The sequence below is a fragment of the Schistocerca piceifrons genome, chromosome 4 (assembly GCF_021461385.2).
Source record: "Schistocerca piceifrons isolate TAMUIC-IGC-003096 chromosome 4, iqSchPice1.1, whole genome shotgun sequence".
NCBI classification, from domain to species: Eukaryota; Metazoa; Arthropoda; class Insecta; order Orthoptera; family Acrididae; genus Schistocerca; species Schistocerca piceifrons.
In genome coordinates, this window is record NC_060141.1 from 11,429,870 (window position 1) to 11,574,048 (window position 144,179).

The window sequence follows — 144,179 nt, forward strand, 5'->3', positions numbered from 1 at the left end:
AACGTGCAAGGGAAACATCATAAATCACTGTGGCTTCACGTAATTGTGTTCTTTGAATAAACGTGTCATTTCTGTTCGTCTTATTGGGTAACTGTTTCAGTTACCTTCTGTACTATATTATAGCACTTCTTTCTTTGTATGTGACTTGACAGTCACACATAATACCAAAGTTACTTTTGTCCTTGAGTTTAACATTGGACTCGCATTCGGGAGGACGACGGATCTATCCCGCGTCTGGCCATTCTGATTTAGATTTTCCATGATTTCCCTAAATCGCTCCAGGCAAATGCCGGGATGGTTCCTTTCAAAGGGCACGGCTGACTTCCTTCCTCGTCCTTCCCTAATCCGATTAGAGCGATGACCTCGCTGTCTGGTCTCCTTCCCCAAACAACCCAACCCAACCCCTTAAGTTTAGCGCAGTACAAAAGTTAAAAAAAGAGCTAGTATTACCCTTCCAAGTGTGAACAGAAGTGAAGTTACTGATAACAGTTTACAGCCCAGGGGACTGAGCACTCTCACGGAAGTGGGGCCGTGGTCTGCTGCTTGCTTTTCTTGGCTAGAGCTGGTCCCTGTCCTCACTGACAGCAGAGACCACAGTGCTGCCAACTGTTTTAGCTAGAGAACAATTGAGAGTGACGTCTATGCCTTTTCTGTACAGACATAAAATGATAGTACCAACGTGGAATAACCAACAGTAGAAGGCAGGTGGCAGCACTAGGACTGGGAGGTACACTACTTGATCAAAAGTATCCGGACACACCCAAAATCATACATTTTTCATATTACTTTTTTGTGCTACCACCTACTGCAGGTACTCCATATCAGCGACCTCAGTAGTCATTAGACTGCCAAAAGCAGTGCTCACGCCATGAGTGTGGTTTTCCAACCGCGGGATCGGCTCGAAATTTCGTACGTGAGTAAAAGAAAAAAAACTTAACCCATCGTTCAGTAATGAATCTGTTTACCAAACTCCAAGCAGTCTGGATTTGAAGAGGATATGCGTTGGAAAGAACCCTGGAAGATAGACTGTGGTCTCTGCTGTCAGTGAGGACAGGCACCAGCTTTAGCCAAGAAAAGCAAGCAGAGATAGAGGTACCACGAGAGGTAGGTACCAAGAGATACTTATATTGACTACCTGTGGAGCAAGAGCAGTGCTCACGCCATAATTGTAGTTTTCCAACTCTTTCAAGCTGTGGCATACATATTCCCTACTGCCCCTGCAAGATCACTCACACGAGAAAGAACAGTAGGGCGCAGAACACCTGCAACTTCTCGCAGCACACTACATAACTCTCCAGACAATCTACCATTCAAATTAACAGTCGGTATGAGTGTACACGAATGCGTTAAGGTACTGATATTAGCTGATCTTGATCTACTACAGCCAGAAATGCGACACTCGTTTTGCACCATCACGACGGTAGGATTCGTTCGTAGCCTATTCGAAGGAAACGTTCCACCGTTCACCACAAATGGCTGATGCAAACCACGGAACGGAATGACTAGCTAGGAATCGGCTTCCAGTACCAACATTATCGACACACCCGATCTCCACCTAAATCTACATCTATACGAACTATTAAATCTTTCCGTGCGAGCTCAGATTTCTCTTATTATATTATGATGAATTGATGATCATTTCTCCTCGTGTATGTGGGCGCCTACAAAATGCTTTCACACTCTGATGAGGAAGTTGGTGATTGAAATTTCATGAGAGGTCTTGCTGCAACGAATATCGCCTTTGCTTTAATGATGTTAACCCCAAATCTCCTACTTGGCTATAACACAAAATGAGCTGTCTTCCCCTGGACTTTCTCGATATCCTCCGTCAGTCCCCCCTGGTGCGGATCGCACGCTCCACAGCAATACTGCAGACGAGGGCGGACAATCGTAGTGTTAGCAGTCTCTTTAGTTGACACGTTGCATTCTGAGAATGTTCTGCCAACAAATCGCAGTATTTGGTTTGCTTTTCTCACAACATTTTCTATGTGATCGCACCAGTTTAAGCTATTTGTAGTCGTAGTCCCTAAGTATTTAGTTACACTCAGAGCCTTCAGATATGTGGGATTTATCGTGTAAGCGAAATTCCTTTTAGTACCCATGCGGCTGACTTCACAGTTTTCAGAAATTAGAAGGAAGGTCAGCGTTGGCCGTAATTTTCATGGTTCATTGACAGCAAAATCGATTTTAAATCACATAGTTATCATCTTCAGTGCTGTAGTGTACAAATTAAACTCAATGGCACTGGTGTCAAGTTATCATCAGTAACCAAAGCTATGTAACGATCACAATAACTCACAGTTTTCATTATTACCGCCTCTTACACTGTACAGATACCTTGTCTAAATCATTTCACAATTGGTTTTGATCGTCTGATGACTTCACACGTCGGTAAACGGCGGCATCGTCTGCCAACAATCTAAGAGAGCTGCACAAGTGTCTCCTAAATCGTTCACAGCAGGGGGTCTACAATATTTCCTGGGGGAACGCCAGGTATTGCTTCTGTTTTATTCGATTAGTTTCTGTCAATTACTACGACCTTTCTGACAGGTAATCCCGAATCCAGATGAGCTCCACAGGCTCGCAAATTGATTAGAAGTCACTTGTGAGGAACAGCTTCGAATGCCTTCTGGAAGTCTAAAACTATGGAATCAATTTGACTTCCCCTGACCATAGCACTCACTATTTCGTGAGAAATAAAGAGCTAGCTGTGTTTCACAAGAACTACATTTTCTTAATCCGTGTTGGCTATTTGTCAATAAATGGTTTCCTTCGAGGTAATTCATAACGCTCCAAAACAGTATATGTTCCAGACTCCTACTGTATATCGACCTTAGCGGTATAAGCCTGTAATTCAGCGTACTATTATTCCTATTTCCTTTATTGAGTACTGGTGTAACCTGATCCACTTTCCAGTCTTTAGATCTTTCGACAAGCTAGTTTTTATAAGTGACTGCTAACAAGGAGAACTCTTCATCGCACCCCCCTCAGATGTAGCGGTAATAGGGCCCAGTGGACAGAGCGTTAAAAACTGATGACAGATCAAGCATGGAAATGGGAAGAAGGTGTACTGAACTATGAATAAAAAGCGAAATATAAAACAGTGAACGGTCCAAACTCAACAAGTGCAAGATTGGGAGCAAGTGACAAGCGACGCTGCCGTGGGTGGGTTGTCAGGGTTTTTTGACCGCCAGGTAGGCGAGTCGTGTTCAAAGCTCCCTTGGGCTTCCTGTCTTTTTCTTATAATCTCCTCTCGCTCTCCGCTGTATTCAAATTTGTATCTGTGCCGTTGTGTAACGTCCATTTGCCACTGCGAAGTGTAAGGAAGGAACCTGTAATGATTGTCGATTCTGCACAACTACTCTATTAACAGCGGAAAGGAAGTGGGTTTCGAAAGGGAACCACAAACCTTTAATGACAAGGCGACCAGTCAACCGAATCCTCCACCGGAAAACAGGTCTGGTGTGGCATACACGGCGTTAGTGACAGTACGTGTGTCGTATGATAGGACATAATTTGTACGCATGGTGAGGGAGTGATACACTATGTGATCGAAAGTATCCGGACACCCCGAAAAACATACGTTTATCATATTAGGTCTACTGTGCTGCCTGCCAGGTACTCCATATCAGTGACCTCAGTAGTCATTAGACATCGTGAGAAAGCAGAATGGGGCATTCCGCGGAACACACGGACTTCGAACGTGGTCAGGCGATTGGGTGTCACTTGCCTCATACGTCATACATCCCTAGGGCCGTTGTTTCCGATGTGATAGTCAAGTGGAAACGTGAAGAGACACGTACAGCACAAAAGCGTGCAGGCCGACCTCGTCTGTTGACTGACAGAGAGGGCCGACCGTTAAAGAGGGTCGTAATGAATAATAAACAGACATCTATCCAGACCATCCCACAGGAATTCCAAATTGCATCAGGATCCACACCAAGTATTATGACAGTTAGGCGGGAGGTGCGAAAACTTGGATTTCATGGTCGATTGGCTGCTCATAAGTCACATATCACGCAGGTAAATGCCAAACGACGCCTCGCTCGGTGTGAGGAACGTAAACATTGGACGATTGAACAGTGGAAAAACGTTGTGTGGAGTGACGAATCACGGTATACAGTTTGGCAATCCGATGGCAGCTTGTCAGAATCGGGAATGTCCGGTGAACGTCGTCTGCCAGCGTGTGTAGTGCCAACAGTAAAATTCGGATGTGATGGTGTTATGGCGTGGTCGTATTTTTCATGGAGGGGGCTTGCACCCCTTGTTGTTTTGGGTGGCACTATCGCGGCACAGTCCTACATTGATGCTGTGTGCACCTTCTTGTTTCCCACTGTTGTAGAGCAATTCGGGGACGGCGACTGCATCTTTCAACACTATGGAGCGCCTCTTCATAACGCACGGCCTGTGGCGGAGTGGTTGCACGACAATTACATCCCTGTAACGGACTCACCTGCACAGAGTCCTGAATTGAATCCTACAGAACACCTTTGGGATGTTTCGGAAAGCCGATTTCGTGCCAGGCATCACCAGCCGTCATCGATACCTCTCCTGAGTGTAGCACTCTGTGAAGAATGGGCTTCCATTCCCCAAGAAAGCTTCCAGCACCTGACTGAACGCATGCCTGCGAGAATGGAAGCCGTCATCAAGGCTAAGGCTCAGCAAACACCACATTGAATTCCAGCATTACCGATGGGAGGCGCCACGAACGTGTAAGTCACTTCCAGCCACGTGTTCCGATACTTTTGATCACATAATGTCTATGCTTCTTTCCCCGATTTAGGTGTTCATGTGAATGTGATCACTCCCAAGGGAATGATGAGAACATAATAGTTTGTCACATAAGCTGCAACAATTGAACGAAACAGTTTCACAATCACGCAGTTTCTCTGTGGAAATTTAGAAATTTGTGGCAAGTAATATGGGACCAAACTACTCAGGTCATCGGTCTCTAAACTTATACACTACTTAATCCAACTTAAAGTAATTTACGCTAAGGACAATACACACACCCATGCTCGAGGGGCTGCGCTAACCGTGACAAGGAGCCATAGACCGCGCGGCCACCCTGCGTGGCGTTTCTCTGTGCTCTGTCAAAACAAATGGTTTTGAAGCTGTGTCCTCTTTTGCAAGTTTTGACTCTTGAATTCCTTTGTTGTAACGTAATTAACGTCTCTTTAGTTGTTGTTTTGATTTCTGTGAGACGTCTATGTAGTATCTCACCTGCTCTCATCATCAGATTTACTTACGACTTGCCACATGACTTATGATTCTATAACCAGTGTGTAGTGTGACAGCTGCCGAGACTACAGAAAGAGAACAAGCGTTCCAATGACCGGACGGACAGTTAGTAAAGTTGTGAAAAAATAAGTAAATAAATAAATGACACGAGGAGATGTAGAACCCGGCTCGGCCACTTCTCAGTGCAACATCGTGACCAGTTAACCACAATACCATGGCTATTACAGTCTATACAATGTTGAACTTGTTCAGTTTGGACCGTCCACTGGTCTATTTTGCTTTTTTTTTTCATAGTTCAGTACACGATCTTCCTCTTTTCATGTTCAGTTTTTCACGTGCTATCTGCTGGACCACCGTTACCACTAAATCTCAGGAGGTGCGATGGGATGGTTCCCTTGTAGGTACGGAGCTGTTGTATAAGCATACCCTGAAATGTATACAGTCTGTACCGTAGGCCTTGCCTTTAGTGAGTAATTTAAGCTGCTTCGCTACACCGTTCATCTCCACTTCTCAGTTCGCTGCCCCAACGGCACAGACGCGCGGGTCTTCGAGCATAGCGCCGGCCGCTACTGTCCCCGGGGCTTCCCCTAAGTCTGCGGACGGTGAGTACGCAGGGAGCCGCCAGACAGCGCCAGGCGCCGGCATCGTTGTGGTCGGGTGGGGGGGGGGGGGGGGAGTGGAGGCGAGGTAGCGCAGGGAGCGAGGGAGGCTGCGCCGCGCACTCCCGCCGGCCAGTACTCGCCGGGCGTCCACGCGGTGAGCACGTGTGCGTGCACGTGTCTGCTGCCCGAGTGTCGCGCTGTTGTCGAGTGGCTCCCGCGCGTCGCTACATGTGTGCTGCCCACGTGCCCGCGCCTCTACTGCAGCACCTCCGACAGTGTGACCCTGTGAGCGGTACGTGGTCTCCACCAGCCTTGGCGTTCTCCGCAGCCGATGTGTCTGGTTGAGAATTAAAAGTTGACTCACTTGTTCTGTGCCGCGCAGTCCAATAATTTAATAACTAACCTTCGAACGGTTGGTACCTGTACACTACGGTTTAATCTACCGTGACAACTAAAAACCTCCGGAACGTTGTCCGTAAGAACATTCACCGAAATCAGAAAGGAATGTATCAGAAGTTTTCAAACTTTAACCCCCTCAGAAATGCGTCTTTCGTAGCTTAACTAAGACCGACTTTCAAATCCAGTAACTGTGACCCGCGAAGTACTTTGCCTAATTTTTTTTGATTCGAGTTTGATACCTCGACGACACAGTGAACGAGCTCCTGTTAAATTAATCTTTGTTTACTATGGGAATCTATCCTCGGATTATCTGCAGGTATCAAAAAAATATTTAGGAGACGCTAGATGGAAACTTCTTTACTGTGACGCCATATAAAGTAAAAGCCACACTGCGTCACGACTTGTATTTTGTTTGATTCCACAGTAAAACCGTTGCCTTGTTCGCTGTTGAAACTAATATCATGATTCGTGGGTGATAAGAAGATGTAAACCAACAGGAAATAAAGAGTTAGCTCGACAGGAGCTCGCGGCTGTTTTGAAATATGGTTTCATTTCAAATATTTACGAGATGTTGGACAGGAAATGCCCAAAATGTGTGGGCATGGCGAGCCAAGGGGCATTTTATGAAGTAATACATTTAATACCACTGTAAGACTTAGAGTAGAACAAACTCTACAATTTACTGAAGCTTTAAATGAATGGTTTACTTATGTGGTCAAGAACTTGATGTGAAACGCTGGTAGAGTTACGTAACTTAGCAAAATGAAACTCCGTGAGGAAAATTAGGCAGCCCCTGATATCGAGGAGAATGGAGCCTGAACGGTTGCGTTCCTGTAAACGCAGTGATGCTCGAGCTAGTACGTCCGTGAAGCTGAAATCTTTTAGGTTGTTAGGCCGCGACAAGTGTCTCTCCATATTCCTCCACACGATCGACGTATCGACCCTTGTATTGGAATCTTCTTCATCACCTTCTGTGGTCACGGATAGCTCATATACCGTCGCCTGTGAGTTATCCTATTCAGAAACTTGTTGTGGGAACTCAATACAGCGTGATATCCAAGTAATTTATCCAAACGACGTATCACTGCTTCACATTTGATTACTATACGCGTTGTACAGAAATACATGAGGACGCCCTCTTACTGGAGTACTATACGACCACTGCTGAATTCCTATCATCTTGTCTGCTGTTAACGGGTTCATGCAATACGTGTGAATAGATAATGCATTTCAGGATATGCAATCGCAGTAAGTATGTTCCAGTTTGATTCGGGGATACAAATACGATTCCATCAACAGGAATATCAGAGTAAAGCAAGCAATTTAATTTTTTATGCGCCACATCTTCTGTTAGAAGGTAATCTGGATACGTGGAGCTCGAACTCTTATGTAACATCAGAACTCGGTGGGGAAAATTTATGTTGTGCAACAATGGTGCGATCTTAAAAGTGATTGCCGCTATTAAGAAAAGAATTCCTACACTCTTCAAATGAAATGACTGCAGATCAACAAGTACGCCTAAAACAGCCAAGAATGGCTATTTTGTCAGCAGTCGAGGTGACTGTAACGTATGTCAAAAATGTGTTCACGTAAACGCAATGCAAAATTGAAGCTATGGTAAAATACCTTGTACGTCACAGCACCCCATCAACCAGTTACCTTCGCTGCTGTCCACTGCCTGCTTACCGTTTCTTACGTCGTCTGGAACTAGATCAACAGACAGTAACTCCTCTGCTCTGTAGAGGTGATTTCAAAACTATTGAAAGAACTACAATTTCACTTGCAACAGTGTAGAGTTACTTAAGCACGCTGTTAACGACGAAACAGGTACGGAAAATAAGAAGGGAGTGATGATTCTTACGTAACCACCTTAGGCGAGGAACAACATGCCAGATTTCATTTCTTCGTAGGATAATTCATATCGTATCAGTATCATGTTAATTCTTTGTATAAGCTGTAAATTCAATATTCGTCGTTTTTCATTTGATATAGCAACGTCGTCATCGTTGGAGAGCTTATTTGCAACCCCCAGGAGCTGTGCAGCGACTGCATCAGCGTATTGAGTGTTCAGTTCTGCGATCTAGGTACTCGCTCTGGGCTACAAACCTCTACGGAACCTGCGAGTGTGGACGTGCGAGTTTGCTTGCGCGGGCCACGCAACAAGTGCGCGACAACGCCAACGCCTCGCGCGACCCCGACAGCCACAAGTCCGCCTCCTGGCAGAGTTCGTCCCGCCAGACGCCGCCGCGTGCGGACCTGTTGAGATCCGGAAAATTCAGCCGCAGGAATGATATCCGGTATGAACGATGCGACCCCTGCGGTGAAGCGCTCAACTTGGCTTAATACGACAAATCGTTGTTTTTTTTGCTTAGCGTACACGGTTGCCAATGTTGCGGACACTCCAGTTCCTAGAAATTTGTTATTTAGTCAACCTGAAACACAGCTTTTTGCCTCCTACACGTAAAATCTCCACGTGCATCTTATCGCTACCTGTTCTAACATATTCAGTCAATGGTTCGCATCTAGAAATATTGTCTGAGAACTGCCAGAATACAATTGAAGGTGAAAAGTATTGTTGGTATCTGTTTATTCGTTTGCAGATCTCGTGTCACTGCTGAATATCAATGTGAATACAAACTTCTGATTAGAATCAAATTTTGACACAGAGGAAGTTGTTTTGGATACTCTCAAAAATTTAATTTTTGTTGATGTTCCTTTTCACTTTCCTTCCTCTGATCCTTGTTAATTGAACTAAGTGCACGTTTACTTATTTCCGTAAGAAACCGGAGAAACAATGAAAACTAATACGTGCGGAAAGACGAACTTCAAATTTTGTTTCAAGTATTTTGCGTCAAGCTCTTTATCTAGAGAGTAAGAGGTGACTGGAAAACAATTTAAAAAACGTTATAAACTGAATAATGTACTCTGTGAATTGTATACTTACATCTACATCTACATAGATACTCCGCAAGTTAGAGTACGGCGCTTGGCGGAGGGTACCCTGTAACACTTTTTGTCATTTCCTTTGCCGGCCTCTGTAGCCGAACGGTTCCAGGCGCTTCAGCCTGGAACCGCGCGATCGCTACGGTCGCAGGTTCGAATCCTGCCTCCGGCATGGATGTGTGTGATGTGCTTAGGTTAGTTAGGTGAAAGTAGTTCTAAGTTCTGGGGGACTGATGACTTCAGATGTTGAGTCCCATAGTGCTCAGAGCCATGTGAACCATCATTTCCTTTCCTGTTCCACTCGCCAATAGAGCGAGGGAAAAACGCCTCCGTATGAGCCCTAATTTCTGCGCTCTTATATCCATGGAGCTTACTCGCAGTGTATGTTGGCAACAGTAGAGTCGTTCACCAGTCAGCTTCAAATGCCGGTTCTCTAAATCTTCTCAATATCGTTTCTCGTAAACTACTACATTTCTTAAAATAGTGTATGAAGTCAATTATGGATTATATCACTGGGAAACTGCCCATTGAAATTCGTCCGAGGTCTTCACATTCCCGTTAAAGGCAGAAGGATTCCTTAGTAATTGATTCCAGCTCTCAGAAAGTCCCTGACGGCGATAAGTCAACATCGATTTCGAACGATTGTCGATATGCCAAAAACATTAGCGACGTAAACCATCAAGACCATTGACCTATATCCAATTTTTTTTGTCATTAAAGTAATGTAAAGATATAGTAGTTTCTTCAAAATATCGGATCTATGTGGGTTTCGTTACAATAACATGTCTGAATCAGTAAGGGAAATGTTAGCCCTTTCCTAAACGTCTGATAAATACAAGTACACAGTAGTTTCTTCAATACATCGGATCTATGTGGGTTTCGTTACAATAACATGTCTGCATCAGTAAGGGAAATGTTAGCCCTTTCCTAAACGTCTGATAAATACAAGTATCAGCTCTTCACTGAATCTGACCACGTGTTAATACCCGACAACAGCTTCTCTCTCGACAGTGAACATGCCACTACAACAGCAAAAGTGAAATTAAGGAAACTAGCCAAGTGATCGGTTTTTAGACCACATTTTCCTTGTTAGCTATTTAGCTCTTTCATGTCAGTTACATAAATCTTAAAATTTTTTGTACCTGATGAACTTTAGGCTGATGATCCCCAACGAAAAGTGCGTATTTTTGTAACAGCACCAATTTCATCGTACTTTTCTTTGATAAAATTGTAAAAGCGCTTGGACTTTATAACGTATACTCGGCCAAACACGCCGCGCACGTGCCTCTGACCTTCCTACTGGAGGATCTCGCGTGGGGTCAGGATGCCGCCAGGTACCGCAGACGGGGACAAAAAGCCGGCCGGACAAGTTGTCCTGCGCAGGTCCACAGCCTGACGCACGTGGGCGACGAGCGAAAAACCAGCGCTAGCCGGCGGTCCGGAATGTTTCCGCATGGACTGAATATTTAAAGATTACTGCCTGTCGCCGCCGCCCTATGCTGAATGAGTTATTTGCAGATGACTGTCGTAACATTAGCCCTATCGATGTACACCTAGAATGTTTTGAACAAGAAGAGTTACCTGTGTTACTTGAAACACACAGCGAGAAGGAATCTTTTTTCATTTTCTTTTTGTTGGAAGAATTCCGAATATAGCAGTATTTTGGGATAATTTTAAATGGCACTACGGCTTTCGTTGCCTGTAGCCGCATCATCAGATGCATACAAACATTAAAACGTGGTAAACATCATGCCGAAGAATATCTAATTTCAAACCTCCTCAGTTAACACTTTTGTGTTAGCAGAAGAGCCAACACCGTGTTACGGGTGGAGGCCGAAATGCACGCGTTGTAGCTCACGCCGGCTGGCGTGAGGAGGGAAGAACTATACTGACGTGAGGCCTGGAACATGACAAGGAATGAGAATTCGGAAAGCGGACATAATTAGTTTGATACTTAACTTAAATACATTAATGATGAACGTCGCTCTTGACGGTACATGAGTCACAATATTATCTGTTCAGAATACATTCTTGAAGATAGTCATTATAGTAACTGAATATGGCGCTTTGCTAGGTCGTAGCAAATGACGTAACTGAAGGCTATGGTAAACTGTCGTCTCTGCAAATGAGAGCGTATATAGATAGTGGACCATCGCTAGCAAAGTCGGCTGTACAACTGGGGTGAGTGCTAGGGAGTCTCTCTAAACTAGACGTGCCGTGTGGCGGCGCTCGGTCTGCAATCACTGATAGTGGCGACACGCGGGTCCAACGTATACTGACGGACCGTGGCCGATTTAAAGGCTACCACCTAGCAAGTGTTGTTTCTGGCGGTAACACCACAAAAACCATAATGTGCCCAGGGCGAATAGTCAATGAATAAAAAGTTATTCTGTGACACTTCACGAAGAAAGATTCCAGATACATATACTCAGATCATAACTCTGCTCCACCACTATAGACGTACGTCACTTTATACGGGACATGGACTAGCTCAAAAATATCTGAGCAAAGCTCTTAAACCTTTTTCTTCGCAGGAACAGTCCGCAGCTCTAGGTCTAGAGGCTAGCGCTGCTGCCTCTGCGTCACGGGGTCCCAGGTTAGATTCCCGAATATATTGGGGTTTTCTCTACCCGGGGACTGGGTGTTTCTGTTGTCCTCATCACTTCATCACCATCACCATCATTCGTGGCAGTGGCTAGATTGGATTGTGTAAAAAATGGGACTTTGTACAGGCGCTGATGACCCCGCACCTGAGCGCCCCGGAAACCAAACATCATCATCTTCGTAGAAACATTTGCATTTCATGACACCTGCTCCCAGAATGAGATTTTCACTCTGCAGCGGAGTGTGCGCTGATATGAAACTTCCTGGCAGATTAAAACTGTGTGCCGGGCCGAGACTCGAACTCTGGACCTTTGCCTTTCGCGGGCAAGTGCTCTACCACTGAGCTACCCAAGCACGACTCACGCCCCGTCTTCACAGCAAAGGTCCCGAGTTCGAGTCTTGGTCCGGCACACAGTTTTAATCTACCAGGAAGTTTCATGACATCTGCTGGTAATTTCATCGACAAGCTTCCTCCATCCGTAGAGCTAAATGCATACCGTAAGGTAAATAAGATTTCCTAAAAATTTCGGTTACACGATAAATCAGTCACATAAATAATGTTGTGGGGAAAGCAAACCAAATACTACAATTTATCGACAGAACACATAGGAAATGCAACAGGTCTACTAAAGAGACAGCTTACACTGCGCTTGTCTGACCTCTTCTGGAGTATTGTTACGTGGTGTGGGATCCGCATCAGATAGGATAGACGGCGGACATCGAAAAAGTTCAAAGAAGGCAGCTCGATTTTTAAAATCGTGAAATTGAGGAGAGGGCGGTACGGATGTGAGACCCGAATTGAGGTGTCAGCCGTTAAAACAAATGCGTTTGGCGTTTCTTACTGCGGAAGGACCTCCTCATGAAGTTTCAGTCACGAGCTTCCTTCTCAGAGTGTGAAAATATTTTGTTGGCACCCACCTACACAGGGAGAAATGATCATCGTAAGAAAATAAGACAAACTAGAGCTCACACGGAAAGATTTAAGAGTTCGTTTTTCCCGCGCACTGTTCGAGAGTGGAATGGTAGACAAGCAGTTTGAAATTGGTTCGATGAACAATCTGCCAGTCACTTATTTGTGAATTGCAAAGTAACTATGTAGATGTAGATGTAGATGTTGAAGTCATGAACTGTTATGAATGCTATTAAGGGCGACTTGATTATTTATGCAGAAGCTATGCCTGCTAGTTTCACTTTATCATTTTTGTCACATTAAAACTTTTTTATGATATTCCATTCTATATATATATAAAACCGTTTCAAGTCATGAAATGGTGTGTAAAAGGTAAAAGTTGGTCGATACGATACGGTTGCTCCTAATATTCAGTGACACATTAAAATATTAAGTACTATAAGGTTGGAAATTAAGATTAACTCAAGACAGGAACGGAACGTATAGGCTGTGGGATTACAAAAGTATTTCTTCAACGGTTCTTTAAGTGAAATATTGTACGGTGCACAAATATATAAAGGATACTAGGAGATGTGTCATATTGTCACAAAGTCAGTGTTGCCTACGTTTTTTTTATGTTATCATGCACGTCAGAGTTAAGCGATTCAGCAAGACGCAGTCCGTAAATGTGGTTCTCAACACTCTCACTTTGCATCTATTTATTTAATTAAGCTGACCTGATTAGCGCCCAGAGGCAAGGCCTGTCTTTCGTCGGACCAGGGTTTCAGAGATATACCTTTTTTCCATCAGTGTTTTCTAATAATTAGCAATTTTAATATGACTAACAGCATTCAAATAATTTGAGTGTGTGAAGTGGTAATACGAGTCAGTAATACTGACTGTGAACTAATAAGGTTAAAACTGGAAGCACTTGTTCTACTCCATCTGTTGCCACTAATTGTGATAACAGTAATAGTAATAACAATAATAATAATAAGTATAATAACAACAGTATTAGAAATAGTAATAATAATGGCAAAAATAAAAACAAAAATAGTGGCAGATATTAAAAGAACTTGTAGGAGTACAACATAGTCGTTTTCTGATGTAGTGAGTTCTGGGGAAATGAAATTTAAGGAGACTGCCCTATCTAAGAATACTGGGGAAAGAGGAAGCTATAGTTGAAAAGAAAAATGTGCAGGGTAGCGAATGAGTTCGTGGACAGTGGTAATTTTCATTGTTGCTTTAGCAGATATGTCATTTACTGTTTTCCGCGGAAGGTTATTCGAGAGTCAGGTTCCTGCTACAGAGAGAGAGAGAGAGAGAGAGAGAGAGAGAAAGTGACTGAACGATGAATGCGACAGAAAGGATTTTTTTCTGTTTTCTGGATTTACATAAACCAGAAGTACCGCACTTTTGACGAAGTATTCTGACGTTTCAGATCTTATCTTTATTTGTGCTTTATATGCAGTGGAGAACAACAGAAAACGGTTTGCATCTGAAGCAACGTTCTGAGACACACTCTGCTGTAGTATACGATACATCAAGCCACATGTTAAAGCATAATAATTACCATCTGTTGTTGTTGGAGCTACAGCCCGTTTTTCATGAAAGCTATGTGGAGACACATTCATAATGCCATTCTCTTAACGCTTTTGTGTGTCACGGAAGGCAATGTTTTCGATGGTATTCTTCTTCTCCTTTACCCTTGCCTTCCTCTTAATTTCCCTTAACTTAATCTTCCAGTATTTTCTCTGTTTTACCAGTTATTTATGCGTGATATTGTTTTGGAGAACAAAGGTTATTTTCGTACTTATTTTCCACTCACCTGTGTTCCTTGTTTATTTGCAAATAAGTTTGAAGCCTTTAAAGTCACGTTTACCACACTACACGTTGCTTTTGAACAGCAACTGATTATACTTCCGGGTGTACACCATTTCAATAACTGTGCCCAATTACCTGACGATGAAGCCATAAATGGCTTCTAAATCGATTGAAAGTAGGCAACAGACACAGTTGAGTCAAAAATTTGCGCCAAAGAAGCCTTCGTGCTTTACAACAAAAATTAATTCACAGCTCAGTCTCCAGTATGCAGCATTATGGAAGCAACAAGATATTATACACCAGGACGAGGCCCATATATTTACTTCTACTTTCCTTCGAACCCCGAGTGATGCCTCTGGACACCGTTCTGTGACTCTTCCAGCCCACTTACAAAGTTTTTTTCCCTTTTTCTTCGCTATCAGAAGTTGACAATCTGTGATACATTTTGGCTGTCTAGGTTTTGACCGCCATACAGTAAAATTCTCCATGACTAATTCTAAAAAATTCGTTTCTTTTGGAAATCAATCGTGATTTAATTACTCGTGCTCTACAATCTAAGATAACATCGCAATGTTTCTTGAAAGACTGTGTCATAAACTAGGACTGTTTTGGACCATTCTTATTTTCACTCGCTGGCAACATCAGTATTCTGTTTCTGATACCAGTTTCAATGAAGGGCGCTACGAATGCGTTCACCGATTACATTATCTTTATGACACATTTATGTGCTAACTACATTTTTCTTCGTGAAACATTCAGGTACCTCTTTAGAAACAAATATTTGGCTCTTTCCAAAGGCCAGTGTTATTTTGCCGTGATTCCTAGAACATTCGTTTAAAAGATCGTCTTGCTGCTTCTTAAAATCGAATTCTTCTGTTGGTTTCTAACTACGTAGAACTTCGTTAGGTACAGTACCAGGAACGGTAACAGTCTCTATATAGCCAATTTTTTATTAGAGTCATGAAAAAATTACTATTTTATTCCATACAATTTTTCCTGTGATTGAGATCAGTTTTTGAATGGTTTTTCTCTTTATATTTTTCTCTCTGTCTAGAAAAGAAACCTACAACGAAGCCCATTGTATGGCTAGAGGCAATGATTTAGACAAGAGATCTAACTGCGGTACTGGAGCCAACAGTAGATCTAGAATGAAATCATGATACCAGTGCCAAACAATCTTACATTTGTTTTTCGTCTGTACCTATCACACACGAAATGTTTTCAGTTTATCACACTTCATAACACAAATAAGACTGGAAAGATGTGAAAAGATGCTCTTAAACATCTACAGTATATCACAATCAGGAGACCTACTTTCCAGACAATGAAGGTGTATTACTCTACACTTCTCAATCACAGTACTGAATAAGAAAATATTACTATGAAGCAAAATTTAAAATGTGAACTCTATTGTGAGAAGAGAACGATTGTTTGGCACTAACTATACCATTAAATCAGTTTGAACAAAGCATACTATATGTGTTATATAAAATTTGTGATTTCTTCAGCCGGCCAGAGTGGCCGAGCGGTTCTAGGTGCTACAGTCTCGGTCGCAGGTTCGAATCCTGCCTCGGGCATGGATGTGTGTGTTGTCCTTAGGTTAGTTAGGTTTAAGTAGTTCTAAGTTCTAGGGGACTGATGACCTCAGAAGTTAAGTCACATAGTGCTCAGAGCCATTTGAACCATTTTTTTTTTTTTTTTTTTTTTGACTTCTTCATATTGTGGTCTTTAATCCCAAGATTAGTTAGAGGCAACTTGCCGCTATAGTCTACTCTGTACAGGAGTCTTCTCTGCATAAGCACTGCAGCGTACATCCATATGAAACCGCTAACGGTAGCATAAGCCTCTTTCCTCCCTAAAGCACTAATGAGCCATTGCTAGAAGTGGTAAAGAAAATTAAGAAAGTTATGCCTCATTACAGTGACAATTTATTAAGAGAACATAGGTGAATGCCACGCTGTTCTTGCCAATGCAAACTGCAAGCTGTTATTAATTATTTACTTTATTATTTTTATCATCAATCTTCCGGTTGATTTTATGTGGTATAATTTATTAATGCAACATAATCTAATATCTGTCTTCCCCTACACATATTGCCATGCCTCATCTTACTTGAATTAAAGTTATTCCCTCTCGTCTCAATTGGTGGTCTACGATCGTATTTCTCCTTCTAGTTAGCGTTTCCATATATTTCTTCCCCCTCTGATTCTGCGGAGAATCAGATTTTTTTATATTATTAGCTAACTAAACTTTTAGCATTCTTCTGCAGCACCAACCCCTAAATGCTTCGAGTCTCTAACTCTCCTATTTTCTCCCAGTCGTTGACTCTTTCCCATTGAATGTTGTGCGCCTTAATTTTTTCTCAGTTTTTAGTTAAGTTTGTTTCTTATTTCATTTCTGATGCGCCTTAATCCTTAACATTCTTTTATTTCCTCCCACTCCGTATATTGTGCTTAATTTTTCGTTCTATTCAACAGGTCTTCTAAACTTTTGTCACTTTAATTGAGGACAACAGTGTCATCAGCGAATCTGATGAATTATATGAATTCACTGGGAATTTTAAACACGCTGTTGTTGCTTCCTTTTTTTTCATGATTCACTGGAGAGTAGAACTACATTCTGCCCTTATAGACCGCTTTAATTCGAGCGGAACTTCCTTCGTCTTCCATTTTTCTTGTTCCCTCTTGATTCCAGTACGCACAGAACAGTACTCTTCTTTTACTGCAATGTGTTCTGAGGGCTTCAAATAACTTTAATCTCTTTTCACTCTCGAATGCTTTTCCTATGTAGAAATTTCCTAAGCAAATGTCGAATTTTCTTAAATCTTTATACTTCTTGGCCGATGGAAGCTGTGTACCGGACGGACACTCGAACTCGGGACCTTTCCCTTTCGCTGGCAAGTGCTCCATCAACTGAGCTACCCAAGCACGACTCACTACCCGTCCTCACAGCTTTAATTCCGCAGTACCTAGTTCCTTAAGTCTTGTTTCCGCAACCTAACGTATTGTGCCTTTACATTTCATTTCTATTCAATTTTCCCTTTTTCTCTGTATAGTGCTCTTTGGCATTGTTTAAACCGGACGTGTGCTACCGATTCAGCTCAAGAATGATACGCATCTTCTGCAGAACAAAGACCATCTTCCCGAGAAAGATCGGATTATTGACTCCAGATAAATGCTAGACTCTAATTGGTTTCCTGGAACAGGGAATTATTTCGGAGCACAGTCCACATAGCGATAGCAACATTAGCAAATAATATTTCCTCTTTCATAAAATGATTTAGGCTAATGAACTGTATAATTGATAGTAAAGACCTATATATTGGCTAAAACTAAAAATAATGTTTTGATATTTGTTGACTTATTTTAACTTTCGCTTGTAATCCCAATCCCTTTTCGAAGCTACTAAGTTAATTCGCAGCTTTCGGAAAGCTTTCTTTATATTGATTCTCTTTCGTTGTCCAGTTCTTTCCGTGCTTTAACAATCTTGTTCACCAATCTCCTGCACATAAATTGCTCCGCAATATGAGCTAAATGTTATGTTTCTTCTTTCCAAAAGCAAAATATTCTTTCTCACAGGTCCTTCCGTCGACCAGTTATTGTTTCTCGACTGACAGCACACCTACCAACCAGTCCCTTCTTGAAGTAATGAATAAACTACTGATTCGTCACCAGATGTTTGGTTGCAGTGGTTGTGTGACTGGAATTCTCTTCGGAAGACGCGACTCTTGTAAACTTTCTGTGATTTCAGTAAACAGTTTAAGGCAAATGCATGCAGGATATTGAAATAGATTCGCTTGATTTCCGTTCCGTTTCCTTTTACGGAGTCGTGTTCTGCTTCTGCCTCTTTGTGGAACCCCCATGTTCTCACTTTTTACCCATTCTACCTTTATTGTACTTTGCAGGCTTCATTTGGAGCTTTGTCTATGTACTGATTAACATACGCAGGCCAACATTTACCATTTTAAGAGCATCTACCAAAGCAATTCCGTTTTCTTGTTCTCTTCTGACGATTCGACACCCTGTAGGGGGCCAGTGTGTAACGTGAGTTGATTTATTGTCGATGAAGTTCGCCTCTAGCGGTAAGGGTCACAGATGATTCAACATCTACATATGTATATATACATCCGTACTCCGAAAGCCACCTCACGATTTGAGTGGGGAGTGGCCGGCAGGACGTCAACAATCATATCACTACTTTCTTGTCCCATCAGCGAAGAACGATTGCCGTAAACCCACGTATGAACTCTGATTTTTCTGTCTATCCCGTCATCTCATTTCGCGAGATGATTGTGGTATAATGTAGTATGTTGGCTGACTGCTATTGGCAGGTACTCTCTCGGAATTTTTATAGTCAATCTGTGGGTGATGGGAAACGTTTCCCTCGTAATTTCTGGCAGTAGAGTTTCACGAGCAGTTGAGCGCCCTCACAATGCTATAGCGTTTACTAATTGAACCAGTAATTAAAGACGTCGCTCTTCCTTAGGTCTCCTGTATTTCTATCAATTTCACCTCTTAAGGGTCTCGTACCACGACCAGTACTCAAATATCGGTCCAAAGAGTGTCACGTAAACTATCTCTTTCATGGATGAATTCTCCAATGAATGTCAACACCCTTCAAGTGGGCATCCCATTTCATTTATTTGTACAGGGTGACACAGAATAAGGGGACTGTTTGAAATGATTAGTGACAGCCGTGGGCAGATGGTATCACTGCGGGTTCGTGACAGTCGGTGAGTAAACAGTCCGCCGTTTCAGTAATCATGGATCAGTGAAACGGGCAGCAGCGTGCGTTAGCCATAAAAATGTCTTATTGGTGGCGGCACAGAGGGAGTTTCGACGTTTTTATAATTTACGATATCATGATGCCAGTCCGTCGAAACACCCGTTAACATGTTGTATTAATAACTTTGAAGAAACTGGATCAGACCACAAGAAGGAACCAACAGGACGGCCAAGCAGTGTGCTTTCTCCAGCGAACATTGATGTTATGTGCGCGTCTGTCTTACGGATCCAACGGCGCTCAGTTCGTAAGCAAGCAGCAGTGGTTGGAATGTCCCGGGAGAGTGTTCACAGAATTCTTCACCTTGATTTAAAATTTCATCCGTACAAACTACAGAAGGTGCAACAATTGAGGGACAACGATTACCGGTTACGATTGGGATTCCGTCAACAAATGAAAACAAAAAAAAAACAATGACCATGAATTTCTAAACAAGATGTGCATGTCAGATGAGGTAAATTTTCATCTCACAGATGTGAATAAACAGAACTACCGTTACTGGGCAAACACTGATACTCATGACGTTCGTAAGCGGCCTTTACACGCTAGTAAAGTGACAGTATGGTGTGGTGTTACATCACATGGGATTATCGGGCCGTATTTTTTCGCAAATGAACAGGGAAAAACAATAACTGTCAATGTCGGTCGTCACGTGGAGATGTTACAAACTTCCGTCACTCCTGCACTGAACAACTTTCCAAACGTTCAAGAAACCTGGTTTCAACAGAATGGAGCGATATCACACATTGCACGGCAGCACAATTAGGCTACTTCACATTGAAATATAGGCAGAAATGATTATAAATAAACAGTAGTTGGTACATAATGGAAAGCAATGTTCGTTTGATATTAGCATACAACATAACTTTTTGTCTACATCAAAGCTTATAACAGTGAGATAAAATATGAAATCATTATGAAAATGTAGATAGGACTGAATGACAACCTGTAGAAAGCAATATTGACGTGAAATACAGCCCAGAAACATTTGATAATTAAAAAAACATAGGACTACGTTAGAAGGAAAAAAAAAACATTTCGGCAACTTGACAAGGAGACCAGAAGTCACATATCGAGTAACGGCTTTATACCGTTGAAAAAATTTTTGTTACGTAGCTGTAGCTGTTCGTTAAGGATGAGGCTACCCTTTCGAGCAAAATGCTTGAAAATCTCTAATTCTACAAGAATATGTAGTCTACGCCCTTTCTTTTCGGTGTGCAAAATGTTGCTATAACAGATGGCTTTAGGTGAATGACCTGTAATTAGAAGATGGTCGGCACAAGACGACTTTTGGGGGCTAGTGCCATTTTTTCTTAGCAAGTGTTCTTTATATCTGGTAGTGTAGGCACGTCCAGTTTGTCCTATATAGTAAGAGGAGCAAGTATCGCAGACCATTTTCTAAACACCAGAATTTTCTAAAGGGGAACGAATAGAATGTAAATTATGAATGATTTTTTTTTCCAAACTGTTATTAGTAGAAAAAGCAACGTTGCAATCGTATTTCTTTCGAAGAATGCGTTGGATTTGATAAGAGGTAGGCCCCACGAAAGGAATAGGGAAATATTTCTTTGAGTTAGACTCAATGACAGAAGGGCCTAGATTAGTAATTCTTTTGGCAGTTTTCTTTTTAAGGACGTCGTCTACTATGTTAGGTTTATACTCGTTGTTAAGTGCTTTTGTTTTAAGTAAATTGATTTCGTCGTTGATCTTTTCTTTAGAAAGTGGGATGGAAATGGCTCGGTGAATAGCAGAATGAAAGAAGGCTTTTTTATACGATTGTGGATGAGTAGAAGATGCAGGAACGATCTGGTCGGTATATGTTACTTTATTTTTCGTAAAGTAAAAAGGAACGAGAGAAGTAAAAATATATGAGCAACTCAATCAGAGATTGACCTAAGTTCTCATTTTAAGTCTCTCTCCATTAGTGTACGTTTGGTGAATGGTGATATGAAACCTTACAGCTAACTTTTCATAACTTTTCTTATGTCTTATATTAATCTTATATTAATCCTAAACGGCACAGAAATAACCTTTCTTCTTCTGCAAAGAGCTTGTGATTAATTCTGAACCATCATACAGACTAGTCTGAACACAAAGTTGCAGTTTGTAAGAAGGTGTCAAAGTTGCTTCACTCACTACAGAAATATAAAAAATTGTTGCGTTTAGAGCTTAAAAAGAAGAATTTAGAACCACATATCCTGCCTCTAGTCGACTATGGTGAAAATATTTTCCAAGGGCTTTCATGGGAAAGCTCATGCAGATTGGAACTGACGATGAATGCTTGTGCACAATACATTTATAGCATTCGCTATTCCTACCATATCACTCATGCATACGTGTCAATAAGTCTAGAGAGTATCATACCCTATGTCTGCTCTGTCGCCTTCCTAACCAATGAACTCCCTCTTATTTATTGTCAACTTTTACACTAATACCTGAACAGCACAGCAGAAACACCCGCCCTCAACAGAGTAAAATCCTCTGTGTACCAGTACATAACACTGCCATATTCTCTGAATCATTCTCCGAATCAGGAACCAGACGCTAGAACAATCTTCTACAAAATACCAGAGAAACCAAATCCTTTCCAAGCTTCAAAAGACAGCTGATGGCCCATCTGCTATGACAATAGCCATCTATGCCATACTCAGATCCGCAGCTTTGTCTCCAAATACCCTCTAAGCCACAACTTCCTCTACCCCCTCGCCCCCTTTTGTCAGCAGAGTTCTCTCTTTGTATTTTATTAGTTCCTATCTTCTACTGTAATTATCATTTAAGTCTTTTCGTTCATCTATATTCTTTTCACTCCTGATAACTCTAATCATAGATTCAAATGTATTACAATAATTTAAGTATTATGCCATTCATTATTATTATTATTATTATTGTCATTACTATTGTTATAATTATTATTAGTATCATCTGTTACTATTATTATTAGTAGCATTATTCCTCTTTCCTGTCTCAGAGGTTATGTCTGGCTAAAAATGGAAAGTGACGCGGACCTTGATCAAGCGTGACTTCCTTTTAACTGTACGGTATATGTTGCATTGCATTTAGGAACTTTCGGGTAATAGAACATGTATCAATAATTACAGATTTCTGTAGTTGTATATATACGTTGGATGTAGCTGTATTGCGTAGATGTACTGGTGGATATTGTGTGGTGTGACTCCTGTAGTTGATAGTATAGCTGGTATGATGTCAACTTTATCCTGATGCCACACGTCTTTGACTTCCTCAGCCAGTTGGATGTATTTCTCAATTTTTTCTCCTGTTTTCTTCTGTATATTTGTTGTCTTGGGTATGGATATTTCGATTAGTTGTGTTAATTTCTTCTTTTTATTGGTGAGTATGATGTCAGGTTTATTATGTGGTGTTGTTTTATCTGTTATAATGGTTCTGTTGCAGTATAATTTCTATTCATCATTCTCCAGTACATTTTGTGCTGCATACTTGTATGTGGGAACGTGTTGTTTTATTAGTTTATGTTGTATGGCAAGTTGTTGGTGTATTAATTTTGCTACATTGTCGTGTCTTCTGGGGTATTCTGTATTTGTTAGTATTTTACATCCGCTTGTGATGTGATCTACTGTTTCTATTTGTTGTTTGCAAAGACTGCATTTATCTGTTGTGGTACTGGGATCTTTAATAATATGCTTGCTGCAATATCTGGTGTTTATTGTTTGATCCTGTATTGCAATCATGAATCCTTCCGTCTCACTGTATATATTGCCTTTTGTTCGCCATGTGTTGGATGCGTCTTGATCGATGTGTGGCTTTGTTAGATGATACAGGTGCTTGCCATGTAGTGTTTTCTTTTTCCAATTTACTTTCTTCGTATCTGTTGATGTTATGTGATCTAAACGGTTGTAGAAGTGGTTATAAAATTGCAATGGTGTGGCCGATGTATTTATATGAGTGATTGCTTTGTGTATTTTGCTAATTTCTGCTCGTTCCACAAAGTATTATTATTATTATTATTATTATTATTATTAGTTTCATCCATTACTATTATCATTGTTAATATTATTATGACATTTAATACTGTGAACTTTTTTGTGAAATGTTAGGTATGTGTTGTTCCTCGTCAGCTGTAAAAGAGGGCCTTTAGGCCCTTATCTGATCAGGCTAAATAAATATATTTTCCCACTTTACCTGTTACACTGTCAGTCGGTAAACATTATTGACGGATTTCTCTGATTTTCTCGCTGCACTCATTTTGCGAGATATATGTGGGAGGAACTATTATGTCATCGACTCCTCCTAGAACGTACGCCATAAGAATTTCAATAGCAAACCTGTCTGTGGCGTCCAGTGGCCTTCCTGTATTGTCTACCGTTGGTGTTTGTTGAGTACAACCATAATGATCTTACGTCGACTAAACGATGACGTGACTAAACGCACCGCTCTTCGTTTGATCTTCTCTATCTTATCTATTAATCGAATATGGTAAGAACCCCATACTAATGAGCAGTACTTACGAAACAATCCCACAAGAGCATAGAAAGTAGCATTAAGTGGTATTTAAAATATGACAGCGTCAATTGGATAGTGTACCTTCGAAACAGCGGGCGGTTTGCCTGCTAAAACATCAGCTGTCTTCGACGATCACTTTTGGGCGCAATTCCGCATAAATTTTACAGACGAAATATCATTTTCAAAGTAACCAGTAACTGTGGGAGTGTTCTAGGTATGACGACAGCAACGAGGGCGAAAATGAGCCTCAGACCTGAGAACTGCCGGCAAAGCGGCGTTATTGAAATTACGACAGTCCCAGTATTACCCCAAAACGAGACTGTAAATCAATATCATACGTGTAATGTCATACAGGTACAGAGCATATGTCCACGGCAACTGGTGTTCGAATGAGATTTTCGATCTCTATGCCGTGTTACTTGAGAACTATAATGACGCATATATGTTCCTGATGGAAATGAATATCATGTACCATTTCACCAGGATGAAAATAACAGTTTCATTTTCCGAAAAAGACGTATTGGCTGGAGAGAGATAATAACTTACGCTTTACCTATTAGGATAAACGTTACATTAAATTGATAATACTCGAACAGCCGATAACTTACACTTTACCTATTAGGATAAACGTTACATTAAATTGATAATACTCGAACAGCCGTTTGCGCTGGAGAAGTAAAAATTACCATTTTCTCCCTTCGTTTCTCGTTGTATTCCAGTAAGCGTCTAAGGGGCTGTGCTTTCTTCGCATAGGACTGAATCAAAGAATTTTTGTTGTTTCACGAAGTGTACTGTATTTTGTTTCAGTACAGTAGTTCTTAGCCTTCGTTAATAGCACATTCAGCGCTAAGAGGAATTTTCCTGCAGGATGAAAGAAATGCACTTCGATTAAAATTCAGAAACATGAACAAATAATTTTTTTAAAGGAACTCTGCCATCACTATTACTTTGAGATTTATTAAATCATCAGAATCAGCCTGTTGATACCTGCTGCTGAATAATGGAATGCTCTCAAGTCACAAACGCACTACCACGTTTTCCTGTGCGCGCATCTACCTCGGTCCCGACTGTCATCCTCTGTCATCACCTGTCTTTCATTAGGTCATCGTCTCAGTCTTTCCCCATGTGTTGTAATCCGTCAAAGACCTTCGTTTGCTCATCTACCACCCATTTGGTAGGGCATTTGCCTCTGAGACATCCCTTTCATTTCCGTAGCAGGTCTAATTACGTCTTCCACTCCATTATGTAACCTGCTCCACCGGTTTGTCTTCCGTCTCCCTCCTCTCAATTTCTCGCCTGGTGACCCTCAGTTTTACAGTGGTTTCCGTATAAAAAATCATGTTTCTCTGACATGTCAAGGTTGGTTCAGATGGCTCTGAGCACTGTGGGGCTTAGCATCTGAGATCATCAGTCCCCTAGAACTTAGAACTACTTAAACCTAACTAACCTAAGGACATCACACACATCCATGCCCGAGGCATGATTCGAACCTGCGACCGTAGCAGTCGCGCAGTTCCGGAATGAAGTGCCTGGAACTGCTCGGACACCGCGGCCGGCCTCAAGGTTGGTAGCACGCACATCTTTCAAAGTATTCAGCTTCACAAAAATTCATAGGTCCGTTTGGAAACCTTGTTTACTTGATCGAAAGCGCTCCAGGCGATTTTTAGTGTTCTCTTTACTTCTTTTGCTGCCCATTCAGTCGTACCAGAATATACTGATTTGGAAATTCGAAAATTGCACTGCTAGCCGTGAAAACTGCAACATGGGAAGTATAGAAAACAACCAAATTTTACTCGTCGTCCGTCTATATTAGTGTGGGGCTCGTCCTGTCTCTGCGATGCTCTTTCCTTCCCGAAAGTATTCGGCAATGTGTGGCTTTTCATTTAGTATTCCAGTGTGGAAGTTTTCGGCCGCCACAAGTATTCTGCGATAGGCAGAATCGTCGTGTCATCGCTGTTTACACTTCACTATTGGTCCGAGGTGTGAAGGGTGCTAACAGGTCTATCCACTGTTGGCACAAAAACAGGCAGTTTAACCGTCTCTCGTCACGAGCTTTTGAAAATGAATGGGAATGACAGAATAGATGGATGAGAATTCTCAATCGATATTATACTGCCGCATAATCGATGGTAACTGCAAATTTTCTGTGAAACAATATTACAATACTGTGCAGAAACAATTTAAAGAATTAGTTGACAATGAAAGCGCAAAAAATTACGATCGACAGACGGCATTCATTGTTCTCTACATCAAGAAATTTGCATGCATGCAGCACGTGAAGAAATTGGTGCTATAAGTAGTGAAGTTCCTGAAGTAACTCGCATTATCCCACAGTCAGCTGGAACAGTATTAGGTGGAACTGAACGAAGCGTATGAATATTTCACATACGTATTACTGGAAAGTACGTATGCTAAGTCAGGGGTCATGCTTGGAACGATTTTTCCAATTAAAATTCGCTATTATGGATTTTATGGAGGAAAAAGGAGCGCCGGAACGAAAATTTAAACACCCGGAACGAATTTTAGATGTAGCGATTTATATGGACTAGACTGTACACTGTCCACAGAAAGACATTGCAAGGTGAGAAACAACGTCATTCTGTTTTGATAGTGATGCATTTAAAAAGAAAATCACTTCAGGGAAATGACACATTTTGACATTCACAGTCTAGTTCCCTTAGCTCATTGCCATTAATGAAACGCGAGGCTTGACGAAGTCACTGTGGCCTTGAAAGAATTACAAGGATAGATTTGTGAACGTTCTGAGGACACTGTTAAACGTACATTTGCTTTCGAGACCGTTTGCCGTTTCAGCTGGCAGCGTAACTGTCCTTGTGCAGATGTAACCGACTGACCTGAAAGGTACTTTCGTTTTAACGACAAATCCTTTGCGTTAAAAGTGTCCAGAATGTCTACATTGTCCTCCTCGGGTACAGTTTCCACGTCTCCATAATAAAATTATAAAAGTGCTATAATATTTCAATCGACATATTTGTGTCAAAGACATTTCTTTTTAGGATTGTGAAACTAAATAAATCACGATTATGTGGCAACTTGAGTGGCGAGATCGGTAAAATTGTCTGCATCTGTCCGTATGGCGACAGTATGTATCAGTCAAAAAGTATGTCTTCTGTGTGGCAAAAAAATTAAATAATTCTTAAAATTTGTTTCGTTTATGATTTATCTTGGTTGAGAAATGTGAAGTATAAAACCAAGTCGCATGCAGAGCGACTGCCCTGCTACTTAAATTCTGCACGTTTCACCCTCTTCCGCTCCTCGTTCTCAGACAGCGTGGCGTGGTGGTGGAGGAAGTGTGCAGCGTCTACGAGCGCTATGGTTATTGAGCCAAATTCGTTAGCTGCCAATTGAGGAGGGATAATAATTGATAATATTTCTCTATGATTTGGGGACATAAATGGTGTGCAATTTTGTACACAGTCCTGCCACATCTGGCAGCAGTACACCCTCTAATCTGGCAGCCCCTCGATTCTAACAGCGTGGATGATAGAAACAGGTATATTCCATATTGCTTCAACTCTTTACCAGAGTTAGTTAGTAATAGTCGGTCGCGAAGGTAGTTGTGCTATTATCTCAAAAACTGATGACAGGTTCCTCCAGAGGGTGAAACATCTGGAGAACAGCCGAACACCGTCTGATCGATGTAAGTCACAACATCGCGGCGAATATACTGTCTTGCGCTACCTTGTCGAAAGATAACGTTACTGAGATATCGAAGACAGAGCAAATTCACCGGTAATAACGTGTCACCAATGTTGTCTGAACTAAGCAACAATGTGCAACTGAAGTTATCTTATTGTGTAACCAATAGCGATAGCATGGTACTGAAGATTTCATCACAGTATCCGAAGGGCAGTTGTTTCGCTGCAAACAAGACCGCTTTACCACGTTTTTGTTTGGTCGCTTTCCTGTGTGGAGAGTGGCAGAGATATGGAATTACGTTTCCCAATATCGTTTCCTGATGAGCTACAGACTTGAAAGTTTCCACATAGCTCGGAACCAGATGACAAAGTGTTATTAATTCGGTTTGTTGTCTGGTTCGTCATGAAGGGTACTTTGTGTAGCAGTGATATTTCCACATTTTCGTTTTCCGGTTACGAATAGTTTGTGGGAAGAATGATTCGTGATAAGCCTCCACGCCAGCTCGAATCTCTCTAATTTTTACCTTCACTGTCTTTTCACGAGATATGTGTCAATAGGAAGTAATATATCGGTTATGTCATACATCGTGAAACTGAAATAAACCTAAAATTGACCGCATGTATCTGTTGTAATCTCATCAAAGTGTTTGACATCGACTGAAAACTTTTACGCTCACCAGTGTAAAAGCATTTAATATTTACTTAAATAAAATAGAATTTTTAATATTTCTCATTTTTGAATCTGACTGAAAAGCGTAAAAGATTTTCTCCTAGACGCATATAGATTCAAAACACCTGGAGTTTTGAAAATTTCTGTTTGAGAATTTTCAACAGTTATGGAAATGTATATGGGATTTAAAACGAAACACTGGCAATAGATAGTAGTAACGAGGTGTACCATTGTTGCAACAATAAACAAGTAGTAGAACGGCGAGGAGATGAACAATTCATGCATCATTTATGTACTGGATGCATCTGAGTTTTTATTTTCAAATCATTCCACTATTTTCATAGTCATTGAAATACACAGTTACTAATTTTCAGCATGATATGTATGGATTTAGTAATCTCTTAGGGGCTAAGAGATAATATTTAATACTTTTTAGTCCAATTAAAAAAAAAGGTACATCAAGAACTCGTTTTTGGTTAAATGACTAGCTGTTCCCTAGAGGCTGTGCCCATGTATGCATTTGATACATATATTGCACACACATTCTCCTCCCCCTTCTCTGTGTACACTTCACCATCTCTTCATCTCTCTGTCCACATCATGCTGCCACCTCTATCCATCTATCTCCTCCTCCCCATCTCTCTCTTCCTGATCTCCTCCTCTCCTGCGTCTTTGTCAATTTTATCCACGTCACCCTCAGACCACATCTTCCTCTCCTCTCCCTCTGTTCATATCATCCTGTCCCTCCCTTCGTCTAGTCCAGTCTCACCCTCTCTGTCGTTTACGTTCCCCCCTCTATGTACACCTCCTCCTCTTTCACACTGTTTCTGACCATCTCCTCCCCATCTCCCTATCCATCTTCTCCTCCTGCTCTCCTGCTCTCTCTGTTCCTCCTTCTTTCTATTGACTCTTTCTTTCTCTGTCCATCCCCTCCTACCCCATCCATCCCTATCCATCCCCTAGTACCCCTCTCTTTCTATCCATACCCTCCCCCTGTCCTTCTGTCTGTTGAGGCCCTCCTCTGTCGATCATATCCTTCCCCCACCCAAGCCCATCTGCAAAACAGGTCGATACAGCAGGCTGATTCCACTCCCAGGACAGCCTACATAAACACAGGGGCATAAATACCAACTTTAGGCTGTGGTGTATAGGATGTTCTAGAAAGCAGCATGATAAAGTAGGCCAATACTACTCCGATGCAACAAGACTGTCGAGCAGTGCTGCCTATATGTCAGGTGCTGGAAAACTGTTTCTTGCACTTGAAGTGTAGACTGCCCTGCAGAGCAGGGCAATAAGGCAGGCCAATAGGTTTGCTGCACAACACACCTGTTGTGTGGGGGAGCCTATATGGCAGGGGCTGGAAAAAGAACATGTTTGTTTTCTGTATCTGTGTTCCTTTTGAAGCTAGGAGATTATAAATGCTGAAGTACTGATACCTGTCAAGGTTGCTATTTGTGTGTCAAATTTTGGTGAAATTGATCCAGGGGCTTAGGAGGAGATCCTGGAGACAGAAACATGCATGCACACATACCGGTTTATATATACATAAACTAAACATTATCGCCCCTTTTAGTCTGGTGCATATGAAAGTGTTAATTAGGTTTGAAACATTTAATGAGGTTACAACAGAGGCATGTGGTAAAGTTGAGATTTCTTTCACTTTCTCTTCATCTGATTTGACCAATATATAATCATTCACTCTTTGCACAAAAGATTCATGATTGGAACAGAAAAAGGGGGAAATTTCAGTGGTACCCAAAGTACCCTTCGCCATGCAACAGACAAGAAAGCAAGTTGGTATTGCATAGCCATCCAGTTCTGAGACACTTTGAAACTTTCAAGTATCTGTCAAATCAGGACGTTAGTTCAAACACAGTTTCAAAACTTGTACTGACCAGATCGAGAAGAATGTGACCTAATAAACACAGCCGAGCGGGATTAGCCGAGCGGTCTCAGGGGCGGCAGTCATGGACTGTGAGGCTTGTCCTGGCGGACGTTCGAGTTTTCCCTCGGGCATGGTTGTGTGTTATGCCTCATGATAATTTAGGTTAAGTAGTGTGTAAGCTTAGGGACTGATGACCTTAGCAGTTAAGTCCCATAAGACCTCAAAAAAAATACAGTTTCTGCAGTCAGAAATCATACATATTGTATTCGAAAGATAACAGAAACTCGAATAAAATTAGGTCGACTATTGCAGGAAATGAGTGTCAGAAGTAATGTAAGGGTGTCTAGAGTTTAGGAGTACCACTGTTTTGACAGAACGGATGGCTCATAAGTCTTATTAACACTTATCTGCTTCCATTGCAGTGCACGACAGGTGAAGCAGTGGGTGTGTGTGTGGAGACGGCCCCGCCCCGCGACATGGCAGCCCGCCGCCGGCTCTGAGCAGGCAGGCAGGCATGAGCCGCAGGCGGCAGCCGGGAGTCCTGCTGCTGCTGACTGGCGCCGTGGCTGCGGCAGCCCTGCGTCACCAGGGTGAGTGGCTGGCTGCCTAGCCGGCAGGCGCGCGCCCGCTGTGCGTGAGACCGCTAGCGACACTGTGTGCTTGCAGGGCCGCCGGCCAGCTGCCACGTGGCGCTCGGGATGGAGGAGGGCCGCATCCCGGACTCCGCAGTGTCCGCCAGCTCCTCGTACGAGCCCAAGTCTGTGGGGCCGCAGAACGCCAGGTGAGTCGCAGGCACGGCTGCCAGGTGTCCTGCGTTAGCCAGACATGTCTCTCTTTTGGTGGTCGTGTCCAGCTCCCGTTAGCCGTTTTAGCCATGACGTGGAGAACGCAAAACCGAGACCACTTGCCGGCTAGTGGCATAAGCACAAGGAATATAAGAAGGAATAAGGAGGTATACCATAAGCATATAGAGGGAGTCTGGGGTATTAGTACAGCTATTGTGCTAAAAGTGCATTGGTTCCTTTATCTGATGTTTCCCCCAAGATCGTAACTGCGCCACTTAGTAGACTGTGCCTGTCAGTATAGATTACTGTTTTGCAGCCAAGTGTCCATACTCCAGTGCAACACGTGCTCTCTGTGGGAAAATAAACATTAATGGCTTGGTCGTGCGACGCATAACTGGAGGTTACTAGTCAACATAAATACATACTCCTCGTAATGACAATGACTATAAGTGTGAAAGTAAATACTGATGTAATGTTCCGTACAGTGACCTCAGTCGTCAATAGAAGTATCTGCACCTTTAGCCCTATCATTCTGCATATATTAACCAGCGCTGTTCTTATGTATGTGTTTGCCTCCGTAGGCCACACAATCTTACAACGCGCTGTCTGTCTGTCTGTCTTCACCGGGTGGCCGAAGCAAAGGGGAATGTGCTGATCAGCTGATGTCAGCATGCATGTCCAAAACAAATGTGAACTCAGCTGATGTCAACATGCATGTCCAAAACAAATGTGAACACTTTATTTAAAATCACAGAATTTTTAGATTCTAGGCCATTATGCCAAAGTGGAAAGGATGTTCCCTTTCATAAACGCCCAATGGAATTAGCAACGCAATAAATTATAAACCGAAACAATGACCAGCCCTGGATCTACGATATTTCCGAACCGGGGCAAAAACTTCATACTGACGACCCCTCCTCTACCCGCCAATCCCCCTCCTCTCCCGCCCCCTTCGAGTCTTGAGATTGAACGTCAAAAATTTTGAAAAACAGATTTTTCAAAACTATGTTCATTTTGCAGCGCACATATTTCTGACGAGCTTTATGTACAAAACATATATGTTCATGGAAACATAAAACATGTTATTTGGTCTTAAGTGTGCCAAAGTGAAGTGTATTTCGTTCTGTGGAATTCAAACCTATAATCAGCAGAGTGGAAACTGAAATGTCTAGTGGTGTCTCTCCTGCTTCCAGTCAGCCGGTCTGACATCCTAGCCCCTTAAAAAACTCACAACTTATACTTGGTGGGATTATATGTGACCGGGGAATGAGAACTCTTCAGAAAATTTGCACTCTCTATTGCCTGTTTGCTGGTAACTATCTTTTCTGTGTTACATAAAACTAAATAAAGGAAACATTAAACCAGTGAAGAAAACGACAAGCAAGACAGCACGATGCACATTTCTCTAATTCTTAGGTCCCAGCTTAGTTTTCTCTCTAATCTTGCTACAGCTTTACACGGCGTACTTTCGTTTCGCTAGAGAATCTATTACCTTATCAAAGTTTGTCAAACGTTATGCTGCATGGAAAATCAAAATGTCGTTTTCTAACACTAAAAAAGCTGTTAATAACATAGTACTCAAGACTTGTGTGGTTTCTCGATTTGGTTCGTCTATCTTGTGTCTGTCTGCTAGATAAAACTATACCTTTCTAATATCGTAGGAAAAGGGACACGCGCCAAATTAGTGAGACTGTTTTGGCACAAACGGTCATTCTTATCTACTTTGTTTACATAAATAGCACGACAGAATACAATTCACAAAGCACTAATATCAAATTCGTATTAGCCTACTACAGGCATAATGTTTTATGTTAGGAAATAATTTCACATTTCCTTCATATGCTGCAGTTTCTCAAGCATGAGATCGAAAAGTAGTTGTACGAAACTTTCATATAAATTTGGAATCGTCATTTCTTCCATATAATTTGCGAGATGTCCCCGTTTCTTGTCCTTGCTCGATCTAACATACAATATTGTCACCACTAATTCTGTACTATTCCTGCAACTCTCAAAACTTATTCTACAGTTCACTTCACTAACCCCGCCAGAATCACCGGTTCAGTTGTCGTGCAAATATTTTCCGGTTAGGCGGTATTATTGTAGGGAAGCAGCCTACTCACGCTGTTGTAAATTCACATCAGTTTCCATTGTGTGCCAGCCAGTCTGCTGTAACTAGCTCTGACGTCATAAATGTTGCACAATACCTTAAAAATCAAGCAAATGACCTAAAACTTTTCTAGCATGTCAGGAATTATACTAAATTAATGTGTGTTAAATATCAGTTCGATAACTTCAGCCATTTTCGAAATTTGGGCGTTTTTCTGGAGAAATCATTGGCGCAACAGAAAAGAGCTAGAGACTTCAAAATTTATATTTAGATTCATCTTTCATAATGATTTAATAAAAACAGTACTTTGTATTTCACAAATTAAGATTTTAGTGGAAATTCATGATTTTGTGGTTTTCGTCTCAAAACTGAAGGAAGCAAGATAGATTAAGTAGGCTAGTAAATAAGGCTAGGATGTTTAGATTTAAATAGGTTGGAGGTCCGCTATGACTATGAAGATGTGAAAAGTTTCTTTTGAATACCTATAAAATTATAGCGATAGCGGATCTCAAAAGGGACAGTTCAGAGCTCATCTGCTGCGTGCAGGGTAATTAGATTAATTCTCTCGCCCAAAGTATTTAACTTAGCCACGTCAAAATTTTATTATCAATACTTACCTGCGTGCTGAATGCACGTTTAAATTAAGAGCTTCTTCGGCCATCAGCCAAAGAAGCTATAAATTATTATGTATCTTGAAGTGGTGCGTTACTAGCCCAGCGGCTAGTCGAGAGAGCCGGAAAGATCAGGCGTTCCCTTCGCCGTCCGCACCGCGGCTTTATATATAAGAACACTGCGCGAGGAAGCAAGGCCCCAGTTCTCTCCAGACGCTGAATGACACGCCATCTGTGTCGGTAGTCGCGTCGCTTCAGTGTATCTGCTACAAACAGCCTCGGGTGCCGTATTAAGTTACTAGAGATACGCGGAACCATGAAAACATTTTATGTGAAGTGTTAATTTGGGAATGATTTTCATTATCTAGCTTCAGTTTGCGTATTGTCGTATTTTCACGTGCCGTCGCGGGACAGACATTCTACCAATTATTTAGCGTGGCGTTTGATGAAATACTCTCATCGAATTATGGCGAGCATTCTTTTAACATTTAATTCGGACATTTATAGTTGCATCAGCGCATTAGACTCTGAACTGCTCTGTTAGTTAGGTTGTAGGGATACTTGTGGTTTTTATCAGTGAATTTCAGAATATACTCAACTATTTTGGAAAACCGTTTTTGATTAGAAATCCCGGACAATCTCCTAATTCCTCAGAGCTATAAGCTGCAGCTATAAGAACATTCTCAGGTAAAGTGGGCACTAGGATATCTATTTACTGGCTCCAAGTTTTATTAAATCACTTTCTGGGGGTCACGGACTAAATAGAGAGCCAGTGTTGAGAACGGCAAAAGACAGCAATAACAACATTCTAAAAGCTAGAAACTGAAATGCAACACGCAAGCATATATCCAGCAATAGATTAATAATTATTTTTACAAACTTATGCATCCGCCGCCCCACATATGGTGCATCGGCCGGGAACTCAACTAAGTGAAAGTGATTTTTAACTTTTCGGATTCGCGAGTGAAATGCGACACGCAACTGAGTATAGAACAGTGAATGTGTTACGTGAGCATATGGACGACGCAATTGGATTAACAACGCATCTGGATTGACGGAGCTGGCACTGAGTCTAGCGGTGCTGCCGGCATCGCGAGAAGCAAGTCTCGCCGCACCGCAGTCGTCCCCTGGAGCAGCCGGCGCAGAGCCTGCTTTTGCGGGCCACGCACTCACACAACATCCGTCGGAGAGCTGTCTGCAGTTCAACGTGCCGCGTCGCATCAGGAATCCTGGTACGCCGCGCCGGCAACGCCATACGTCGTGCAGAAGGAACTAAGTTAAGTGAAAAGCTGTTAAAAATTTTACTAACCTGCACTAAAAGACTGTCGGCGATGGAACCGCCAAAAGAAACTGAGGTTAAACTTAAATCAGAACCTATGTCTGTTGAGGGAACTGTAAATCCAGACAACGGTTCGAGTGTAAATATGCATGAAAGCAGTAATGTTAAAGTGAAATATGAAGTATTGTCTCCTGACAGTAGTGTGCGAAGGGGCAATGATTCAATAATAGAGACCCCTGTAGTAAAGCGGAAAGTAGAAATGGTAAATTTATTGGATGACAGTTTCTCTGATGAATTAAAAATGAAACAGTCTTCAGAAATGGTAGAGTTTAAGAAGGAGAAGTTAGATATGACTAATCAATCAGAAGTTTCAGTTAGTTTTGATGATTCTGGTGTTGGAGCTAGTTTTTCGTCACCTGAGTGTGATAAAAAGCCAGCTAGTGAGCAACCCAAAGATGCTGGGGCTGTTGATCTAAATGTTATATTACAAGCAATGGCTGCCAGTAATGCACAAATGACAGCTGAATTAAAGTCTGAAATAAGTGAACAGGTCAAAAGCAGTAATGCTGGAATGTCAGCGAGTAATGCTAGAATGAATGCTGAATTAAAGTCTGAAATAAGTGAGGTCAAGAGCAGTAATGCTGAATTAAAGTATGAGATTATGGCCAGCCAAACTAATTTTAATAAACGATTGGAGGTAATGGACGATACCTTCAAGGCTGGTTGCAATAAGTTGAAAGAGGATCTAGACAGTTTGAATTGTAAAATTGATTACAATCATGAGGATATTAAGAAAAAGGTTGCTCAACAATTTTCTGAAATGTATAAGACAATAAAATCCGAAGTTGCTGAGGTTCGCAAAGACTTCCAAATGGAAGACGCGAAGCTGGAGCACAAGTTAACACAAAAGATCGAGGCGGAATCTGAACTGTGCTCAGATAGATTTAAAGATGTTAATATAAAAGTAAACATATGTCAAGCAGAAGTAGAAGCAATCAAAACTGACACTACTCATATTGTGCAAAGAGTAGATAATGTTGAAATGAAAGTAGAAAATATCAGTACTAACATTGCTAACATTGAGAGTAAAGTAGCTTCAGTAACTTCTGGTAATGGTAGTATGTAACAAGTTGTAGCTGCAAACGCCGCTTTTATCGGGTGTCGGCAGTTCTTGCGGTTCGATCCAGATAAAAATATCCACCCGCTAGATTTCTGGAACGATTTTGAAGATGTGATTCCACCAACTTGGTCTGAGCGAGAGAAAATCTCATTTATTAAAAGCCATTTAGCAGGTGACGCCATGCGTTGGTCAGCTGATGTTATGTTGAAGTGTAAAACATTAGCGGAATTTAAAACAGCTTTTATTAATGAATATTGGTCTAGCAATAAGCAAAATGAAGTGTTGAGAGAATTTTGGAGTGGAAAACGCTTCAATGCAGGCAAGGAATCTATTAAAGAGTTTGCTAGGTCATGGATTTCACGTTTGTCACATTTGGCGGAAAAGCTAAAACCAGAAATGATTATACTAGGTCTGGAAGCTAAACTGCCATGGTACTGGCAAACTAGAATTATATCAGCCCCTAGAGACAATCTGGATCGTTTCATTGAGTACTTGGAACGTGTAGAACGTGTTGCTGCCAATGAGGAGCAAGCACGTAATAATAGAAATGCTAATAATAATGGTAGTAATTTTAGGAACGATCAAAATGGCAATGTAAACATCAGAACAGTAGGTGTTCGCCATCCTAAGAGAGGTAGGAATTGGGGAAATAATTATCAGAACCAACAATGGCATCCAAGGGATAATAATTTTGTTCCAAACAGAAATATGCATGTAAACAACAGTACGGAAAGTAAGGCTATGCCAGCTAACTATAATGAAAATAAAGGAAACAGTAGTAGACCTAGGCAGGAAAACTAGTTCCCGTCTATGAGGACACTGGCGCTCACCAGGCGGTTACTTTTCCTAAGCCAGTAGTTAAGGGAATTGGTAAGACAGATCAGAATACTCAAACTGAACAGATGGATGAAATGTCGGTAGCACCTAAGGATACAACAGAAATATTAGATCACTCACAGTATTTGATAGATACCGTGTTAGAGACGCTTTCTAAGTGGGAAGAGAAAGAGAAGGCGCAGCAGTGTAACAGTAGGGATGAGCTACAAAATACTGAATTGTCAGGTGAAGAAGCAGAAGAAATTCATGCTTATATTTACGATGAGAATGATGTGCTCTTATCTAAAGTGCCTGTGCAGGAGGTTGATAATGTACTAATAGATTTAGGACAGGAGATAAGTGGGAATGTAGAGGGTAGGCTGTTTGGGGTCGATGAACCCAGTAGCTGTGACCAGTTGTCACTTGAGAAGGAAACCGACGATAATGGTAAAAGTTGTTTAGCTGTAACTAGTATTATGCCATGTCTGGAGGCGCAGAATCGCTCAGACTACAGTAATTTGGGTCATGTTCAGCAAACTAAATGTGATGAAGTCGTGCGGTGTTTCGATTTAAAATTAATAGACCGACTGGAAAAGGCAGCTGAAAATGTAATTCAGGAAACCCCTACACACTGTGACCTAAATGTAATGAAGACAGATGTCGATTACTTTAGTTGGAGACAAATCCAAAAGGAACTACTAGATGAATGTGAGGAACCACCTGTACAACCTAGAATAAGCCACCCTATAATAATAGTGAATATGTTGGGTATCAATGTACGTTGTCTCTTAGACAGTGGAAGTAAGGTGAGTGCAATATCTCAGTCCTTCTTTGATGCATTACCTGGTAAAGACAAGCTTACAGTAATGAGGGTATCAGGACTAAGAATAATTGGTGCTACTGGCAAGGTTTCAAAAACGATAAAGCAAGAAGCTTTACTACCCTTTAACATTAATGGTAATTTAATTGATCATCCATGTTTAATTGTAAACAATCTAAGTATTGAGGTTTTAATTGGCATAGATTTCTTGTCAAAATATCAGAGTGTTGTTGACTTTGAAAGAAGCCAGTTAAAAATGGTCTTGCCAATAACCGGAGTAATTATAGTACCTTTTAGTGATAAATATGTAGTAACTGATCATGAAACTTGGGAGCTGCCTATACGAGTTCTGAAAAACAGGAGGTATTGGGACGAGGATGTTAATCTTAATAACAATAAGTTGAACACAGAAGAAGAAGAAGAAGCAATTATTTTAGACAAGATAGAAACTAAATTGCAGGAAATCGATAGGATTTCAGCCAATCAAAAGGAAGAACTGAGACAGGTTCTAAAAAGGCATCACAAAGTATTTTCAGATCGATGTGGCAGATTCATAGGTAGCCACTGAATGCTCTAGGGAGGAGGTTGTTCTTTAACCTCTACACAGTGTGGCAGCTGTGCAGTCCCAGCTGTGTGAGATCTTCTTTCCCTTTCAGGTCTCACTCATTCTTCATCTTTCCTATCCTCAAAAATTTCGACATTTTCTTTCCAAATACTAAATTTTCCGGTATAATTATCAATACAGCATTAAGCTAATGAATGCTGTAGGGAGGAGGTTGTTCTTTAACCTCTACACAGTGTGGCAGCTGTGCAGTCTCAGCTGTGTGAGATCTTCTTTCCCATTTCAGGTCTCACTCACTCTTCATCTTTCCTATCTACAAAATTTCGACATCTTCTGTCCACCTAAAATTTCTAACTCTTCTTTACAGCATTAAGCTAATGAATGCTGTAGGGAGGAGGTTGATCTGTAACCTCTACACAGTGTGGCAGCTGTGCAGTCCCAGCTGTGTGAGATCTTCCTTCCCTTTCAGGTCTCACTCATTCTTCATCTTTCCTATCCCCAAAAATTTCGACCTCTACTTTCCAACACAAAATTTTCCGGTATAATTATCACGTCAATATTCAACCAATGAATGCTGTAGGGAGGAGGTTGTTCTGTAACCTCTACACAGTGTGGCAGCTGTGCAGTCCCAGCTGTGTGAGATCTTCTTTCCATTTCAGGTCTCACTCATTCTTCCTCTTTCCTATCCACAAAAATTTCGACCTCTTCTTTCCAGACATGAAAATTTTCTGACATGGCTATCAAGCCATGAGTTATATAACCATTCTATCTACCGATTAGTGAAAAAAAAATACCTAATGTGACAAACCTAATAGTGACAAACAATAGGGAAGTATGAAGTAATTAAGATACAAATGTATTTGAGTAACAATTACGTATAGTACCCTGGTAATATAGTAAGTACAAAGTGTTGTTTTATTGGAAATGGTCCACCAACAGTAATTTAAAAAGATATATGAATTCATGTACAAGCAGGATCTGAAGTGGTAGTGAAACCTAGTGTATGCATTAGAGCTAACTAATAAATAATAAAAGAGATTGCTTAGTGTTATGAAAAATATGCAGATAAGTTGTAAGGATAAACTCACCTGGTATAGCAAGGAAAGGCAGTGTAATGGAATTGAGCAGTGTTTGTGGTTGAGACGTGAAGGACACGTCCCTGAAGTATTTATAAGGTTGGAGCTGGCCATTATTTTAGTGTAGTGTGTGACAGGATACACCTACACGTATTGAGGTTATGAGTTGGAGGCGTGAATGCGACCATAGGTACCCTTATGTTAGATGAGACAGAATAGCTCATGGTGTCCTATAGGTTTAAGGAATTTAGCATTACGCTCGTCCATAATTACTTGATGCACTTTAGTGGTAGGTCCGAGAGAGACTACCTGAGGTTTCAGCGTCCGATTGAGTGGAAATGGATTGCCACGTGAGCAAACTGATCAGCTGCAATACACTAAAGATATGAAATAAATATGCTATCCTATGCTTTAAATATTAATAGAGTGAGTGTTAAATAAGTACATACACTAGCAAAATGAATAAATAACATACTGACAGGCGTGAAACATTATTTTAGCTCAGCATAAATACACTTCTAAGTAAGTAAGTACCTAATTGCAGATGTGGGACTGACAACAGCAGAGGACCAATAAGTGGATTTAGTAGTCAACTAAACGTAGTGTGTTTTGAACACTGACAACTGTACTATTACCAAAAGTTACTCACATGTACATGGAAGCTGAGAAAACAACCACTAATCATACTCATACTATCTCTAAGAATAAAGTAATCAAAGATGAGTCAGTTAAGTAAATAAGATGCAGATTTGTCAGGAATGTACCGAGCATTGGTTCAGTGTTCCGGCCCAGAAATAAGAAATTCAGATTAAATATGATTTATGATTGTATGCCTTAGGAGCATAAATTTTCTCCAGTACGTGACTAACGGCGTTTTGAGCCATTTGTTTACCGATTTTATGACAGTTAAGTAACCACGAGAGTAAAATTGGAGAAGTTTTGTTAACTTTGTTCCAGCAAAATATTGAAGGATAAAATGTATATATCCCTATTTCATTGTGACCCACCCATAGATATTAAGTGAACGGAGTCTGAGGCACTCTTTTTGTTTGTTCTACAGGACAAACCAGATAATGGCAGCCTGGTAGCTGCGTGAAAGCGTGGAGTGACTTGGACACAACTCACAGTGACCCCTCCCTTTCCCCCATGTAATTTAGAGAGCACGTGAAGGACGCACACCATAGCAACTTCCCCTCCTCTACCCTTGTGAATGGAAGTGTAGGACGCCAGCCAAAGCGGCTACAACCACGTGTGTAAAGATTACTTGTGAACTTTTCTTTCAGGTTTAGAAAAGACTGCTAAGAGATAATCATCTGTTTATGTATCATGTTATTTTCTTTGAATTTGTGTATGTAAAAATGTATTTAATGTATTTAATGGATCTAAGATTTTCATAATTTTTCAATTTGTATGTGTTTGTTTGTCTAAGGCAATATGTATGCCAAAATATTTCGTTGACTTTGCTTAAAATTTTGAGTAATGACATTGTTTGAAAGGCAGTGAACATGCCCACAATTGAAATAATTAATGTAGGTAATCAGTTTTCTTTAATGTTTCTACAGGTTTATATTTCAATTTTGATTTTTTTTATAGGGAGTTAAACTGTACTCTTGCTTCCCTTTTGTAATTAAATTTTTTTTTCATTCATTAACATTCATAAACAAAAAATTTAAGTAGAGGGTGATGTAGGGAAGCAGCCTACTCACGCTGTTGTAAATTCACATCAGTTTCCATTGTGTGCCAGCCAGTCTGCTGTAACTAGCTCTGACGTCATAAATGTTGCACAATACCTTAAAAATCAAGCAAATGACCTAAAACTTTTCTAGCATGTCAGGAATTATACTAAATTAATGTGTGTTAAATATCAGTTCGATAACTTCAGCCATTTTCGAAATTTGGGCGTTTTTCTGGAGAAATCATTGGCGCAACAGAAAAGAGCTAGAGACTTCAAAATTTATATTTAGATTCATCTTTCATAATGATTTAATAAAAACAGTACTTTGTATTTCACAAATTAAGATTTTAGTGGAAATTCATGATTTTGTGGTTTTCGTCTCAAAACTGAAGGAAGCAAGATAGATTAAGTAGGCTAGTAAATAAGGCTAGGATGTTTAGATTTAAATAGGTTGGAGGTCCGCTATGACTATGAAGATGTGAAAAGTTTCTTTTGAATACCTATAAAATTATAGCGATAGCGGATCTCAAAAGGGACAGTTCAGAGCTCATCTGCTGCGTGCAGGGTAATTAGATTAATTCTCTCGCCCAAAGTATTTAACTTAGCCACGTCAAAATTTTATTATCAATACTTACCTGCGTGCTGAATGCACGTTTAAATTAAGAGCTTCTTCGGCCATCAGCCAAAGAAGCTATAAATTATTATGTATCTTGAAGTGGTGCGTTACTAGCCCAGCGGCTAGTCGAGAGAGCCGGAAAGATCAGGCGTTCCCTTCGCCGTCCGCACCGCGGCTTTATATATAAGAACACTGCGCGAGGAAGCAAGGCCCCAGTTCTCTCCAGACGCTGAATGACACGCCATCTGTGTCGGTAGTCGCGTCGCTTCAGTGTATCTGCTACAAACAGCCTCGGGTGCCGTATTAAGTTACTAGAGATACGCGGAACCATGAAAACATTTTATGTGAAGTGTTAATTTGGGAATGATTTTCATTATCTAGCTTCAGTTTGCGTATTGTCGTATTTTCACGTGCCGTCGCGGGACAGACATTCTACCAATTATTTAGCGTGGCGTTTGATGAAATACTCTCATCGAATTATGGCGAGCATTCTTTTAACATTTAATTCGGACATTTATAGTTGCATCAGCGCATTAGACTCTGAACTGCTCTGTTAGTTAGGTTGTAGGGATACTTGTGGTTTTTATCAGTGAATTTCAGAATATACTCAACTATTTTGGAAAACCGTTTTTGATTAGAAATCCCGGACAATCTCCTAATTCCTCAGAGCTATAAGCTGCAGCTATAAGAACATTCTCAGGTAAAGTGGGCACTAGGATATCTATTTACTGGCTCCAAGTTTTATTAAATCACTTTCTGGGGGTCACGGACTAAATAGAGAGCCAGTGTTGAGAACGGCAAAAGACAGCAATAACAACATTCTAAAAGCTAGAAACTGAAATGCAACACGCAAGCATATATCCAGCAATAGATTAATAATTATTTTTACAAACTTATGCATCCGCCGCCCCACATTATGTGTTCGTACAACTCATTTTCTGCGCCACTCCGAGAACAGAACTGCTGCTAATGTGGGACAGTACCACTGGCTCTTAGTAGTGTAGCAATCTAGCAAAAATTTTCTCTCAAATTTTCATTTTCTTGGATACACAGAGAAGATAATATGTAATGTTTCTTACCTGTTATTCCCGTTAGTTGTTTATTTCCACTGTGGTAGCATGAATCTATGGATTTCGTTACTAATTATAACAACTCTTATCATTCGCACACCCAGTCAACCACATAGACAAACAGCGATTGGAATTCACTCTTTCGGGTTTATTCGGGTCAGCTCGTACAGCCACTTCTCCTTTTGTCTGCAGGAAAGTTTTTTATTTCTACATGTGGTGGGGATTCCCCTAGCAGAAACGTAGCGTACACTATGCACGCATTCAAAAACCAACTTGCGACTCGATCAAAAATCAAATTACAAAGGATTTAGAAATGTTCAAACCAACAGCGATGCGTTTCAAAACCATATCTTATGAATAATCGATATACCAACGTGCGCTACGCTCCCTGAAATAGCCGTCCGGGGCAGGTATCCCGATGCACCCCCCCCCCCCCCCCCGCCACACCACTCAGTTCCCAGTTCCGGGGCCTGACGATGACAAATGTGATGATGATGTTGTTGTTGAGTGATTTAAAACTGTCATTTCAAGAGTTGCACGGAATCATTTCCAAGAAAAATAACGTTCTTGATCAAGTGGGTTCATATGTGAAATGTTTATATTTGACCACAGATTGATGGTATTTCTTTCTACGTTTAGTGGAAATGACCAAAGTCATTCAATATTTTCTTTCTTTCCGTCCCAGAAGAATAGATATTTTCCTTAATGAAGATGTTTAAGTTTGTTTGTATTGTGACTAACTTAGAAAGACGATTGAGCATTTAAGGAGACTGAATGAGTTAGATGCTATCATAACAGCCTAATTAGTCTGTTTAGTCATTGTTTTCCGGTGTAAGCACGATTAAGGGCGATCTCGCAAAATACTGGCAGTAACTTTATTATTAATAAGTGATTGAAAATATCCATCTGAGTCCCTATTTTTATTTAAAATAGGTAGTCCGACATTTAGGACAAAATGCCCGGCTAAATATAACAGTAAGTCAGACTTTTCAGCTTTTCGGCTTGGCAATTCTCTCGTGGAATATTTTTGACTCTATCGACCCTACTGTAGAGTGTCTTTGCTTTGACTGACTTCCGTTTAGTATGCGAAGGGGCAGAAAGCTCCAGATATTGGAACACACAACCTTCCAGTGTCCAGTGGTGTGTCAACTATGTATGGGGGTAAGGAGCAGACAGTACATATCCCATGTACTCAGAGGGATTTTACCACTTATGTCAAGGGATGTCGTCGTAATTTGCTCTTTTTTTCTCACGTGTTTCATGCCGTAATGCCGCTATCACTCTTCACATTGCGATAAGTTTTCGTAGTTCATAGAGATACGTTAGTCTAAAGTTGTAACATGTAAATGAAATATCTTGTTGACCATGTACAGATGCTTAGCCTTCTTCCTGCCTGCCCACAAGTCACTTTAAAACTCGTTTGGCGCAGGATCCGTCAGGAGAAGAACGGCGGCGCGTGGTGCCCGAAGGCGCAGATCAGCAGCGAGGTGCAGGAGTTCCTCGAGGTGGACCTGGGCCGGCCGCACCTCATCACCGCCACCGAGACGCAGGGCCGCTTCGGCAACGGCCAGGGACAGGAGTACGCCGAGTCCTTCCACCTGCTCTACTGGAGGGACGCGCTGCAGCGCTGGGTCATCTACAGAGACTCCACTGGGCGCAAGGTACCGTCTGCAGCCTACTCGAAGCAGCCGCACTTTTATTGTCATTCCTCAAAACCTGCAAGCTTACGTCGTTGCATGCTGTAGTGGCACCACATCGCCTGGAGTGCCAAGTTATTGTGGAATTGACGTCTCGACGATGTAAGTTCTTCTAGTTGAGCTTGCGTGTGTTTGCAGCATCGACATCCGGGAGGTGAGAGGGGGCACTTCGTCCCCCAGGAATCTGGAATGCAGAAATTGTACTTATTACAGAATTCTCACACACTTCTAGAAGTGATTTCCCTTGACATCGCTGAATCTGTCGTTTAACCGATTCCAGCATTACGTGCGCAGTGAGACAGTACTGTGTCCTCCAGAAACTGACCAACTCCTTTGTATAAAAATGGCATCTATAGTGTCTTTCTCCGCCTCCGACTGCTCACTAGTCAAATTTCTGCTAGGGTCGATCACTGGAGTGTGGCACGATACGAAGTAATAAGAATATGAAGTGTACCGAATTATATTGAATATGGTGATTCGTAAGGTGATATAAGCGACGATTGAAAGTAAGTGAGGAACTTATTACTTGCTTTCAAAATAAATTAATTTCTGTTACAGTCACAACAGTTTCAGTTCAAGAGTTTCAATACTGTATTGAACTATATTACACAGTTTAGGGGACATTAATGTAATGAGAAGTTATGAACGAAACGCTTCGGAAATTTTGAGGAAAAGATGATCAACATTGAACAGCGCACGAATTATGAAAAATTGTACTTGCTCAGTACGATATTCGATTTAATTCACACCAAATTTCGTTGCAAGTATACGAGATTGACGTCAGCGCGAATTAAATTAATGGTTAAGACGATTACAAATTTGAGTACGAAATGAACTTTTTTTACATTAAAGTTGCTGTCTAATAAACAGTGATCTTAATTGCTCATACTTCTTCATAATCAACGAAGGTATCATGTTACGTATTAAATTTACTCGTAAACTTGCAGTCGGGCATATGAAAGGTCGAAAGATGGGCTTGTAACGCGCGCACGGTCGCAACACTTAACCATACATTGTTCACTTGTACACAGCTGCTTCAAGCCCAACTAAACACATTCGAAGTGTCTTTACTAAATTTGCCATCTCCAAAAGAACATTTTATATATATCGAGGAAAGGAGTATTTGGTATATCAGAAATCAATAACAGTTTAGCCTTAAATACACAGAAGCCGATTGTTCACGGAGGGAAGGAATTGTACTTTTAAAGGTATATCACCCAAAAATCATATTTCTTTTACGGATTATTTTTACGATCGCTTTGTGTGTGAGATGATATCCCAAACGAAGGCTTTAAAAGTGTGAAAACAATAGAACTTTGTCATGGTTTCATTTTACGTTTATTTTGACACCAGTCCTCCTCTTGTCATTGTTCTGTAGTTTTCCAATATTAAAAGAACACTAATTTTTGTGTGTGAAAATGCATGATTGGCATAATAATTATTTCTTTTCAGGCATCATGATTACACCCATAACCAGCTTAGGCCGTATTTTAAATACATTAACTACACTGCCAGAGAAAAAAATTAGTACCTGGGAAAACGACGTTGATTTTGATCAAATGGTGGCACGTGCCACATGGGGCATAGTACATGAACTGACAATGGATCCAAAGTCGTCAGCCAACAGGCAGCGAAGTTGCATAGCTAGCAAGGCGCCACGTGTGTCTTCCCTTCAATAAGGAATGTCTACAGCAAGAAAGTTCATTGTGGTGCAAGCGTGTGAAGTAACCCGGCAACCACTAAACGGAGAGGCACACATGCTTCCTACAGCCAACTGACGGATTTTCGATGGGACCACATCGTGACCTTCCGAGTGGGAGACAATCACCGCTCAAGTTAAACGTGTTGCATCAGTTCCGCAATGGTGCTGGTATCCGATAGGGTGAACATCCTCACTGCCGTTGACGAGGTTCTAGGAATCCACGCGCCACAGACGCCCGCCGAGATTGTCGTACTGTAAGGCGGCAGTGGCAGAGGTCTTTTGAGCCCAAACGTGTCAACTCGAACTAAATTGGTTCAGATGGCTCTGAGCACTATGGGACTTAACAGCTGTGGTCATCAGTGCCCTAGAACTTAGAACTACTAAAACCTAACTAACCTGAGGACAACACACACATCCATGCCCGAGGCAGGATTCGAACCTGCGACCATAGCGGTCGTGCGGTTCCAGCCTGAAGCACCTAGAACCGCTCGGCCACCCCGGCCGGCTCAATTCGAACTGTTGCGAACCGGTTACTAGCAGTGGGACTACGGGCACACACACCTCTAGCCCGTCTTTCACTCACGCCACAACATGGACGTGCACAGCTCTATCACTTGGAAGATGAGAGCAGATTCTGCCTGGACCCAAGTGTTGGCCATTTGCGCGTATACGTAGGCCTGATGAGCGCTATCTCGTAGAATACATTTGTCCAAGAGGTTCAGGCCTCACACAAGGCCTTATGGTTTGTGGAACTGACGCTAAACGGCGCTCAGTAGGTCCAGAATTTTGTTAGATCCGTTCTTTTGCCGCCCTTGCAACGGTAAGGTGATGTTTTGTTTCAACAGCATAATGCTCGTCCACACCCTTCCCTCAAACCTCAACGCGCTCTGCAAGACGTACAGCAACTTGTCTGGCCAGCACTATCTCCGGACTTGTCTCCAGTCGAACACGAGTTTCATGTGATGGGGCGAGAAGTGACTCGCAGGACTCGACAGCCAACAACTCCTATAGAAGTGCCTGAGCAGGTGGAGCAGGCGTGGCGTAATGTATCTGGCCGTCTGTGCGATTGACTGGATGCGAGAGTGCGTGCCTGCATTGCTTCACGTGGATGCCACATCACGTACTACTATGGGTGTTTCAGCTTGGTTCGATACCTGCTACTTGAGAACCGCTTGTGCTATTGCTCTTTGAATATAAACATTTCACGTACTTCCTATGCAATGTTGCAACGATAAATCTTAAAAATCTTAACCGAATAGGAAATTTCTAAAAGGGTGTACTAAATCTCTTCCCGGCAGCGTATATCGCAATTCCGCCTGTGGCATACAGATTTTGAAGCTATCTGTGTCCTGAGGAGACACAGCAATGGTTAGGTTGTACAGATAAACCAACGCAGGCAGCGGAATATTTCAGTATTACTTTAAAGTAAGAACATCAGTAGATGATGTCGTTTGAAGAGCATAAGTAGTACGGAACGAAATACGTGGCATGCAGAGAATATTCTGTGCATTAATGGTTATATTCGAATCCTATTATATATCATGTGTCCCTCTGAAAGTCAGATCTGGGAGCTGTAGAGATCTGGAGAGATTGAATATGAATCTCTGACCGTTCTTTCCACCTACCTGTCGTCTTCTAAAGTTGTGTCCCCAGCGCAGAAGACAGCTCGTAGGTCGTGGGATCTTCTTTCTGCGGAAGCTGCTACGCTGTCAGTTCGCAACTGTGGTTGTGCTTTTTGCGGGATGCCACTTGCCCAGGCTAGTCTCTGTGTCTACAGAGGGCAAGATCTGTAGCACTGGCAATGATGGTATGCGACGCTTCTCATTAATGTATCCTGTTTGGCTATTTTTAAAATATTCGCATATTTACACTGCCTTTTAAAACACTCGACATAGCTTTCTTAATTGTACGTATGGTAACTATCCCATCCAACTTCAGAAATATGATACACATGTCCGGCTCTCCATTACGCACTAGACAGAGTGAGTATTACATGTTCACAAATAAATTACGAACGATATGGAGTACAACATGTCCGGCTCTGAATGACACCCGAACCAGAGTGACTATTACATATTAACATGTAAGTAAAGTACTGACATACGTGTGCGATCCTCCAGAACGCCTGTTGGGTCCTCCAGAACGCCCGATCAGAGTGACTAGCAGAGCCGAAGTACCGCGTCTCCCAGGCGCGCCAAAGCGAACCGAAGGTGTCCGAAGAACTTCAGTGCCAATATCGTTAATCTTATATGTTCCTCAAACCTAGTGAAATTTAATAAACGATAATGATAGGCTCGTAGGGTAATCATGAGAGATTGTCATACTAGAAACTGGGTGAAATATAAATGGAAAGTATGCATATAATTAATAAGAGAAGTTAGGCGTTTTGGCGTCTAGTACCCGAACGTGCCGACCAATCAGAAGCAAGTTCAGTACAATGGGCGGATTCTCCCAAGGGACTGGTACGTACTGTACCATCTGCTGCTTCTACCTCACTCCACTTTTGTACCATATGTTGCTTCACGTGTATCAAGCAGCATGAAGGCGAGCTTCTAGCAAAATAATATACTGTCGACCACAGCCAGGAAAATCACGCTATTCTGTAATTGTTTCTAAACTAAAATGAATATTTATTATTTGTTAGATAGAAACTCGTGTCGAGTTATTTTTAAGACTACTAACTCAGTTACGAAGACATTACTTTCCATCGATACATTGACCCAGAAGAGTTGCCTAACATGTGTAATGCACAGCTCCATCAATAATTGCTGTAAGCAGTTGATCCTCTGTGAATAAGACGTAAAATACACACATCAAAAAAGTTTTGCATCACCCCCGTTCGCAGAACTCCTGAAGATAGACGTTGACTGTGGATATTGTATCACAGACACAGTCTTTTTGATTATTCAGAGATGACACTAAACCCGCCCAAAGATGTAAACAACGATGCATGAGCAGCGTCTATTACACGGAGGGGGTCTGAGAGCCGATCAGTTCCAGTCATTCCACCAGGAAGGACGTACACGGCAGGTGTTGTCTGTAGTTCAACCAAGCCTAGACGGCCAATACTGCCGTTCGATCGCGTCCGCATTTTTACTTTGTGCCAGGAAGGGCTCTCAACAAGGGAAGTGTCCGTCTAGGAGTGAAGCAAAGCGATGTTGTTCGGTCATGGGGGAGATACAGAGACACAGGAACTGTCGATGACATGCCTCGCTCAGGCCGCCCCTAAGGACTACTACTGCACTGGATGACCGCTACCTACGGATTATGGCTCGGAGGAACACTGACAGCAATGCCACCATGTTGAATAATGCTTTTCGTGCAGCCACAGGACGTCGTGTTACGACTCAAACTCTGTGCAATAGGCTGCATGATGTGCAACTTCACTTCCTACGTCCATGGCGAGGTCCATCTTTGCAAGCACGACACCATGCAGCGCGGTACAGATGCGTCCAACAACATGCCGAATGGACCGCTCAGGATTGGCATCACGTTCTCTTCACCGATGAGTGTCCCACATGCCTTCAACCAGACAATCGTCGGAGACGTGTTTGGAGGCAACCCATTCAGGCTGAACGCGTTAGACACACTGTCGAGCAAGTGCAGCAAGGTGGAGGCTCCCAGCTGATTTGGGTTGGCATTATGTGGGGCCTACGTACGCCGCTGGTGGTAAAGGAAGGCGCCGTAACGGCTGTACGATACGTGAATGCCATTCTCCGACCGATAGTGCAACAATATCGGCAGCATACTGTCGAGGCATGCTTCTTCATGGACGACAATTCGCACCCCCATCGTGCACATGTTGTGAACGACTTCCTTCAGGATAAGTACATCGCTCGACTAGAATGGCCAGCATGTTCTCCAGACTTCAGCCCTATCGAACATGCCTGGGATGGATTGAAAACGGACGACGTGACCAACTTACTACTCTTAGGGATGTACGCCGAATTTCCGTCGAGAAGTGGGACAATCTGGACCAGCAGTGCCAGTTATGGTTTGTATGCCACGACGAATACAGGCATGCATCAATGCAAGACGACATGCTACTGGGTATTATAGATCCTGGTGTCTACAGCAGTCTAGACGATCACTTCTGAAGGTCTCGCTGTATGGTGGTACAACATGCAATGCGTGATTTTCATGAGCAATAAAAAGGTCGGTAATGATGTTTATTTTAATCTCTATTACAATTTTGCTAAACAGGTTCCCGAACTCTCGGGACCGAGGTGATGCAAAACTTGTTTCGATGTGTGTGTATTGTCAGTCTTAGTTTTGGAAATAAAGAAAGTTTTATTTGTTGCTGCTGGTTCACATATAATCAGTTAGTCAGCAATTTGGATCTCGGTATTAGTCACAACAGGAGTGTGAGTAAAATGTAGCAAGTGTCCACTAAAGCTCACAGTTCTCACTATAGACGTAGCAACGCAAATACTGGATGGACAAAATATAAGTGGCGCGGAAAATACTTCGAACATAATTATGTAAGTGAGGTTGCCTATCTTAACATTCGTGAAGCATTTTCTGGGACAATCCTATTTTGCCCTTCTTTGCAAGACGGTAACATTTCTCCTCTTGATACATCCCCGTAAGGTATGAATTGTGGAGGATGGTTCAACATGTGCTGCGCACTAACCTTTCTGTCGAGTACAGTGGCGCCTGTTTCCCCGTTACAGCTGATGTCGGGCAACCGCAACACCTACCTGGCGGTGCGTCAGCAGCTGGAGCTGCCGTTCGTGGCGAGCCGCGTGCGCTTCATGCCCTACTCGCAGCACACCAGGACCGTCTGCATGCGGGTCGAGCTCTACGGCTGTCCCTGGACGCGTGAGTACACACCACTACTGTCTCTCTCTGCTGTTACGTCGATATTACTCTGAAAAGCAAACAGTAATTTCCCAAAGCTCAATATACTCGAGAAACGACTTTGTCTGTGAAAGTATAGATGGAAAGTAAGAATTGGATTAAAGGATTCTCAAGGATGACATTCCTCTTTGCATTACGAAAAGGTGAAGTCACAAATTTCCATTTTGGGAACTCAATCCGATCATCATACAGAGCTTCTTTCATTTTTCTGTTTGTTGTATGTATGGCTCTCAGTTCGCTTTCCTTGAAAAGGCTACACAACAAATATTTTCAGAAATGATTACATAACACTTACCTGTTGACAAGTACCTGTCTTTCAGAAATTCTATTCTTGATATAGCAGCATCTTACTCAGCTTGACAAAAAAAGTGAAGCACCCTTAATTTATCGTCAAATGTCAGGATAATTTTGTACACGCACGCACCTCTCTGTGAGAGACAGAATTGTCACAGAGTTCTTTTTCAGTATGAGATTTTCACTCTGCAGCGGAGTGTGTGCTGATATGAAACTTCCTGGCAGATTAAAACTGTGTGCCCGACCGAGACTCGAACTCGGTACCTTTGCCTTTCGCGGGCAAGTGCTCTACCAACTGAGCTACCGAAGCACGACTCACGCCCGGTACTCACAGCTTTACTTCTGCCAGTATCTCGTCTCCTACCTTCCAAATTTTACAGAAGCTCTCCTACGAACCTTGCAGAACTAGCACTCCTGAAAGAAAGGATATAGCGGAGACATGGCTTAGGCACAGCCTGGGGGATGTTTCCAGAATGAGATTTTCACTCTGCAGCGGAGTGTGCGCTGATATGAAACTTCCTGGCAGATTAAAACTGTGTGCCCGACCGAAACTCGAACTCGGGACCTTTGCCTGGTAGAGCACTTGCCCGCGAAAGGCAAAGGTCCCGAGTTCGAGTCTCGGTCGGGCACACAGTTTTAATCTGCCAGGAAGTTTCTTTTTCAGTGTTGTTACCAGGTCTGGTGGGGCATATAAGGGGCGTGAACAGAGTGAGATTTTGAGAGATGCCGCCTATAGTGTGAGACGAAGATACCGCGACAAGAGGGAGTTTGAAAGGGATCATTGTCGTCGCCAAGGTTCGCATTGTCGTCACCAAAGTTCCGGTCAGCCACGTCCTGCCAACGCAAGGGAAATCACTACATCATGCACGAAGGACATCAACACCCCTTCACATCGGCGCCAACCATCCGAAAGCAAGTAATGTACTCCCAGCAGCACTCTCTGTCATCCCGCACCATTAGTCGGAGATTAGTAGCAGCCGGACTAGAAAATTATCGTACCAGTCGTAGGTTGCCTTTAACACCACACCACGCCAGCTCCTTTGGGTGGTGGATCAAAGAGAAAGCACGGACTGCTGATGAATATCGCCGAATTGTTTTGTGTGATGAATTGCAGTTCTGGCCTACACTGGACTCTCATTGTCGGTGAGTATGTCGGGGACCTTGGGAGAGGTGCTTGCGTTACAATGTTCTGGACGGCAAAATGTTGTTATTTCTGCCGTCAGTGTTTGGGGAGCCATCGGGTTTGACTTCAGGACACAGGTGGTAGCAATTGAAAGAACTGTGACTGCACAACGGTACATCACGGACATCCGGCGCCTTCATGCATTATCTCTTCTGACAGTATCATCTTACTCTTATCAAAACACTATTCATTCCGTTCAGCTGCTGTTCCAAGTCTTTTGCCGCCTGTGAATTACAATGCCACTCGTAAACTTCAAAGTTTTTGTTTCTTCTCCCTGAACTTCAATTCCCTTTCCAAGTTTCTCCTTCGTTTCCTTCACTGCAACATCGATGCTAAGCTACAACTCTGTCTCAGTCCTTTCTCAACCACTGCTTTCCTTTCATATCGTCTAACTTTTACAGTTCTAAATGGGTTTGTACAAGTCGCAAATAATATTTCGCTCTGGGCATTGTATCGCCGCTACCTTCAAAATTTCGAAGAGTACATTCCAGACAAAAGTGTCAAAAGCTGCATCTAGCCCTACGAATGCTATAAACATAGAATTTTCTTTCTTTAATTTGTATTCTAAGATAAGTGGTAGGATTTATAGCTTCATACAATCTTCTGGTCAGTAGACCAGGAGCGAATTAGATTGAACTTAGTCACAATTACCTGCTCGTTCATTCTGCTGGTAGCGTTTTTTCGTTAACCTGACTTAGATTCTGCTACTGACATCCTATAATCTTAAACTAGTATGGTCTTTCAGATGCAAGTTTTACGTATAAGAAAGACCTAAAAAACCTCGATTGTTTTCTTCTTATGCCTAAACATATGGGGAAATGAATTCTAGTGTTAACAGTGATACAAATATGCAAATATTTTTCAGTGAAAATTCAGCAAGATTTTGGACCAAAGCCGGTAAAGTCCTGTACAATTTTCATCCAGATGCAGGGTGGCAGTTATTGAACTGTAGGGAATAAAATTGTCATAACTTCTGAACGGTTTGCGTTAGGACGTTCCAACTGCATGGTTGGCCGCGGTGCGTGGTGGAAATTAGTATGCGTAGTGTGGTTTGGTTTAGCGAGAGCGCCGACATTCATTTGGATGACAAATGTAACTCCATCCTATGTCCGCAGCTGTATATTTGGATGAGTTCGTCAATAACCAAAATTGGCATATTTGGGGGACTCGCAGTCTCTATTTCGCCATCGAGAAGTCTCTTCACCCTCAACGGGTGTGTGGTGTGCAATTTCCAGTCACACCTTCATGGCATGGTGACTACGGGAAGTGAAGACTCTGGAAGACGATTTCATCCCCATTACACAAGGTGACCCGGGTTTCGACAAGATGTTTTTCATACTGGACATAGCTGGACCCCATCGAAGAAGGGGAGTGTTTGATGTTTTGGAGAAACACTTAGGGGACCTCTTTCTGGCTCTGGGGTGCCCAGAGGCCACTGCCATGGGCCTCGATTGGTCGCCATATTCTGCGGATCTGAACAGATGCAACTTCTTTTTGTGGAGCAATATGAAAGACAGGGTGTACAGCATTAACCCCTAAATCACTGCTGAGCCGGAAACAGCTATTCATGAGGTCAACGACAGCATCTTCAGCGGGGCATGTAGAATTTTGCTATTCGCCTGCGCCACATCGTCGCCACTGATGACAGGCATACCGAACATGTCATAACCTAAATCCAGATACATGTAGTGACTTTTAAATTTGAATAAACTGTGTGCACTCCGTAGTTTGTAATTTACGCTTTTGTTTCGTGTAGTTCAATAATTGCCAGCCTGAACATCGCCAGCATGAGCCGCCTGTGATTTCGCAGAGGGCATCTTCAGCTACGTGACTCCGAAGGGCGACCGCTGGTCGGACGGGCAGCAGCTGGAGGACCTCAGCTACGACGGCGTCAGGGACGGCCGCTTCGTGGCCACCGGCCTGGGGCAGCTCGTCGACGGCCGCATCGCTCCCGCCAACCCCGAGGACGACGGCGCCGGCAGAGGCCTCGCCTGGAGGCCCGGTGAGTAAGCCCAGGGTGACTTACATATACTGTACTGTTGTAGCTGAGAATGTACGGTAGACAACTTTCAGACTCCACTAAACATGGGCTCTAAAATGCATTACTGGGTAGTTCTGAGGACTGTTCATCTTCGATACTGTGAATTACATGCCCTCTACTGACCAAGTGATCGTAGCCGTTAAGGTATGCATTTTAGAGCCCATGTTTACTGGGCACTTTTCTTGCCTTTTTCCATACTAACCTCTGAAAGTTGTCTACCCTACAATCTTAGCAACAAGAGTACCAGTACGTGTCTACCACTATCAGAGGTATCAGAACGGTATTCGTTTGTTACTTTCGACTCTTTCTTTTCCAGTAGAGGGACTCTCATCCGAAATTGGTGCCCTTATCCTTCTCCACCATCCTAGAAAGTTTGTTACATCATCGCGGAACCACCCCTTATATACATACATTCACAAGCGCCGGCACCAATAACTTAGTCGCACTGTAGGGTCGTTGAATGAAGTTTCTGGACATGGGTTCCTGTGTAAAACGTCGTCTACTGAGTCCCCTCTACGACGTCCAGAGGTGTGTAACATGGACTGTGAATCACTCTGTATGTCGCTGAGTGTACAACTCATGGTTCAGGAGATACAACGTCAGATAATGAGATGAGTGATAAACTGTCACATCATATATGACCTTTTAATTTATCTACATCTACATCTACATCTACATGATTACTCTGCAATTCATATTTAAGAGCTTGGCAGAGGGTTCGTCGAACCACAATCATACTATCTCTACCATTCCAATCACGAACAGCGCGCGGGAAAAACGAACACCTAAACCTTTCTCTTCGAGCTCTGATTTCTCTTATTTTATTTTGACGATCATTCCTACCTATGCAGGTTGGGCTCAACAAAATATTTTCGCATTCGGAAGAGAAAGTTGGCGACTGAAATTTCGTAAATAGATCTCGCCGCGACGAAAAAGTCTTTGCTTTAATCACTTCCATCCCAACTCGCGTATCATACCTGCCACACTCTCTCCCCTATTACGTGATAATACAAAACGAGCGGCCCTTTTTTGCACCCTTTCGATGTCCTCCGTCAATCCCACCTGGTAAGGATCCCACACCGCGCAGCAATATTCTAACAGAGGACGAACGAGTGTAGTGTAAGCTGTCTCTTTAGTGGACTCGTTGCATCTTCCAAGTGTCCTGCCAATGATACGCAACGTTTGGCTCGCCTTCCCCACAATATTGTCTATGTGGTCTTTCCAACTGGAGTTGTTCGTAATTTTAACACCTAGGTACTTAGTTGAATTGACAGCCTTCAGAATTGTGCTATTTGTCGAGTAATCGAATTCCAACGGATTTCTTTTGGAACTCATGTGGATCACCTCACACTTTTCGTTATTTAGCGTCAACTGCCACCTGCCACACCATACAGCAATCTTTTCTAAATCGCTTTGCAACTGATACCGGTCTTCGGATGACCTTGCTAGACGGTAAATTACAGCATCATCTGCGAACAACCTAAGAGAACTGCTCAGATTGTTACCCAGGTCATTTATATAGATCAGGAACAGCATAGGTCCCAGGACGCTTCCCTGGGAAACACCTTATATCACTTCAGTTTTACTCGATGATTTGCCGTCTATTACTACGAACTGCGACCTTCCTGACAGGAAATCACGAATCCAGTCGCACAACTGAGACGATACCCCGTAGGCCCGCAGCTTGATTAGAAGTCGCTTGTGAGGAACGGTGTCAAAAGCTTTCCGGAAATCTAGAAATACGGTATCAACTTGAGATCCCCTGTCGATAGCGGCCATTACTTTGTGCGAGTAAAGAGCTAGCTGCGTTGCACAAGAACGATGTTTTGTGAAACCATGCTGATTACGTATCAGTAGATGGTTCCCTTCGAGGTGATTCATAATGTTTGAATACAGTATATGCTCCAAAACCCTACTGCAAACCGACGTCAATGATATAGGTCTGTAGTTCGATGGATTACTCCTACTACCCTTCTTAAACACTGGTGCGACCTGCGCAATTGTCCAATCTGTAGGTACAGATCTATCGGTGAGCAAGTGGTTGTATATGATTGCTAAGTAGGGAGCTATTGTATCAGCGTAATCTGAAAGGAACCTAATCGGTATACAATCTGGACCTGAAGACTTCTTCATTAATAATAACTCTATAGACAACACATTTTGCAGACAGTAGCCACACTTACCACTACATCTACCTGCAATATTATATCATTGCCGACACACAGTTCAGGCGATACGTCGTCATTAACACTGAGCGGCGTTAAATGATATGGAGGGCGAAATTCGCTAGAGGTACAGGTGAAGTACCTACACAAGTACGTGTGAAAGCTGTTAAATGTACACCGATCAGGCACAATATTCTGACCGCCTACCTAACAGCCGGTATATCCACCCTCATCGCGGACAACAGCGGCGACACGTGTTGGCATGGAGGCGATGACGTCTCTGTAGGTCGCTGGAGGGACCCGCAAGTCACCTAATTGCGACGAATTCCGGAAAGGCGGCGATGAGAACTGACGCCACGGCCAGCCACATCCCGGGTGTGTTCGGTCGGGTTCAGATCTGGTGAGTTGGGGGCCACCACATCAATTCTAACTCACCACTGTGTTCCTCGAATCACTCCATCACACTCCTGGCCTTGTGACATGGCACATTGTCCTGATGAAAAATTCCACTGCCGTCGGGAAACATGATCGTCACGAAGCGGTGTACGTGGTCTGCAAACCAGTGTACGATATTCCTTGATCGTCACGAGCTCCCCTGGACCCGTGGGTGGCCACGTGAATGTTCCCCAGAGGGTAAAGCAGCCGCCGCCAGCTTGTCTCCGTGCCACAGAACAGATCTCCAGCAGCTCTTCCCCTGGAAGACGACGGATTCACGCCCTCCCATAGACGTGATGAAGAAGGTATCGGGAGTCATCAGGCCATGAAACTCTCCACCGCTGCGCCAATGTCCAGTGCCGATGGTCACTTGCCCATTTCAGTCGTAGTTCCTTATGTAGTGGTACTAACGTCAGTGTGCGATTTGTGCTTTTACCAGTGGGGGGGATGTCTTAGGGGGTTAGTATAATTACATGTGTTACTTGCTTGGACCATGGGGTTACCCATGGTTAAACAGTTATTTATGAATAGATGTTAATGCCGAAACTCACTATTCACGCGTATGCACTATCAGAAAAGCCATCCCTTGTTATATCATTAAAAGTACATTATAGGAAAAGCTTATTTACAAAATCATCTACATACAGCATACAGGTATACGAGAGAAATTCAAAAAGTAAAGGCACATCGGTGAAAAGTTGTACTTATTCTGATGATAGAAAACTGAAACATGAGTTATTTTTCTACGTAACCTCCCTGGACTTCAATGCAGTTTTCCCGACGTTTTACGAGTTTTTTTTTTTTTTATTTCAACAGAAAATACGTTTTTCAGTTGCATCTGTAACCAATTTTGCACCGTAGCAATGACGTCTTCATCACTTTCAAATCTTCTTCCCTGTAGTGCTTCCGTTAAGGGTCCAAACATGTGAAAATCGCTTGGAGCCAGGTCTGGACTGTATAGTGGATGTTCCAGCACCTCGAATCTCAACTCCTTTATTGCGTCGGCTGTCCGTTTGGCAGAATGTGGGCGAGCGTTATCTTGCTGCAGGGTGACACCTCTTCACAGTTTTCCACGACGTTTGGATCTGATTGCAGGTTTTAGTTTCGTACGCAACACATCACATCCACCATACAATACAGACCTGTCTACAAAGCCTCGTCTTGCAACATTGTGGCATGCTACGGAAATGTGGCGTGCGTCGTCCTGTCATTTAGTTCTAAATGTATTGAAATGCTTAACTACTGCATAACACTTTTTCAAGATTAATAAGCAAACATATTAATAGTACTAATATTAAGACTGTATTAAAAACTTTCAGTGTTCGGATCTACAAATTTAAATTATATGTAAAGTTTTACTCCAGTGCGTGGGAAATAAACATCCCAGGTTGGGATGCATAAACTAAAACCAGAGGAGGGGATGGTCTGATGCAGATGGGGGGGGGGGGGGCAAATCCCCCCATCCCTCCCTGCAAATCGCACACTGACTAACATAGTCACTTGCATGTATCGTCAGCTGCGGACGATCATGGTTTGGAAATATTCAGTGCACTGTGTGTTCAGATGCACTTTTACTCTGCCCAACAATAATGTCTAATGATAGTTCCCGCATAGTTCGCAGCTTGTCCTGTTTTACCAGTCTGCCCAGCCTACTATGCCCGACAACTGTAGTGAGGGGTGGCCGCCCATCCCCACATCTGGAACTGGTTTCACTTTGGTTTCAACGTGTCTTGATGATACTCACCAAGGGTCTCCTCGAACAGCCGACAAGTTGTGAACTTTCCTAAATGCTCGTGCCGAGCCTCTGGGCCATCACAATATGCCCTCGGTAAAACTCAGATGGATCGTGCGACTTCTCCATTCCACGCAATGACAGCATGCCAACTTATACTACATGCATCATGCGTGTGTCTGATTAGCATTCATTCCTCGCCAGGTGACGCTGCCATTGCCTGGACAAATTTGCATCGAAATCAGGCACCTGGTCATAATGTTCTGGCTGATCAGTGTATTGTAAAATATATTTGAGTTGCGTATGTGCACAAATCCACTGGTAAAAAGCTCATGCTAAACACCTGGAACGATTTTAGCCAAATTTAGTACACATATTAATTACGATCTGGAAAGAAATACCGTGGAAGCTCATGCTAAACACCTGGAACGATTTTAGCCAAATTTAGTACACATATTAATCACGATCTGGAAAGAAATACTGTGTGATTAAGAACCACGATTTGCTCTTTGTATGTGGGTGATAAAGTAGAGAGAGATGGTGGGAGGAGGAGATGGACAGAGAGAGGAGGAGGAAGAAAGAGATGGACACACAGATTTGAGGGGAGGGGGAAGAGATGGATGGAGAGAAGGGGATGGGGAAATGGTCAGACAGTGGGGGGAGGAGTAGAGGGCAAAGAAAGGAAGTAGGAGACGATAGACAGAGATATGAGGGATGAAGAGAGAGGCGGAGAGTCGGGGGAGGAGGGATGAATGGCATGAACATTATCAATTTATTCATTATATATTATTATGGAGTTCCTGTCATCCATAAAATATGATCAAACTTAAGTTTTTTTATTTTTTAAGAGGTGTATCCTGATGTACACGTGCAGATTTCACAGCGGTTGTGACACTGAGTGGGAAGCTCATTCACAACCAAATCTCCTTCTCTGTCTGCTCAGACTGGCGGTGGGTTGGCTGGCACAACGCGACACACCAGGGTCAGCCTGTTGATGTGGACCTGGAGCTGGACGGGCCCCGGGAACTGACCGCCATCCAGATACACGCCCTGCACAAACCCGAACACGGCATCCAGGTAAGGACATTCAGCTCTGAAACGCTACATGCAAGCAACACTGTAAACAGTTTCCTTGTATAACAGAAATATTATTCGTACTATAAAACTGCTATAAACATATTTAATAGTTTAAATTTGAACTATACTATTAAATAAAACCAAAGATAAGGAAGTTGAATAAAGAGAAAGGCAAATACGCAGCAAGATTACATGTTCTAAGCATCTTCGAAACATATTCAAAAAGTCAAATATTGAACGGTTTTCACCTACATACATAATCCGCAAGTCACTGTGTTGTGCATGGCAGAGGATATCTTGCAGAACTGCTTTTCATTTGTCTGTTCCATCCACCACTGCACGGAGGGAAGTACGACTATTTATATGCCTCTGTGCCAGCTCCAATTGCTCTTATCTTCACGGTTTTTAAGCAAAATTTACGTTGGCATCAGTACAATCTCTTTTTAGTAAGCTGAAAATGGCAGTTCTCTAACTTTTCTCCATTATATTTCGTAACAATAACTTTTTCTTCCGTGCACATACTCGCATTTCTGTCCACGAAACATCTTGGTAATAACCTCGTGTAGATGGAACCTGCTAATAACAACGTAGGAGCACACACCTGAAGTAATTGTATGTCTTCCATTGTTCCGAACGGCTGGGGATCCCTAATTCTCGAGCAGTATTACAGAATGGTGACGCTGGTGCTCTTCCTTTATAGATGAACAACAGTTTCCTAAAACTCTCTCAATAAACCAAAGTGTACCATTCGACCGTCATGTGTTATTTTGCTTCTAAGCTGGTAGAAAAGCTCGACGTTGTGGAAACCATTTTTGATTTTGCTCTTCTTATTTCTACAACTTTTCATCACTTTGTTTACTCTCAATCCATGTTCTGCACATATTAGTCTGTTCATTCCATTCAAACGGTTTTGTAATTATTCTCTGCTTCCAGTGAGGACAGCTACGTCATTAGTGAATCTTATCATGAATATCTCTACACCCTGAATTTTAATCCCAATCTTCAACCTCTATCTTATTTTCCTGATTGCTTCTTCAAGTTATAGATTGAACAACAGAGGCGAAAGACTACATACCTGTGTTACATCGTCCTTGACTTGAGTACTTGGTTGTTGGTCTTGTATTCCTCGTAGTTAGTTTATTTTATACGTGTGGCTAGGGCCTCCCGTCCGGTAGACCGTTCGCCTGGTGCAAGTCTTTCCATTTGATACCACTTCGGTGACTTGCGCGTCGATGGGGATGAAATGATGGTGATTAGGACAACACAACAGCCAATCCCAGAGCGAAGAAAATCTCCGACCCAGCCGGGAACCGAACCCGAGCCGTCAGAATTGACATTCAGCTACCGGGGGCGGACCTCGCAGTTAGCGTATACCCTCCTTGATCTGACGACTTGTTTGTTGGTTGTGTATTCCTTGCAGTAACCATACACCCTCCTTGATTTGAGCACATCGTTGTTGGTCTTGTATTCCTTGCAGTAAGCGTACACCATCCTTGATTCAAGCACTTGGTTGTTGGTCTTGTATTCCTTGCAGTAAGGATACACCCTCCTTGACTTGAACACTTGGTTATTGGCCTTGTATTCCTTGCAGTAAGCGTACACCCTCCTTTATTTGAGCACTTGATTGTTGGTTTACCATTCCTTGAAGTAAGCGTACACCCTCGCTGATTTGAGCACTAGGTTGTTGGGCTTGTATTCCTCATATTAAGCATACACCCTCCTTAATTTGAGCGTTGGTTGTTGGTTTTGTACACCATCCTTGATTCAACCACATGGTTGTTGGTCTTGTATTCCTTGCAGTAAGGATACACCCTCCTTGATTTGAACACTTCGTTGTTGGTCTTGTATTCCTTGCAGTAAGCATACACCCTCCCTGATTAGAGCACATCGTTGTTGGTCTTGTATTCCTTGCAGTAAGCGTACACCATCCTTCATTCAAGCACTTGGTTGTTGGTCTTGTATTCCTTGCAGTAAGGATACACCCTCCTTGACTTGAACACTTGGTTGTTGGTCTTGTATTCCTTGCAGTAAGCGTACACCCTTCTTTATTTGAGCAATTGGTTGTTGGTTTAACATTCCTTGCAGTAAGCGTACACCCTCCTTAATTTGAGCACTTGGTTGTTGGTCTTGTATTCGATGCAGTAAGCGTACACCCTCCTTCATTTGAGCACTTGGTTGTTGGTCTTGCACTCCTTGCAGTAAGTGTACACCCTCCTTGATTTGAGCACTTGGTTGTCGGTGTTGCATTCCTTGTAAGCGGCGACCAGCCAGGTGAGTCGTTGGTGCGGCTGGAGGCCGCGGTACGCCGTGCCCGCGAGTCGTGACGCTCGGCCCGCCGCTCTGCTGCGCAGGTGTTCTGCGAGGTGTCGGTGCAGCTGAGCCTGGACGGGCGCCACTACCAGCCGGCGCTGCGGCGGCCCACGCCGGCGCCCGCCGAGGCCACCGTCAACGTGAGCGTGCCGCTGCAGCAGCGCGTCGCGCGCTTCGTCCGCCTGCAGCTGCACTTCGCCGACGCCTGGCTGCTCGTCAGCGAGCTCGCTCTGGACTCCAGTGAGTTGTACAGCGGCGCCATACAGGCGCTCTTCCTCTATGTTAATTTCGTAGATAACGGTAACTGTTGTACCGAAGATTGTATGGTAGAGGATACTGGTGTAAAGGTAGGGTTCCACAAACGTACACTGGTGTCCAAAATCCAAGCGTTCCCAGTACCTGCACAGTAGGGCCGGATCAATCATACACACTGTTGCACCTGCAACATTCCAGGTTCGTATCCTGGCAGGGTCGCCAGGTGAAACTTCTTAATATATATTTACTTGGACTGGAATAAGTGAGAAGGTGAAACTTCTACATTATTTAATTCTGAAACTGCTGACTGAAATTGACATACTGTCCCTTTACTTGTTTTTATCATTTAGTTTCTGACCTGCAGAACTATTCCTGACAAACAAAACTCAAACTTATTAATTTATTATCCATAATATACGAGGATAACGCGATCTGACTATTACATAACACAAGAGAATTGCCCTGAATTAGAAGAAATCCTAACAATAAGCCATACATTTTGTAAGTCACTTACCTCACAGAAAATCATTACACCAACTACAGCGATATAGCAAGCAGCTAAATAAAAGATTCTAACTACTGTAGGCTCTAACTACTAACAGGCATGTGGTTAGCAAAAGAAAGACTTTTTTTGCAGAGGAAACAATGTATTTAAGTACATTTTACCTTAATAATGTGACATCTAGTTCAAAAATATATATAATTGTCCGTGACATCCAGTTCCAAAAATTATATAATCGTCAACAACATTACATCTCCATGACGGACACACGTCCAGATCACCTGCTTGCGCTAACACTTCAGACCTCTAGCCTCCATCACTGCTAACTGAGAGGTTCTAGGCGCTTCAGTCTGGAACCGCGCGACCGCTTCGGTCGCAGGTTCGAATCCTGCCTCGGGCATGGATGTGTGTCATGTCCTTAGGTTCGCTAGGTTTAAGTAGTTCTTAGTTCTAGGGGACTGATGACCTCAGATGTTAAGGCCCATAGTGCTCAGAGCCATTTGAACCATTTTTTGCTAACTATTAACATCCAACTTATATTACAGCTGGCTATTAACCTCTAACTGCGAGTCCGACCAGCCACAGAGTCTCCTACAGAAGGCGCACAGCGCTGTCAGTGGTATTAATACAGAGCGCTGCGTAGCGCTGCCAACACACAAACACATTAACAGGTTTCTTACATCTTGTTATATACACTAATACTGAGATCAAATTCGATACAATTTGACCGCATTTGTCGGTGTATTGGATTCAGTACTATTGCACACACATTGTACACAACTATTCAAACCGACAGAATTAGTTTTCTTGCAGATATCCATGCCTGTAAATCGATTTCCACCACTGTACTTTGCAGAGGACATGAATTACTGCTTTTAACCTAATGTGTTTCATGTACTTTCTATACGGCACCCTAAGCCATTTACCAAGAAATGATGGAGATAGTTATGTAGTTAACTACAAATATCTTAAAACTGTGACCTGGACCGGAAATTGAACCTGGGACCTTTGAGTCGTGTTTGGATAGCTCAGTCATTAGACGACTTGCCGCAAAATGCAAAGATCGAAGATTCCAGTCCCCTTCCGGCACACACTTTTAATCTGCCAGGAAATTTCAAATCAATGCATACTCCGCTCGAGAGCGAAAACTCATTCTGGGAATTGCTTGTACCAGCAATGTCATTTCTTCCAGGAGTGCTAGTCCTGCTAGGTATGAAAGAGGACTTCTGTGAAGTGTGGAAGGCAGGAGATTAAGGTCTGTGAGGACGGATCGGGAGTGGTGCATGGATGGATCGGTCGGCAGAGCAATTTTCCTCTAAAGGCAGAGGCCCCAGGTTCGAGTCCCGTTCCACTGGTTTTAATCCACCAGTAAGTTCTGCGTTCTATGGAATTTACTATCAAAATATTTACGCACGAATACAGTTGAAAAATTTTAACTAGTTTCATGAAAATTTCACAACAGAATGTCATTTTTAACATTTAATTTTTCCTCCACTTTCATTCCCTGCTGAAGAGTGGGTGGGGTCTTGTGGAACAAAGAATTACACGATTATTTTTAATACTTTTCATTCGCAACCTCCAGATATTAGAGGCTGACCCTTGGCATAGTGACGCACCAAAGAATCACCAAGTACCTGAAGTACAGGAGGCTTAGTAGTCCACATGGGTGGGCCTCCAATTGGAAATTTTTGTGAAGAGATTTCACACTTGTGGCATATGCGCCACAGCCAAGAAAACCGCCAGAAAACGTTGGTCAGGACCGGAAGATGAGGAGTATTTTTATTTCAAATCTGGGATAATATTTTCCAGATATAAAATATGGAGCTTCATCTATGTGAATTTGTTCAGGGTTAAAACAGAGCAAGTGAAGGCAAGAGCTGTCCTAACTATTTTAAGCAATGCGCAAACAAATCCGAGTCCTTTTCTTTACCTTCTATTTTGTAAATATTCCATACGTAAAATTAGACAACAGTGGAAGCCTGTCACCGAAAGAGAGCCTCTCGCGTCATCGAAATTCAATTTATCCTACAGTATTCGAATGTCACAAGGGAGGCGCTGCAGATGCCAATTTTTTTGTTATGCCAGCCAGCTATCGAATTCGACATCATCCTGCAATGAACAATGAAATCTACTGGCTGAATCTGCCCATTTCGTTTCTACATTGCAGAGGTCGTACACAGTGTAAATATGTCTACTTAAAATAACAGTCCATGTACTAGCTAAGATTCAGTTCCTATTTACACAACAGGTAATAGTGCAAATATCCTACAATGTCGCATTTCAAGCGAAATTTTGGTTTAGACTACATATGAGTCTTAGGTAAGGCCAGAGATTAATACCGTTTTGGAGAGCTTCACCGCACACGCTCGTCGCACTTTCAGACAGCTTGCCTCGCTCCTGCCCTCCGTCTGAGTCGACTTACTTTATCCTCATCTTTCACTCGCTGTTGAACGGTAGGCGGGCTCTTGTGGAACAAAGAATTACTCGATTATTTTGAATACGTTTCATTTACAACTTGACGCTATTTTAAAGAGTAGAAACTCAACTTTAACAACAAGACCCTTATAATAACTACTATTCCTTGTTTTTCCATTTATGAGGTAGCGATATGAGACCTAGGTCTTAACGAAGGCGGAACGGCTTAGGATAGGCACCGTTCTACTACCTGTGTTGGACGAAACTCCTTTGTTCCACGGACTACAAAGAGAGCTAATTGGTCAGTATTACAACAAATAGAACCACATTGCTCCTTGGAAGGTCTGATACTGAAAGAGAAACTGTTCTACCAGGATGTATTATGAAAATAAATGATTCTCTGGTAAAGACGTTAATGCTGCGTAAGAACAAAAGGGCAAGGAGAAGAAGGCGGTGAAGAATGATATGGATCGATTGCGTCACAGAAGTAATGGATTCCAGCTCATGCAGGACAGAAGTAAGCGAGGTGCTTTACTTCATGGGATCACGGGAGGTTGGAATCGACTAAACAAACCAGAGACAGAGAAGTAGGCCATTTCTTTACGTAACGAACCGACCTAAGTGTTTTAGTTACACGGAGTTTCGGTTATCTAAGGATCTAGCACCCCGTAGGCAGGCGTACTTTGTGGAGAGTTCAAAATTATGATCACACTTCTAAGATGAGAGGCGAATCACAAGGTGCTAACTTCTTGGACAAGTCTCACTAAAAAGTACTTTTTCTTCTTGTCTCTTTCAGTGCCTGTACCTCGCAACGTTTCGCAGCTCTACCTGGAACAGATGTTTTACCAACAGGATAGCGCTCTCGAAGAGATAAACAGCCTAAATTCTGAAATACCGACGGAGAAGCCAGCTCAGAAGCGCAAGGAGATAGCACCTGGTGAGTAACTCAACAAGTTCTATGCGACTCGTTACGAAGCCTGTTTGAAAAATATTTATGTTCCATCCCATTCTCATAAAGATAGTTTTGAGAATAGCTGTGTGTTCATCACAACGAATAAGTATTTATTTTCCGTATTGCAGTTTCTGCATGTTACGTATGTACCATTTGTTGTAAAATCTCTAGTAACTGAAATCCAATAACAGTTTAAATTCCCACGATATCACAGTTAATTAATACTGTAATTTATAAGAGAATAATTTGGAACGAATTATCTGTCTCTAATGATCACTTAAATGTATAATACCATATGAATTAAGTTATAAAAACGCCATTAATACGATTTAAGTCAAGAGGCCGCACTAATTCTAGGTAAGAAGTGAATGCCTGCAGTTTCAAGTAGTATGCATGTACAGACGTGTGAGATCCGTTAAATATCATCTAGATACTGCTGAAATGACGGTATAGCGACTAGGAATTTAGTTAAAGTAGTTGGCTTCGAGTAGGTAAACAAAATTTCTATTTAAGAGCGCTAGATATCTGGATACCATAGTACGTTACTTAACATGTGATCAATGATCGCCAAAGTTTCGAAACATACCTTTTGTGGTCTAGTGTAGCATAAATTGTGCATGGTGTACATTACTACGATCTCCTACGGTGTAAATGACAATTGGGAGATATAAGAAAGGTGTGCTGATGGTGGACCGAAAGATGTTGATTCACATAATGCAGTCAATAATATCTATCTATGTATGTTGTAGTTCAGCATAGAAAGTACTATATCGTACATTTGCCACTGTGTATCAAATTTTAGTGTGTATTATGAGTATGATGATTTCGACACACTATGTTGGCCCCCGGATTCACCACATGTCGGAGAAAATGACTTTGTGATCGATGTTTCAATGACTCTAGTGGTAAAGGCCAACTGCCTGCCACAGCAGTTTCACCTCGATCTGCACAAACTGTTGTATAGGTACACGCAGAACACTGTGAAGGGTGTCTGGTAGGAAGCTGCTAACACTGCCTCCTGCAAATACACTCTGGCAACCACAGACTTACATTATTCGCGCTGCAGATATCGTTGCCCCCATGAAGCACGAACATTGCAGAGATACGGTGATTTGCGTGCCTCAGCGATTCAGGTAGTCGTACCGAAGGCACAATCACAATGGAGGCGTATGACTTCAGAGACCAGACTAATCTATAACTAGAATGGAAAATCTGGCAGAAGCCGACCTCCGGAAGATCAGTTTGGATTTCGGAGAAATGTAGGACCCTGCGAGCCAATAGTCACCCTAGGGCTTATCTTAGAAGATAGGTTAAAGAGAGGGAAATCTGAATTTGTTACATGTCTAGATTTTGACGAAGGTTCTGACAATGTTTTTTGGATCACACTCTTTGCAATTATGAAGGTAGCAGGGATAAAATATAGGGAGGAAAAAGATGTTTACACCTTGTACAGAAATCAGATTACAATAAAAGAAAGCAAGCAGAAACGTAGAAAGGGCATTAAAGTTGAATGAGCGAAAATAAAAACTTTAACGTAATTCTATCAGAGACAGCAAAGAACGTGGTACAAGAGTTGGATGAAGTATAATGTTTCCAAAACAGGACAAGAGATGAAAAAGAACCAAAGTAAAATGGGGTATGGAATGTGGTCAAATTAAATTAGGCGGTGGTGAAGACATTAGATTAGGAAACGAGACGCTGATCATAGTAGACTGTTTATGCTATTTGGGCAGTACAGTAAAGGCTGAAATATAGCGGATATAAAATGCAGATTGACTGTAGCAAGGAAAGCGTTTCGAAAAAAAAGAGAGATTTCTTAACATCTCTTGTAAATTTGAGTGTTACAGATCCTCGTCTCAAAATTTTTTTTTTACGGTGTTACCCTGGGCGAAGGTGATACGTGGGCGGTAAACAGTTCAGACATTGAGAGAATGAATGTGGTTCTACGGAACAATGCTGAAGGTTAGATAGGTAAATCTAGTAAGAGATGCAGAAGTACTGAGCAGATATTTTGATTAAATGCCGTCTTTTGTAATGAAGAGTAAAAGCGTAACGCTTTATTTTAGAGCATCCTCTGTGTTCAAGTTTGTTTTTTTTTTTTTTTTCGCCATTCGTTTCGTACATAAATGGTAGACTTTAGCACAGAGTGCTTCACTGACACAAAATAAACACACGCTTTTGTGTTAATGAAAAATCTATGTGCGCTAAAATTTAACTCATAACTGTAGAAGAAGGGAAAGGACGCTTTAAAATAAAACGAAACACGTTTGGTTTTAGTTAGACACTGTTACAGTCGCAAAACACAGTATATGTTATACGTAGTACGAATTTACTCACACTATGTACATTGAATGGCTCCGACTGTGGAAAAAAGAGGCCGAAGAACTAAGAAGAGAATAGATGCTGAAAAGAATGGTTGAGAATACAAATTTATGTCAGAAGTTGAGTAAAGAAGAATCGGTTGGCAGGAGATATTGTGAGCCACAAAGGAGTCGTAAATTTGATAATGTAGGTAAGTGTGAGAGGAGTAGGGTAAAGTTAGTTAGTTAGTTAGTGACGTGTTCCATTGATCAATAGCATGGAGAAACCGTTATCATGTGGAACGTGTGAAATGCAGAAGAACTGAGCGCACGAAACAAGTTTTTTTTCATTATAGTGTTATACCCAGATACTTCTATTGTCTATCCCATTCCCTGGCACAAAATGCATATATTATATCTCCACATTTATTTACTCATATTCAAGAATTTATCTATGGTATAGGCTACTGACTTCTTTTGATGTGTTATGTTTACTGAAGGAATTATACTTCTTGCAGCAGAAAATTGGATGTACTGTGTTTTTTCAAAGTTCAGACCAAGCCATTTATAGAAAACCAATTAATAACTGTTCCAAAGACCTTATTTGTATCATTTTCTACCTGACTTTCTTTTATTGGATAAATTGAGGAGGCAGAACAAAGGATGGTTACAGTATGCAGGTGAAGTGGATGGAGAGTTGTGGAGGCTTGCAACGGATAGACTAGCGTGGAAAGGGGCATCAAAGCAATCTTCGGACTGAATACCATAAGATCAGCAACAGATAACCGATAAGGCTGCAAACTTTGAGATGCCGTTGAGGTTAAATTAATAGTTAGCTTACCTACAGCAAGTGCATGACTGTTTGTGTCACTCGTTCTCCATCTTCGCGCAACAGTGTGTGAGAACAGTAATAAGAGTTGCACAGTTCTTCATAAATTGTTGTTCGTAGTGACACAATAGTAGGTTGTGCCGAGAGAGTGGACCTAATCATTCGAATTTCGTACTGGAGTAAAGAAGCTTGGAACCGCGCGACCGCTGCCGTCGCAGGTTCGAATCCTGCCTCAGGCATGGATGTGTGTGATGTCCTTAGGTTAGTTAGGTTTAAGTAGTTCTACGTTCTAGGGGACTGATGACCTCGGAAGTTAAGTCCCATAGTGCTCAGAGCCATTTGAACCATTTTGAAAGAAGCTTGCTTTGACGCCCCTCTCCACGCTAGTCTATCCATTGCAGGACTCCTCAACTCCCCATCCACTTCACCTGCTTATTGTAACCATCCTTTTTGTCCCTCCTCAATTTTACCCCTCTCCCCTCAAACTTGTAACATTATCAAACCTACAAGTCCTTTGTGGCTCACAATATGTCCTGCCAACCGATTCTTCTTTACTCTCTTAGACATTTTTTGACAACTGTACTAGATTCTACTTTCTGACTGTAACCATGGTTGGCAGCGACAAACGCGACGGGCTCGCAGCAGGCGTACGTGGGGCTGGTGGCGGGCGGGCTGGCGTCGCTGATGCTGCTGGCGCTGGCGGCGGCCGCCGTGGTGGTGGTGCGCCGCGGCCGCCAGAAGGTGGCGCTCCTGGCGGCCAAGCCGTGCGGCGGCTTCACGGCGGCGGCGGGGGCGGCGTCCGGCGGCGGACTGCCGCGCGCGGCGCCCGGGGGCGGCGTCTCGATGCGCGGCCTGCAGCTGTCGACGCCGCCGGTGCTGGCGCGCGTGCTGGGGGTGGCCGGCCACGCCAGGGTGGCCGCCGCCCCCACCGCCCCCGCCGCCCCCAGGCGCGCCTCCCCCGCGCCGCACGCCGCCGTCTGCAGCCTGTACGGCGGCCGCGGCGACGACAGCGCCAGCGGCAGCGGCAGCAACGGCGACGACAGCGAGAACTCGAGCGTCTACCACGAGCCCTACAAGCTGCTCTCCGCACAGCACGAGTATGGCTGCCTGCTGGCGCCCTCCAAGAGCCACGACTTCGCCGGTCAGTACCACAACGTTTTTCCTTTCTTTCAGTCATAGATAGCAAAGGACTTGGAACAACAGCTGAACGGAATGGACAGTGTCTTGAAAGAAGGATGTAAAATCAACTTCAACAAAAGCAAAATGAGGATAATGGAATGTAGTCGAATTACATCATGCGATGCTGGGGGAATTAGAGTAGAAAACGAAACAATGGAAGTGGTAGATGAGTATTGCTATTTAGGCAGAAAAATAATTGGTGTTGAGCGAAACAGAGAAGAAAAATGAATGTAGACTGGCAATGGCAAGGAATGTGGAATATATAATTAGGTGTTAGAAAGTCTTTCATGAACGTATTTATTTGGAGCGCAGCCATGTATGGAAATGAAACATGGATGATAAACAGTTTAGAAGTGAAATGAGTAGAAGCTTTTGAAATGTCTTGCTACAGAAAATGCTGAAGGTTAGATGGGTAGGCTATGAAAATAACGAGCAAGTACTGAATAGAACTGGGGAGAGAAGAAATATGTGGCACTTCTTGACTAAAAGAAGGGATCACTTGACAGGACATCTACATCCATACTCCGCAAGCCACCTGACGGTGTGTGGCGGAGGCTACTTTCAGAACCTCTATCGGTTCTCCCTTCTTTTCCAGTCTCGTATTGTTCGTGGAAAGAAAGTTGTCGGTATGCCTCTGTCTGGGCTCTAATCTCTCTGATTTTATGCTCACGGTCTCTTCGCGAGATATACGTAGGAGGGAGAGGGACTCCTCGGTGAAGGTATGTTCTCGAAACTTCAACAAAAGTCCGTACCGAGCTTCTGAGAGTCTCTCTTGCAGAGTCTTCCACTGGAGTCTATCTGTCATCTCCGTAACGATTTCGCGAATCCTTAATGATCCTGTAACGAAGCGCTCTGCTTCCCGTTGGATCTTCTCTATCTCTTTTGACAACCCTATCTCGTACGGATCCCACACCGGTAAGCAGTACTCAAGCAGTGGGCGAACATGTCTACCGTAACCTACTTCGTTTGTTTTCGGATTGCATTTCCATAGGACTCTTCCAATGAATCTCAGTCTGGCATCTGCTTTACCGACGATTAAACTTATATGGTGATTCCATTTTAAATCACTGCTAATGCCTAATCCCCGATAATTTATGGAATTAACTGCTTCCAGTTCCTGACCTGCTAGATTGTAGCTAAATGATAAACGATCTTTCTTTCTATGTATTAGCAGTACATTACACTTGTCTACATTGAGATTCAATTACGATTCCGTGCACCATGCGTCAATTCGTTGCAGATCCTCCTGCATTTCAGTACAATTTTCCATTGTTACAACCTCTCGATATACTACAGCATCATCCGCAAGAAGCCTCAGCGAACTTCCGATGTTAGCCACAAGGTCATTTATATTTACTGTGAATAGCACCGGTCCTACGACACTCCCCTGCGGCGCACCTGATATCACTCTTACTTCGGAAGACTTCTCTCCATTGAGAATGACATGCTGCGTTCTGTTACCTAGGAACCCTTCAGTCCAATCACGCAGTTGGTCTGATAGTCCATCTGTTCTTACTTTCTTCATTAAACGACTGTGGGGAACTGTATCGAACGCCTTGCGGAAGTCAAGAAACGCAGCCTCTGCTTGGGAACCCGTGTGCTTAATAGCTTGTTTGTCCGTGTCAGATCCGAAACTTTGTTGCCAGAGGTAGGTTTGAGGTAGTATGTGGCATTAGACGTCTACGCACAGGTCATCTAATTCTACATCTACATCTACATCTACATTTATACTCCGCAAGCCACCCAACGGTGTGTGGCGGAGGGCACTTTAATTGCCACTGTCATTACCTCCGTTTCCGGTTCCAGTCGCGCATGGATCGCGGGAAGAACGACTGCCGTAAACCCTCCGTGCGCGCTCGAATCTCTCTAATTTTACATTCGTGATCTCCTCGGGAGGTATAAGTAGGGGGAAGCAATATATTCGATACCTCATCCGGAAACGCACCCTCTCGAAACCTGGACAGCAAGCTACACCGCAATGCAGAGCGCCTCTCTTGCAGAGTCTGCCACTTGAGTTTGCTAAACATCTCCGTAACGCTATCACGGTTACCAAATAACCCTGTGACAAAACTCGCCGCTCTTCTTTGGATCTTCTCTATCTCCTCCGTCAACCCGACCTGGTACGGATCCCACACTGATGAGCAATACGTATAGGTCGAACGACTGTTTTGTAAGCCACCTGCTTTGTTGATGGACTACATTTCCTAAGGACTCTCTCAATGAATATCAACCTGGTACCCGCCTTACCAACAATTTTATATGATCATTCCACTTCAAATCGTTCCGCACGCATACTCCCAGATATTTTACAGAAGTAACTGCTACCAGTGTTTGTTCCACTATCATATAATCATACAATAAACGATCCTTCTTTCTATGTGTCTGCAATACGTTACATTTGCCTATGTTAAGGGTCAGTTGCCACTCCCTGCACCAAGTGCCTATCCGCTGCAGATCTTCCTACATCTCGCTACAATTTTCTAATGCTGCAACTTCTCTGTGTACTACAGCATCATCCGCGAAAAGACGCATGGAACCTCCGATACTATCTAACGGACAGCTGATTTGAGTACACAGAGATGGCACCCTATAGAGACCCATATGGGTTGCATCAGATTTACATCAGGCGAATTTGGTCGACGAGATACCAGAGTGAGTTCGCTGTAATGCTCCTGAAACCACTGTAGCACGGTTCTGGCTCCGAGACACGGACAGTTATACTCCTTAAAGATGACATTGTCGTCGCGGAACATACCAACCACGAAGGGATACAGGTGGTTCCTAGCTGTCATCGTGTCTTCGATTACTACCAAAGGTCCCATCTAAGCGTAGCAGAATACATCCCACAGAGCAATACTGCACCCGCCAGCTATTGTCTGTGGTGCGATGAAGGCGTTTGTGGAGACGAGCATCAACCTAGTTCAGCAATGTACGAGGTGCATTCAAGTTCTAAGGCCTCCGATTTTTTTTCTAATTAACTACTCACCCGAAATCGATGAAACTGGAGTTACTTATGGACGTAATCGCCCTGCAGACGTACACATTTTCACAACGCTGACGCCATGATTCCATGGCAGCGGCGAAGGCTTCTTTAGGAGCCTGTTTCGACCACTGGAAAATCGCTGAGGCAATAGCAGCACGGCTGGTGAATGTGCGGCCACGGAGAGTGTCTTTCATTGTTGGAAAAAACCAAAAGTCACTAGGAGCCAAGTCAGGTGAGTAGGGAGCATGAGGAATCACTTCAAAGTTGTTATCACTAAGAAACTGTTGTGTAACGTTAGCTCTATGTACGGGTGCGTTGTCATGGTGAAACAGCACACTCGCAGCCCTTTCCAGACGTTTTTGTTGCAGTGCAGAAAGGAATTTGTTCTTCAAAACATTTTCGTAGGATGCACCTATTACCGTAGTGCCCTTTGGAACGCAATGGGTAAGGATTACGCTCTCACTGTCCCAGAACATGGACACCATCATTTTTTCAGCACTGGCGGTTACCCGAAATTTTTTGGTGGCAGTGAATCTGTGTGCTTCCATTGAGCTGACTGGCGCTTTGTTTCTGGATTGAAAAATGGCATCCACATCTCATCCATTGTCACAACCGACGAAAAGAAAGTCCCATTCATGCTGTCGTTGCGCGTCAATATTGCTTGGCAACATGCCACACAGGCAGCCATTTGGTTGTCCGTCAGCATTCGTGACACTTTTCGCATTTTCAGGTTGTCATGCAGGATTGTGTGCACAGAACCCACAGAAATGCCAACTCTGGAGGCGATCTGTTCAACAGTCATTCGGCGATCCCCCAAAACAATTCTCTCCACTTTCTCGATCATATCGTCAGACCGGCTTGTGCGAGCCCGAGGTTGTTTCGGTTTGTTGTCACTCGATGTTCTGCCTTCATTAAACTGTCGCACCCACGAACGCACTTTCGACACATCCATAACTCCATCACCACATGTCTCCTTCATCTGTCAATGAATTTCAATTGGTTTGACACCACACAAATTCAGAAAACGAATGATTGCACGCTGTTCAAGTAAGGAAAACGTAGCCATTTTAAGTATTCAAAACAGTTCTCATTCTCGCCGCTGGCGGTAAAATTCCGTCTGCCGTACGGTGCTGCCATCTCTGGGACGTATTGACAATGAACGCAGCCTCATTTTAAAGCAATGCGAATGTTTCTATCTCTTTCCAGTCTGGAGAAAAAAAATCGGAGGCCTTAGAACTTGAATGCACCTCGTACAACGAACGGTGCGCTCCGAAACACTTCGGCGTGCACGGGCATCGATCTCTTTCGGCAGAGGTGCCAGAGATCACCATCTATCCTATTTTACAGAGCAGACTAGCCTCCAATCCCCACGTTCTGTGAAGAGTCACGGACGTCCCGCCTACTGGTAGTTTCGATGTACTTCTGCTTCTTTCTGTAGATGGTCACGACAGTAGAACGTGAACATTCGAGCAGCTTCGTTGTTTTCGAAATACTCGTTCACAGACCTTGCGTAATAACGATCTGCCCATTGACAAACTCGCTTATCTCAATTTATTTCCTCATTTGCAACGCTCATCTTTGCTGGGGTGATGCTCCATCCGTGTCTGCTCCGCTTACACAGTTTTGTTACCGCATCACTTGCCTCTAACGCCGCCAGGTTTCATCCAGTGTTGCTATGGGCAGTGGTCATAATGTTGTGGCCCATCAGTGTGTGTGTGTGTGTGTGTGGGTGGGTGGGTGGGTGGGTGGGTGGATGTGTAGACTACACTCTAATATTGTGTTACACTTACATCTTTAGTTGATGGATTCATTCATAATGTTGCCTACTTTGAGTGGTGTCTCTAAAATATCGGCCCTCAATGAGAATCTCCACAATACGTAACTAACACCGTGTCTCTACTCTAGCCTTGCTCAAGAGACACAGGTTTCGTTTTTTATGCATTCTTCTTCACTTTCGCAGTAGCTCTGCTGATTGGTCATTTATGTTGCGCCTCGTTCTGGACCACGAATTCATTCTAAATAATGAATATATCCATTCATTATTTTAACGTAAAAACATATTATTTGGAAAAAAATCTTTCAAAAGGATCTCTCTGTTCAGTAATCAGTCTGCTGTTGGAATGTCTTTTCTCTAACGTTATGGCAGACAGTATACCGAATACCATGAGAGGGGATGAACCATCGGGATGGAAGACACTGTATTTATTATCTGAAAACACAACACCGCCACATTATTAGAGCCACTAATCCATTTCAATTTCCTCCTCTCTTCTGCACCATGTTTAATCGGACCATATGACGTGTTTCCACTGCTCAGCAGTCCACGATTTATTCTCCTGACACCATGCTTTACGCTTCTCTGCGTTGGTTGTCGTCATCAGTGGTTTCGGTACAGCAGTTCGTTCACGAATATTCGCTTTACGGAGTTCTCGGCGGACAGTGTCGATAGATACGGGGTCACCAAGATGGCTATTGAGCTCTGCAGTTACTTCACCTGCCGTAGTTTTGCGTTGTTGTGACACAGCTCGTATATGCTTAAGACGATCTCAGTCATTTAGTTTTGCGCCGACTACTACGTTTACAAAATTATGTCTTTTCTTGTTTTGTATAGGCTGTCATGACTGTTGAAACAGTTGCTCTTGAAACATTCAATAAGTTGGCTGTCTTCGTTACTGATGCTCCAGCTAATCGGGCCCCCACAATATGCCTTCTTTGAACTCTGTAAGGTCTCTCATTGCACGTCGACCTCAGAATCTGAACGCAAATACGAAGTGTGAACTTCTCATAAACAACCTGGACTGATGCCTAGTCCGTACGGAATACACACAGTCTAGAGCGACCGATGCCTTACCCTCAAACACAACCATCTCATTACTACCAATGTTGACATTATTTTGCCTTTCCCCTGTAGATAGTAGAGTCGGGTGTGAGTGGAAGTTGAATCAAGAACAGGTCTTTCGCTAATATCATTCTTTTGAGTCGGCAATCGAAGAACCATCTTCTGGGACAGTTGTGAGAGGGCAGCTGAAAATCCGAACGAAAATTGATATTTGACTTAAAAGATTTAGACAACATTGTCTATAGAGTGGAGCAATCTGGTGCTATCCTTAGGTTAAAATCAACAATCGAGATAGCAATAACATTTGTTTATTGATCAGTTTCGGCTTATCGCAAAGCCAACCTTACAATTTTTGGGACCCGTATGGTGCTGGTGCCTCCTCGTTATTTTACGTGATATCACAATAGTACACGATCGCGGTATCACGTGAGAAACTTAGCAGCCGCCTGCACCAGTCATACGGATTATAAAAATTCTGAGGATGCCTTTACCATAAGCCGAAACCGGTCAATAAACAAATTGTTGTTGCGATCTCAACTGTTGATTTTAACCTAACGATATTTGAGTTCCATAAACAGCGTAGAATGGCGCATGGTGAAAGATGTTGCTATCTGAGTTAGCTCTGTTCATTTCACACTTCAGCGGCACTCAGCACTGTTGCACCAAGAACTGAACGCTAGATGCGCCCTCTCTTGTTGCAGACTTCTCGATCGTGAGCGTGAGCAGCTTCCACGACGACCTGCATTTCGTGGGCAGCATCTCGCGTCCCGTGACTCCGCACCACCACAAGAACGGCGCTGCCTCTCCCGGCAAGAGGGGGAACTACTACGCAGCCACGGACATCGTCAACGTGGGCCAGGGCGACAGGGACAGTTTCACCAAGTACGCCGTCACCGACTTTATAGTCTGCGACAACTTGCCGCACATTTAACCACCGCTGAACGCTTCAGTCGACCCAGTGGAGTGAAACCAACTTCTGAAACATCTCCGACACATTACTTGGAACAGTTTGGACAAGTGCAGAGCGAGAGTGACTTTTCGCAGTAAAGCGAAGGTTCAAGGCGATCTTGTCGCCGCATTATGCCCTCTCGTCCCACGAGTGGGCAGCTACGTGAAGGAAGTTCGTTCGGAAACAATCACGTTTTTTGTCATTTATAAATTGTATCTTATTAACTGTATGTTCAGGTGGAAAGATTTTTACATATCTGTTAGATGTAAAGCACTGTATCACTGAGATCGGATGTTGATGTGCACTGTTACACTCACACACAGAATCAGTGAACATGTCCTCGTTCTTCGGCCTTGTACGACCCAGTGTGGCAAACGTCTGTGCCTCTTCGTTCCCTGTATTTGTACAACTTCTAAATGGCAAACATATGTTTCTATATTGTGTAATAATAATTTTCTAGTTTATTACGAAATAAAATTGACAATCATTCGATGTGACTTTGATGTTCTTGGTTTGCCAGAGCGACATCCCTTATTGACAGATTTACAGCTACTGAATGTTCCTCCTTATTATCGACACTATGACAAAAAAGAAAAATTTGCTGAAGTTACGCGGGGACTTCAAGAAATAAGTTACACATTAGAATGACAGACCAAGCTACATTTACTGAAAGCCTCACTATACTTCATGGTGACACACATATATGGCAATATTTTCCAATACTCAGCAAAACTCTCTGTCAACAACGGTGAAAACGCTTTGCCAGTTCTGCTCCTCGAAAATAGGAATCCGCTTCTTGCTGAGTCTTTCGAGAAAGGCTGTGTGAACGCCCTTATCGCTGGGAAATCTCTTTGTGCTACCTGTTCTTTCAGTTTGCTGATAAGATGTAAATCGCACTGGAAAGATATGGCGGGTGCTCCCAAACTTACTGAGCAGTGTGCGCTGTCAAGCGTCGTATTGTCGTGCAGGAGGTTAACGCCTGTACTTCATTTTCCCTGCGTCTTGTTGTTTATGGCGTTGCGCAGCTATGTAACTGTTGCTTAGTACAAATCTAAAGGTGGTGCCATCTGCCATGAGTACTGTGCACGCATCTCCGTCACACCTTCACAGGAGAAGAAAACGGCGACCATGACAATCCCTAAAGACAGCGCAATTTTGGATTTCGTCCGTGGAGGCAAGGTGATGCGTATCTATTCGATTCACGCTCCATTTGTTGCAAACGTCAAATAACGGACCCACGTATGTTCCTTATGATGTAACTCAGGAAATCAACACTGAACTCCCGGTTCTCTTGGGAAGCGTACTCCTCTCTATAAAAGAGGCTCAAACGACTCATTAATTTACAAATCAGTTAATGGGTTAGATGTTTGGTTCAAAGCTTGTAGCGAGGAAAAATTTACGAAAGGCTTGAAACCACTAAGTGCTCTCATTATGAAATTCTGGATTAATATTGTTCGTGTAATTTGAGGTCCATTTCAAGCAAAAACTGGTTTTTCACGCTTCTCAATATTTGCGACGTCATATCTGCTGAATTATATATCTTACAATGACAGAATTTCTCAGGTATATTCATTGTTACACGTGGTTACTGCCTGCGAAGTGTATTTAGAATAAAGTCGGTAGTAAAGAAGGAATGAATTTAAACGTCATGTGTGGTGCTGACGTTTGATTGTATGAACAGCGAAAAGAGTAGTAAGAAGTGAACATTTTTCTTTCGTAATTTTGTGAGGATTTTCAAAGAAAAACAAGTTTCGTGAAAGTTTTAAATTTCGTCTCAAGTGATCTCATTCTCAAATACTGGACGAATATAGTGTGGGTATTCGCATGCTGTCAAGTACACTGCTACGAGACACACACACACCCTAACTGTAAGGCCCGCATCTCGTGGTCGTGCGGTAGCGTTCTCGCTTCCCACGCCCGGGTTCCCGGGTTCAATTCCCGGCGGGGTCAGGGATTTTCTCTGCCTCGTGATGGCTGGGTGTTGTGTGCTGTCCTTAGGTTAGTTAGGTTTAAGTAGTTCTAAGTTCTAGGGGACTGATGACCTCAGAAGTTAAGTCCCATAGTGCTCAGAGCCATTTGAACCTAACTGTAAGACTTGCCTTGCTAAGTTAGACTTTTAACACTATTAGACTACGACAGTAATTCGAATTGTTATATTCTGACAATATTTACGTGAAATATTGAAAATCAAATTTTTGTTGGCCCTGGAAGCCACTATATGATCTACCTGAAACTGATATGGGGCTCCGGTATAACGGTGTAGTAATACAGATCGCCTTCCACCGAGTGATTCTCAACAAAGTCCAGAGACACCACAAATGCTGCGCCTCTGCGTGCAGCTGACAGCGATGGCAGAAGCCTGACCCACCACAATATCCAATGCCGCAGACGGTCTCCGACTATGGAATGAGGACTGCCTGTGATGTGTATCCACTGAGCGCTGTCCACTATAGTCACTCTGCGATTGCTGCCAGTCAGTTCCGTGATCCACCTCCATAACTGTCTACATCTACGTGGAATCTCTGCAAGTCACATTTAAGAGCCTGACAGAGGGTTCATCGAACCACCTTCACACAGTTCTCTATTACATGTATTTCAATTTCGAACAGCGTGGGGAAAAAACGAACACCTATATCTTTCCGTGCGAGCTCTGTTTCCCCTTATGTTATTACGATGGCCGTTTCTCCATGTGTAGGTCGGTGTCAACAAAATACTTTCGCATGTGGAGGAGGAAGTTGATAATTGAAATTTAGTGGCAATATTCCCCGCAACGAGAAACGCCTTTGTTTTAATGATGTCAATCGCAAAATCTGAACCATGTCCGTGACACTCTCTCCCCTATTTCTCGATGATGCAAAACATGCTGCCCTTCTTTGAACTTTCTCGATGTACTCCGTTAATGTTATCTGAAATGGATCCCAAACCGCGCACCGGTACTTCAAAAGAAGCCTACTGTAAGGAGTCTCTTTAGTATATCTGTTGCATCTTCTAAGTGTTCTGCCAGTAAACTGCAGTCCTTGATTCCCCTTCTCTACAAGATTTTCTATGTATTCTTTCCAATTTCAGTTGTTCGCTATTGTAATTCCAAGGTATTTAGTTGAATTTACGGCTTTTAGATTTGACTGATTTATCGTGTAAACAAAGTTTAACGGATTTCTTTTAGCACTTATGTGGATGACCTCACACTTTTCATTATTTAGAGCGAATAGTCAATTTTCGTACTATACAGATATCTTTTATAAATTGTCTTGCCATTTTTTTTTATCTTCTGATGATAAACGACAGCATCATCTGCAAACAACCTAAGACGGCTGCTCGGATTGCCTCCTAAATTGTTTCTATAGATGAGGAACCGCAGAGGACCTATAATACTACATTTGGAAACGACAGAAATCACTTCTATTCATCTGGTTGAATTTTCGTCGATTACTACGAACTGTGACCTCATTGACAAGAAATCACCGACCATTAACATAACTGAGACGATATTCCATAAGCACGCAGTTTCACTACAAGCCGCTTATGAGCTACAGTGTCAAAAACCTTCTGGAAATATATAAATGCCGCATTAGTTTGAAATCCCTTTTCGATAGCACTCAACATTTCTTGTGAGTAAAGAGCTACAATATGTGTTCAACAGTATCCGGACACCTCCAAAAAGCCGGCCGGAGTGGCCGAGCCGTTCTAGGTGCTACAGTCTGGAACCGCGCGATCACTACGGTAGCAGGTTCGAATCCTGTCTCGGACATGGATGTGTGTGATGTCCTTAGTTTAGTTAGGTTTAACTAGTTCGAAGTTCTAGGGGACTGATGACCTCAGAAGTTAAGTCCCATAGCGCTCAGAGCCATTTGAACGATTTTCTTGAACCTCCAAAAAGATACGTTTTTCATATTAGGTGCATTGCGCTGCCACCTATTGCCAGGTACTCCATGTCAGTGACCTCAATAGTCATTAGACATCGTGAGAGAGCATAATGACGCACTCCGTGGAACTCACGGACTTCCAACGTGGTCAGCTGATTGGGTGTCACTTGTGTTACACGTCTGTACGCGAGATTTCCACACTCCTGAACATCCCTAGGTCCACTGTTTTCGATCTCATAGTGAAGTCGAAACATGAAGGGACACGTACAGCACAAAAGAGTACAGGCCGACCTCGTTTATTGAATGACAAAGATCGGCAACTTTTGAAGAGGGTCGTAATGTGTAATAGTCAGACATCTAGCCAGACCATCACACAGGAATTGCAAATTGCATCATGATCCACTGCAAGTACTATGACAGTTTGGCGGGAGGTAAGAAAACTTGGATTTCATTGTCGAGCGGCTGCTCATAAGCCACACACCACGCCGGTAAATGCCAAACGACGCCTCTCTTGATGTAAGGACCGTAAACATTGGACGATTGACCAGTGAAAAACGCAGTGTGGAGTGACGAATCACGGTACACAATGTGGCGATCCAATGGCAGGATGTGGGTATGGCGAATGCCGGGTGAATGTCATCTGCCAGCGTGTGTTGTAAAATTCGAGGGCGATGGTGTTATGGTGTAATCGTGCACCTTTTTGGTTCCTACGGTTGGAGAGCAATTCGGGGATGACGATTGCATCTTTCAACACGATCGAACACCTCTTCATAACGTATCGCCTGTGGCAGAGTGGTTACAGAACAATAACATCCCTGTAATGGACTAGCCTGCAGAGTGTCCTGACCTGAATCCTATAGAACAGTCATGCGATGTTCCTTTAAAGTCAGTGCCGCCCTTAGACTGTGACCCTTGCAACTTACCAGTCTTTGCGTACGGATCTTACCTCGAGCGAGTGGCTGTATATGATTTTTAAGTACGAAGCTGTTGCATCTGCATTCTTCGAAAGGAATCTAAATTATATTCAATCTGGATGGGAAGACTTCCTTTTATTAAGTTATTTAAGTCGTTTTACTAATCCGAGGACATCTGTATCTAAGTTACCCATTTCATGGACATTATCTCCTGTGGTCGATGTCGATGGTCTTCATTCCTCACTAGAATCATGCAGGTCTCTGCGGCCTTGGCGAAATCGTTTCACATTTCACAACGGCTCGACGCGACATTGCATTTGGTCCAAATACCGCCAGAATTTCACGATTTGTCAGTGTGCAATTTATACGTTTTCTCCATAAGAATAGCTTAATCCCGTGTCTTTGGAATTTGGAGTATGCATTTAGTTGGCGCGCCAATTTATTCGCACATTATGATACACCTGTTAACTGCACCGCAGCAGAACTTTGTCTGCAGGAAACAAGGAACACGCACTATCATCTGACAATTGAGGATTCTTGTTGCGCAATGCTCCTAGCGTGGGACGACGTGTGTACTCTGGATCGCCATAGTCTGGAGCGTAGCATACATCGAAACGAAACGTGGCGAACAAGAGCTCATACAAGAGAAGAATACAAGCTAAGCTATTAAATAATAGTATTGAAGATTAGATGAGTAGGTCGAACAGCTAGTGTGTCGATTCGAGGAATAAGGCATCTATGGAACACTATAACTAGAAGAAGGGTTATTTTGATACGACACATCTGAAGCATGCAGGAACCGTCCATTTTTAATAGAAACAAGTGTAAGGAGTAAAAACTGTAAAGGGACACAATTTGATGTGTACTGGAAGCAGTTTCAAATTACAGTCGGTCGTATTAGTTATGCAGAGGTACGAGGCTTGCTCAGGATAGATTAGCATGGGGAGCTGCATCAAGAATTCGGACTAAAGACAACATCAACTATAATTAATGAAATATTATTGGAGTCGAACTTCACAATTTCTGTGTGTAAATGTAATGCAATATGACAACGTCATTACTGTGTCCTCCGAACCATGTTGTTTTGCCTAATAGCTAACTTAAGTCGCATGGACACTTCCAAGTACCGTATGATATCAAGAGAATTTTGAGCCATTAACCACGCATTTCACAGCCTTCGTTACAAACCACTGCCAAATATTCCATAATGTTCATGTTGAGTGTTCATCGGTTGTGTGGGGTAAGGTATTGCAGGGAGAATTTTCGGCATGGCTCAGTACTTATATAACAATTTACGATGTGTCCATCGCCTTGCTGCTACAAATATTCACATTACCGACTTCGGCAGTTTTTTTGCCATCATCCGATGTGATAATTAATCCACCCAGGCAAGAGGATTTTAGCATGCGACGATACGAAACATATTTTGTTGGCAAACTTTACATCATTTTATGGGGTTCAGAATGCATAAAACTTGAGTATGCCAATAAGGGCGAAACTGCTAGTGGATTAACTATCCCAACAGAAGGCGGCCGAAACAAGTAACTTTAATACTTGTAGCAAATACGAGGTCTTGAAGCTGTAAATTATCATATATTAATTTGTAAAGCCGCATGGTCCACTTGACAACAATTCACGGTTTCAGAATCGTCCATTACCTTTACTTTCTCAGAACTCAAAATTTATATATTCGTTGGGTTTGTAGATGTATGTTCAAAATAATGCGAAGGTACAGCTACAAAAGAAGGGGTTCTTAGAAGAGTAGATGATAAGAAAAGTCTGTGGAAATCAGTCGTCAAAAAAGAGTGCCTCGTATGAAAAACAGCCCACAGTTGCACTAAATTATGTTTATTTTAAACCTTGACCATGGTTTCTGGTTTAAAATAAACATAGTTTAGTGCAACTGTGGGCTGTTTTTCATTCGAGACAATTTTGTAACAGTTGCTGTTGTCGCTGCCATGATGAAAATAATGAAAAAAGAGTGCCATTTATTGGTCGTCTACTCAAGCATCAGATACTCCTCAACACAATAATACAGGGATACGTTAATACAAAGAAGTTAGGTAAGATATGGGATGCTAGACCCAAGGAGAAATTAAGCACTCGGAAAGACGTAAATTGTGGATATCCGATGCTGGCTGAACTACTCCCAACAAATCCTGGCACTGAGAGGCTTATTAACACAGAATGCGATCACAGCAGAATAACCACTCTATAACGTCATTGTGAGGGCACCGGAAGGTGGGATGAGACAGGTGACATACACGTAAAAGCGCCTGTTCAACATCCAGACGTTACAGAAAGTGCCACGCTGAATATTTGAAAGTAAAAATTGTGACAACTCGGTGCGTTATACATCGCAACAAACCTACGAAACAAGCTCAAATTATGTCTTCATTGTGGCTCAGTAACATCTTAAGACACGAGCGAACGAGCGTAAATACACTCTAAGACAAAGAACACGACTCGTCGCCAGGAATTATCCAAATGGGACGGAAAACCGTAGATGTGACGTACATATACAAACAAACGATTACAGTTTCAGAAAAACTGAATGATTTATTCAAGGAAAAGATCATCCCGAATTCAGCAAGTCAATAACGCGTTGGTCCATCTGTGACCCTTATGCATCTAGTTACTCGACTTGGCACCAATTAAATAGTTGTTGTTTGTCCTCCTGAAAAATATCGTGCCAAATTCTGTCCAGCTAGGGCGTCACACTGTCAAAATCCCGAACTGGTTGGTGGGCGCTGCCCATAAAGCTCCATACGTCCTCGGTTCGGGAGAGATTTGACGACCTCGCTGGAAAAGACATGGTTTGGAGAGCACGAAGGCAAGCCAAATAAACTCTTGCCATGTGCGGAAGGGTATTCATTGTATGTATGTATGGTATTCTGTCTTACGACAGGTCTTGTCATGGGTTAAGCCTCTTCCAGTTTTGTCTGTCGATAGCCAGTCGTTTCACTTCTGAATATTTGCCTCCTTTGACACTGTCCAGCATTTGATATCTTTTTTTATCTCTTCCACTTTTTTCCTCCACCATTTCTTCTCTTCCAATGGAATTACTTTCCTAGACGTTCATGGGACCGGAAGGGCATTATCTTGGTGAAGCGTAAACCCAGTATGGCATGACACGAAGGGAACAAAACGTGGCGTAGAACATTGTCGACGTAATGCTGTGCAGTAAGGGAGCGGTGGATGACAGCTGAAGGAGTCCTGCTGTGACCGCAAACATCACTCCTGGCTATCAGGCCGTATGGCGGAAGATAGGCAGTCTGGTATCCCACTGAAGTCCGTGGGGCTTCTCCAGACACGTCTTCGGCCCGGAATCGTAGTGACTGGAGCAGAAGTAACAGAACGAAAAACCAGTTCAAGTTCCAAATATTTTATTTTTCATTCGATGACAAGTTTTAGGCCGTGGCCTATTTTCTAATCAACATAAAGTCTAAAATGGAGTTTCCGAAGATGTCAAAAAAAGTGTACAGTAACTTATCTGTACGCTCTGTGAATGTACAGGGTGGCGCACAAAATGTGTTGCCATTTTATTTTTGAATATAAACTTTATTGTCAACACAATCTGAAAGGAACATATACTACAATGAAGAGCCATCCACGGAGATTTGTTCTAACGCAGGACTTGCTCAATATGTCCACCATTTCGTTTCCTAACTTCCCTCAAACGAACAGTGAAGTTAGTGATTAGTCTACGGCACATGTCTTCTGTAATTTCACTGCAAGCTTGAAGAATAAGTCTTCTGAGCTCCATTAAATCGCGTGGACGTTTCGGGAAAATTTTTTCCTTTAGGTACCCCCCAAAGAAAAAAGTCGTATGGGTTGAGGTCTGGAAGCGACCTGGAAACCTGAGTGAAATTATCCGCATGTCGCAATGCTGGTGTGAAAACACCAACACAGTGTTTGCAGTATGTGGCCATTCTCCATCTTGCATGAACCACTGCGTGTCGAAGGGTAAGGCAGTAGCAAGGAGCTGTGGAATGAAGCTATTGCGAAGCATCCTCAAACAACGCTCGCTGTTCACAGTTTCTTCAAAGAAAAAGGGTCCAATAAGTCGGTGACTGAAAATTGCTGCCCACGCTGTAATCCTCGGAGCATAATGTTGTCGTCCATGAAGCACTTGTGGGTTTTCAGTGGCCCAAAAGCGTACATTTTCTTTGTTAACCACACCGTCTAAAGGAAAATGCGCCTCGTCTGAAAACCAAATGTTGTTGAGAATTTCTTCCCTATCCTCCGCCCACTGAGCAAACAGCAGTCTCTGCTGCTTGTGTTCTTCAGTGAGCTTCTGTGCACAGGTCATCTTGTACGGGTACATATGGAGGTCACTTTTAAGAATGTGTTGAACGGAGCGTCTGGATATTCCAAGTTGCACTGCTGCCTTTCTACACGATTTCCCAGGACTTCTCCGTACAGCAACTCGTACCGCTTCAATATTTTCCGGCGAACAAACAGGCTTAGGCCGAGGTCGCTTCGCTTCCAATACTGTTCCTTCCTGTACAAATTTATCGTACAGCCTGTGGATGGTCTTCTTGCAGGGGACCCGTCGTGTGTTAAACTGTGGTCGAAAACGTCTCTGAGTCACAACAAGGCTTTTCGTTTCATGAAAATGTAACACAATTGCCGATCGTTGCTGTGTCGTCAGTATTCCATTGTCAGACACTGCTGCTTACTAGTCTCCTAGCGGCAGTATCGTCAATTACACGTCATTTCGTAACTCATTTGTTTTTCCAAGCTCTGCTGGTACTACTGTAGAGATCCCAGCGGGATATCTAATGTGCGTCGTAAATTGTGGAAGAAACAATTTTTAACACATTTCGTGCACCACCCTGTACATTACACTTTTCTTTGACGTCTTTGGAAATACCATTTTCGACTTTATGTTGGTTTGAAAATGGGTCTTTGTCCGAAACTAGTCATCGAACGAAAAATAAAATATTTCCAACCTGAACTGGTTTTTCGTTCTATCGATTAACAGAAGTTGCTGACCCAAGTTACTGCAGCATGCTGGAAGTTTGTGGTGTAGAATTGTCTTCAGAGATCAGTCTCGCTTCGAAGTGAGCCCCAATGAACAAGAAAGAATTGTCTGGAGATACCTCAGACAGCTGTTGGACACAGCCAGACTGTCGCCAGCAACAAGGCCCGACAACCTGGAGTGACGGTCTGCGGTGGGATTTCATTTCATAGCAGGACCTCTTTGGTTGTCATTCGCGACAGACGGTAGGTCGAAGATATTCTACACGCCGTTTTGTTGCCCATCACGGCAAGTCATCCTGGGCTTATATTTCAGCAATAAATGACCGTCTGCTACCGGAAGAGTTTCTGCTGCTTGTCTTCGCCCTTGCTAAACCCTATTTTGGCCAGGAAGGTCGCCAGATGTCTCCCCAACAGAGAACGTATAGAGCATTACGGGCAGCTCCCTCGAACTAGTTCGCGAGTTTAAATCTCTGACGCCCTAGTTGGGGAGGATCAGCCACGATCTCCATCAGGAGGACATCCAACTCCGTCAACCAATGCCAAACTGGATAGCTGTTTGCATAATGGCCAAATGTGGCTCAACGTGTTATTGACTTGCTCAAGTTCTGAAGCCCTTTGTCTTGAATAAGTCATGCTGTTTTTTCTGAAACTGTAATAGTTTGTTTGTCCATCCTATTCGGGTAATTCCTAATTCCTTCAGGTGTGTCGTCTCTCTCTCTCTCTCTCTTTTTTTTTTTTTTTTTTTTTTACTTGGGCTTCTGAGGCACAGTACCAGTCGGTACACTCGCTAAGACAGCCCACGTTGAAGCTGTTCCGTGATGTACCACTCATCGTGCTCCTGATGACTTCAGCAACAAGACAGCAGTCACTCATCCTGATGTACTCGACTGTCGTGGACTGCCCTTGGTATCATCTTTGCTGCCACCGATGTGAAGACTTGAGCACCTTCGAACAGCGATTCATTGTGGGTCAGCCAAGGGTGACCCTCAAGTTTCCTGTGCGGGGAGCATTATTGCTGCCACCTGGCTGCACCTGTCAACATCTACCAGTGCGTTAGCCGTCTCTTGCTAGGAGGTCACGCCATTGCTCCGTGCTGAGCTGTTCGCCACCAACGAGGGCGCACAGCACGACGACCACTGTATTACCGAGACCCGCGGTTATGCCACCGGGCTACATTCACGCTCTTCGAACTCTACTTCCTGCAACGTAGAACAAGCTTTCCGTGTCTCGACAGTACTTTAGCGGCAGTGATAGATCGTTTCAGAAAACAAACTAAAGAAAATTCTCAATGTGAATGGAAAGGAAAGGTAGTGCTAAGTAAAAACTTGTAACTGACATTCCATTTCGGTGTAATTCTGTATCTATTTTTCGTTAAAAGAATTCAGGTTGTAGTGAAGCAGCCTACTCACTCCGTATAAAATTCACATCAGTCTTTCCATTGTGTGCCAGCCAGTCCGCTGTAACTAGCTCTGACGTCATAAATGTTGCGCAATACTTTAAAAATCAAGCAAATAACCTAAAACATTTCTAGCATGTCAGGAGTAATACTAAATCAACATGTGTTGAATATCAGTTCGATAACGTTAACCATTTTCGAAATTTGGACGTTTTTCTGTAAAAATCATTGGTGCAACAGAAAAGAGCTAGAGAATTAAAAATTTATATTTAGATTCCTCTTTCATAATAATTTAATAAAAACAGTACTTTGGATTTCACAAATTAAAATTTTAGTGGAAATTCATGATTTTCTGGTTTTAGTCTTAAAACTTAAGGAAGCAAGATAGATTAAGTAGGCTAATAAATATGGCTAGGATGTTTATATTTAAGTAGAATGGAGATCCGCTATCATCATAAGGATGTGAGAAGTTTCATTTGAATACCTATAAAACTATAGCGATAGCGTATCTCCAAAGGGCCAGTTCAGAGCTCGTCTACTGCGTGCAGTGTAATTAAATTAATTCTCTCGCCCAAAATATTTAACTTATTATGATTACTTACCTGTGTGCTGAATGCACATTTAAATTGAGAGCTTCATCGGCCATCAGCAAAAGAAGCTATAATTTATTCAATAACTTAATGTGGTGCATTACTAACCCAGCGGCTAGTTGGGAGAGCCGATTTGATCAGGCGTTCCCCTAGCCGTCCGCACCGCGGCTTCATATATCTGAATTTCTTGAATTAGTTTAATACTCAGTAAAAAATCCAAAGATAAATTATGAATTGCAGCATGAATTGATTAACTTTTGTCATATATGACTAGTGATGGGCCAACGAACACGAGTGTCTGCAGACTATGTTGTTGTATGACGCATGGATATGTGTGCTCGCACTATGTAACAGTGTCACCAATGTATTTAATAGTAATGAGAACTACATATAAATGTGTCAACTCATTTTAGGTTGACATGGTCTAATAGCCATAACATCTTCACCTGATAATGGCCTGAGGCCTAAATTGCAATCGTGAAATAAAGAAACACAGTCACTGGCGTAAGTACGATTTATTTTAAAAAGCATCTATATTTCCAAGGATATGTCACATATTGTCAGTACGAGAGGAAATAATTTGAGTGGAGAAGATAGGGCTGCTTGGAAATATGTGAACTGTTGGTGTGTAGCGTATGGCTTTCGCGTTGCACAGTTGATTCTGAAGCTCTACGTTACTCATGAATGCCGCAGTTAACGAAAGACAACTATTTTTGAGACGAGCCGACTAGTGGTAAGTGAGATATTACTGAAATTCATCCATCGAAAATAGTGTATAGGGGTGTTCGTGTTCATGCAGTCTATTTACAACGATCTGAAGATACTTGCTATTGATGTTACAACGGACTTAAACAGGGAATGGTCTATGTGCAGACCACACGTACGATGAGAAGTGTAAGTATTTGAGCACGATTCTCTGCTTATTCCGAACTAAGGAAAAATCTGTCTCCTAATTCGCACGACATGCAAAATGAAATCAGTTGGAAATATTCTGTGAGTGAGAACACGGGTAGTTGCTTTAATTCAGAGATGCTAAACCATCCAACCATATTAATGAGGCCACCTCGTAAGTTCGACATCTGCATGCAGTAACCACTCACAGATGGCAGTTGGCAGCACTGGCAGTAGAAGGTCTATAAAGCGTGTCGGGTGGACGCCGGGCATAGTGCAGTCGTTGTCGTAACGTGAAACGGAGAGATTTATCTGACATCCAAAAGGGTATATGATTGGTTTTTGGGGCAAAGGCACTTCCAAATCGGCTATCTTTGTAAACTGTTTGCGTGACGGTATGTTTTAATTATACTTCGCAATGGAAAAATTGCATTTCCTAAATCGGCGCCGATGCAAATGTGGTAATGTGGTGCACTACGGGCCATAGATCGTAGGGGTGAATGACAGCTGCAGAGATGTGCACAGGTGAGTAGAGGTGCAGCTGTTGATCAGCTGACAGCCCAGATGAACGAAGAGACTAACAACAGAATCTCTTCAACTATCATTCGGCGAACGTAGCTGTGTACGGGCCCGCACAGCAGCCGCCTTGCTCGTGCACCCATTCTGACTGCTGTTATCGGCGACGAGGGTTAGCATTCGCTCGGCAATACCGCCGTTGTACGTCGGCTGAGTGGCGATAGTCGGCCATTTCTGCTTGAAACCAGGTTGGTAGGTACTCAGAGAGCGCACAGGATAAGGTTATGACTATGGACGGGGCCGTAAACAGTTACAGTGAGTTGCACAATCCAAGACCCAACTTTATTTTTCTAAGAACCACTCATTTACACATTGCTTTAAAAGGTCACAACGAAACAATACGGCCGAAGGCCTAGTTAAAGAATATGAAATGCTTTCTAGGCTGAAGGCTCAAAACCACGCCATAAACAAGAACGACTGAAGGCCTCGAAAATGATCAAATGTGTGTGGAATCTTAAGGGACTTAACTGCTAAGGTGATCAGTCCCTAAGCTTACACACTACTTAACGTAAATTATCTTAAGGACAAACACACACACCCATGCCCCAGGGAGGACTCGAACCTCCGTCGGGACCAGCCACACTGTCCATGATTACAGCGCCTTAGACCACTCGGCTAAACCTTCGAGGCCCAGGGAGCAAGCCGGCCGAAGTGGCCGTGCGGTTAAAGGCGCTGCAGTCTGGAACCGCAAGACCGCTACGGTCGCAGGTTCGAATCCTGCCTCGGGCATGGATGTTTGTGATGTCCTTAGGTTAGTTCGGTTTAACTAGTTCTAAGTTCTAGGGGACTAATAACCTCAGCAGTTGAGTCCCATAGTGCTCAGAGCCATTTGAACCATTTGAACCCAGGGAGCAACAACCCGGAAATGAATGAAGAGACGTCACAATAGTTGAGATTTCATAACAGGTTAACTGATCACTCAACTTCAATGTCTAGGTTTGGTGGGCAACGGACTTCGTCGCTCTCGCAGCTAGCGCCTCACGATCCGACAGCGTGTATACGACGCCAGCGGTCCCGCCCTGGCTTCGGGCTTCGGAGACTTGCTCGCTGCTCCGTCCCAACGAGTGACTGCCACATACACCACCACGACCCAGAAATACTAGCGGTCACACCGAAGATAGTACGACAGTACTAGTATCAATAAGCGCTGCTGCTGCCACTCAAGGAGGCAAGCCAGTAACTTCCTGACTCCAGTAAGGAAGAAACAAGACGCCACTCCATGTGACAAAATGCCATAGAACAAACGGCATGAACACGAGGCGCACACTTCTCACAGATGAATCATGTTTTCTGCTCTAGCGGGCGGATGACCTTTGCTGTATATGGGGCGAAATGTCTGAAAACAAAATACACTCCTGGAAATTCAAATAAGAACACCGTGAATTCATTGTCCCAGGAAGGGGAAACTTTATTGACACATTCCTGGGGTCAGATACATCACATGACCACACTGACAGAACCACAGGCACATAGACACAGGCAACAGAGCATGCACAATGTCGGCAATAGTACAGTGTATATCCACCTTTCATAGCAATGCAGGCTGCTATTCTCCCATGGAGACGATCGTAGAGATGCTGGATGTAGTCCTGTGGAACGGCTTGCCATGCCATTTCCACCTGGCGCCTCAGTTGGACCAGCGTTCGTGCTGGACGTGCAGACCGCGTGAGACGACGCTTCATCCAGTCCCAAACATGCTCAATGGGGGACAGATCCGGAGATCTTACTGGCCAGGGTAGTTGACTTACACCTTCTAGAGCACGTTGGGTGGCACGGGATACATGCGGATGTGCATTATCCTGTTGGAACAGCAAGTTCCCTTGCCGGTCTAGGAATGGTAGAACGATGGGTTCGATGACGGTTTGGATGTACCGTGCACTATTCAGTGTCCCCTCGACGATCACCAGTGGTGTACGGCCAGTGTAGGAGATCGCTCCCCACACCATGATGCCGGGTGTTGGCCCTGTGTGCCTCGGTCGTATGCAGTCCTGATTGTGGCGCTCACCTGCACGGCGCCAAACACGCATACGACCATCATTGGCACCAAGGCAGAAGCGGCTCTCATCGCTGAAGACGACACGTCTCCATTCGTCCCTCCATTCACGCCTGTCGCGACACCACTGGAGGCGGGCTGCACGATGTTGGGGCGTGAGCGGAAGACGGCCTAACGGTGTGCGGGACCGTAGCCCAGCTTCATGGAGACGGTTGCGAATGGTCCTCGCCGATACCCCAGGAGCAACAGTGTCCCTAATTTGCTGGGAAGTGGCGGTGCGGTCCCCTACGGCACTGCGTAGGATCCTACGGTCTTGGCGTGCATCCGTGCGTCGCTGCGGTCCGGTCCCAGGTCGACGGGCACGTGCACCTTCCGCCGACCACTGGCGACAACATCGATGTACTGTGGAGACCTCACGCCCCACGTGTTGAGCAATTCGGCGGTACGTCCACCCGGCCTCCCGCATGCCCACTATACGCCCTCGCTCAAAGTCCGTCAACTGCACATACGGTTCACGTCCACGCTGTCGCGGCATGCTACCAGTGTTAAAGACTGCGATGGAGCTCCGTATGCCACGGCAAACTGGCTGACACTGACGGCGGCGGTGCACAAATGCTGCGCAGCTAGCGCCATTCGACGGCCAACACCGCGGTTCCTGGTGTGTCCGCTGTGCCGTGCGTGTGATCATTGCTTGTACAGCCCTCTCGCAGTGTCCGGAGCAAGTATGGTGGGTCTGACACACCGGTGTCAATGTGTTCTTTTTTCCATTTCCAGGAGTGTAGGAGGGAGTGTTGTGGTCTGGTAAATGTTTTGGCGGCATTGCCCGTGTGATCTCGTCATTCTACAAGCCACAATGGATCAACACAAATGTGCATCTATCCTTGGGGGTCACTTCCATTCCTATCTGCAGCTTGTTTTTCACTTGGGCATCTACCAGCAGGAGAATGCAAAGTGTCACGCAGCTGTCAATGGTACCTATGTAGTCCGAAGAGCACCTGGATGAGTCTACTGTACATCATAGCCACGAAATTACCTGGGTTTATGTCCACTCTGGAATGTGTGGGATCGGATGGATCGGGTTGTTCGCGCCATGGATTCTCACCAGAGAAGTGCAGTGCAGCTGACCACGGCAGCCGGCCGGAGTGACCGAGCGGTTCTAGGCGCTACAGTCTCTAACCGCGCGACCGCTACGGTCGCAGGTTCGAAACCTGCCTCGGGCGTGGATGTGTGTGATGTCCTTAGGTTAGTTAGGTTTAAGTAGTTCTAAGTTCTACGGGACTAATGACCTCAGCAGTTAAGTACCATAGTGCTCAGAGCCATTTTTTTTATTTTTGACCACGTCACTGGATTCGGCGTGGCTCCACATCGCTGTCGTTACCTACCAGAACACCACTGCCCTTCTTCCCGCACGTCGGCGGAAGGTGGCTATTCAGGCATTTGACTGCTGGTCACATTAATGTGACTGGACCGTGTAAATCTTAGACGCTTTGAGCTCACTGTCTGTTATGGTGTTTGGTGAATGTGGGTTTGTTTATCTAATGAAGTAATTACGAGAAAAATTTAACGAATATTTTATGTAGTACATTATTTGCTTGATCACCATGTAGTTCCTTTCATAGTGGATTACATCCCATAACACTGGAAACATGAGACACACCGAGCGTCTACGTCTACTGCACATGGAGCCCCGCCCACCCCCCGAAGAACAGGCGTCATTTAGGCGGACCGCCAGCAGGTGCCACGCTATGTACAGGGCTCGCCGTACTGTCACGGACGGGCTACGGACTGCCACCAGCGGACACAGCCTCCGTGTCCACTCACTCCATGCAAACTCATCCGTCTGCGCTTCTTATTACAACGCCATTCAACTAATTCCCGCCTCACATCTCGGAAGACTCAACCTGGACGACGTTATTAATATTCAAATATATGTGCGGTGATAAATGTACGCAGACAGCGACGGGCTGCAGTTAAAGTGATCCAAATTACATATAAAATTCATTACTCTGTGCACATTGTAAATAAAAGTGTTGATGTTGTATTTATTTACAAATTGTCTGGAATGTTCATAGTTAGCCAAGCCACCTCGTACCAACTTAGATACAACAATTGACAACAAACAAACATGTCTAACAGGTGAACCCGCCATAAGTCGCTCTCTGAGGCAGTCAGACCGTGGCCTGTTGAAAGAAATGTGTAAATACGTGGACAAATATTTCCCTTAACTTGCCAACTTCCAATATTTTCCGAAAAAATGATGCCCAGACTTCCGACAATGTTATGGAACAGGTGACCACCGTCCTCCACAAAGCTTTTCATTTTGGGTTCTTCAATCTGTTGGAGAGGTGTGAATGTCTCATAGAGAGATGATTTTGTACCCTGCCTGAATGCGTCTTATGTGAACAATGACACGGAGTATGGTGAAAGTTGAAATCAGATTGCTTGGTAATACACAGTCTGTGAAACAACGTTAATGGATTTATGGTAGGAACCCTTTCCTATCTGGAGAACTGCGGTGGAGGATGTAAGTGTTATAACCTCGAGTCTGTGCTGAAATGAGAAGTTTTTAAAGTTCTCTCCTTTAATTCTGGTGATTCCCGTAATTCCTTACACTAAAGCCTCATGACAGTTTAGCAGGTCACCAAGAATTACTCCACCGCTTATTGACGTAAGTGGGTGTTTTAACAGCCAATCATTCAGTTTTACACTGTCTGCTGCATTTCGATCTCTTCTGCCTGCATGTTGCTCGCTTGTTCCTGGCAGCCCGTCACAGAAGGAGGGAGGTACGTGCCCACCACACTAGCCAGTAATGTACAGTAATGGTTCCATTGTTACGTACGGTCGCAAAACTTAATCCAGAAATTGACCATAGGTTCCTTCGGTGAGCATTCCAGATTTTGTAGCTGTCGCGTACTCATTTCATTGCTTCGTTCACGTCTTAGTGGACTCCACACCAAATTTATCACTGACGTCTTGAAGACAAACGAAAACTCTTCATAGCAATTTTCTGCAACGTGTTAATCCGTATCAGTTATGACTATAAAATCTAGCCGGCCGGTGTGGCCGTGCGGTTAAAGGCGCTTCAGTCTGGAACCGCGTGACCGCTACGGTCGCAGGTTCGAATCCTGCCTCGGGCATGGATGTGTGTGATGTCCTTAGGTTAGTTAGGTTTAATTAGTTCTAAGTCTTAGGCGACTGATGACCTCAGAAGTTGAGTCGCATAGTGCTCAGAGCCATATAAAATCTACTTTAGTAAAATTTAGAATCCTTATTTCTTTTGGCATTGATTCCACTGTATTTTACTATGTGTATGACAAATAAAGGAAAAAGAATGCACAAAACTTAATTTCATGACGGGGCGCAAAACTTGGAAACTGAGCTCTTAGACACGCACTTGCTTTTAGGTCGCGTGAGCAGCCTGATAAATCCGCGTTGGAACTTTGATCGTCATTTTCTCGAACGCTACTGAGTTACGGTACCTAAGCCAAAATAGGCTCCCATTTGTTTTTATCCTTGTATCACCCTGCCACGTCTCGACTGTACCAGAGGGAACCCATGGCGTGCGCGCCTTGTAAGACAGCTAAGAGAGAATAACAAAGGACCTCTTAGAAGCTATTACGATTAACACATAGCTGACTGTGTGATTAAACATTGTTATGTGTGGATTAGTGGTGGCTCAAATGATTAGCGTGGAGATGACAGAAGAGCGATGTCAGCACGTACGATAAACCAAAGCTGTCGAAGGCAAAACTGGCTGAATAAAGTACCGATAGAACAGCGAGTAGCGGGACTCTACAGTATAAGAGTCACCTCGCACTTTACGGAACGCAGCGTCAGAACATTACACAACGCGTTCCAAGTGGTCGTATTCACAAACGCTGACAACAGAACGGCCGGCCGTTGTGGCCGAGCGGTTCTAGGCGCTTCAGTCTGGAACCGCGTGACCGCTACGGTCGCAGGTTCGAATTCTGCCTTGGGCATGGATGTGTGTAATGTCCTTAGGTTAGTTAGGTTTAAGTAGTTGTACGATCTAGCGGACTGATGACCTCAGATGTGAAGTCCGATAGTGCTCAGAGCCATTTGAACCGTTTTTGACAACAGAACGGAACGTCAACGTCAAACTGTCTCGTTGGAAATGTTTCGACGTTGGCGATGGTGGGGGTATGGCGACGCCTTCGGAAGACAGCCTATTTTCGTCGCCTACTCACATTACGATAATGGTTTATATAGGTATACAGTATGTGACTATGTGTCGCCTTAATCTATAATTGTTTGTTTTGTTTTCGTGACTGAGTGTGCTTGTTCGTGTTTTTCTTCAAAGTAAGCAATGTATCGGAGAAAGTACCTGAAGAAAGGAGAAAGTCAACACCGTGCGTAAATAACATCAATTTATAAAGCAATTTCCATTAGAGAACCTTCCTTTAACATTAAAAAAGTCAGTCCTATAAAAGAAGAAAAGTATGACTACTTTTTACCTTTCTTGACGTTACTTGTTAAATTAGACTGAATATTAGCATATGATAACAAGTCGTTATTTGACGAAATAAAGCTCGGGTGAACAGTCTGGTACGAGCGTGCATAGGACACAATATTTCGGAAATCGACCACGTTGCCATGATCAGGTGCGCTGATGTGCTTTCGCCATAAAATACGCCTGGAGAAATTGAAGAATCACAAATCGTTATTTAATATTCTCACCAAAAATTTTGAAAAGTTCTTGATCGATTTGCTTCAGATTTTCACATGACACTAAATTTTCTACGTTCATACGCTATAATATTTTTAATACATGCATTATATAAATATATATGAGATAAGAAAACGTGGTTACCAAAACTCTCAATTCAAATTTTTACACGATACTCCAATGAACATTCGAATGGGCGTAGGCTATTCACTTTTAGATATTTATATTATATAAATACACGTGTGATGTGTAAAGGTGTTTGTTTCCTTCCTTGCCATCGGTTTGAAAAAAGCTGGAAGGGAATATCTATGGCGTATCGGGTTATGGTTGCAATATCGCTACGCAATCTGAATCAGCCGACATTCTGTAATCCTACCTATGGTCACAGATACAGCAGTTGGAGAGGTACACTAATGACCCCAATGGATTTACGCATTTGTTTTAAGCGACTTCAGTTCGCAATGGTGATTTTATTTGCAATAACAATAAACTAGGCTCTGGGTCAGACAGAGTGGTGAGACAACAGAGAGGGGACAGGGGCCACGAAATGGACGTAGACAAATAAAGGAGGAGGTGGACAACTAAAAGGGGGGGGAGGAGTCACCACTGCAAGAACAGCCGAGGGGTACTGCGTTCTCAGTAGGCAAACAGGAACAGCAAAATGGAGCGTTCGGGAGAGATGAGTGATTCCGAAGGTGGTCTGGTCATTGGATGTCGCCTGAACAAATAAATGCGTCAGGGGCATTTCTACACTTCTGAATCTGCCCAAGTGGACTGTTTCTGCTGTGAATGTGTGCTGCAAACACGAAGGGTCACAGCCAAACCTAACGCCACGGACGGAGGGGCAGAAAGCATCGATCATTGCGTAAGGTGGTTGTAAAAGCTTTCATGAAATCAGCGTATGGAGTTACAAGTGAATTCCAAAGTGCAAACAGCAGCCCAGCTACCGCAGTGACGGCGCTTTGCGAGTTAATGACAATGGGGTACAGTGGCCGAGGAACTTCTCATGAGCTATGCATTTCTGCAGTCAGTCCATAGCGACGCTTGAGGGTGCGTAAATAGAAATGGAACTGGGCAGTGGATGGGTAGAGACGAATGATTTAGGTTGATGAATCACGCTGTAGTCTGCGGCTACCCGATGGAGGGCACTGGGTTTCGCGAATGCCTACATTACGATACCTGCCGTCATCTGTAGTGCGAACTGTGAAGTACGGAGCAGGTTTGGAGGGTGTTTTTCGTCGTTAGCCGTGGTCCGCTTACTGCGCTTACGAAGATGCTAAATGCGGAAGGATATGAAAACATTTTAATGGCTCAGATGGCTCTAAGCACTATGGGACTGAGGTCACCAGTCATCTAGGCTTAGAACTGCTTAAACCTACCTAACCTAAGGATATCACACACATCCATGCCCGAGCCAGCATTCGAACCTGCAACCGTAGCAGCAGCGCGGTTCCGGACTGAAGTGCCTAGAACCGCTCGGCCACAGCGTCCAGCGAACACATTTTACAGCGTTCTGTACTGCGTGCAGTAGAGGAACAGTTCGGACTCTTACTATTAGCATGACAGTGGACTCTGTCATAAAGTAGCTCCTGCGAGACGATCGTTTGCTGGCAACAACATTCTCGAAATGGAATGGCATGTTTAGAGTCCAGACTTGAACACATTTTAACGCCTTTCGGAATGTCGACTTAGCTCCAGAGCGCAGAGTTTTACGTCACTACCGTCTCTAGTTTCGACTCTTGAACAAGAATCGCTCCAGAGACATTCATAAATCTCATTGAAAGTTTATCGAGTAGAATTCACAAGGTGAAGCATGGACACACCCCATATTTATGCCAGCTAAAAAGTGTCCTGATTGAAAGTCTCTTGGGGTTCGGTGGGATACTAACATCAACTCGATTCAGTGTTTCGTTGATCCGACTGTTCGCCATCTTCAGGAGAAAGTTGTGCTGCTGCTGAGTCCGCTGAGAACTGACGACGCCAAGTCTGCAAATCGACGTTCTATGTAGACCTCCGTACCGTACGTGCACGGCGCATGTGCCGCCCATCACAGTCGCTGCCCTCCAAGGCTGGGCTGGTAGCGCCGCCATTAGTAGAACACCGGCGGCGATAATGTGTCGCACTCGGAGACGATTTACGAAAGACTAGCCGCACAGAAGAACGTTCTGTTTTGATGCGGGATACTACAGGGTTCCACGTCCTGCTAAGAGGAAACCCATTGTCTCTATTAACCAAATTATCGGCCAAACTAATTTGAATTGTCTCTTTGTAAACACTGTTCCAGAAACCGGAAGTGGTGGCAACTACCAAAGTTTCGTCAAATTTGATGTCGTGTCCATCCTTTAAGCAATGTTCTGCTACCACCGATTTTTGCTGCACTGGTAGCCTCGCATGATGGTGATGTTCCACCCACCTGTGCGAATCGAATGGCCAATGCACGCCTTCCCACACTGATACGGAATTTAGTATATAGCAGATTTCCTAAGCCCCAGATCATCTTCCGCAGAGCCGAGTAGTGACCTAGTCTTGTAAAGTGTACGGAACACACTCTTAATGCTAAGATACCTTAAAATTCTGCGAATCTTAAACGATATGCTCCCAGCATAAGGAATAAAAGCCAAAGACCTGTGCTCTTCTTCATGCACATTCGGTGACGGTCGAAACTCCACAGCCCGAAGATCTGCTTCTCAGTGTATCCATTTTCCCTAAAAACAGCCATCAAACTCACAAGTTCATGGGTTGAACTGTCCGCGTCGGAAATGGCATATCACTTGCGTAACAGAGTCCCAAGGACACCACTGCGTCCGTGTGCTGGATGGCAACTCTTAGCATGCAGGTGCCGATCAGTGTGAGCCGGATTTCGGTGAACGCCACGTCCCAGAGTACCATCTGGTTTTGTTTGTAAACCATAACGTCCACGAAAGGAAGCATCCCACTACGCATATGCCGTGTATGGTACGGAGGCCTATATGGGACGTCGATTTTCAGCCTTGGCGTCAGTTCTCAGCGGGACTCAGCAGCAGAAGCAGCGTTCTCCTGAAGATGGATCGCCGAAATATTAAATCAAGTTGATTTTAGTATCCGGCAGCAAACCCGAGAGTTTCAAGACTTATTACGCCAGGAAAGCCTACAGAGTCACAAGTTTCACGATCCTTTTGATCAGGTAGTACACGTATCAGAGTTTCCGGATGCATTTTGTCAGAGACTGTACGTATCAGTGGGTACAATAAGAGCGGGGATGCCACAAACTTCGTCAGATTATCGGAAAGTTAAGTATGTGTTGACAACGTCAAAAGGCGCACCTCTGCGTCTGGTCACTAGCAGGCAGCAGGCTGGCTAGTGTTTTGAACCGGAGGAGAGTTCGTTGCGGGAGTATGTCAAAATGCTGACGGATACCCATCTCGGCGGTTTGGTGTCGATGCGACAGGCACTAGCTGTGGACGACCGCCGACCGATCACGGATACGTCCTACTTGGACAGGGTGGCAAGGCGGCCCATCACGGTGGAACACCTGCAGTTCACGGACTGTGCCAACATCTTTTGTGCAAAGTTTATACTTCCACATTGCTGTGTTGAGAAGCACAGGATTATATACAGGCATTCGCGAAACATGACCATCCTATCTTCAACGAGTTCTTGCTTCAACTATCAGAAGAACTGTACTATCGAGCATTGTACACAGGAAGATTCGTGAATCTGGAAAGTTTGGTACGTGCTCGGCCACACGCCTTAATGGATTTAATGCAAAAGGTTTGATGCAAAGTCGTCTGCATATCTATTAAGTTCCTGTCTGTTCACGAATTTCATTTCTTTTCTTTAAATTGAAAAGTGTCATGGGAAGTGCTTTTATTTCACAGTAAAACGAAACCATAATTATGTATGAAACATTCGTCAGTGATACGACTTCAACAGAAGCAAATACTGGGATTGTAAGTCGTAAATTATTACGTTCATTCACAGAGCTTCGTATTTTTTTTTTTTTTTCCAGCGCGGTAATGTAACAATGCTTCTTTGATGCTAACGAGCGCCCTTTGATATAAAACATGAATTATATGTTGTACCGTACATCAACGGGAAACCTAGTGACGACGGTTTAGCATTCTCGAAACCTGTACGAGAAAAGAGAAAAAAAAATTTATTTTGCTCAAGGCGAAAACTCAAAACATACTCATTTTTCTAGTAAACACAGAAAAATCGCTTGAAGCTGATTGTTGTAAGGGACTGCCAAGGAGGAAGAACGAGAACTTCCTGAATTTGTGACTGTGTGAGAAAAGAGACATTATGAATTTATTCAGAACGTGCTCAAAAATGTTGAAATGTGTGTGAAATCTTATGGGACTTAACTGCTAAGGTCGTCAGTCCCTAACCTTACACACTACTTAACCTAAATTATCCTAAGGACAAACACACACACCCATGCCCGAGGGAGGACTCGAACCTCCGCCGAAACCAGCCGCACAGTCCGTGACTGCAGCGCCCCAGACCGCTTGGCTAATCCCGCGCGGCTCAAAACGTGCTATACTCACAAATCGTTAGTTAATGTTCTGAGAACGCAAACACTTGACATACCAAGCGTACTTCTGAATACTGTTGAATCGAAATATTAGCGATATACCAGAGTATATCTTTCGAGTAATGACTTCCAAAAAACTTTTTTAAGTTCGAAGCTGGTCAAACAAAAGGAATTGTAGAGCATTTTTGGATTAATTTCTCGTATTTATAGAATTTATTACCGCAAATCTATGATGGCAATACAGTTACTCACATGCTTGGGAATCTCGCAACGTATGGATAATGTAAAATTCGTTCCATTTGAAGCCTACATAAAGAAAAATCCGTCTCTCTAAACTACAGAAATAGCGATCATAACGAGTAGAAGACAATGTGCTGTCACACGAAACTAATAACCGACTCAGTACCGACGCTGCCTGGCTTGTGTTGGTGAAATAGCAAGATGTGCCGTTTCGCTTGGAAAGACGGTTGTCATTACAGGTATCAGTGATTCTCTAGTAAAGGATATTGCTAGTTAAATAAAATGTAAACAAATGGCAAAAATGCACTACTGTTTGAAGACACTGAAACACCAAGACCGAGAGATGTGATCAAAATGAAATTTATACCACTGTTTACTGACATGACACTACACAAACGATTAGATTTGCAGACCTGTACGTGCACTGTGCCTGACGAAATTCAGCACGGATTAGCGCCACCACGTGCTGAAAGCAGAGCCACTGGACGTCGTGGTATGGAATCACAGAGCGCCTGAATATGCTGCTCGAGAATACTCATCCATGTGGTTCGTAGGTGCGTCCACAAAACATCACTTCAGCTGCAGGAGGGTCTGAACGAACAAGTTTCCGACCGACCATATCCCAGACGCGTTCGATAGCTGACATTCGACGGGCAGGCCAGGGAAGCAGTGTACCCATCATTCTTCGAAGAAGACTTGCACGTTCCTCGCCACACGATGCCGTGCGTTGTCATGCTGAAATATGGCATGTGGATAGACTTCCAGGATTGCCAGTGCCATGGGCTGTAAGATGTCCCTGACGCAGCGGTTGTTGTTGAAATTGTCCTCAAGACGTTAGAGGCGAGATGGCATGTTATAGGCAGTAGCGACCAAGGCCATCACACTTGGCGTTTGTCCGCTACGCTTCTCGACAGTAGTCTGTCCGACTGAGTTTACGATGGCAGTGTCGAACGAGTATGTTGCCATCACGCTGAAGCGAGACTAGTCCCGAAATCTATATTTTTCCACTCAGCACGGCAGTGTCAGAGTTCGCGTGCCCTTTGCAGCCTGTGGCATTGTTGGGTTCTGGTCAATGGAGGCCCACACAACGGCATTAGTACCATCAGATCAGCCCGCCACAGAGACATGTCCACATCGTGTTAACCTGAAAGTGGAGGGGGCGGGAGACAAGAGAGTAACGCAAAGCTAAGGGATTAGAGATGTCAACTGCACTGGAACATTACGCGGTATCTGCGGCCACAAGTGAAACGTTGTACTGGAATTCGAACCCAGGATCTGCTGATTACTAGGCAGGTGCGTTAAACACAGAGCCATCCAGGACACAGTACTATCGCAACTGCGACTGCGCCTCACGGCCGACCCACATTCCCACCTTGCGCCAGCTGTCTGCAGTCCCTGACATTTCCTCCATGCTCGCTACTCTGAGATTCACGCAGAACGTCCAACGTACTTGTGCATCCTCACTGAAGAAGGTGGATCAATTGCCCATCTGTGCGAACCAATTATATGAATGCTTGGTGTCGGTTTATAACACTAACCTGCCACGTATAATGCACAAGCGAGCCGTGAAACAAGCTAATGTTACCCTCTGAGAGGATTTTGAATTTTTGACCGTGCGTGTGTGTAATGGGTAAAAGTATTGGACTACAGTTTTGAATATGGTGAAATGAACAGAAAATCTAAACGGACTTTAACCTTGGGAATTAATGAGATGGTACAGACCATATGTCAATGAAAAAAAATTTAATTGTGCCAGCCCAATTAGACACATTAGTTAGGAAATATATGTTTAAGAAAATTGAACATTTGTTATTAAAGTTATTTTCGTTGATATTTCCCTTTGAATAGCGCGCAGGATACAAACTGACACAATCCACTCTGGGCTGTGTGAAGGAGCAGCTATAAACAACACAGACACCAGTAATTATACAAAGCAAATATGCACCAAGCTCATACTAATAACAGCTACACTCAAGACCATTACTTAAACCAATACTGAAATGTTACTGCATGAAGTGCATAGCTAAATTTGGACATGAGGGCCTTCTGGCTTAGCTGATACATAACACACAAATCAAGATAAATCATATCATAAATACACTGTTTGTACTCCTCTACATATATCAGTTTTCCATTAATAGTTCAATTATCTTTCTAACATGTGGGGAACCATAAACTAGTATAGTGTCACTGGTCAAACTCTATAACTATTTCAGTAAAAAAGACTTATTCAAACAAAGTTAATCCTTCACTTCACTTGGAGTGATTCGTTATTTTCTTTGCAAGAGAAAAAATTCCACGCTGAGCTCAATTAACTTCGAAAAAGGAACCATTCACGATAGAATTGAAAACACCACTATTGATAAATTGAGCTTAACATATTTCTCTTTCTTATCACCTGTGAAGCAGGTATTTTAGACAACAACATTTACACAACCTGGCACTGTATTCCTGCAAAACTATACTTTGCAATTAAATAAGAGTACTTTAGCAGTTTTGTTGTTTTAACTTTAACTTTTACTACTCCTTTTACATTGGACAAAAAAAATTGGAAACACTTGAATGCAATAATTGTTCATTTAAAGCAAGATACTCGAGTTTAGTAGCACTTAGGAGAGGACCCTGCATAGGTTAGTGATCAAGCTAGAGTATATGGTTCCAGACACAGATTTATATCATTTGGATTATTATTCAAATCACACACACAAATTAACTGATCCATACCCATATACATAGCTGGATGTATGAAGTTAGTAAAGTAGTGGCAAAGCGACATGGCGGCTAACTGAACTCAAGGCTCTTGATGTTCGAATGCTCTATAAAATTTATTCTTGCCGTCGGATTTTTAACGTATTAGAACCATTCCCTTTTGGCCGAATGTACCAAATGATAGCCAGATCCACATCCAAGGCAAAAATCTTTTGCAAAGCAGCTCTCAATTGCCTGTCTTGGCACTGTCAAAGTGTACTGTGCTACGGCTAGCCACATACTGCATACCGTTCACACCAAAAAGAGCTGCCCAGTATGACTGCCAAAACCACCTTTTACATCGCCCCAAGACACTTTCGTTGTGGAGGGACTTAACTACACATTTTATATATAACAAATACAAGTGCCCTAAGCATGAACCTGCTTTCAATAAACATTGTTTTTTTGAACATGCATATCTTATACAAATTTATTCTTTTAACAAATCATTTTGCTAAACTCTAAATTTTATTGTTAGAAATCAAGACTTTAAATAACAATGAACACACGCTCCATAATTGCAGATACACAGTTCCATAATACAAACCTACTTCTAATCGATATAAGTGTTACACATGTCCCATGTTTCATTGATGGGAGATACATGAATGAAACATCAATAACATTTCAAAACAGTGTTGGGCGATAGAAAAGAAATTTTGCAAATACATTACATAACAAACACTTCGCATAACTATTCATATGAAACACTGTTTCATCAGGTATTAAATTTAAAAAAATGAATTTCTGTTGCATTGACACAATATGTACTATTCTATATATGAGTCCATCTTGTTATATATATAGGAATTTACACATTGTTTATTGCTTATATACGCAGTTTGCATTGTACATGGTTAACCTAAACCTATTTGACACTGTATGGTCATTACGAAACTATGTTTCGTCTGCTTTATATATCCATGCAGTTCATTAAGGAAACACAATACTCAGTACACTATGTAAACTTTTCGCCCTTGGTCTGCCTATAGACATATTTGGCAGTCGTCCATTATTTTCAACATCAACACTTGTCTTCCTGCTGACACATTTGGCAGTCCTCCTGATCATGCTGCAATATTCAATCAATGCAGTCTTGATCTAATTCATAGCCTGGAGTTTACATGTAATGTATATTCCATTATGTTACATCGAATCTAAAACTTATGGACATGTATCAAAAATGTTTTTTTCAATATAACAACACTTGACATCACAACATCATGAACAGGAACATACAAGCTTTGAAACTAAGATCAAAGCATCTGCCAACAAAGAAAAATACATCTGGATTTAGAGCAACTATACTGACAGATTAGTTCAAGCTTGAAGCTCACATTGATTGGAGGTTATGCGATTACAGAGTTGATTTTGTACCTGAAGAAGACAACACACTTGTGAGGAAATCGTTATTAAGAGTCCACACGAAAAGACTTGAAGGCTCCATATTTGATGGGACTGTGATGTTCACACCAAGCACAATATCTCCAGATTAAAATGAAGTTGTGGAGTTGACTTCAGAGAGGAAATTGGATGGAGCCAAATTACAATTTCATATCAAGTTTTTGTGGGATTAGCCCCTTGGAGATTATCATTACCTCCAGTGTTTTTAACATTTTAATGCGTGCTTGTTTGGAGTCGCTCAAACTACAGTTAGTAGAACAGAACTACTTTGATGCAGCAGCCAGAATATGTGCCAAGGAGTATCAATTGGAACATTGGCCCGGTTATATCACATTCATCCAATTTCATGAGAATACAGTTGTCATGAATTCAGAAATTAATTTCAAAGTTGTGCACCAGGATACAGTTCTACATATTTACATAGACATATGTGACAAGAAAAGGATTACCAGATAGCTTTCAAGAAAGCCATTGTTTGAGTCATTGTAATGACACATTACAACAATAGAACATAGAGAGTAACATACTATTTGATTAATTCCATGTACACTTTTTCATTTTGCCTCTTAATACTCATTTATGTAGACTTAAGATTTTAAATCTATTATATTACGAACACCTAACGGCCTCTTTGACTTAGGATAAACAATATAATAGGCGTTAGTGTGCGGAGTTCCTTGCACTTCAAAGGGACCATTATAAGTATATTTGAACTTACTAATTTTCTGGTATATTTCACTTAATTTTTCGTGAGTTTTTACGAGAACAAATCACCAATTTTGAATTTGGTCACTTCAAGGCCCTTATCGTGCCTTTTAGATCTGACTTTCGCTTTTTCTGTCATTCTTTTTCTTACTGAGTCTTTTTTCTCCCTCAGATCTAATTTTCCATAGGGTGGAAATTGTAAGGTTTCTTCAACTGTACTTTTGCTCTTACGATTGAGTAGAATTTCCTCTGGTTTAAATCCTGTAGTTCTATGGTGGAGGGTATTCATTACAGTTTCAGAGTCTCTAAGATACCTGCCCCATGCCTTATGATTGTGCAGTAAGTTCAACACAATCTACCTAGTTCACGCATATAATGCTCCACTGGATATGTCATTTACTGGCCTATGACCTATATCTGGGGGATTATTTGGTTTTCTGATTTCTAAGTCTTTCACGACTCTACTCAAATCTTGTCCCAGAATCACATTGTCCGGTGGCTCTTTCTTTTAAGGTTCGGTATTTACCGCCGGGTTTTGTTTGGATAAGACTTCATTTTGCTTTTCTTACACCCGTTATACTTGGTTCCCTTTTCCCTATATCTATATGTTCTTCATCTGAACTCACTAATTTCATATTCACTGCCTGATTTTTGCATAAACGCTACTCTTAGGCAATGAGCCAGCTTTTCTTTTGACCTTTGGTTAGTTTCCTTATTTTCAAAATTTCGATTCTTTCCTAAAATTTATATTTCATGCTCAGTCACAGGTGTCGCTTCAATATCACTTTTAATGACGTCAACTTTAACTTCATATTTATTATAAATTCTTCGATTTCAGTGGTTCGTATATACTCCTCTGAATCTGTATTCTCATGACCATCAACTACATATAACTGCACGAGTCCTTCGTCATTCAGAATTGCTTCATCCACACTACTGAGGATTTCATCCTCCTCCAGATTCCTATTTACACCAACCCCCTCTCTATTTACAGCACCAACTTCTTTAACATCGGCAGCTCTCATGCTCTGCGTGGCGCCTTCCTTTCCCTTACCAACCACTTCCTCTGAAATCGCTGCTCACGCATCGTGCGCGGCACTAACTACTTTCATCTCCTCTTCATTTTCGGATAGCGATCTCTTTCCAACATTTCCACTTCGTTTCTCCCTTTTATAAAACCTCTGCCCGTATAATCCTTTTCAAAGTTTTCCCACTCAAATTGCTTCAAACGATAAAACAATTCCTGACGCCATTCTGCGATCTCTGAAGACAGTATTTTCGCACATATTGTCTGTCTTTTCGCTCTTACTTAATAGCGTGTCCAATTCCTTTTTCATTTCCGTCATATTTCCCACCGAAACAGGTTCACTGAATTTCCTTATGACGTCATCTCTTCCTACTGCTGCTACTGCAGCCGCCCTACGGACAGGGCTGGAAATATTTGTCCACACGAATCCGGCCCGTAAAACACATGGGCCTTAGTTTTCCACGTCACTTTGGTTTTGATAGTTTCGCGGTGCAAATCCTCTACTGCGAAATGACATTTTATCGTGACTTCTGCCATTACGTCCTTGCAACATATTTAAGTGGTGACATTTGTTCTCCTTTTATTCGCTATTCTCCCTACTTCTGATATTACTTTGAAAGTAACCACAGTACCCTCTCCAGTGATCTTCGTCTTCGACTCTTTGCAAAAACAACGAGAAGCTTTTGTGATTACTTCCTACGTAGCGCTTTTCATCCCCTGGAAGCTTTTTCCATAGTTCCCACCCTATTTTGAATTCCGTTTTTGAGTCTATTTTGTCATATAACCTTGCCATAATAAATTCCTGCCATAGGCAGTCCTGTTTTTGCTCTGACCAGTATTCCTCTGTAAATTTTGTTTAAATTCCCCAAATTACATCTGTTCTGTATCCAAATTTAGGCTCCACCTTTTCGCATGGCCAGCCAAGGCGCTAACAACCACATTGATCTTTTCCGGGTCCATTACCTAATCAGGAAAATTCCTTTCACTATTTTGCAAAAAATCTAATTTGTGCCATCCGTTATGCGTTTTTGCCTGTTCGAATCGTTTTTCGCCCTCCAGCAAGTTGCTACAAATTATTCCGTCACTGAAATAATTAGGTTTTTCTCTTATTTTCCGTTCAAGGCTACTCACTTTACCTTGAATTTGTGAAGTGTTCCATTCACACTTCTTTCCGCATATTGATACTTTTTTATTCAGGCCCTTTTCAGAATCATTCACCATTTGCCTCAATTGAGAAATTACGGTTTTACATCTGTTTACTAATCCAGTTTTGAGGCCGAAAGCATTTTCATCCACCTTTGTTACAAGCAAAGGTTTTCAGTACCTTGAATTTTCATTATTTCGGTATTGAACTTATCGTTGATGTCATTCATTGGTCCCTGCATAGTGTCGACATGTTATTGATAGTATCTGTCTCAATTTTTAAGTCCTTCATTGCATTACTCACAACCCTTACTTTTGAGTCTACTTCTTCGATTTGTTTACTGATTTTGACACCTTGCATTACAATTTGATGAGATCGTGCATTACTTTGTTTGTTTATATTACTATTTTGTGTGGTAATTTGTGCAGACAATTTTTTTAACAAATCGGTCATATTCAGTGGTTTTTCACTTCCTTGTTCTAAGGTGTCCTCATATTCAGATTCTACTTCTCGGTTCACTTTTGAGTTTCGATCAATTGAACATATCCATCGAGTCGTTAACCTAATCACTGTCTTTAGTCGTGTCGTCTTTCCTGCCTTGTTTTATTTGCGACGAGCTGACCGTCCGCATTTGATCAGTGACGTGCGTATGGTACTCCACGTAAGCCTGTTTCCATCCTATGGCGACAACTGCGCTCTCGTCTAGTGAACTCCTGCCACATAGTACACAAGGTACTTTTTCGTCTCTCCCATTTTGACCTACTGTCGCCTTTGTATCCATTTTAATTTGGTTAATACTTTATATTTTATCCTTTAAAGACCCGTAAAGTTTTCTGTTAATTATTTTGTCTGATCTATTCCAGGTTCGCGCCGCTGCACATTCAATATTCGTCTTAAAATTGTTTTGCGCCCAATATTAACGTTCTGAACTGTGTTTTAGTGAATAAAACTGACGAATGTCCTGTCACACAGCGCCACGAACAACACTAATCTGCAACGTATAATGCACAAGGGTACCGTGAAACAAGCTAATGTTACCCACTCAGAGGATTTTGAAGTTTTGACCGTGCATGTGTCTAATGGGGCCAACCGGTGTGGCCGTGCTGTTCTAGGCGCTTCAGTCTGGAACCGCGTCTCCGCTACGGTCGCAGGTTCGAATCCTACCTCGGGCATGGATGTGTGTGATGTCCTTAGGTTACTTAGGTTTAAGTAGTTCTAAGTTCTAGGAGACTGATGACCACAGATGTCAAGTCCCATAGTGCTCAGAGCCATTTGAACCCATTTTGTCTAATAGGTTAAAGTATCGGACTACAAGTTTGTATATGGGTAAATTAACAAAAGAACTAAATGGACTCTAACTTTGGGAATTACTGAAAGCAGTACAAACCATGTGTGAATGAAAAAAACGTGAACGGTCGCCAGCCCAAATAGTGACGTTAATTTGGAAATATAGGTTTACGAAAACGGAACATTTGTTATTAAAGTTACTATCGTTGATATTTCCCTTTGAATAGCGCACAGGATACAAACTGACACAGGGCACTCTGGGCTGTGTGAAGCAGCAGTTATCAATAACGCACACACCAGTAATTATAGAAAGCAAATTTCTACCAAGCTCATATTAATAACAGCTACACTCAAGATCATTACATAATCCAATACTGAAATGTTACTGCATGAAGTGCAGAGCTAAATTAGAAAATGAGGGGCTTCTACCTATACTGATATATAAAACGCAAATATACATAATAGAACAAATACGCTGAATGAGATTTTCACTCAGCAGCGGAATGTACGCTGATATGAAACTTCCTGGCAGATTAAAACTGTGTGCCCGACCGAGACTCGAACTCGGGACCTTTGCCTTTCGCGGGCAAGTGCTCTACCATCTGAGATACCGAAGCACGACTCACGGCCGGTACTCACAGCTTTACTTCTGCCAGTATCTCGTCTCCTACCTTCCAAACTTTACAGAAGTTCTCCTGCGAACCTACTTAAATCCCATGATTATTTGAGTAAAAAAGACTAATTCAAACATAGCTAATCCTTCACTTCACTTGGACTGGTTCGTAATTTACTTTCCTACACAAAAAATTGAACAATGAGCTCAATTAACTTCGAAAAAGGTATCGTTCATGACAGAAATCGAAACACCACTAATTTTTAAAATGAGCTTAACTTATTTGTCCTTCTTATCACTTGTTTAGTAGGTATTTAAGACAATAACATTAACACAATCTGGCACTGTATTCCTGCAAAATTATACTTTGCAATAATTTAGGTGTACTTTAGCAAAATCCTATCAACTTCACTTTTGTGGTTTTAACTTTAAATTTCGCTACTCATTTTACACTTGACAATGAAAATCAGTTTGTAACACCTGAATGCAGGAATTATTCATTTAAAACAGGATACTCGGTTTTAGTAGCACTTAGGAGAGGACCCTGCATAGGTTAGTGATCACGATACAAATATAGTTCCAGACACAGATTTATAGCATTTTTATTATTATTCAAACCACACACACAAAAATTAACTGGTCCATGCGCATATACATAGCTGCATGTATGAAGTTAGTAAAGCAGTGGCGAAGGTTTGGTGCCAAGCGGCATGTCGGCTAACTGAACTCAAGGCTCTTGATGTTAGACTACTCTATAAAATCTATTCACGGCGTCGGATTTTCATCATATTAGAACCATTTCTTTTTGTTGAGAATACCCAATAATAGCCAGATCCACTTCCGAGGCAAAAGTCCTTTGCAAATCAGCTCCAAATTACCTCCCGTGACACCGTCGAAGTGTACCGTGCTATGGCTAGCCATATACTGAGTACTGTTCACACCAAGGAACCGCTCAGTTCAACCGCCAAAACCACCTTTCACATCGCACCATGCCACTTCCCTTGCGGAGGAACTTCACTAGATCTTTTATGTAGAGGAAACACTAGTGCCCTAAGCATGAACATCTTTCAGTAAACATTGGCTTTTTTATAAGCATACATATATTGCAAAAAATTATTATTTTAACGAATCATTTTGCTTTTTTCCATTTATATATTACAAAACTGTAAACTTTCTTTTCACAAATTAATGACTTTTAAATAACAAAGAATTGCAGATACGCAGTTACATAATATAAACCTACTTCTAATCGATACAAGTGTTATATGTTCTTAAGGACATGGCCGAAAGGACAGACACCACGTTATCATACAAATGCCCACATCCATTGCAGTGCTCCAGCGTCTCGACAGCACTGAACTAAGCTGTTCCATCCGTTATGGCCAAGCGGACAATATGGCATTCGTACCGCTAAGGTCACATTGTGTTGTCCAGTATCCTGCATAGTGTGGCGATAACGGATTAGAGGACATCAGAAGGTGTTGCTATGTCATCCGAAACAGCACCTTTCGATTATCAACTTAGCTAGAACCGACCGTGTACAATTACTCGAACTGACAATACTCCTATCCGTCTCCCTTAAATTTACCGCGATCGGAAACTGTATGTTAATTGGAACCAAGAATACTGTAATTTTCTTCAGTTTGGCTGAGCATTACATTCACACATGCAAATTATTACCCAAAAACTATAACAACACATATGATCACTCATTAGCCCAAATAAAACAGAATACCACCGATAAAATGTTCTCCTAAACAAACACATCAGCTCGTGGCGGGTTTATGCCTGTGAATGTTATGGCAAATTATGCACAGTGCGCAAAATTCATCGGCAGAGCACAGTAATTTGTACCAGATTAAATGCAGAACAGGAAAACATGCAAATGTAGGTAAGCACAGATTTCATAAATAAACATCGGTAATTAAAATCAAGTGAATAGAAAGCAAAATAGTTTAACACTTACCTCTTTAGTATCAGTAACTATGTGTCGGAAATTAATAGGTTTGCGAAGTTATTATGACACAAGTAATAAAATAATCCGGGCTATTATGCCGTGGTCGACTGAATTTCACCTTAAAAACCCGACATTTCATCCCCATCTGCGGAGTAGATTTTCCAGTGGAATGACTAGTCAGTAGCGAGCCAGGGTGTGAGTCTAACATTGAACAAAGCTACCTTCCCCCTTGAAAATTTCCTCCGTATACGGGGACGAAACGTCGGGTTTTAAGGTGAAATCCATTCGACCACGGTACAATTTCTCGGAATATTTTATTAATTGTGACATTTCAGCAGTGGAAGTTTACACTTTACAAAGTAATTATGGCTATGAAATGAAATAATTAAATTAATGAAACCAAGTTGTACCGACTATTTTGAACGTTACTGAAAATAAATCTGGATAATATTACAATATGACAGTTTACTATCACGTAAAATAAATTACCAAGAGAACCTATTCTTTATACATAAAGAGTTTTTACATCAATGATTGGAGCGATGAGTTCGCGGAGTCTCTTAGCCAATGTCCTTCAAAAACAGTTTTCACTTAGATGACGCTGTTGGCGAGTCGTGGACATCCGCGTCGTTATTTTACAACCCTTGAGCGTGTAAATCCGTAATCGCTGTCGTCTTGCTGCTCTCCTTGATCGTGAGCGGCAGTCGCGAGTGCAACAGGTTCGCTCGATATTTGCAGGATTAATTCCACTCTGCGTATCTGCATATTGCGACCGTATAGGTTGTTTGGGGATGTGTATGTGGTGTGGATGACGAAATAAAATATAATCTATCTCATCAACTCACCGAAAATCCAAGTTATAAACTGTTAACAAGTTCTGTAACAGACTGGAGCCCCCACGTGCTACTGCACGAAAAGATTTATCCATAGATTACACAGTGGAAACACAATGGGTGGCGCAAATATAGCTGAACCTAAAAATTTTGGCTACATCTCTTCTGTGAGGCGTCAACTCACACTCGTCGCAATGTACCCAATGTTCCACAAGAGTATTTAATATAAATACAGGCATGATTTGATGTGCAAAAAATCAAACACGCAATCCTGTCTTTTTTTTTTATTTCGCAGTTTCAAGTTTATTTCCAACAAGAAGATAGAAAAATCGAAAGTCACAGTTCACAATAAATTAATTTCAGAGCCTGATCGAGTTTCTTAAGATCCTGTAGGCGGTTGAATAAATCACGATTAACTGCGTGAGTTAATTTAGAAAATCGTTGAAGTTTCACAGTATATGAAACATAAATTTCACAGTGGCTGCACAGTCATGCCTTTCAGGTGCGGCTTGTATCACACGCAGCCTGAAATGCAACTAGTTCATCAGATGCGGAAAAATATCTAAGTCCTAAAGCAGAAACTGTGAATACTTCACACACGTGAACTAGCGTCTGTTTCACCGGTCATCAGATAAAACTTTCTCCTAACACAGCCTGACGGCGTCCCAAAACTAGACTCCCCTCCAGATTGCCGCTGTCACCCTGGAAACCTCGGTCAGACACCACTGAAATCAATGAAGCTACTGAACCTGACAATGGCTGATGAAACCCAGGTAACAGGTTCAGAATACGAAAGGATCAAACATCAACACATGGAAGATAAGTCATCGTTTTCACCAAATTAACATTTGAAACTTCCTGGCAGATTAAAACTGTGTGCCCGACCGAAACTCGAACTCGGGACCTTTGCCTTTCGCAGGAGAGCTTCTGTAAAGTTTGGAAGGAAGGAGACGAGGTACTGGCAGAAGTAAAGCTGTGAGAACCGGTCATGAGTCGTGCTTCGGTAGTTCAGTTGGTAGAGCACTTGCCCGCGAAAGGCAAAGGTCCGGAGTTCGAGTCTCGCTTGGGCATACAGTTTTAATCTGCCAGGAAGTTTCATATCAGCGCACACTCCGCTGCAGAGTGAAAATCTCATTCTGGAAATTAACATTTATTTAAAAAAAACATACTTATCACTCAAATGTCAGACTAATAACGATACGAAAGCCATCGGAATAATAGTCACGTATAAAGTGGCAAACTAATGAAATTTAGAAATATAAGCAAGGGAAACAGTATTCAATAAACACAAAGCATCGAACAGTAAGAATGAAATTTGAGTCGTTCAGGAAAGGGAAATTACATTTACCAAATATAGAGCACATCCGATTTTATGAAGAACAGTTAGTAGAGCATTTGAACACTCTTCTTTTACAAACAGTAAGAAGATTGATAAAAAATTTACAAACCTTAATGAGTTAATGCCGCTTAATTCCACAGCCTACAACCCTGGCGTCAGTCGCTCAACCCAGGTGCAGCTACAAGGAACAAGACAACTACTCAGCTTTTGCCAGGTATGACAGACGACGCGGCAAAGCGCTCCCGTGGAAATATAACTCAGACCGCGGGCGTTGGGCAGGATGCCGCCAAGGTAGCGGCCCAGAAGTCGCGGCTGCAAACACCAAGGTAGACTCGCGTGTTTCGCAGTCAACTGCGAGCATAAAACACACGACAGGGAACACTATCCAACAATAAAAAAATATACACTAACAAATGATGAGACTCACTTTCTCAAGATAAATACGATTCGTAACCTTAGATAAAACAAATAGTTTAAGCGGATATTAAATAAATTAAATATATATATTTCATCGCGAGGATTTTAATCAGAAGAGGGTAAAATCGCCAAGATTGACAGAGATAATTAGAATGGATTTTATCGTATAATATAAATATATACGCCTCTGTCTAGGTAAAACGATAAGCGATTACATGTGACTGACGTGGTGGAGGTAGAAACAGAGCAGTTTCAGTTGCAGTTAAACACCCTGCACTTGAATAAGTATTGCTAAAAAAAGTCTTAAGAAGCACTAGCTCAGGTGAGCTTAAGCAAAGCAGAACGTTTAACTCGGTAGTAGCCCTACGTAATTCAATTATGACTAAAACACATCAACGTTGGTTAGAGTAAACACACCTTACTAAATCACAATTAGATTTCAAGTTCATACTCACAGTACCATGACATTGCCACCCGGTATAATGCCACTCACCAGTGGGTAGTTCACTGAAATTCCAGCTGGCGCAGCAATTCCCTGCTTCTAGAAGGGCCTTCGCCTCGTTTTAGTGCTCACAGGGTTCGCGAGTGCTTCACTCAGTTCTTCAGCAACAATTCTTTGCAGCTGTCTCCTTCTTGTTTTTCTTCACACACCTCTTAAATGACCGTCTGTCACGATCACCCAACAAACATTTCCGCCCGCATTGTGGCTCAGAAGATGGTATTCCTCTGCTTGCCCTCTGTGCGGTATAAAACTTCGATACGGAGCCTCCTGGAACACCAAATAATTCGTCTATCTCGGCTACGGAAGCATCAACCAAACTAGCATTAACAATTTGCCAGCGTTAGAGTTCACTCATCTCCGACGTAACGCAAACACAACTCTACAGAAAGGTGTTGTAAAGAGCATGCTTTTCGCCAGGTGTCAGTGGCTACACAGGGATGAAGAAGTTTTCTCGGCGTAGAATAGCGTACAGAGTTGCGTCAAACAAGTTTTCGATATCAAGACCACTACAACGGAAATAGATAATATAAACTACAAGTAAGTACTTTGTAGTGAGTAGTTTCAAGGAATCTCAAATTCATTCGGTATTTCTTGATTTCGGGAAAGCTTTTGACACTACACAAGCGGCTTGTAGTGAAATTACGTGTTTATGGAATATTCTCTCAGTTATGTGACTGGATTCGTGATTTCCTGTCAGAGGCGTCACAGTTCGTAGTAACTGACGGAAAGTCGTCGAGTAAAATAGAAGTGATTTCTGGCGTTCTCCACGGTTGTGTTATAGGCCCTTTACTGTTTCTTATCTATATAAACGATTTGGGATACAATCTGAGCAGCCGCCTTAGACTGTTTGTAGATGACTCTGTCGTTTATCGTCTAGAACAGTCATCAGAAGGTCAAAACAAATTACAAAATATTTTAGTAAAGATATCTGTATGGCGCGAAAATTGGCAATCGACAGTAAATAACGAAAAGTGTGAGGTCATCCACAGAAGTGTTAAAAGGGATCAGTTAAACTTCGGTTATACGATAAATCAGTCAAATCTAAAGGCCGAAAACTCCGCTAAATACCTTGATATTCCAATTACGAACAACTTAAATTGGAAGAAACACACAGGAAATGTTGTGGTGAAGGTTAACCAAAGATTGCCTTTTATTGTCAGGACAGTTAGGAAATGTAACAGATCTACTGAGGAGACTGCCTACACTACGCTCGTCCGTCCTCTTTTAGAACACTGCTGCGTGACGTGGGATCCTTACCAAATAGGACTGACGGAGTACATCGAAAAAGTTCAAAGATGGGCAACACGTTTTGTATTAGGGGAGAGAGTGTCACGGAAATGATACGGGATTTTTGGATGGACCTGATCAAAACAAATACGTTTCTGGTTGCAGAGGAATCTTCTCACAAAATTCTAATCACCAACTTTCATCTCCGAATGCGAAAACATCTTTTTGACGCCGACCTAAATAAGGGGAAACGATCATCATAATAAAATATGGGGAATCAGAGCTCGCACGGAAAGATACAGGCGTTGGTTTATTTCGGCGCGCTGTACGGAACTGGAATAAAATTGTGAAGGTGGTTCGATGAACCCTCTGCCAGGCACTTAAATGTAATATGCAGAGTATCTATGTAAATGTAGATGAATAATACGCACAGGCGTAATATTTAAGACTAATTTACTACCATACAACTGTATTCTACACATTTAAAACTTTGTTCAGAAGACCTACACGTATGTAAAATTCTATACTATACTTCATCGAACTTTCTGCGTATTTTTTCAGAAATTTGTCAGCATATTTAGGATTATTTGTTCATTACGTTGTATGTGTACGTCGACGACGAATAAGAGTCTTTGTTAATCCCGGTAGTTTCGTCGTTGTTTACCTTTATGGTATCAGTCAAAACTCACGAAACGCGCAGAATTTCCATCGCATATCGAATGCCCCATTCTCATGATTACCTTCGGTATATCACATTCAATTCGCGGGTTGTAGCTGATCGGGCTCATTGTGTCTGATATAGTGGGGGATAGTTTGGGCTGAATAGCACTCCGGCAATGCGCTTGACGTCAAACACATTCCGCGCCGCGTGTTAATCACCAATGTCAGTTGCCGTTGCTGCGTTGCCCTGGCGCTCGCACGCGCTCTGCTATGCGTGGTGTCGAATTAGCATAACATGCGCTGCCTGTTGCACGTAATCAAAATACTGAATCCGAACTGACGTCATGAGGCTTGGTTTTTCAATAGTTTCTACTGTACGAAATAATGCCAGTTAGATGGTGCCTGGGGAAGACGAACGGATTAAGGAAAAGTTATGTTGCGGCATCAAAAGTGATTTTCTCAGTGAGATGAAAGACGAAAATGCTTTACGTATCATGTTAGGGAAATGGAATGGACAGTACGTCCATGGTTTTGTCTCAGTGATTTTCTTATGTGCAATTTGTTGGCAGTCAAATGGTTCGTTTTATTTTTTGTCATCCAGAAACTGAAGGAGGATTGGGAGGAGCAGTGACATTTTGAGAACGCAAAAGGTGGAATTCTTCTTGTTTATCAAATGCATTATAAAATATTTATAATTTTTTATAAATGACTAAATAATATAAGATAGCCGAATCATTAGGTCAGAAAATATTTGTTACAAAACTAAATTGATTCCAACTTCTTCCTCTTATGTAATTCCTAGCTATTCCCAGCCAAGGCTGTTGTGGTTCACTCTGATCAAATGGATAAGAAAGAAAAGAGAAAGCACACGTCTGTTATACGTATGGCACTTGGATAAACATCTTAATCTGCTTCTCTCCCCTGTCTCTATCCATCTCCTCCCCCTCCTCCTTTCTTTGTCCATCTCCATCCTTCCACCTCTCTGTATCCATCAGTTCCTCCCACTCTCCCCATCTCCCAACATCTCCTCCTGCCCCACTCTCCCGCCTCTCCTTCACCCCCTCATTTTCTGTGCCTATCTTATCTTCCCTCCTCTCTTGCCTCTCTCTCCCCTCTCTCTGTCCATCACCTCCTCGCCGTCTTTCTATATCCATCTTCTCCTCCTGCTCCCTCTGCGTCTTCTTCTGACCCTCTTACTGTCAGTGTCCTCCTTTCCGCTTGATACATATGAAAAATAGGTGTAAGAAACACGCGGGTACTTGGATGAAATGCTAAGTAAAAATTTCATAGCGATCGGTTAATTTTGAACACGTATACATTCACTTTCTTATTTATATAAATGTAAATGATTTTCCTCCACCGAATGCTCCGAAATTTTGACTCAGACCTGCATTGGAATATGTGCATGTTTTTATATGCCTCCTGAAGCGCTGCAGTGTTAGCAAAAAATTCATTTAAATCTCTGAAAGTTCTTCACCATCGCTGCAGTCGGTATAAAGAAACACACACGATTCGAATGCAAAATTTTGTAAAATATCAACCTTGTGACAAAATTTCAAATTAATCGGCGAAAAACTCTCGGAAATTTAAGATTCTGAACGAACAAACATGAGGCTCTTGGGCTTCCCAGCATTACAGTAGGTATATAAAAGCACGGTCGTATTCGAATCCAACGTTGTGTCGAAATTTCAAATAAATTGATCATGAGCTTTCGGAGATATACGATTCTGAGCAAATGAACATTTACGTTTATATTTATGTCGATTAGTCTTTCGGATGCGTTTATATGTGTTGGATGCGTTCTCCTTAAGCTCTTCACGTATTCATCGTTCGTCAGCTACATGTCTTATCACTCTAACACATTCTCTATCTACGCGCGAATGGCCAACTAGAATCCTACATCGTCTAGTACAGGGAATGTAAATATATATCTCTTCAATTCGTAATGCCTCTTACTTTCGTGCATTATTGACAAATTTAGTTTTGTTGTTCTTCAGAGGCATCAAACTTCGAATTAAGTGCATCCTTATTACCGTACACATTTCCTGATGCAGAATGAGTGCCTCAAAAGTTGGGGTACCGAAGCCTAATATTCGGTTTTAGGTTCCTTGCTTTCTGAAACCTATTTCTGGTTGGTCTGCTCTCACTGTGACACCTTCCTTAATTCCACATTTTGTCCAATTTTTTCTTCAAGCTCTCAAGAATTTTTCAGTTCCTTTACTACATATTCGCTAATTGGGATGATTCACAAGTGGTTAATTTGGTTTCTAGTTTTCATCTTTAGATTTTACTCACTTTTCTTAACTCGATACCTGCGCTAAATATTCTTTTTGCGTTTCTACTAGGTACTTCAGATTTTCGACCCGTATACCATGACTCTCATCTGAATCGCTTCATTTGCTTTTTTATTTTTTTTTTTTGGTGTAAAATTACATTTGTAAATAGCTCCTTGAATTTCAGTGGGTGCCGTTCAATACCTGCCCCCAGTTTATCGCGATCGACAGAAGACATCGATATGAGATAATTCTCCTTTTACATCTACATCTACGTGATGACTCTGCTTTCCACAATAAAGTGCCTGACAGAGGTTTCAATGAGCTACATTTTTCTGTGTGAGCCCTGATTTCTCTTATTTTGTCGTGATGATCATTTCTCCGCGTTTATGTGGGTGCCAACAGAATGTTTTCGCAACCGGAATAGAAAACTGATGATTGGAATGTCATGAAAGTATCCCGTCACAAAGAAAAACACCTTTGTTTTGATGATTGCCATTCCAATTCACGTGTCATATCTGTAGCACTATCTCTCCTATTTCGTGATAATACAAAACGAGCTGCCCTTCTTTGAACTATTTCGATGTCTTAAATCAGTCGCACCTGTTGCGGATCACAAACCGCACAGCAGTACTCCGGGATAGGGCGGACAAGCGTGGTGTAAGCAGTCTCTTTAGTAGACCTGCCGCACCTTCTATGTGTTCTGTGAATGAATCGAAGTCTTTGGTTTGCTCTACCCACAACATTTTCTATTTGATCATTCCAATTTTGGTTATTTGTAATTGTAATCCCTGAGTATGTAGTTGAATTTACAGTTTTCAGATTTGTGTGAGTTATTTCGTAATCGAAATTTAGATGATTACTCAAGAGAATAACTTCACATTTTTCTTTATTCATGGTCAACTGCCACTTTTCGCACCATACAGATATCCTATATAAATCCTTCTGCAGTTTGTTTTGGTCATCTGATGACTTTACAAGACGGTAAATAACAGCATCATCTGCAAACGATCCAAGAGGCCTACCCAGATTGTGTCCTATGTCCTTAATACAGATCAGAAACATTAGGGGGCTTATAACTCTTCCTTTGGGGACGCCGAACATTACTTCTGTTTTACTCGATTACTTTCCGTCTATTACTACGAACTGTGACCTTTGTGGCAGGATATCACGAATTCAGTCGCACAATTGAGGCGATATTCCATAGGCAAGCACTTTGGTTAGAAGTCACATGAGTGGAGCGGTGTCGAAAGCCTTCTGGAAATCTATAAGTATGGAATCAATTTGACATCCGCTGTTGATAGCACTCACTACTTCATGGGTATAAAGAGCTAGTTGTGTTTCACAAGTAAGATATTTTCTGTGTACGCGCTGACTACGTGTCAATAAATCCTCTTTTCGAGGCAACTCATAATGTTCGAACGCAGTATATGTTCCAAACCGTACTACAAATAGACGTTAGTGATATGGCCCTGTAATTCAGCGGATTACTCCTATTTCCCTTTTTCGGTATTGGATTGACTTGAGCCATTTTCCAGTCTTTAGGTGCGGATCTTTCTGTGAGCGAGCGGTTGTACATAATTGCTAAATATGGAGCTATTGTATCAGGATACTCTGAAGGGAAACTGGCTGGTATACAATCTGTACGTTCTATAATTTTCAGTACCTTATTGACCCAGTGTTGTGACTCGTCGTGTAGTTGTACATTTACATCCCTGTATATCAAGGTTTTGGAACATTGTATTCTCTCATCATAATAATTATTAACGTGGTTCGTTGTTTTAGTTCACTAATTATTCGTTTTTCTAGGAAATTCTTTGTGTGTTGTAAGCACAGCTCCAATCAAGAGCTCTTTATAACATTATTACTCATGGTTCAAATCTTCATCGCCACGCGGGATTAGCTAAGCGGTCTGGGGCGCTGCAGTCATGGACTGTGCGGCTGGTCCCGGCGGAGGTTCGAGTCCTCCCTCGGGCATGTGTTTGTCCTTAGGATAATTTAGGTTAAGTAGTGCGTAAGCTCAGGGACTGATGACCTTAGTAGTTATGTCCCATAAGATTTCACACGCATTTAAACAAATCTTGATCACGACTCTAACCCAGCTCTAGCAGGAGGATGGTATGCAATATGTGTAATGGGTGCAGTTGACGTTTTGGAATAATTCATCCGACTTTTGGGAAGAGAAAAGGTGAAAGCAGTTGAAGTAACTGACGTTTTCAGCCAGCAGACTGCAGCGGTCCAGTGTCAGGGAAACATTAGAACGGGAACAGTGAAGCTTGTTTTATGTGCGACTAAAGTCCTCATTAATACTTTTGTCGAAAACTAACGAAAGACGTCGAAATCGCTAGTGATTGGTCCTGTGTACACACTCAGACATAAGGTCATCAGAATATTGGCATGTCTTGAACCATGTAATGCGACAGTCTGAAACTGGTAGAGGTATACGGCACTGAAAAGGTGGCAAGCGTTTCAAAGATTTCATCGTGCCTAAATCCAAGTAGGGGTTAAGGTATATTTCCATTTTTATTTCCGCTCGGGCAACGTCAGCGCAAGCTACGACTGATTACTACTGTGGAACTTTGTGTATGAAGGTGAAAAATACAGGCCAGAGTGAAGCAATGGAGCAATTGCAATTTAATGTTACCGAGGAACATGATGGTAATTAACTTGCACCATGAAATACACTACTGGCCACTAAAATTGCTACACCACGAAAATGACGTGGTACAGACGCGAAATTTAACCGACAGGAAGAAGATGCTGTGATATGCAAATTATCAGCTTTTAGAGCATACACACAAGGCTGGCGCCGGTGGCGACACCTACGACGTGCTGACATGAGGAAAGTTGCCACCCGTAATCTCATACATAAACAGCAGTTGACCGGCGGTGTCTGGTGGAACGTTGTTGTGATGCCTCGTCTGAGGAGGAGAAATGCGTACCATCACGTTTCCGACTTTGATAAAGGTCGGATTGTAGCCTTCCGCGATTGCGGTTTATCGTATCGCAACATTGCTGGCGTTGGTCGAGATCCAATGAGTGTTAGCAGAATACGGAATCGGTGGATTCAGGAGGGTAATATGGAACGCCGTGCTGGATCCCGACGGCCTTGTCTCACTAGCAGTCGAGATGACAGGCATCTTATCCGTATGGCTGTAACGGATCGTGCAGACACGTATCGGTCCTTGAGTCAACAGATGGGGATGTTTGCAAGACAACAACCATCAGCACGAACAGTTCCACGACGTTTGCAGCAGCATGGACTATCAGCTCGGAGGCCGTGGCTGCGATTACCCTTGACGCTGCATCACAGACAGGAGCGCCTGCCATGGTGTACTCAACGCCGAACCTGTGTGCACGAACGGCAAAACGTCATTTTTTCGGATGAATCCAGGTTCTGTTTACAGCATCATGATGGTCGCATCCGTGTTTGGCGACATCGCGTTGAACGCACACTGTGGCGTGTATGTGCCATCGCCATACTGGCGTATCGCCCGGCATGATGCTATGGGGCGCCATTAGTTACACGTCTCGGTCACCGCTTGTTCGCATTGACGGCACTTTGAACAGTGGACGCTACATTTCAAATGTGTTACGATCCATGCGAAACCCTACATTTCAGGGGGATAATGCACGGCCGCATGTTGCACGTCCTGTACGGGCCTTTCTGGATACAGAAAATGTCGACTGCTGCCCTGGCCAGCACTTTCTCCAGATCTCTCACCAATTGAAAACGTGTGGTCAATGGTGGCCGAGCAACTGGCTCGTCACAATACGCCAGTCACTACTCTTGATGAACTGTGGTATCGTGTTGAAGCTGCGTGGGTAGCTGTACCTGTGGACGCCATCCAAGCTCTGTTTGACTCACTGCACAGGCGTATCAATGCCGTTATTACGGCCAGAGGTGGTTGTTCTGGGTACTGATTTCTCAGGATCTATGCACCCAAATTGCGTGAAAATGTAATCACATGTCTGTTCTACTACAATATATCTGTCCAGTGGATAACCATTTATCATCTGCATTTCTTCTTGGTGTTGCAATTTTAGTGGCCAGTAGTGTACGTGCACTGTACGGGTATTTCTGACAAGGGAACCTCCCCATCGCACCCCCCTCAGATTTAGTTACAAGTTGGCACAGTGGATAGGCCTTGAAAAACTAAACTCAGATCAATCGAGAAAACAGGAAGAAGTTGTGTGGAACTATGAAAAAAATAAGCAAAATACACAAACTGAGTAGTACATGGGCAAGATACGCGACATCGAGGAGAGTATTAGCTTCGAAGCGCAGTGGTTCCCTGGTTAGCGTGAGCAACTGTGAAATGTGAGGTCCTTGGTTCAAGTCCTCCCTCGAGTGAAAATTTTAATTTTTTATTTTCAGACAATTATCAAAGTTCAGGCACTCACATATAATCAACTTCGCTCTCCAAAATTCCAGGACATGTTCACATTTGCTTGGACATAAGCAGGATTTGACGGTCTACACACGGAAAAATTTGAAAACGTTAAAAACATATGTTTTGACAGAGTGCAGGGAAAACTGTGCGACTGTGAAACTGTTGCATTCAATTGTTGCAGTTTATGTGACAAACTCTTATGTTTTTATCACTTTTTTGGGAGTGATTATCACATCTACAAGAAAACCTAAATCGGGCAAGGTAGAAGATTATTTTTACCCATTCGTCAAGTGTACATGTTAGGTGGGTCGACAACATATTCCTCTCATGTGACGCACATCCCGTCACGAGTGTAGTATAGAATATATCAGACGTGTTTTCCCGTGGAGGAATCGGTTGACCTATGACCTTGCGATCAGATGTTTTCGGTTCCCATTGGAGAGGCACGTCCTTTCGTCTACTAATCGCACGGTTTTGTGGTGCGGTCGCAAAACACAGACACTAAACTTATTACAGTGAACAGAAACGTCAATGAACGAACGGACAGATCATAACTTTACGAAAATAAAAAAGTTAAAATTTTCACTCGAGGGAGGACTTATACCAAGGATCTCTCCTTCCGCAGCTGCTCATTCTAACCACGGGACCACGACGCTCTTGGGCTCTCATGCTCCTGGATGGTCCCTATGTTGCAATTGGACTACTCAGTTTATATATTTTGCTAATTTTTTCTTAGTTCCACACAACTTCTTCCTGTTTTCTCGATTGATCTGAGTTCAGTTTTTCAAGGCCTATCCGCTGTGCGAACTTATAACTAAATCTGAGGGGGGTGCGATGGGGAGGTTCCCTTGTGAGAACCCCGTGCTTCGTCGGGCATGTCAGTGTCCAACATGCTGATGGATTGTAACAGATACAGCGTACGTAAAGCCTACCCAACATGTGGTATGTAGTCGAAGATTATGTGACTAACCACTTTCACATGTTTGGTTATAAGTGCCTCGACACATTTTAAATACTACCCATGGCTATTTAGGAGGAGCTTGCTCCATGTAACTAACCCTCTGGTGACGAGCAGCACCTACTGCTTCCAATAGGTTGCTGTATCTGCAAGGCGAAAAACATTTTCTCTCAGTATCCATCAGTAGAAGATTTGTAACGCTTCGAATCACGAAGACAGGACGTGTCGTTCCTCTTTGCAATGAGTTTCTTGAACTGCTTGCGCAGACGCATCTTGGGAGTTCCGTACAGCATAGACATTTGTTTCAGCTGTTGATATTTGCCATTATTGATCTTCTAAAACTAAGTTATGAAATTCTTAAAATATTATATAATATAGGTAATTTTGATATACATCTGCTTAAAAATTTATTTTGTAGACGTTATTGAAAAAGTATGAGAGCGTATTATTATTGTTATTATTTTAATATTACCAATTTGTCAAATTAGGCATTCCCAGAAAAGAATTTTGCCGGAAGAAGAGAAGTGTATTCGCTGTTGTGAAAGGCGGAGCGGATAGAGAGAGAATAATGATAGTTTCCTGAGTGCCTTCTGCTGCGATATTTAAAACGGTTTCTGCAGTTGTAATCTTCTAAATATACAGATCTCTAGACTTTTTCTGTGACTTTCAGAGACATGTAGTTCATGAGGACAATGTCGAAGTAGGAAAGTTGTCGAAACGTAGCCGAACATTAACGCTCTGACTCGGTTGATAACACGAGAAAACCTCTACACCGAGATTCGCCAAGGACGTACACAATCCCGTATTTGCGCGATTTGTTTTTCTGGAGCCTAGTTAAAGATAAATAACTGCGCTAACACTCCTTCCGATAAATACCATACCACACTCCACATCGTATGGCGGGAATATTTAGCCAACCACAATAGCAAGGCAGAAAAAGTAATTCGAAATTAATCCAAATAAATATTCCACACCACCGCCATAAACATAACATCTAAAACGGCAACAAAGAAAAAAAAAAAGAAAAATAGAAAATATAAACCTTACGATATAGTGTTTCGTTACGAAATATCTATACATATTATAAATAAAAGTCCCTCTTCTCGTTTTTCTGTCTTTATCTGTAGGCTTATCTCAGAATCTGCTGTAGGGATTTTGATACAGTTTTCACGAATAGAATGAGAAGTTTGTGTAGATAATTTATTAGCACTGTGTCAGAGAGGTCGTTCTGTCGAAGGTACTTACTGTTGCCTACGAAGTCGGGGCGGGTCACCGGTATTACATAAACATTCCACATATGAATTTTTGTCGGAATATGTTTATCACGGCAAATGTATAGCACTTATTTTTTTATTTTATCGCTTAACAATTTTTTCCGTTGTGGGTTAACCTAATAAACAAAGCCATAAGATGATAAATTAAGGGTTGCGATCTGCAGTTGAACCGTGACTGAATTAAGGAAATAATGGCTTAGCTATTGCTGAGAGAGTGTTAACTGGTTTTTATAAAACATGATTTTCTAAGCAAATGAAGCAGTCTGCTGGGTGAAATGTCACCCGAACATCTCTGCGCAGTCGGACACACAGATCTCCATTTACCGTGTCGATCTCAGATTACAGAATATTGAACGCTGTCGAGCGACGCAATTAGAACTTCTCCTCACGCTGAGCAGTGTGTGTGACTCGGAATGAGATCAGAAGCGACCGGGCCAGACATTCTTCCATGTCGGGGACTTTCATTCACCAATAGCAGCAACGGCGAAGACCAGTATATATACTCATTAAAGCAAGTAGGAAACGAGTGGCGCCATTTGGAAACATCAAATGGTTCAAATGGCTCTGAGCACTATGGGACTTAACATCTGTGGTCATCAGTCCCCTAGAATTTAGAACTACTTAAACCTAACTAACCTAAGGACATCACACACATCCATGCCCGAGGCAGGATTCAAACCTGCGACCGTAGCAGTCGCGCGGTTCCGGACTGAGCGCCTAGAACCGCGAGACCACCGCGGCCGGCTTGGAAACATCAACTCCGAACAGAATAACGTGTTAATGTTGTTTTACTTTACTAGACGTTACTACGGAAATGCCTTTCGTGATGTTTGTCTAATTAGCATTCCATATGAAGCAGGTATTCGTGATAAATCACTTGTAAAGGAAAATAGGAAACTATAGCACGTATTGTCTGTTCATTCATTAAGTATAATATCTGTAGTGTAGGTAGGGAAGTACGTGGAAAGCAACGTCATGAGATCGAAAGTTCCCTATCGTCGAAAAAATGTTTTCGGATTGCAAATATCTATAAATGTTCATCGACACTGAATTGCACCTTGACCATAACGTCTGAAGAGCAGCTTCTCTCTCGTAATGATGAGGGTACAGTTAGTCCTCGAAATATCGAAATGAGAACACTCATGGCTGGATTACCGATTAGATTTTGTATATTGGAACTCTCCTTTCCCAACTTTGCTTGTTTACCGTCTGCTCTCTCCCATATCCCGCTCTTTCGATTATGCTTCTAGAAACAAACATGAATCACCAACCCATAGAGAGATTTCAATTAACAGTGACGATTTTACAGACATTGCCACATCTGAGAACGTCAGAAGCTTGCTGGTTTCGGCACTAAAGGCTTTTTTTGCGGTTATTAGAAGTTTGGTAATGAGCTAGTTTAAAAGTTTAACTATTTAAGTAGGTTCGATTTTTCGGTAGTTTACCAGACGAAAGTCTGTCCTCAAGAACAGATGTGTTTCTGTCAAACTATACCTTACCATTAGAAACATATGTTTCTGGGTCTTATAGGAATATTTACTTACAGAGGAACATGAGCTACAGGGGAACATGGGGCTTAGTGAAAGAAAACAATTTTCTCCCAAAATATTTGTATTAGACCATTTGCACTACTTGCGAATAAATTTTGAATTAATTACCTTCTGTTGATTTAGTTTTAAAATAAATGCTATTGAATAGAGATTCGTTACAAAAGTGTGTTAGTTTTTATTCGTAGAAAATAGATTTTTGGCGCTCCATATTAATCTGTGATGTGTAATCTTGCTGGTGTCTACAGAACATTGTGTTATATATTTGAGAAGAGCATTGAGTGAAGTGCAGGTACTGGTAAGTGACGCGAATCTTCATCGATAAGTTTTTGTTACAATGTGATTTTTAGAATGAAATATTGACTCCGCAGCGGAATGTGCGCTGATATGAAACTTCCTGGCGGTATAAAACTGTGTGCCGGATCGAGACTCGGGAGGTTCGCCTTTTGCGGGCAAGTGCTCTCTACCATGTGGGCTACCCGAGCACTACTCAACACCCCTCCTCACAGCTTTACTTTAGCCAGTGCCTTATCTCCTACCTTCCAAACTTCACAGAAGCTCTCCTGCGAACCCTGCAGCACTAGCACTCCTGTAAGAAAGGATATTGGGGAGACATGGCTTTTCCACAGCCTAGTGGATGTTTCCAGAATGAAATACTCACAGTTTTAATCAGCGAAGAAGTTTCATATCAGCGCACACTGAGCTGCAGAGTGAAAATCTCATTCTGGAAACATCCCCCAGGCTGTGGCAAGGCCACGTCTCCGCAATATCCTTTCTTTCTAGAGTGCTAGTTCTGCAAGGTTCGCAGGAGAGCTTCCGTGAAGTTTGGAAGGTAGGAGACGAAGTACTTGTATAAGTAAAGCTGTAAGGAGGGGTCCTGAGTCGTGCTTGGGTAGCTCAGATGATAGAGCACTTGCCCGCGAAAAGTAAATGTCCCGAGTTCGAGTCTCCGTCCGGCACACATTTTTAATCTGCCAGGAAGTTTCAATGTGGTTTTTGTTGTTGGAGTATGTGAGGCAAATTGGAACATGAATCACTGGGTCACGGTGAAACGTTCCAGTCTGCCCCATATGATTAAAAAATGCAAATATTATTGTTAAACTCATAACTTTTTTAAATAATTTTAACAAGATATAATATGTTTATGCCTTTGCTGCGACCTTTGATGCTAAAATGGTTTTTTTATGTAGTTGTGGAAAATGATACATAATTACAAAAGAACTACAAACATAGATTCATTTTATGAAGATGAATGAAGCTATCAAATGTGTCCTGAATGGAATGACTATTCGCGCAGTTGCTGAAACGAGAAGTGTGAAGTGTTCAACTCTGTTCAGATATATTTGTAAGTTAGAAATGTATGCAGATGAACAGGGTGAACTAAAGTTTAGGCCCCATTATGAATGCAGCAAGGTGTGTTGTGTGGAACAGGAGAAAATATTAGATTACATTTTGGAATCTTGAAAAACGTCTTATGATCCTTCAACTGAACAATATAGGAAGCTAGAGCATGAGTTGGTAGTTGTTAACGAAATTGACCAACCTAAAATTGGGATAAGCAGAAGATAGCGGATACTGAATGGTTTAGGGGATTTTTGGCATGGAATCCAAAATGAAGTATTCGCATATCTAAGGAAAGTAGTCTGCCTAGGACCACTTCATTCAACAAATCAAACAGTGAGACATTTTTCAGCAACCTACAGTCATTTTCAAGAGATTGCCCTGAGTTTTCAACTGAGTTGAGGATGCTTAATTTAGGTGAAACTTATGCAAGTACCGACCAAAAACCTCCAACATTAGCTGAAGAAAAAGTGTAAAACAAGTCAGTATGAGCATAAGTACAGAAAAAGGCACATTTCTGACAACATCTTGCGTAGTTTCTGTTAATGGCAGCACAATTATACCTGCGATTGTTTTCCATTGGGTTTGTTTCAAACCTGATATGCTCCTTCCAGAACTCTAGGGCCAGCTAACAGTTCTGGCTGGATGACAGTTCTTTATTGAACATTTTAAAAGTTTGAAAGAGGAAACAGCCTTACTACTCTGTGATAAACGCGAAAGTCATTGGTCAATCAAAGGATCAGAAATATCAAAGAGTAATGGTGTCACATTTCTAACGTTTCCACCACATTCCAACAATGAGTTGCAGCCTCCAGATGGTGGTGTTTTCAAGGCATTTTTCTGAAGCTGCTACAAGGATAATATACAGAATAATTAAAAAGAAATTTGCGGGTGTGTTAAATGACGATCAATTAGGCTTTAGGAAACGGTAGAGAATGGATGCAAGACCAAAGAAAAATCAAATCACGTTCACATGATTTGTTGACCTAGAAAAAGCGTTCGAAATTCTGAGAAAAATAAAGGTAAGCAGTAGGGAGAGACTAGTAATACACAATATGTACAACAGTCAAGAGCTAATAATAAGACTGGACGACCAAGAACAAAGTCTTCGGATTAAAAAGGGTGTAAGTCAGAAATGTAGTCTTCCGCCCCTACTGTTCACTCTGCACATCGATGAAGCAATGATGGAAAAAAAGAAAGGTTCAGGATGGGATTAAAATTCAAGGTGAAAGGATATCAATGATAAGGTTCGCTGATGACTATCCTCAGTGAAAGTGAACAAAAATTAGTGGATCTGCTAAATGGCATTAACACTCTAATGAGTTCAGAATATGGTCTGACTGTAAATCGAAGAAAGATGAAAATAATGAGAAGTAAAAGAAATGAGAATCAGGATTGATGGTCACGAAGTAGATGAAGTTAAGAACTTCTACCATCTACGCTGCAAAATAGCCAGTGACGGACGGAGCAAGCAGGATACCAAAAGCAGATTAGCACTAGCAAAAAGGGCATTCCTGGCCAAGAGGAGTCTACTAGTATCAAACATAGGCCTTAATTTGAGGAAGAAATTTCTGAAAATGTACGTTTGGGGCACAGCATTGTGTGGTAGTGAAACATGGACTGTGGGAAAACCGATACGGAAGAGAATGTAAGCATTTAAGATGTGGCACTACAGACGAATGTTGAAATTTAGGTAGACTGACAAGGTGGGTGCGAGTAGATTCTGCACAGAATCGGCGAGGAAACGAATATGTTGAAAACACTGATAAGGTGAAGGGACAGGAAGATAGGACATCTGTTGACACATCAGGGAATGACTTCCATTGTACTAGAGGGAGCTGTAGAGGGCAGAAACTGTAGAGGAAGACAGAGATTGGAATACATCCACCAAATAATTGAGGACATAGGTTGCAAGTATAACTCTGAGATGAAGACTTTGGCATAGAAGAGGAATTCGTCGCTGGCCGCATCAAACCAATCAGTAGACTAATGACTAAAACAAGAAAACTGATGCTGTTGTTAACAGTTTTTTTACGGAACACCCTGGTTCTGCATTCTGCAGTTATAATGTTGCGAGCTGCGTAAATGTTGCTCACTAGAAAGGAATGACACCAACCAACACTGTAGCAGCACTTCGCAAAACATGAACTGTTCATTTCGATGAAGACGTCTTCACAGAAACGGACTTTCTAGATAATTGTGTCACTATGCGATCTTTTAAAGCTTCTGTGGAACAGGAGTCATTGTTAATGTAAAACGATCTCCAATAGGCGTCTTCATGTGCGAATGTAGCTCTCTTAGGGAATGAAAATTCACAGGTGTTCAAATATTTTCCTGAAAATGTCCATGCTTGCCCAAAAGCTAGTAAAAGGAAGAACTAAGGACATGGCCATAAGAAGGGTAAAAGTGTCATCGCTATCAGAACATCAGAAATGAAAACGCGTCAAGAAAATTTTATGCAGAAAAATGAAACGTCGCGGATGAAGACATCACTTTTTGCAAAGAGAAAACGAGATGATTCCCGATCTATCAATGACAACGTTGATGATATTATCCTAGATAGTTCTGACACGACAAAGAAATGCGTGAGGAAGTAATGCCACCATTAAAATGAGATGCGTTTGCGAAGATGAAGAGGGAAGCAGAAGTAGATGATTTCGTTTTGGGGCAATATGAAATTTCCGGAGTGAAGAAAGTTTCGCTGACGCTGTAAATAAAGGAAAACCCTCTGTAGAACTCTATGAAGTAAGTCTTTTTAGAATCAGCACAAGAAAAGGAAATTCATTTCTAAGGGCACCATCTAAAGACATAGGATCAGTGCACTATCGCCAAATATAAATGATTCTCCCGAAACCTTTCCAATGCGGACAAACAAAAGGACTTATAATTTGGAATAGACTTTTCTTCTGTAAGTATGGAATAATTCCCACAGAGTATTCACTCAAAGTTATTTAAGTTTTGTGTTTATTTGGTAGTTGTAGATGCTTTTATTCTACTTTTGTGAATCATTTAAGTTTTTAAATTCAAAGGTTAAGTAGCCTATATCACTTCAGGCTTAAGAAAGTGGTTTTTTGAGTGATAATGTCCAATAATTCCTATGCTCATGTGTTTTTGGGTAAAGCCGGATAAATGACACAAGTTGTACTAAAAAGTTTGTATCTCTGTGTTTCATCAACTTTTTCGCTGTAGTACACCATACATAGGGCACAGTGAGACAAATGTAAAGTTAATTTCAAATTATAATTACGGATAGTAAAAAATTTCTCAATTCGAGAAAGTTGTGTTCTACAATGTCCTAACAAGTATCTAATTATCCTATGTATTGTTGAGTTATTGTAACACGTATAAGTAAATTTATAACTAAACTTATTTTTATTATTTGTTCCAGTCAGCCCCATGTTGCCCTAAGTTATGTGTGAAGTTTTATTCAATTATTGATTTTTCAGCTATATTATTCGTCCCTTATTTTATAAAAACATTTATTAAACACCTCGAACTTCATTATTCCGCTACAACAACGATTCTGCGGTAGTTCTGCATGCCGTCCAACGAGGATAATTGCTCTTCTCATGAAATACAACGATTTTTCTTGTTTAATAATCTGTATGTGGAAACTGTCCATGAAAATTAGAGACATTTTGTTCGGTGTGTCCTATATGTCACAAAATTTCAGGAAAATGCTTTTTCGTTTTGTATACATTGTGTTATAGGAGGGCGTGTTACTTTCAGTTCTTCTGCTGCACCTTCGTCTTACCTACTGCACAGTCGGTTACTCTAAAGCAATTGCATTGCTAATAACAAGAGTTTCGCATTCTGTCGCATCGAGCTCGCAGGAGATTCAGACATCGGTTTTAAACTCTTGGTTTAGACAGGCCTTGCTTTAAAGAATAGCTTTATTAATTAATTTACCGGAGTCTCTCAAATGACCACTGTCTTCAACTAATCTAAATTAATTCATTGTGTTGACATGAGATATCGATCTTCGCTGCTGTAAATTTGCGTTCCTCTTCCCCTTCCCTCCCCCTACTCCCTTTTGTTGGCCCTTCTGCATCGTTCCTCCTTCCTGTGTCTGAATATTGTTTTCGCAAGTCGTGGCAGTTCCCTTAATTAAAGTTGGTGGAAAAGACCCCGAAGTTTACGAACAAAGACGGGGATTATCTTCCTCATCCAACGGACGGCGCAGTAATTCTTACGCCCCGAAACTACGTTAGACTGAGTTTTTAAACGCTTCAACGGTTCAGCTTACATTTCTCCCCAATAGATAACGTTACAAAAGAGTAATGCTCTACAGCATACTCCGAAAGTGAAAATTCGAGTTTTCATGCAGAGCTAAAATGCATCTGTAGCACGCAAACTGTGAATAACCACGTGAAATTTACCTCAGGTAAAACAATCTGGAATGGGCTAGCACTGCATGATTCCGTCTTAGCATTGTGCAAAAGAGAAGCAAACTTATGATCGTACCACGACTGAGTTTGTTTTGCATAAACGAGTGAAAAATGGGCCTGTAACATGGCAAATGTTTATGGGCGAAGTGTTCCTTCCAGCTTGGCACGACAAGAAGGTACTGGACAAAACGTGACACAGCTTGCACCAAAAATCATTTTAAAAAAGAAACATTTCGTACGATTTATGGAAAACCAGCACAACCAAGATACCAATAGAGAACATTAAAAGTGAGTTGTGAAATTTAAATTATGTTCTTGCAGAAGTACGCCTTTGGTTTCTGCGCAGCGATGTGTAGCTTCTATCAGCAATATGGTATGTTTTTACCTCGTGATTTTGTTATTATTAACCAACCGTCAAGTTGAGAGTGGCTCGTGAGGAATGGTGTGGTGCGCCGACAGTGAATACCCATGTGGAGGTAGAAACGGTTAAAATAATAAGTCTATGTCACAGTGGAAACGCTCAAGCTCCTTTGTATAGAATTTTAAAAAGAACATCGTAAAAGCGTACATTGCCGAAATCTGAAATGATGTGCACTCTAGCAGAGACGTTAGCATTCTGAAATTTGAAATCACTTCACAATTTATGTTTTGCAATTGCCCATGTGGGTACTTTCCGCCGAAGATGCACATTACATAACGCTACCCCCCATCACACACAGAGGCATAAATAAGGAACGGAAGTCATCAGAGCTCCCGACTGATCTGACCTTGTAATATCAACCAAAACAGCCTAACTGTGCTGGTACTGCGGGCGGCTGAAAGCATGGACAAACTAAGCCGTAATTTCTCCCGAGGGCATGCAGCTTTATATGGTTAAATGATGATGGCGTCCTCTTGGGTAAAACATTACATAGGTAAAGTAGTCCCCCATTCGGATCTCCGCGCGGGGACTGCTCAGGAGGACATCATTATGAGGAGAAACAAAACTGGCGTTCTACGGATCAGAGCATGGAATGTCATATCCCTTAATCGGGCGGTGGGTTAGAAAATTTAAAAAAGGATATGGATAAGTTAAAGATAGATATAGTGGGAATTAGTGAAGTTCGGTGGCAGGAGGAACAAGACTTCTGGTCAGGCCAATACATGGTTATAAATATAAAATCAAGTAAGGGTTATGCAGGAGGTGGTTTAATATTAAACAAAGAAATAGGAACGTGGATAACTTACTACATACAGCATACTAAACAAATTAGTGTCGCCAAGATAGACACGAAGCCCACGCCTGCCACACTAGTACAAGTTTATATGCCAACTAGCTCCGCAGAAGATGAAGAGGTTGAAGAAATATTGATGAGATAAAAGAAATTATTCAGATAGTTAAGGGAGGCGAAAACTGAATAGTCTTGGGGGACTGGAATTCGATAGTAGGGAAAGGAAGAGAAAGAAAAGTAGTAGATCAATATGGATTGGGTGTAACGAATGAAATAGGAAGCCTCCTGGCACAATTTTGCGCAGAGCAAAACTTAATCATAGGTTTAAGAATCATGATGGAAGGCTGCGTACGCGGGAGAGTTTTGGATGCACAGGAGTGTTTCAGATTTATTAAATAATGGTAAGACAGAGATTTAGGAAACAGGTCTTAAACTGAAACTCCCTGGCAGCTTAAAACTGTGTGCCGGAACGAGACTTGAACTCGGGACCTTTGCCTTTCGCGGGCAACTGCTCTACCAACTGAGCTACCCAAGTACAACTCACGACCCCTCCTCACAGCTTTACTTCTGCCAGAACCTCGTCTCCTACCTTCCAAACTTTACAGAAGCTCTCTTGGGACCCTTGCAGAACTAGCACTCCTGAAAGAAAGGATATTGCGGAGACATGGCTTAGCCACAGCCTGGGGGATGTTTCCAGAATGAGATTTTCACTCTGCAGCGGAGTGTGCGCTGATATGAAACTTCCTGGTAGAGCACTTGCCCACGAAAGGCAAAGGTCCCGAGTTCGAGTCTCGGTCCGGCACACAGTTTTAATCTGCCAGGAAGTTTCATATCAGCGCACACTCCGCTGCCGAGTGAAAATCTCATTCTGGAGTGATAATAACCTACTGACGGACATAGTACTGAACCACTAGTTAGCCAGTCTCATTAACAAATAATTTAACCAGAAATAACGACAAAATCCTCAGTGATGAACCAATATTTTCTTGTAAATGAATATTGCAGTAAATAGTTTCTTCACGTTCCGACGATTCTGGGACAGAATGCATCGTCTTATCACTACAAGAGCACCCAATTTACACTTTACTATACCGCCAGCCACGCCAAACTGTGGAAATCAGGAACGTCCGATAGACAAACATTGAGCTATCGCACAGCAATGAGCGGCGTGACCGCGTTTTCAACAAGAACGTCGTAAGCTGGCTAGTGCGCCCCCACACTCACGTCCAAAACTGATCTTACACAGCACCTTCACCCACATGTTTCTGCAACTAAATAAAGCAATGATGGAAGCTGAAGAAATGAATTGAAATTAATGCTACGGCCGTGATCCGAACCCGCGTTTTCTTTCTTACTAAGCAGAAATGCTGACCGATACACCACCACAGCAGTATGGTCAGCAATGCTGCACGATCAACCAAAGTCGAATGACCTCGCCTGCGCAATCCTCAATTCTTGTCTTTAGCTTATTTTCCCCCTACAGTGTCACTGTTGCCAGGGCTCTTCGCCATTGATATGGCACCCCGGTATTGGACGTAGTGGGGAAGTCCTGTAGCACAGGTGACCTTATTATTAAATATTCGCCGAGAAATTTAAGTCTCATCTTTATTTACGATAATGATGGAAGCTGAACAAATGAATAAAAATTTATGTCGCTGCCGGGATCCGAACCCGAGTGTTCTACTATAGTATGCTGACCCTTGCACCACTGCAGCACTAGGGCCAGCATTGCTGTAAGTCACCTGTGGGACAGGAGTTCCCCATTACGTCCAACACTGGGATGCTGTTCCAATGCCGGAGAGCCCTGGCGATAGTGACAATTTAGGGGGAAAATAAGCCGAAGATATTAATTGAGGTTTGTTTTGGGGAGGGCAATAGACTTCTGTAGTTCGTGCAGCTGTGTTGGCCAAAGCGCTGCGATGGTGTAATGGTCAGCATTTGTGCCTAATAATCCAGAAGACTCGGGTTGGGGTTCCGACGGTGGTACAAATTTTGATTCATTTTTTCAGCTTGCATCATTATCGTAGGTAAACATGAGACTCAATTATCTTGGAGAAAATTTATTTACAAATAAAGCAAGTTCACAGAAGTAGAACAACGACTCACAATTCGGAAATCACACTCCGAACTACGTAATTGACAGGCAGCCAACTCAACCGGCGAGCAATAGGTCTCACGCAACGAGATGAAACTGTATTACTCAAAACATGAAACAATTTCTAAACAGCTCTCCGCGTGGTCATTTCTGACAGCTGGCTCCGGCCGCTTGTGCCCAAACAAAGGACTTCACGCTGTCGCCAGTCCTGGCACGGCGCAAACAGGACGAAGCACTAGCACTTCCGGAAAAGTAGCTCAGGACCGACGTGTACATAGCACGAGATTCCGGCTAGAGCAGTGTCCACTGGATCCAGCTCTCTCGTGCACTACACGTCTGCAAACAGGGCGTTCGTCTTGCTTTTATGCGCTGGAGACCAGCGCTCTCGGTAGTGGCTTGCCCAACTATGAACACTCGAGCCGGGCAGACTGTGCTCGAACTGGACCCCGCTGATGCGACCGTTCAAGTATCCGCTCTGTGTGTGCGGGCCGGTGCCGCTTCTCACATACTTCCACCAGCTGACGGAACTACACTCAGATCCATTCATTTACGCTCCATACGTAGATTGCTGACAGATGGTGTCTAATCGCGACATCGTTCTAGTCGGTAAGAGAAAAAAGCTTACTTTGAGCAATAAAAAAATTTGGAAATATTTTGGTTTATCATAGGACTCTGTGTAACTACCAGCTTTTCTAATGATGGTATTTAAAATTTAAGTTACTGTATTTTATATCACAGTGTGCTTTATTGATTAAAATCTACATGTGGGAATGTGACCACTTACAGGGTGTTTCAAAAATGACCGGTATATTTGAAACGGCAATAAAAACTAAACGAGCAGCGATAGATATACACCGTTTGTTGCAATATGCTTGGGACAACAGTACATTTTCAGGCGGAAAAACTTTCGAAATTACAGTAGTTACAATTTTCAACAACAGATGGCGCTGCAAGTGATGTGAAAGATATAGAAGACAAAGCAGTCTGTAAGTGGGCCATTCTGTACGTCGTCTTTCTGCTGTAAGCGTGTGCTGTTCACAACGTGCACGTGTGCTGTGGACAGCATGGTTTATTCCTTAGAACAGAGGATTTTTCTGGTGTTGGAATTCCACCGCCTAGAACACAGTGTTGTTGCAACAAGACGAAGTTTTCAACGGAGGTTTAATGTAACCAAAGGACCGAAAAGCGATACAATAAAGGATCTGTTTGAAAAATTTCAACGGACTGGGAACGTGACGGATGAACGTGCTGGAAAGGTAGGGCGACCGCATAGGGCAACCACAGAGGGCAACGCGCAGCTAGTGCAGCAGGTGATCCAACAGCGGCCTCGGGTTTCCGTTCGCCGTGTTGCAGCTGCGGTCCAAATGACGCCAACATCCACGTATCGTCTCATGCGCCAGAGTTTACACCTCTATCCATACTAAATTCAAACGCGGCAACCCCTCAGCGCCGCTACCATTGCTGCACGAGAGACATTCGCTAACGATATAGTGCACAGGATTGATGACGGCGATATGCATGTGGGCAGCATTTGGTTTACTGATGAAGCTTATTTTTACCTGGACAGCTTCGTCAATAAACGGAACTGGCGCATATGGGGAACCGAAAAGCCCCATGTTGCAGTCCCATCGTCCCTGCATCCTCAAAAAGTACTGGTCTGGGCCGCCATTTCTTCCAAAGGAATCATTGGCCCATTTTTCAGATCCGAAACGATTACTGCATCACGCTATCTGGACATTATTCGTGAATTTGTGGCGGTACAAACTGCCTTAGACGACACTGTGAACACCTTGTGATTTATGCAAGATGGTGCCCGGCCACATCGCACGGCCGACGTCTTTAATTTCCTGAATGAATATTTCGATGATCGTGTGATTGCTTTGGGCTATCCGAAACATACAGGAGGCGGCGTGGATTGGCCTCCCTATTCGCCAGACATGAACCCCTGTGACTTCTTTCTGTGGGGACACTTGAAAGACCAGGTGTACCGCCAGAATCCAGAAACAACTGAACAGCTGAAGCAGTACATCTCATCTGCATGTGAAGCCATTCCGCCAGACACGTTGTCAAAGGTTTCGGGTAATTTCATATTATTGCTACGCATGGTGGATATGTGAAAAATATCGTACTATAGAGTTTCCCAGACCGCAGCGCCATCTGTTGTTGAAAATTGTAACTACTGTAATTTCGAAAGTTTGTCTGCCTGAAAATGTACTGTTGTCCCAAGCATATTGCAACAAACGGTGTATTTCTATCGCTGCTCTTTTAGTTTTTATTGCCGTTTCAAATATACCGGTCATTTTTGAAGCACCCTGTGTGATATCAGATATCTAAGAGGCATAAAATTATTTCCAAATTATTCCCTGTTACCGTAATTACAATGGATCGATTTGTTCCGATTCAAGTCTGCTTCGTCGGTCCGAGATAATCTCCCAAACTGAACTAAACTCCGCCCGAATATGTCATGAATGCCCAACGGTACCGTCCGGCCGCCGTGTCATTCTCAGCCCTCAGGCGTCACTGGATGCGGATATGGAGTGGCATGTGGTCAGCACATCGCTCTCCCGGTCGTATGTCAGTTTGCAACACCGGAGGTGCTCCTTCTCAATGAAGTAGCTCCTCGGTTTGCCTCACAAGGGCTGAGTGCATCCCGCTGGCCAACAGCGCTCGGTAGACCGGGTGGTCACCCGTCCAAGTGTTAGTTCAGCCCGAAAGCGCTTAACTTCGGTGATCTGACGGGAAGCGATGTTACCACTGCGCTAAGGCAGATAATGTTGTATGTCGCACTTAATTCTTTCGCTAGTCACATTTGAGGCTGGAACACAAAACATTCTTCTCGCTACATTGGACAGCATGCGAAAGGGACTAGAGTTACGCTGTCGCCTCTCAGGCCGTCACCACTATCTATTCAGGTTAAATAAAAGTCAGTGTCGTCGGTAGATTGATCAAGTGTGGGCCATGGTGTCCGAAAACAGAGTTTTTTTTTTTTTTTGGCTGATGAGTGCGGTTGACATTCGCCCAGAGGACCAAAATAAGTATTTACAGATGTCACGGAAGTAGAGCAAGATATTTATGCCACATCATAATTTTGTTCTAGATTATGACGAACTGATATTTCATCAAATATCTGAAGCACAGTATTTAACTTCAAATCTTTATAAGACAGAGATTTTTCAGTAATCGGAAGGGCGACCGCAGAATCGTTGCTACCCTGTGCAACGTCAGAATTTCGACTTTCTCTTCTAGGAGACGGAGACAGCGCTCTTTTATCACTCGTAGTATCTACAGTTGACAGACGACAACACGAAAGGTGTACTGTACTGCCAAAATACAGGTGACACTGAAACAGGCGTTCTACAATAACGTGCAGCTTTCATTTTCTAGTCACGCAGCGAGTGTTAAACAAAAAAACTGGATCTACGGTAATTTCAACGTACCTCTGTATCTTCGGGCACTGTATTAAGATGGCTTTTCAGTTTGACCACCCATAATAAAACAAATTTAATGGTTGGATACTTCTCCCCTCCCAGCATTACTATTGCATCTTTGAATGACTCTAAAAATGTCACGAGTTCTTTTGCAATGTTTTTGTGGTAACCAGTAAGTTTTTCAGAGATGCCTCTCTCCAGAAGCATTTCCGCCATTTTCTCCTACTGTTAACCACAGACTGTAGAATCCTAAGCGAGCTGTTAAAACTACTCTCCTTTTCTTGCTTCAAGCTTCCTTGAATAGAATTCATGACACTATTTTCTTCATGAAACAGACAGTCTCTTTGGCAGCATAGGTCGTAGGATAAACTGCCGCAACCTCGTTTACCAAATAATAATATTGTCATCGAAAATGTGGTTCAGGAATGTATTCAAATCATATGTAATGCACGCATAACGCTGAAAGGCACATATTACGCCTTGGTCAGTGAAAAATGAAATGTTTTTAAAATACTGGAGACTTACTTCTAGCAATTTGAATAATGTTTCCTCAGTGTAGTTCTGAATAAATTCCCCAGTTTTTGTTTTTCCTTCTCAGAAAAGAGACTTGTCGCCAGTATCATATATCACAGTGCCTAATCTTGATAAACGAAGCGCGCGGTAATAGCTATGTTACAAATTTTCCTATATGTTTCAAATACCTCTGAGCACTATGGGACCCCATCGGAGGTCATCAGTCCCCTAGAACTTAGAACTACTTAAACCTAACTAACCTAAAGACATCACATACATCCATGCCCGAGGCAGGATTCGAACCTGCGACCGCAGCGGTTTTGCGGTTCCAGACTGAAGCGCCTAGAACCGGCTCGGCCACACCGGCCGGCTTTCCTGTATGTATCGGTCATGTATCCACTGTACATGCATACGTGTGGGCTTTCTAATCCTGCACACCATAATCTCCAGTATGTCGTCGGCGCGTCTTTCACTGTCTCGTGATTCTGTCATAAGACCAGGAAAAATGTAGGAGACCTCAAAATGAACCTATTCTGAATCGACGTTTACAAGCTCCTGACGTATAGAGCGACGTCCTACACCTGATGTAAACGTAAATGGACGAAGATCTCTGGTACATGTTTCTGTGCATCTTTTTGATTACCGTAACTTTCAATGGAGCTGGTAATGCTTCACAACCTACACTTTGTCGAGTTCTCCACACATGTGCCTTCGGATGTGTGGTGGCGGATCCGTAAGAAGAACAGAACACTTGCTCCAGAGCCTTGTAACGCCGGAAATGCATATCCTCCTATTTCCATCTATTGTACTGTAAATTTTTTCCTTATTTTGATACCTGAATATATGACATTTCTGTGCCTTTATATATTGTAATTGTTTTACTATTTGTATATATATATATATATATATATATATATATATATATATATATATATATATATATATGCATTTATGTCGATGTATAATTGATTTGTTGTGTAAAGATTATTTGTATTTATACGCTGGGTCTGGCCTAGGGAAAACGAATACATCGATAGGTCGTGTGGAGAACGAAAGTGTTTAGGGTCTTTGGTAGTGTTAACTCTGTCGCGTGGAGTGCGGGCAGAGGGAGAGTCTGGCTGGAGTAGCGAGTGGAGCAGGTGTGTTGTGTGACGCTCCCGCGAGTTGCCGCGCTTTCGGGGTTTGGCAGCATGTAATTGCGCTCGACTTGCGATGATAGTTTCTGACATGGTGTCGCGGACGGGAAGCATTAGCTGGCGCACATCAAGAGCCCGTTTCGTCTGGTGACCGTGTTGAGAAGAAGGCGCGCCAACATCCAGCTTCTGCAACAGCGACGGCCGACAATGAGTGACTGTCGCCATCTCCTCGATCGACGGCTTCAAACCTTCAATCAACCAACAAGGAAGACTAAAAGCACGTAAAGTTTCAGAACTGTATGGCAGACCTCAGCTTTTCAAATTGTTCCATTTGCCTTGCAAAATTACAGCAACTTAGCATGAACCTTTGTTGCTCATTGTCCCAATTGCATTGCCAAGCGGGGTCCCTTCCTTTTCCTAAATGAACCCGAGTGTCGTTGAAATTCAAACGCCAGCATTAAAATAATATAATTAGATTTCACTGCTTTAATTTCAAAGTTCAGTTAAAGTATTCATAGCTGGCTACAATATTTAGATTACACAAGCACAAATTAAGAGTGCGAGTTTTGTTAGCATATTTTAGCCTACCTGTGACTGCAGCTCAGCTTGGTACGTACTAAATTTTACTATTGTTAATTGTTCAGAATCATTTATTTCAAGTTCAAAGTTAAATCTCTTGTTTCTAAATTGCGTAGAGTCAAGTTGCTTTTGAAATGATTGTTGAGGTAGGCCAAGACTAACCGTATTTTACTGGATTTCGATGTGCTTCAGAAAGAAAGCTCACTATTAACTTCAGTCACTAAATTAACTTTCGATTTTCCGGTTTTATTAATTCTTTTGCTAAATTAAGTCAGAGTGTAGCGAAATTTATTACTTCTGACAAACTTTCAGTTTTCACACTACACGTGTCAACCTTCAGTTGCCACGCTTCTAGTGCTAATTATATGTGTAATAACCTTTCTTTTCCAGTTACTATAGTAATTGTCCTTAGGACTGGCGACCGTGATTTCCCCCAAATCTCAAATATCTAATTACCGCTAGTTAATTGTTAACGTAACGGCTGCACATTTACTTTCTTCATTAACTTTACCCCTTTCCAAAATTAATTTCCACCAGTTTCATTTGCATTTCTCCTTTCATTCAGATGTAAACCTTTCCTCCCTCTTTACCGACAGATTAACTTCGGTGACGATTGCTTTTCCCAAATCTCCATTAGGTACACGCGGTTTAATTTTTCACTGTCATTAAGGTCGATAAGTGAGGGGGAGGTTACACGTGGCGACCTGGTCACAGGAGAATCTTCAAATCTGAGGTTGTTCTGGACACGAATTTTGCATTGTGCAAATCTCGTAACAAAGTACTGGTTACGAAATGGTCGATCCGCCAGCGAGAATATTAGTGTGAGGAATCCTAATTAGATTTGAGATTTTTCATTTATATTGAAAATTATTAAAGTGTGTGAAGGCAACAATTACCAAAATTTGGTAGACTTGGATACGAAACAATCGGTCGAACAGTGGGAAACGCGCACCGCGGTACCCATTGTTCTGGGGCAGGTGGCTAGCATGAAAGACGCGACCGCCGAAACGCAACAAAGAGCAGAAATGGAATTTCAAACTTTAGAAAATGTTTCGGAATCGGAAGTGAAAAACAAATATGAATCCCTTGATGACGAATGCGGGGGGACATTTAAAGAGGAAGCCGCTACTGAAGTAAAACCGGTAGTTTCCGAGAATTTAACTGATTTATTGAATGTTTTGATTAACGAAATCAAGAGTCAATCGGCAGAAATTAAAGCTCTGTCTGCCAAGCAAGAAGCTCAGGCTGCCAAGCAAGATGATCAGGCTGCCAAGCAAGAAGCTCAGGCTGCCAAGCAAGAAGCTCAGGCTGCCAAGC

General features: G+C 42.5%; 1 protein-coding gene across 1 annotated transcript; it reads left to right on the forward strand.

Moving 5' to 3' along the window:
• Positions 1 to 5,991: 5,991 nt before the first annotated feature.
• On the forward strand, positions 5,992 to 77,710 carry LOC124795538 (epithelial discoidin domain-containing receptor 1-like). Its single transcript, XM_047259609.1, has 11 exons — positions 5,992 to 6,135; positions 30,400 to 30,567; positions 30,644 to 30,758; positions 43,944 to 44,175; positions 50,587 to 50,734; positions 54,061 to 54,252; positions 59,567 to 59,700; positions 62,052 to 62,250; positions 65,979 to 66,119; positions 69,883 to 70,404; positions 76,966 to 77,710. Exons 2-11 carry the CDS (start codon positions 30,492 to 30,494, stop codon positions 77,193 to 77,195), a joined length of 1,989 nt encoding a protein of 662 aa, XP_047115565.1. The 5' UTR covers positions 5,992 to 6,135; positions 30,400 to 30,491; the 3' UTR covers positions 77,196 to 77,710.
• Positions 77,711 to 144,179: the final 66,469 nt, after the last annotated feature.

Coding starts and splice junctions, on each gene's coding strand:
- LOC124795538 (XM_047259609.1), top strand. CDS start 30,492: ATGAGCCGCAGGCGGCAGCCGGGAGTCCTGCTGCTGCTGACTGGCGCC. Junction 44,176..50,586: donor GAGACTCCACTGGGCGCAAG/GTACCGTCTGCA, acceptor TCCCCGTTACAG/CTGATGTCGGGCAACCGCAA. Junction 50,735..54,060: donor CTACGGCTGTCCCTGGACGC/GTGAGTACACAC, acceptor GTGATTTCGCAG/AGGGCATCTTCAGCTACGTG.